General features: G+C 42.6%; 7 protein-coding genes across 13 annotated transcripts in view; 4 read left to right on the top strand and 3 right to left on the bottom strand.

The window, feature by feature from the left end:
• Positions 1 to 51,771, bottom strand: part of pogzb (pogo transposable element derived with ZNF domain b) — a 62,141-nt gene extending 10,370 nt beyond the window's left edge. For 2 of the 3 annotated variants that reach the window (XM_083760260.1, XM_083760261.1), the window contains exons 1-21: positions 51,646 to 51,771; positions 48,186 to 48,301; positions 45,529 to 45,573; positions 31,687 to 31,725; positions 31,040 to 31,377; positions 29,475 to 29,559; positions 27,047 to 27,169; positions 15,664 to 15,850; positions 15,035 to 15,210; positions 12,877 to 12,977; positions 10,278 to 10,424; positions 9,702 to 9,836; positions 8,991 to 9,274; positions 8,023 to 8,151; positions 7,483 to 7,530; positions 7,146 to 7,255; positions 6,232 to 6,605; positions 5,049 to 5,223; positions 4,131 to 4,253; positions 3,588 to 3,829; positions 576 to 815 (exon numbers count right to left, since the gene is read on the bottom strand). In XM_083760260.1, coding sequence (XP_083616386.1) covers positions 576 to 815; positions 3,588 to 3,829; positions 4,131 to 4,253; positions 5,049 to 5,223; positions 6,232 to 6,605; positions 7,146 to 7,255; positions 7,483 to 7,530; positions 8,023 to 8,151; positions 8,991 to 9,274; positions 9,702 to 9,836; positions 10,278 to 10,424; positions 12,877 to 12,977; positions 15,035 to 15,210; positions 15,664 to 15,850; positions 27,047 to 27,169; positions 29,475 to 29,559; positions 31,040 to 31,377; positions 31,687 to 31,725; positions 45,529 to 45,573; positions 48,186 to 48,297 — 3,213 coding nt within the window. In that variant the 5' untranslated portion in view covers positions 48,298 to 48,301; positions 51,646 to 51,771. Of the gene's footprint in view, positions 1 to 575; positions 816 to 3,587; positions 3,830 to 4,130; positions 4,254 to 5,048; positions 5,224 to 6,231; positions 6,606 to 7,145; positions 7,256 to 7,482; positions 7,531 to 8,022; positions 8,152 to 8,990; positions 9,275 to 9,701; positions 9,837 to 10,277; positions 10,425 to 12,876; positions 12,978 to 15,034; positions 15,211 to 15,663; positions 15,851 to 27,046; positions 27,170 to 29,474; positions 29,560 to 31,039; positions 31,378 to 31,686; positions 31,726 to 45,528; positions 45,574 to 48,185; positions 48,302 to 51,645 lie in introns of those variants that run through there. The other variant, XM_083760262.1, reaches the window with a different exon arrangement.
• A 4,048-nt stretch (positions 51,772 to 55,819) lies between these two features.
• On the top strand, positions 55,820 to 64,399 carry LOC310855612 (retinol dehydrogenase 12). Its single transcript, XM_083760693.1, has 7 exons — positions 55,820 to 56,014; positions 57,518 to 57,652; positions 58,333 to 58,524; positions 60,518 to 60,679; positions 61,798 to 61,917; positions 62,667 to 62,871; positions 63,868 to 64,399. Exons 1-7 carry the CDS (start codon positions 55,873 to 55,875, stop codon positions 63,971 to 63,973), a joined length of 1,062 nt encoding a protein of 353 aa, XP_083616819.1. The 5' UTR covers positions 55,820 to 55,872; the 3' UTR covers positions 63,974 to 64,399.
• A 6,337-nt stretch (positions 64,400 to 70,736) lies between these two features.
• On the bottom strand, positions 70,737 to 80,987 carry LOC310856118 (uncharacterized protein). Of its 2 annotated transcripts, XM_083761350.1 has the most exons (6): positions 80,766 to 80,987; positions 78,257 to 78,334; positions 77,840 to 77,978; positions 75,577 to 75,742; positions 74,015 to 74,115; positions 70,737 to 71,026 (listed from the first exon to the last, which is right to left on the bottom strand). In XM_083761350.1, exons 1-6 carry the CDS (start codon positions 80,932 to 80,934, stop codon positions 70,825 to 70,827), a joined length of 855 nt encoding a protein of 284 aa, XP_083617476.1. In that variant the 5' UTR covers positions 80,935 to 80,987; the 3' UTR covers positions 70,737 to 70,824. The 2 variants fall into 2 exon arrangements, with proteins under 2 accessions (XP_083617476.1, XP_083617477.1); XM_083761351.1 differs by lacking the exon at positions 78,257 to 78,334.
• Positions 80,988 to 83,295: 2,308 nt separating this feature from the next.
• Positions 83,296 to 84,951, top strand: LOC310856650 (nuclear factor 7, brain-like; the record flags this gene model as incomplete). The annotated part of the gene is made up of 2 exons (XM_083762121.1): positions 83,296 to 83,451; positions 83,638 to 84,951. The coding sequence occupies 2 exons, from the start codon at positions 83,296 to 83,298 to the stop codon at positions 84,637 to 84,639; spliced, it is 1,158 nt and encodes a 385-aa protein (XP_083618247.1). The 3' UTR covers positions 84,640 to 84,951.
• Positions 84,952 to 90,106: 5,155 nt separating this feature from the next.
• On the top strand, positions 90,107 to 114,124 carry LOC310856117 (pleckstrin homology domain-containing family O member 1-like). Its single transcript, XM_083761349.1, has 6 exons — positions 90,107 to 90,448; positions 90,926 to 91,075; positions 102,386 to 102,526; positions 102,992 to 103,096; positions 106,991 to 107,092; positions 107,611 to 114,124. The coding sequence occupies exons 1-6, from the start codon at positions 90,422 to 90,424 to the stop codon at positions 108,316 to 108,318; spliced, it is 1,233 nt and encodes a 410-aa protein (XP_083617475.1). The 5' UTR covers positions 90,107 to 90,421; the 3' UTR covers positions 108,319 to 114,124.
• Positions 114,125 to 118,346: 4,222 nt separating this feature from the next.
• On the bottom strand, positions 118,347 to 127,869 carry LOC310856795 (acidic leucine-rich nuclear phosphoprotein 32 family member D-like). 2 transcript variants are annotated; one of them, XR_014569099.1, is made up of 8 exons: positions 127,665 to 127,869; positions 122,498 to 122,647; positions 121,490 to 121,612; positions 120,966 to 121,125; positions 120,540 to 120,661; positions 119,996 to 120,056; positions 119,401 to 119,539; positions 118,347 to 119,360 (listed from the first exon to the last, which is right to left on the bottom strand). XR_014569099.1 is itself a non-coding variant. In XM_083762277.1 (7 exons), exons 1-7 carry the CDS (start codon positions 127,716 to 127,718, stop codon positions 119,451 to 119,453), a joined length of 759 nt encoding a protein of 252 aa, XP_083618403.1. In that variant the 5' UTR covers positions 127,719 to 127,869; the 3' UTR covers positions 118,347 to 119,450. The 2 variants fall into 2 exon arrangements, 1 of the variants encoding a protein (XP_083618403.1); XM_083762277.1 differs by having other exon boundaries at positions 118,347 to 119,539.
• A 7,252-nt stretch (positions 127,870 to 135,121) lies between these two features.
• LOC310855646 (uncharacterized protein) overlaps positions 135,122 to 144,179 on the top strand; it is a 9,237-nt gene continuing 179 nt past the window's right edge. For 2 of the 3 annotated variants that reach the window (XM_083760745.1, XM_083760744.1), the window contains exons 1-7: positions 135,122 to 135,211; positions 140,822 to 140,968; positions 141,739 to 141,818; positions 141,973 to 142,028; positions 142,101 to 142,153; positions 142,880 to 142,968; positions 143,188 to 143,262. In XM_083760745.1, coding sequence (XP_083616871.1) covers positions 135,145 to 135,211; positions 140,822 to 140,968; positions 141,739 to 141,818; positions 141,973 to 142,028; positions 142,101 to 142,153; positions 142,880 to 142,968; positions 143,188 to 143,253 — 558 coding nt within the window. In that variant the 5' untranslated portion in view covers positions 135,122 to 135,144 and the 3' untranslated portion in view covers positions 143,254 to 143,262. The remainder of the gene's footprint in view (positions 135,212 to 140,821; positions 140,969 to 141,738; positions 141,819 to 141,972; positions 142,029 to 142,100; positions 142,154 to 142,879; positions 142,969 to 143,187; positions 143,263 to 144,179) is intronic. The other variant, XM_083760746.1, reaches the window with a different exon arrangement.

Raw genomic sequence — 144,179 nt, 5'->3', positions numbered from 1 at the left:
GTGAAAACACAAGGCAGTACATCAAATGCATATAAATAGTCATAATAGGTAAACCAAGAAGAACCTATATCAACAGTATAATATATATAAAAAACAAATCAATAATGTGTACATTGAAACTATATACACTATAGGGTGCCAGGTCAACAACTTAACCTGGCATCTGTCTACATGCTATATGTATAAGCCTGCAAGGTAGTCAACGCTAGGGCAAGCGCTGCAGGCTAAGGTGGTCTGAAGAGATGAGTCTTCAGATTACGTCGGAAGATTGGGAGGCTATAGAAAGAAAGATATCAAAAATAGTAATCTTATCTATTAATTCACCATTCGTCCGACGGACTTGAAACTTGCCGTGTGTGTCGCCGATGAACTGTGCATGCTTTGTGCCGGCAGTTGTGATTTCTTAGAATTTGTTGATATTATAGCAGCCGGAATGCTTTAACGAATGGTAGAGAGCCAGCACTTCTACTGACCTGCATGGGGGCCAGCTCTAACGAATGGTAGAGAGCCAGCACTTCTACTGACCTGCATGGGGGCCAGCTCTAACGAATGGTAGAGACAGCACTTCTACTGACCTGCATGGGGGCCAGCCCTCCGGCTTTAGTCTGAGTACTCCTCCAGACAGTGTCGGCTCCGCCCGGCGTGGCGTTGGTGCACAGGCAGCCCATCTCCTTGGTGTCCCGCCAGCGCGTGGCCAGCAGGGGGCCACAGCGCCTCTGCACGAAGTCTCCGGCCTTCTCCAGCCGCCCGCTGTCCCACAGCGCAGCGGGCAGGATGGGACTGGGAGGAGGGAAGGAGCTGGAGGCGTAGATGGCCTGATGGGTCACCGGAAGGTTTTGGTTAGACAGGAACGTCTTTTTGTCAGGTAGCAGCAGGGATCGTCAACATTGTCCGTACACAGACAAATGTGTCCATGGCAAAGACTTGGCCTTTGATGTTCTGTTTTACACACCATTATAATGTTCTTATTTTGATAATACCCAATTATTGAATGTCAAGTCTCCGGGTTCTCTTCTATTCAGTATACATTATGACACTGATTTACTATATATTCAGTAATTTTTTGTCTCTTGGAATATTGTATAAATTGTGGGGTAATGGCTATACTAAATATATCGTTGCTGTCAGGCAGAAACCTCTTACCTCCATATTTTTACTTTTTGTGTTTTTCGTAAATTAATGTCCTGCTTGATCACACTACAGCGTCACACAAAAGCACCAAAAGTAGCAGATGTGCAAGCTCAAAGTGCCAAACGATGCTGCTTTTGCCGTTTGGGAATTTGAATCCTGAAAAGTAACAGTTTTGGACACATGGATGAGGTTTCCACCTGGCAGAGCATATGTAATGTCTTTTCTGGACTCTCCATTTGTGATACTTTGATATCATGTAAAAAGCATGTAAGGATTTGTGTATGATTTGATTTGTAACTGGTGGTAATTTGTAACGGTGCGGCATGAGGGCAACGGAGGCTACAGTACCTGGTCCAGGACCATGACCATGAGGGGAACGTACCTGGTCCAGGAGCATGACCATGAGGGGAACGTACCTGGTCCAGGAGCATGGCCATGAGGGGAACGTACCTGGTCCAGGACCATGACCATGAGGGGAACGTACCTGGTCCAGGAGCATGGACATGAGGGGAACGTACCTGGTCCAGGAGCATGGCCATGAGGGGAACGTACCTGGTCCAGGAGCATGGCCATGAGGGGAACGTACCTGGTCCAGGAGCATGGCCATGAGGGGAACGTACCTGGTCCAGGAGCATGACCATGAGGGGAACGTACCTGGTCCAGGAGCATGGCCATGAGGGGAACGTACCTGGTCCAGGAGCATGACCATGAGGGGAACGTACCTGGTCCAGGAGCATGGCCATGAGGGGAACGTACCTGGTCCAGGAGCATGGCCATGAGGGGAACGTACCTGGTCCAGGAGCATGGACATGAGGGGAACGTACCTGGTCCAGGAGCATGGCCATGAGGGGAACGTACCTGGTCCAGGAGCATGGCCATGAGGGGAACGTACCTGGTCCAGGAGCATGGCCATGAGGGGAACGTACCTGGTCCAGGAGCATGACCATGAGGGGAACGTACCTGGTCCAGGAGCATGGCCATGAGGGGAACGTACCTGGTCCAGGAGCATGACCATGAGGGGAACGTACCTGGTCCAGGAGCATGGCCATGAGGGGAACGTACCTGGTCCAGGAGCATGGCCATGAGGGGAACGTACCTGGTCCAGGAGCATGGCCATGAGGGGAACGTACATGGTCCAGGAGCATGGCCATGAGGGGAACGTACCTGGTCCAGGAGCATGACCATGAGGGGAACGTACCTGGTCCAGGAGCATGGCCATGAGGGGAACGTACCTGGTCCAGGAGCATGGCCATGAGGGGAACGTACCTGGTCCAGGAGCATGGCCATGAGGGGAACGTACCTGGTCCAGGAGCATGGCCATGAGGGGAACGTACCTGGTCCAGGAGCATGACCATGAGGGGAACGTACCTGGTCCAGGAGCATGGCCATGAGGGGAACGTACCTGGTCCAGGAGCATGGCCATGAGGGGAACGTACCTGGTCCAGGAGCATGACCATGAGGGGAACGTACCTGGTCCAGGAGCATGACCATGAGGGGAACGTACCTGGTCCAGGAGCATGGACATGAGGGGAACGTACCTGGTCCAGGAGCATGACCATGAGGGGAACGTACCTGGTCCAGGAGCATGACCATGAGGGGAACGTACCTGGTCCAGGAGCATGGCCATGAGGGGAACGTACCTGGTCCAGGAGCATGGCCATGAGGGGAACGTACCTGGTCCAGGAGCATGACCATGAGGGGAACGTACCTGGTCCAGGAGCATGGCCATGAGGGGAACGTACCTGGTCCAGGAGCATGACCATGAGGGGAACGTACCTGGTCCAGGAGCATGGCCATGAGGGGAACGTACCTGGTCCAGGAGCATGGCCATGAGGGGAACGTACCTGGTCCAGGAGCATGGCCATGAGGGGAACGTACATGGTCCAGGAGCATGGCCATGAGGGGAACGTACCTGGTCCAGGAGCATGACCATGAGGGGAACGTACCTGGTCCAGGAGCATGGCCATGAGGGGAACGTACCTGGTCCAGGAGCATGGCCATGAGGGGAACGTACCTGGTCCAGGAGCATGGCCATGAGGGGAACGTACCTGGTCCAGGAGCATGGCCATGAGGGGAACGTACCTGGTCCAGGAGCATGACCATGAGGGGAACGTACCTGGTCCAGGAGCATGGCCATGAGGGGAACGTACCTGGTCCAGGAGCATGACCATGAGGGGAACGTACCTGGTCCAGGAGCATGGCCATGAGGGGAACGTACCTGGTCCAGGAGCATGGCCATGAGGGGAACGTACCTGGTCCAGGAGCATGACCATGAGGGGAACGTACCTGGTCCAGGAGCATGGCCATGAGGGGAACGTACCTGGTCCAGGAGCATGACCATGAGGGGAACGTACCTGGTCCAGGAGCATGGCCATGAGGGGAACGTACCTGGTCCAGGAGCATGGCCATGAGGGGAACGTACCTGGTCCAGGAGCATGACCATGAGGGGAACGTACCTGGTCCAGGAGCATGGCCATGAGGGGAACGGAGGCCAGCGTGTTGGCCAGGTACAGCTGGTGGTGCTTGTCCCGCAGTCCCTCCACCACCGCAGGGACCACGCGGAAGCCTGTCTCCTGGCTCGACTCCTCGGCCGCCGCCACCCTCCCCTGTATGGACACGCGGTGGCAGTAGCCCGACTTGGAGTCGCAGAGCAGCCAGATCTCGGGCTGGCTGCGGGGGTCGCTGGTCCCCGGCGGACCTTTTGGTTAGGCGTGGAAAACAAAATCCATTCATAGATTAATCAGTTTTATTTATTTACGATTGTTTTTGTATGCCGGTACAAAATGTATTTAAAAAAAAAAGAAAGCTGCTCAATGTTTTGGTTTGTTTGTAGTGCAATAAAATATAATGGTTAAATGGAAGAAAATCTGTTTTCATCATTAGAAAGCACTTTGTTCATTATCACACAGTGAGGGGGAAATACATCATGTACTGTATTATATTGGAATCGATTTATAATCGAATCACAGGCCTCTGCGATATCAGATATCCGCCGCTACCTCTTTTGGATTGCGGCAGCAGCGCGTGGTCTATGGTCAGGCAGCAGCGGGGGAGATAGGCCTTCCACATGGCTGTGCCCAGCAGCTCCAGCATGGGTCTGAAGATGAGGAGGGGGTCGTCTTCTGCAGCGTGGACACAGTAGTACAAAGTACTGCGTTTAAGTACATTCTGAGTCTCCTTAATTCACCTTTGCTTGTTACATTTCTAGGAGATTGATTGATTGATTGATTTTTGACAAAAATGCATACGAGACCCACTACCAACTACATTTCTCCCACACTTACAGAAATACATTATGAATACCATCATTATTTTAAAAATAGTGAAAATAGCAGATCTACAGCACTTGTAGATCTGCCGGTGCAACAGCGGTTCCCAAACCTTTTACCCAAAAGAGAAACTGTATGTCTCTCTGGGACCCAAACTAGTGAAAATAGCCGATCTACAAGCTCACAACGCATTGTGATGTGACGGGTTGTGAGCTTGTAGATCGGCTATTTTCACTACTCCTTAAAAGTTTTTATTTTTATTCTTGGATTTTGCATGAATTTATTACATTCTTTTGTATTGATGAAAATCTCAGACTTTTTAAATTTTACCGATTTAGGACTGATGCCGATCAAATATTTATTAAAACATTACAAAATGTTATGCTGCTATATACTGTACATAGTAACAAGAACCCCAAAACGGGTTCCCATCTTGATGGGTAAAAACACAAAAAGGGGTTCCCGTCCTACTTTAGGACCCTAAATGGGTTAAAAAGGGGATATTTACTTGCAATCCATACAAATGGGTCTGCAATCTACACATCTCTTTGACCGAGCAACTTTCACTTGTTCTGGAGCAACATTGGACCAGGAGAATCTACACTTTGACTCAAGCACCAGGGTTGAGTACTCAAGTCCACCACTGACCTTCAGTGAGTCCGCTGTACTTGTCTGCGGTTTCACTGCCCATGCGGATGTTGGCGGAGATCTGTTGGAAGCGCTTGAAGCTCATGGAATGGTAGAATGTGTAGCCGTTGTCGTTGAGCGACCACTCCCAGTACTGGGAGAGGTCTGGCAGGTTCTTGGTGCCCATCAGGATCACCTATATGTGTGTATAGGGAAGAGGTTCTCAAACATTTTCAAGTCAAGGACCCCCAAATTGACATTTATTAGACCACGGACGCCCATTTGATATGCCAGGGACCCCAGAGAAGATACGGCTCTAGCAGTGATTCTCAAGCATTTTAATTTCAAGGACCTCCAATGCATTAGGCTACGGACCCCCATTTAATGGCATTTCTATCTCTGGGACCCCAACTTATATTGTAAAATCAATGTTAACTGTGTACACTCTAAGTTGCTAAATTTGTTCTACTAGTTCTTACCCGTTGTGAGATATTTCCCCCCCCCCTTGTGGCCGTGAAGGGTACTGCGCCTGGGTGCGTTTGTAATTGACTAATAAATTAATTAATAATCATTAATGTGTCAAATCGAAAAAAGGGTGTCGTTACGCCCTCCATATTCATATGGTCAATGCCTGTGTGAAAAGTGGGAGTGATTGGTGCAGGCAATGCACCAATCACTGCATTACGGCAATGTTTCTGACAGACAGACACACACACACACACACACACACACACACACACTCACACACACGGACACACAGACATTCGGTTAATTATAGTATGATATATTGAACATAGCCTAGCCCTACTGTGAAGTAGAACTTTACCTAACATTTCTACTACAGGCAGGGAAAACATGAACATGTATGTTACACTTTTTTACTCTTCTTTACTCTTATGTACTGTACACAAGATGTAACAATAAAGTACAACCTTGAATTATACTTCAATATCGGTGAAATATTGGTCAATATCTGTGAAAATATCGATAAAGAAATATGAGAACTATTTTGATATCGGTTCGATACCAATATTGCATTTTTTTGATGAAATATTGTCCGATAGTGATATGCTACATATAATATCGTCCATAACTATTTCCTATTAATCATTTAGCTGGGGACCCCGTGGAACCTGCTGGAAGACCACTGCAAAAAAAAAAAAAAAAAACGTGATCCCAAAACAAGACAAGAAGAAATGCTCACCAGGCCGAGGAAGCCCTTGATGTCATCGGCGGTGACGGGCTCCCAGTCGGACGGAGCGCTGCCATGCAGGTCCTGGCAGGCCTTGGCGTGGGCGTTGGTCTCGTGGGCGATGAGCTCCACCACGCTGCTGGGGAACAGCAGGTTGAAGTAGTCCACGGCGTCGGCGCTCTTGGGCAGGCCGTGGTGCGGGCCGCTGCTCGGGGTGAACTCGGCGGCGGCGACGCCGTCCCGGACCGGATTGGTCCAGTTGTGCGCCTGCCGCCACGCGGCGTCATGCGTGGCGTATGCCCAGCAGTGGACGCCCTGCGGCGGGCCGGGCCGGCGCTGGTGGGCCTTGGCGGCTGCGTAAAGGCTGGTGTCCGGTTCTACAAAGGCTGTGGGGATGAGAGACGCAGACACGCAAAAACACACATTTAAAGCAAATTAAAAGGCAAAATTCTCACATGTCACTCCCCTTCTTCATATATCAATTAAACATCAATTATGTTTCCTTTCATAAATTAATATGTGTATTAATGTACAAGTGCCGCAAAAGGGTATTCAAAAAACATTTGGGAATTGATTCTTTGGCATGCTGGCAGTATTTGCATGAAATGTGACACTGATAAACATAAGACAGACAGACAGACAGACAGACAGACAGACAGACAGACAGACAGACAGACAGACAGACAGACAGACAGACAGACAGACAGACAGACAGACAGACAGACAGACAGACAGACAGACAGACAGACAGACAGACAGACAGACAGACAGACAGACAGACAGACAGACAGACAGACAGACACCTTGTCTTTGTAAGAGTTGAAAGTCTTTGTCCGGTATTATCATGTCACACTCTCTTGCTCATCTCTACATATTGGCTAGTAAAATCTGGCATCAATCAAATCCAATCCCAGACAGATACTTACCGGTGGTACTGCAGATGGAGGTGTGATGTGGGTTGAACACCAGGTGTTTAGCCATCTGGTCTCCAGTCTGAGGGACAAAGTCACAGCTCGAACACCTCAAATGGTACGGGCTGGGGACATTATAGTTAGAACACAATAGATCACATTAGAAGACATGAACTGGTACAGGCTCAGGACATTAGAACATAGTTAGAACACAATAGAACACACTACAACACATCAGAACACAATGAATAAAATGTGTGTGTGTGTGTGTGTGTGTGTGTGTGTGTGTGTGTGTGTGTGTGTGTGTGTGTGTGTGTGTGTGTGTGTGTGTGTGTGTACAGAGTGCTCATACCAGGGTGGAGATCGTTTGCGGAGTGGTAAGGTAAACGGTACATGTTTGCTGAGAAAAAGAATAAAGAGGAATACATTAAGGACAACATCACAATGTTGCCAATATTACACTCCCCACTCACAGGTAGTACCCCCCCCCCCCCCAGAGGACGTATAGGGCCGTAGTCCCACTCCTCCTCCCAGCCCAAATCACACCTTGGAAAGCATGATTTCAAACAACGTGTTTTTTGACTGGGGGTCATATTTTGACAGCAGGAATTGCCTGTCATAATTTGACCCCTCAGTATCAGGATGTATTAGGATGTTGATATTCATTCATCAGCCAACACTCCCCACTCACAGGTAGTACCCCCTGTACTCTTGAGAGCCAAATAAATAATGTATTGGTATGAAAAGGGTTGAAAACCACTGAGGTAGAGGATCAATGTATTTCCAATATGGCTCCTATGCATAGAGCCTTGGGAAATGACATGGACCATATAGAAATGTTCTTCATTGGGAATGTGTGAAGGTTTGTGTTCTACAGGCGTGTTAGACTTACTGGATCATGTGGGAGGCATAGGCCTGCGAGCAGCAGGTGCTGAACGTGCACAGCAGACAGCGCACGTAGGTGGGAAAGTGGGCGAAGAGATCGGAGGCATCTGTTCCACACTCCATACACCTCAGAGTGCTGGAGGACACATATGCACGTGCACGTGCACACACACACACACACACACACACACACACACACACACACACACACACACACACACACACACACACACACACACACACACACACACACACACACACACACACACACTTGTTTTTTATTGTCGCTGAAACCGTTATCTGCAGTGCTACCGGTAATTTCATGACTAAAGATTTTCAAACTCTGCATGCCATAGCGCTGTGGACATCCACGCTATACGAGAACTCCTCCAGTCATAAAATGCTTTTTGCTGCCATGGCCCCTAAAGAAATCACACCTGTGCGAACTGAGAGGTGGAACTATACTGTTATTGTTATAGTTAATGTGTGTTATAATTACATAGTGACTGTGTGTTATAATACTGTGTGGTCAACGCTGAGGAAGGCCGACCAGGCCGTAACGCGTACGTTGTCTGCGCGTCAGAGGTAAATAAATCATGTGAAAAGGACATATATTGAGTGCTGGCATTTCTTCATTTTGCTGTACTGTGTGGTGCCTTGGAGCAAAGCTTAGTTGTTAACTTAAGCAGCTGCAGGGTCAATAGGTCCTACTCAGACAGGGGTCAAAAGTCATACTCAGGAGGACATACGGACGGACAGACAGACACACATTGCTGTGCATAGGAGACGGTGTGACACCGCTCAAACAATTGCGACCTCTTTGATTACAGCTCCGTTAATTATTCACAGTGGAAATAAATAACTGTTTTTGCTATTCGTATAATATATAGGGTTTAGGAGGTTAAAAGCCAAGGGTCGGGGTTTATCAGTCAGGGGGATACAGCTGTTTGGGGTCAGGGGTCAAGTTAGGCTGACCTCACAGCTTGCTTCCTGTTGTATCCCATCTTTGAAGTCTTGCCGATCCTCCTCGGATCGGCTGCGAATGTCTGTTGCTGCTCTTCCGTCTGGATGTTGACTGGTCTGATGTTAAGGGGGGCGGGGCGAGTGACCGCCTCCGGATACGACGGGGGGGCGGGGTGAGTGACCAGCACTGGATACAACGGGGGGGCGGGGCCAGTGTCCGCCACTAGATGTGCGATGGGAGTTCGAGGTGTGACCGCCATTGGGATGGGCGTTGGATGTGACAACCTGATGGTCACCTAATACGTAATAACAACGTTAATTTACAAAATGACACGTTCTTATAGGACACCAATAAATGTGACAATGTTCTTCAAAAATCCTAACTACACCAAAGACTACAATTATTACTACTACTACTACTACTGCTAATAATAACAATACAACTACTATTACTAATAATAATAATAATGATGATAATAATATTCAACTTTATTTGTAAAGCACTTTTCAAAACTAGGATACAAAGTGCTTTACAGGGCCCCCAGAATATGGATGCTAGGGTTCATGTGATTAACAAACAGGACATTTACAACAACAGACGTTCATCAGAAAAACAAACACGCATGCACGCACATGCACACGCACGCGCGCACACACACACACACACACACACACACACACACACACACACACACAACCACACAACCACACAACCACACACACCTTGGCTCCGGCAGGAAGTCCCTTGAGCCGTCCTGGACGCTGGAAGCTCTTATGGTCTTGATGCTTGTGGTCCATTTTGTCCTTCAGCAAGACGAATTGAAGACGACACTTGTTACAGTGGAAACCCTGTCCTTTCTGATGGACAGACGGACAAGGAGACAGACGCACCACTGGTCACTTTGTTGTAAGTTTCATATATTATATCATAAATTCATAATGCATTATTAACCCAATAATACCTGAGGTCCATTCTACAAATATCTTCTAGTTCTCTGAAAAACATATATGTTGCTTGCTATATCAGTGGTTCTCAAACATTTGCACGTCAAGGACCACCACAATTATATGTATTTGACCGCGGACCCCCACTTCTCAAAATATTTTGTTCCAGGGACACCAAGAAACAAAGATTTTAGTTAAAAATGTTCACTTTAAAAGTACATATATTTGCACAAATATTCACAATGTTTCAAAAATAGCAGATATACAAGCTCATGGCATGAGCTTGTACTATATATCTTCTAGCATATTAATAATACTGTATACTAGTGGTGTACAGTATGTGTGCGTTCTGACCTTGTGTCTGAGGAAGTGGCCCTGGTAGCACTGGCTGGTCTTGAAGACTTTCAGACAGAAGACACACAGCAGGTGAATGTTTCCTGAATGACTCGTCTTGAAATGATTCACCACGTCAGTGTAGAAAGACGAGCGATATGAACACACCTGCAGAGGAGAGGAGGGGAGGGGTTTGTTATTGTTGTTTTGGTCAATTTATATAGCGTCTTCATCCAGGTCGCTTTACAGAGATTTACAGAGAGACACACACACACACACACACACACACACACACACACACACACACACACACACACACCCCCCCCCCCAATGGAGGAGGAAACCATGCAAGGCACCAACCTGCTCATCGGAATATTGCTATTTAATATTCTGTAACACAGAATATGTCATGGAAGGAGGAGAGGACACTGGAGCAGCACGGACACTTCATCAGAGCCGTGAACTCTGATGACTCTGATGAAGAACGCATAGGTCGAAAAGTTAGTCGTTTTTGTATACTAGCACCTAATAAAAAGACTTAAAATGTCCGTGCTGCTCCAATGTCCTCTCCTTCTTCTACAACAAGTGTCCTTGTTCCTGTGATGCACCGGACCAGTGATGCACTGGACCAGTCTACCAGGTAGACAATGAGTGAATGAAAGAGATGAGTGAACGAATGAACAAGTGACTGACTGAGTGAGAGAATGAGTGAATGAGAGTGAGAGAGTGACAGACAGCTGAATGTCAAACTCCCCAGATTAGAATGTATTTTTTATTTTTTTTGTAAGCTCAATTTAATTATACTCCATCGCACAGCTGTCGACAAGAAACACTGTCTCATGACAGAGTAAATGAGGCATGACAGTCACACAACTGATCAGAGACTATACAGGAATCTGCACAGTTCAGCCTAAAGCAGCATCACTGAGTATTCCTTCGTGAGATTGTGAGTTGTGGAATCTGCCAGAACAGGCTGGCCTCAAGTCCAAACATGTGTGATTCCAACAGACCCAGGCAGTGGGTTGGGATGCGTCATCCCAAAGAATATACTGCTTGTGCAAGGACGCGCTGTGATTGGCCAGTAGCCACTTTGAGTGGCCGTTTAATTGAAAAACTGTGCCTATCGGGCATTCGAACGCAGCTGAGTCAGCTCAAGCGAACTTCGCAACGTTCGGGCACAGTTATTCGCCTGAGAGTTCGCTTGAGACTGTGCCTCTGTCGTGGTCAAAAACTATATTTTATTAAAATATAGTTATCGGCCCAAGAAATTGTCTGCAGTTGTTGTAGACGAGAGGCAGTTCCACATTCGTCACAGAACCGGCCGTGGTTATGGCACAAGCTTTATAGGCTTTCGAATGATGCGGTCGGGAGTCACGACCCATTCTTGTGTTGCGGACCCAATTATTGTCTCCACCAGGCCGAAGGCATGGGGGGAGAGTATGTTTTGCACTCCGTCCGTCCGTCCGTGTGTGTGTCCGTCCGTCCGTGTCGGTCGATGCCAAATTTTGCACACACACTCCCTCGATGCCAACGATGAACCTCTGCCCCAAACTTTCCAGAACGGCCTGTTATAGCGCCACCAGGAGGCCGCTTTGTGCAAAACAAGTTTTTGCACAGTACACCTACAGATTTTGTCCAAACATCACGCAAATTGGTACACAGTCTCTCTAGAGCCATTCAATGAAACCGGTCTTTCACATTTCTCACACTCCATCCTGATTGGTTAAGATTGGCTTCCAAAGTTCACAGGAGTGCTCAGTTTCAAACAAAATGCTGCAAATCATGAACACATCGCGTGATTTCCGTGAAATTGTGCACCCACATTCCCACTAGGCCGAGGACGAAATGGCACATGAACAATTTCAACTCAGCCTCAAGGTGGCGCTATAACTGGCCGAAAAGTGTTTTTACCTCTAACTGCACGGATCTGTGGATAACTTTGTATGCCAACTCCCTAGAGGCCAAGGAAAAACCTTTGCCTGGAATTTTTCACATCTGCTCTTTATAGCGCCACCAGGAGGCCGACATATGTAAAACACATTTTCTATTATTACTCCTTCAGATTTTATCCAAATTTCACGCAAATCGGTACACATGATCTCCATAGTCATGTGATCAAGACAGGTTTGTTTGATTTCTCATATTCCATCCTGATTGGCCACGATTGGCTCCTACAGTTTTCAGGAGTAGCCCGCTTTGTACAAATCGCCACAACTCCTCAACGCAGCGTCCGATTGCGATGAAACTGTGCACGCATATTCCCACTAGGCTGAGGAAGAATCCTGGTGGAGACCTGTGCCCAGAAGGGCACTTTTTCTAGTTATAATTTATTTTTTATTTGCTACATTTTGTTTTTAATAAACAATATTGCGGGTCTGGACTGCTGTCTGTAAAAAAACAAAATAAAATAGAGAATTATAGAATTAGAAAGGTTTAAATAGTGAAAAGAGCAGAACTACAAGCTCTAGTCTACTACAAGATCAAAGCGTTTTGGATGGGCTAGTTTCACTAGTTTGGGTCCCATGGAGACATCACATTTCTCCTTTGGGTCTGAAGCTAAAACCTTTGGGAACCAGTGCCACTACCCCATAATTTTTTTTTAATCTGCAGTCTTATTTACCTGGCAGGCATATGGCATCTCTCCAGGCTTGTGATTGGTCTTCATGTGGTTAAGGAAGATGGTCTCGTCGTCAAACGCCCAATCACAGATCTTGCATATACCTGCAGAGGGAGGGGCTTGTGAACAAAAACTTTTTCACCGAAACGTCACTGAACAAGCTTCATCCTAAATAACCACACCTTTCTAGTACCAGTGGTTTTCAAACTTTGTCATGTCAAGGACCCCAAAATTGTAGAGCTTTGTGCCCCACTGCGAGCCTGTTACAAAGAAAATAGAACATTTTTGAATATAATTTATAATTTTTTAACACAAACCTTTTCTTCTGGGTGTCCCTGGCACAAAACATTTTCAGAATGGGGGTCCTTGGCCCGAAAACGTTTGAGAACTATCCTACTAAAGGCACTTGAATTTTAACTGGAGACCCCCTAGAACCCCTCAAGGACCCACTTTGAGAACCATTGATCTACTATTATTACAACCAGTAGGACTAGTATTAGTAGGCTACCTAGATTAGTATTACAACTATTAGATAGTATTAGTTAGTATGTGTCCTTCATGCTACTATAGCAATAGCAGTATGGATCAGAACAGAAGTGGTACATATAGAGAAAATATTGTCGGTGTCCCTTGTATGTCCAAAATAGTTACATTTTTATTAGTATAAACATTTTTGAAAAATTGTGAAAATAGCTGATCTACAAGCTCAAAGCCTTGTAGATCCGCTATTTTCACTACCTTTGAAGCAAGGCAAGTTATGAAAGAACATTGTAACCATACAATGTTCTTTTTCTTTTTTTGAGGGGCGCTTGCCCCCCCTACATTCAGCTATTAGTGTAGATTTTCGTCTTACACAAACATTAAATTCCCATTGACAATGAATGGATAATTTACGTCATTTATTAATTTAATATGATTACCCATTTTATCCCTAAATGTGTACCGGCCAAACCTTGTTATTAATAGTTGGGGCACTGGCTGGGTTCATTGGCCCTGAGTTATTTCAGTTAGTCTCTGAACGTCTCAGCCTGACAAGTTGAGAGTGAGATGAGTGTGTTGGACGATGCGACACACCGGTGCTCCCCGACGCAAAAAAACACTGAATGAGACTCATGAGGCTACATTAAAGTATCCTACATAGTCAAATGGATATTTGTTTTTGGTGCGATATAATGTTTAACATTTCTTCACATAAAAGAAAGAAAGGTAGACCATAAACACGTTAATTACTTACATTGTGCTGGATCATGTAACGTGGCTTTATTCTTTACGGGATGATTATGTTCCTCTGTAATGGACAGTCGCTATTAATATTTGTAAGCATTGTTGTTAACTTGTTAGTGGAATTGATGGTATTTATTTGTGGCTTGATCACATAGCTTTTATTCTCTACTACTCCATGTCATGGCATGCTCCTTATGTGTCTCTGTAAATAATGGTAATGGAGGTCGGTCTGGACTGGAACGCGGCATTATTATGTGAGCAGTTTTTGTCTGTGTCACTAGTAGTTAGGTTTAATCGAAATGCATCAAGTTAGTTTACTTAGCATATTGTCTCTGTCGGGTGGAAACCTCATATGTCCAAAACTGTTACTTTTCAGGATTCAAATACAAAAATGACAAATGTAGCAGATCTACAAGCTCCAAATTTTGAGCTTGCAGATCTGCTACTTTTGATGCTTTTGTAGTGTGATGAACTTTCTAAAAATAGTAACACAAAACTTTAAATGTGGAGATAAAAGGATTCTGCGCGACAGCAACGATATGGGATGTGCGTGTGTCCTGTATCTGACAGTACAACAAACTCACAACGCAAGCATAAAATAAATTTTCTCTTTTGGTCCTACTGGATCTCTTCTCCACTAGTCCCACCTGTTGTAGTATACAACATGATATGATCTGAGTGCCTATGCTGTGTACTTGTACGTGAATATACAATGTACTTGTAGATCATATCATGTTGTATACTACAACACCACCCTAACATTTACAACATTTTGTATGTATATTTAACGTAAATATATTTAGTCTCAGTTTTAGTCATCACAGCTTAGTTTTGATTTAGTTTTCGTCAGTGAAACAAGGTAGCCGACGAACATTTTTCGTCATAGTGTTAGTCGACAGAATGAACACCGGTGTGTGTGTGTGTTGGGTCTTCGTACTGGGGTAGGTGGTGGGAGTGTGGACGAGGTTGTAGTGGTTCCTGAGCTGCTGAGGGGAGGAGAACAGCCTGTAACACTCGCTGCACGTGGTGGAGGTCATGTCCTCGTCTCTGCTGCTCGCCGTCGTCTTGGGGACCATGATCACCTCACAGTGACACAGCATGTGCTGCATGAGCCTGGAGGTCAGCACGTGCACGTGCACACACACACACACACACACACACACACACACACAGTTAATTTCATCTACTAAAACTTCCACTGACATGTTCCACGGTCGAAAATGAAATGATAACTAAGCTGTGATGACTAGAACTAAGACTAAATATATTGACAATAATTTCATCAACAAATAAAAACTAGACTGAAATGTTAGGGAGCGACTATAGCGTAGAAAATATCCAGTAAAGCTAAAGGACAAGTCATTTTCAGGTGTTGCGCTCTGAAAAAAGCAGATCTATAAGCTTGCAACACATCACAGCGAGAGATCGGATATTTTCAGCATGCAACCAAATGTAATTGGTCATTACAACGCCATCTAGGCTTGCCAAAATATATTTTTGTCAACAAACTTTTAAATAGCCAAAGGATAAAATAATGGCTAATGGGTTTTAAAGTAAGGCACTGACCCGACGTTGTCCAGGACTTTGTTGCGGCAGATCTGACACTGGAAGCACGGGTTAACAGGGTTTTCATCTTTCTGTTGGCCCTCCACCCGTCCGTAGTAGAACTCCTCCACCGTCATCACCACCTTGGGTCCGATGGGCGGGGCAGCGGCGCTCTGGGTGGGACTGGGGGGCGTGGCTTTAGCAGTCACTGAACGACAACAACAAAGACATCTACAATTATTTTCCTTTTCAACCCAAAACAGTCCATTGGATTGTTCAAGACACCTAACTTTATCATTGGTTTATCATTCTAATCAATGATGATTAGAACTACTATCTCCCCATTAATGGTCAGAAAACTGCACTTGAGCTGCATTTGGGTAAAAGTGATTATATTCTAAGGATAGAGAATAGAGAATATGACAAAGTGAGAGATTGTTAAAGGTATATTCAGTGGTTTCACTTAATTCAAATATCACTTTTATTTTTTTGTAATAATCCTCTCTACTATAGAGTGTGCTGACCATATAAGGAGTTCCTCCCTCTCCCCAGTTCACTGATGGGGTAAAAAAAAGCTTAGATTTCGTTTTTGGCTAGAGGATCCACCCTTCATCCAATCAGGATAGAGTGGGGGCATGCCTTGGTGTGTGTGCTGTTGGCCTGTTGTGCATCCCCCCACTGTAGAGCGTTCTTGTTACCGGGGCGAACCAGGTGTTTTTTCTCCAAATCACACAAATCACTGAATTCTCCTTTAAGAAAACATGCATGCCAATTTTGGACTGTCAAATATTGATTTGTATTTGTCATTTTATAATTGGTCATGGTGCTATTACAGTGTATATATAGGCCTATCATTATTGCATTACATCAGAGGTCTTTAATGAGCTGTGTTTGAGGACAAGGCTTCTGATTACATATCAATACAGCCCCCCACAGCGGGGGGCTGCACACACACACACACACACACACACACACACACACACACACACACACACACACACACACACACACACACACACACACACACAACCTCGTCTACACTCCCACCACCTACCCCAGAACAAACACACTTCTGTTGTCTTTGTGTATTTTTCTAGCACTTTAACTTACATCCATAAGTATAATGCATAGTATACCGGTAGTTTACATCTGCTGCTATGCTCACACAACTTTATATCTATCTCATCTCAAGTACTATGTCTAATGTAGATTTTGACATAATACCCCCCGCCTTCTTCCCTTTGTTTTTCTTGTAAAAAAGATACAATATGCACGAAAATAGCAGATCCATGCATTTGCGCTTGTAGATCTGCTACTTTCAAAAGATGTTTATACCGTACTTTAGCAGATCTACAGTGTAAAAATCGTGAAAATGTGCCACAAATCTTTTAATATTCTTTCAGAGCAAACTTTTTAACTCAAATCTTTGCTTCTGGGGGGTCCCTGGAACAACATATTTTCAGATGGGGGTCCACGGCCAAATACAGATAATTCTGGGTGTCCTTGACGTGAAAAAAGTTGAAAACCACTGACATAGAAACATAGGTTTTTCAGAAAACAGGATTTAAAAGACACTTGTCCTCAGGTCTAAATGGGTTAACAGGAACCAGGCAGCTATTTGCAGCAGGCTTGTATTTATTTTTGCACTGGCCTGCACTGTGCCATTATTTGATTCAAATTCCAATTAGCTATTATTTGGACGGGACGTTTAATAGGCAAAATGATTTTAGACCCCAGACACATAAAAGTAACCAGGCGGCTATTTGAGGCAGGGCTATTTGGAAATAAACAGTACTTTTTTCCATCACTGGCAGTGGTTTTCAATGCAGCGAGTCTCCGGGACACGCAATGGTCCCCCCTGTATCTTCAGTAAAAGGATATATCATCAATGAAATCCCCACATGATTTTGAGGGGGTCCCCAGATGACAGTGTCATGACAATTTAAGGACTTTAAAAACTTTAATATCTAAAAAAAAATCGTCAGGTCGAACATTGGCCAAATTGTCAAAAAATATAAGAAATACAAAAAACTTGAAAATAGACGATCCACAAGATCACAACGCCTCATGGCTATTTTCACAATATTTATCTGTGGAGCAAGTCAAACTAAATGTAATGCCTCAACTCCTACAAGTCCAAGTGCTTGTCAGGGTGTGGAGTCCCCAGTTCTAATGTGATTAATTTGGGGGGTCATAGCCTGAAAAGGTTGAGAACCACTGATGTACAGTCATTGTCAGCCAGCCTACACAGCGGTTATATGGATCATGTGTACAGATTATCAACAGTGAATGTTAACAGAATACTCTATAAACAGTGAAATAATGATCACCTTTCCATTACTCCCACCTTGCCTTGTGTTTGATGTTGTATGGTTGTATCTGAAAATTAAACAAATTAAATCCCAAACTTGGAAAGTTTATTTGCAAAAGAAAATATACAAAAGCCGCTTTATCATTATACCAGCAGTCCACAATTCAAAAATTCAAAAAAATAAAAAAATAAAGTTTTTATAACAAATACAGCACTGTTACTGTACGGTATATAAAACATACTAAATATACAGTACCAGTACTGTTATCCACTGTATATAGAACATACCTATAAGAAACAAAAGTATACCAACACTTCTTACAACATGTGACAGTGCAATAGGGGAATAAGGGAGTTTGTAAACTCTAGATAATTTGAGCTGATTTTGGGAGCTTGCCGACCTGCCATTTTCTGCAGGTTTGCCCCAAAACGGAGACACTGGGGTCCATGTGCTTAACCTAAACCCTATCCCAAATCCCAAACTTGACCTAAACCCTATCCCCAATCCCAAACTTAACCTAAACCCTATCCCCAATCCCAAACTTAACCTAAACCCTATCCCCAATCCCAAACTTAACCTAAACCGGTTCTGTTAATAAATTATAATAGAGAAAAAATGGATCCCGCACACTGTCATCATCACAGAGAATTAGATTTATTGAGCAACATCAGGTCTGAAGGTTCAGACCTTCAGGTTTCTGAACGACCCAAACGTTGCTCAATAAATCTAATTCTGCAAGTGAAGACAGTGTGCGGAATCCCTTTTTTCTCTACTTATCCCGTTCCAGTTCTCCGACGCACCTGTCCGCTGTAGGTGTGCATAAGGACTTTTTTTCTTCTTAATAAATTATAATAAAAAACAAAATGTTATAATCAAAATGAATGTTGAAATGTCATGTGGAAAGTTGATAGTGTCAGTTTTGCAGTCTCACAACTGAGTTTTCAAACTACCTGATTCACTGTGACATATAGAACACATCAAAGTAGCGTTCCACATGTCCCCTGGTGTGGTTCAAATCCTTAGGAAATAAGAGATTATTTCAAATAATCTCTGTTAAATAAATGTACAAGTACTGTGCATATTTATCTCCCCCCGTAGCCCAATATCCCCAAAAGAGCTTTACAATTATCTTCATCTTTGCCCTAATTTAGCATTTCAGCATCTATGAGTATGTTTGATCCAGCAGACTTTGGGCCCTATTTTTGCCTGGACTACATTTGCTACTTCTGTACTAGCGACCGTAAAGACGACTTTAGCAGACACTTTTTCATGATTGGCTGCTATAAATAAATCACCCTTGTGTGAAGTGAGGTGCGCTCTTATCATAATCATACATCATCTCATTCCGGCCAATCAGAATTTGCGTCCGCAACTTCGTCTTCAATGTTTGCATTTAGGCAATGTTTATGTTTACACAAACACTCAAAGCTGGCCATTCATTGTCAATGGCATTCAATGTTTGTGTTGGGACAAACGCTCAAAGCTGGCCATTCATTGTCAATGGCATTCAATGTTTGTGTTAGGACAATGTTTGTGTTTACACACACCCTCAAATATGGACATAGGAGGGGATAGCGCCCCTCAAAGAAATAAAAATAAATAAATAAAAAGAGAAAAAGAAAGGAAAAGGTGCACAACGGAGGCGGCCAAGCAGCAGCGCTTGCTGCACATGGCAGTTATGACTTGTTTTTTACTATTTATAAAAAAGCTGATCTACAAGGTCACAACGTGTCGATGTAGATCGGCTAGTTGAACAATTTTAAATGTTTTTCAAAATAGTAAAAAAGGCAAAGAAGTTTAGGAATAAGGTGTGTTAGGCACTGATGAAAATAGGGCCCATTCCAAACAGAAATAACCTAACCAGATTTAGTTGTGAAACAAAATACCACTGCGTTGGCAATATGCAGATAAGGCAGTCAAGACATTAACATTGGGGGGAGAGCAGGACTTCAAGTATACCGTTACGGTTATGCATTTAATACATAGTAAAGTAATAGCACCAAAAACAAATCAAACAAAGATTAAGACTAGGTGTTAATTTGTACATTATGAGCAGCTGAATTCCCCCTGGGGTCTACTCTGTACTCTGTACTACCCTCCTTTTCTCTCTCTACATCAAATGTCTTTGCTGAAAATATTGTCTGTTTCCGCCCAACATTTGCCTATTTTTACCAATTATGACCTGGCCAGAATAGGGATGCTAGGGTTCAAGTGATTAAAGGTGGAGTAACTGATTTGTGGGGTTATTTTAAAATGAATGTTAAATAGCTCTGTATTCTTGTAATCATTGCCAATATAGTCTTTGTTCAGCAACGTCTCTCCAGCTTGACAAAATGGGGACTGGAACACTATAAAATTGAAGCTGATAAAAGCTGATACAATCTCCTGATTTGCAAAAATTGTCAAACCACCTGTAAAAATACATTTCTGTTTATTAAAGAGATGTAGAGACCCCTGTTACTGAACAAACACGCTATAGCAGTGGTTTTCAACCCTTTTTCATATCAAGTCCCATTATTTATTCTGCATTTTAGCCACGGACCACCATTTGATGAGATTTAGCCTTGCAGACCCAAAATGTAAGAATATGTCCACATTTCCATGCTGTATTGATGTGGCAGTGGGAGAACATAGGAGAGATATCAGGCAAACCTTGATCAAAATAACAATTCTTCTACATTCTCTAATTGTGTAGACTTCCTACACTCTTGAGAGTGTTTTACACTCTCAACAAGAGTTAAAGATCTATAATGGTCCATTTGGTTACCATCATTTAACTGCACGGGGACCACCTGGAACCCCCTCAAGGACCACTGGTTGAAAACCACTGCACTATAGCAATGATTACGTCACAATTTAGAGCTTTATCTATTTAAAGGGGAATACCACTCATTTTGAACATGTCATTAACATACCTTATAGTTGTTGGTGTGGAATAATACCCCCCCCCCCCTTCTGTTTAGCCTAGAACAGGAGGTCTCAAACTTGGGCTCATGTGATCAGTGACATCATGTCGCTGTACTCTTTGGTGCTGTACCAAGGTGCTATCACTGATCACATGACCCAAAGTTTTTGGGCTAAACAGAAGGACTTTTGTATTATGTCCACGCAACAACTCTAAGGTATATTAATGAAATAGTTCAACGTTGAAAATGAGTGGTATTCCCCTTTAACAAAAATGTTTTGTTTAACCAAATAACATCACTTACACTACCTTTGAAGTCTGTGGCACATAGCAAGGATTACTAGTACTTTGCAGTGTATTGTAAACATTCCTCTCCTTGCCCTGTTTCCAGTTGCCCACTGCCTGTTCTGACCGTGCAGGGCCAAGATGGACCTTGAGGAGCTGCTCCTGATGGTCCAATGACAGCTTGCCTATGTTCCTCTGAGGGGCGAGGATGAGCTCCCGAGAAGAAAAGGCTTGTTCGCAGCCAGCGGTGTGCACGGCCAGGGTGGTGGCCAACTGCGCCAGGATGGTGAGGTTGGGGAATTGGTCCTGATGGTACTTTGTCAGCAACGCCCAAAGCTGCCACATGCTGTCACTGGAGTAGCGATGTGCTTTGACAACCGCCTTCACCAGGGCCCACTCCAGACGGGTCTGTGCGGCGTCGATGAAGGGCTGGTTGGTGGTATGGTGCTCCTCCCCGTCCTCCTTAAATCGGTGGGTTTTCTCACTCCCATAGTGGGTGATAAGCACTTCCAGGTCTTTGTTACCGAAGACCTTCAACTTTTCCTCACTCATCAAGGCGATGGGACGGAGACTCAACACACCGAACGCACACAACAGAGAGGTGTTGGGAAACCTGGCGCGCAAGTTACCAATCAGGTTGTCGATGAATTGGACACACAGCGGCTCCAGATTAAATGTGATGCCGGTGATCTTGAACTCACCGCACATGTCGCCCTGGATTTTGCGGGTCAACGCCACAAGGTTGGGTGAAGCCATTGCCTTGATCTTTTCCAGATCCTCAATGGCCATTTCCAGCGCCACCCTCACCAATTCCACATCGACACATTCTTTCTGCAGGAACAGGGATAAGGACGCGACGGGGGCCATCACGTCGGCCATCAGCGCGCTGATGCTGATGAACTTCACCGTGCCGATCTTCTGCCTCAGGTCCAACTCAACCACATGCTGGGACATGTGGCTGAAGTACGCCAGCAGACCGTCCATGTTCCTGTGCACTATCTTCAGAGCGTCATCATACGACAGCCATCGAACTAAATGCAACTCCTCATTGGTGAACACTAGGTCTCTCAGCAACGTTAGGATTTCTGGGATTTTGCGCGATCGTCTGGCATTACCCCGGAAATAAAAGAACAGCTCACTCAGTATCCGCTGATGTTCTTTCAGGTCTGCGATTGCCTCTGCTGCTTGCGACGTGCACACGGCCAGGGAATGGGCGACGCAGTGCACATTCACCATGTGCGGGTTGAACCGAAGCAGTATGCGTGCACAGCCTTCGTTTTGTTCCATCATGACTGCCGCTCCATCCGATCCTACACTCATCACCTTGGATAAAGGAATGTCCAGCTCTGACATCACTTCCCGAATAGATTTCGCAATCCCCGCACCCGTTCCATCCGTACAAACCTTACTTGCAACTAAATGAGTGCTCGGTTGAAATGTTTTGGTATCGATGATTTGGATGTACACGACAAGGCGCTGATGGCTGCTTATGTCTGTGGACTCATCTGTGAGCACTGTCACAAATGGAGATTCCTTCACTTTCATTTTAATTTTCCCAGTTCTTTTTGGAGTTTTCACATCCACTTCAATTTCAGGTGGTACTTCGGGCTCAGCTGAGGCAGGTTTAAGTCTTCGAATCACCTCTTCTATGGTACTCTTGGTAAGTGGAGCGGGGGCTGAGGCAGGGAAGGGGACATCAGAGGTAGATTTAGAAGCAGAAAATATACCTGCAACAGTTTGATGGTCAGCAATATATAATTAGATATTTTTCTTTATATAATTTTTTTATATGATGAAATTTTGACAATAAATGACTGGTCTAACTATCAATTAAAGCGCAACTCATGTAATAATGGCTGAGGTCGATAGCACCTCAGGCCCGAGATTGGTTCCCCAGCTAAGATTTGTTACCCCTTGCCAAATCTATGGACCAGCGGTCGCCAAACCTTTTTCAAAGTCTCCGTGGCCCACCCATCAACCACCCAAGTAAGCGAATGGGTGAGCCGCGTGAATTTCCAGAGCATGTTTATTTTAATGATAAATCGATCGATTGTTTTCCGGTATCAAAATGAACACATTTTTATATAAAAAAAAGACTGACTTTTTAAAAGTTATATTACAATTAAATTCACCCATATCGACATTGCCATTTGCGCACACTCAGACCCGGGGGTCACACAAAGTTTCAACAACGACCTGAAATACAATCGTCTGTGCCTCGACTTCCAGCGCCAAAATCGTTCATTGCTCTTAATAATCCATCACAGTGATTCTTATAGTGATATTAAAAATAGCTTAATAGATAGTATTATGATTATTCTCATTATTAAAATTACACCAAGTAACCTATTGCTGACCAACAGACAATAGCATGTATATTTATTGCTCCTGTGATGCCCTCCTCTCTGCTTCAGCCTGCATCTACATCTGTCTTCTGTTATGTTAGAAACCTCATATGTCCCACAAATCTATATTTATAAACCTCACAGACTTTCACTTTAAATATGTTTTAAAAATAGTGGAGGGGAACAAGCTCAACACGTTGTGATGCGCTGTGACGTGTTGTGAGCTTGTAGATCAGCTTTGAAAATAAAATAAAATAAAAAAATATGGAGATACAAGTTTTCTGCCCAACAGCGATGTTGTCTTCTGCTGCTACGTTTAGCTGTGACAGCCTACTGTTTAGCTGTGATTACGTCAGCCAGCTGCTGCAGATTAACTAGCTGCCGTCTTCTTCACCCATGTGATTCATTTTCAGATCAATTCAACAGAGTACATGAATACATCCATAATCATCACCATATAAGATCAAAGGCCAGTTAAAGGGGTATCTCACTTTAAAACACTTCTGGATTTATGTATTGACTACTCTTGTATTGTGTGTGCACCTCAAAGTTTTTTATAAAGTTGCTCCCTTCAATATTTAGATAGATGTTATGTTCTTTTTTGAGTGGTGCAACCAAGAAACAGCATGTCCCTATGTCACAACCTATGTCCCTATGTTTAGAGTACCAGTAGGGGCAAAAGTGGCGCTGTTGTGCTAGAAACAGAGAGAGAGAGATAGCGTTGCACTGCTAATTACAGAGAGAGAGAGAGAGAGAGAGAGGGAGAGAGGGAGAGAGGGGGAGAGGGGGAGAGGGGGGAGGGGGAAAGGAAGAGGGAGAGGTGTCTGTCTGCTAATTTCCCCCACACAGTAACTCTGTCATTTCTCGAACGTTTTGGACGCGGGGCAGCTCGCCGGAACCGGGCTGGCACCCTGGGCGTGTTCCTGTGGGTCTGGAAGTTCCGGGGACCCACCACTCAGTTCACACGGGTGTGATTTTATATTACTTTTTAAATTCTTGAAATTTTGTTTTTCATTTTCAAAACAATTAATATGAATAGGGGAGAATATCAGAACAGAACCACGGACGTTGAAAATGAGTCTATGGTTAATGGAGATTGATGTTGAATAGGCTTGTATAGGAGGGTGTGGATGAATATCAAATATCTAAATACTACATCAAGCAACTTTACAAACTCTCTGAGGTGCACACACTTAACATCTTCTCAGGTTTTTATGTGAACCTCAAGTGTTTTTGATGTGAAATACCCCTTTAAACAATACAATTTCTCAGCCAAAAACAAAACAAAAAACATTTTGTTGGGGACCCATTGAGGCCCCAGATGAATGTCCACCCGATGGGTCCTGGGATCGTGTTATCTCGTCTGCGACAGACTGTAAAAAATAAATGGACAAAGTGACGCCATTGGTTTGTTTGTACAGACGCGTTTTGAAGTCTGTTTTCAGATGCGCTTTGCCGCTTTCTATATTCGTTTGAAAATGGTACTGGAAATTAATGCTATTGTCTGCAACCACCAGCTCAGTGGCCTTGTGGTTAGAGTGTCCGCCCTGAAACTGGGAGGTCGGGGTTCGATCCCCGGCCGGGTCATACCAAAGACTCTACAAATGGGGACGCAGTGCCTCCCTGTTTGGCACTCAGCATCAAGGGTTGGATTGGGGCTAAGTGAGCATTGGCAGTGTGCAAAGAACCTTTGGAACTGATAAGCCCAGGGATTTGAAATAGCGGCTCCAGAGACAGACAGACCCTCATACAGACCAGCAGTCTGTGTCTGTCTCCTACAGAGCTACAGTGTAAAGATAGGGTACATTATATTCCCTGGGTTTATATAAAAATGTTAAAGCTGTATTCTGATAGAAATCCTTCGGGTTGTGCGATAACTCACGATTATTTAATTTACCTTGATTTTGATGTTTTATCTCTTTTTACACACCTTTTACACGCATATGTATCGTCGCTGTTGGGCAGAAAGCAGCCATCTCCATTTTTCAACTTTGTTATATTTCTTATTAATACATCAGTGCTATTGAACACCCTTTAAGTCTGTGTGTGGGTTTAACAAATATTGAACCAATGAAAGGTATTAAAAAAGTACTTCTGACTAAAACTCCTAACAAGTTAGGATCCTCAAACTGCCGGTCAAACCTACTAACTCCACCTGAGCTGTATTTGACCAAGTAAAGTGACAATAATATAATGGCACATTCAAGTATTGGACAATGTATAAAGTCACCATACGACTTTGAGGCAGTTCATATCATATCAAAGCACAGTAACACAACACTTGAAATGAAAATATCTTGTGGAAAGAGTCACATTTTAGTTTTAAAATAAAACTCAAGTCCTGTAAGCATGGAGAAAATACTGTCTTAGAACAAAGTATAACAATTGCATAGATCTTTTTTACAAATTAAAATATAAAATAACTGGTAACTCTTGTAAACAAAAATACATTTTAAATGGTGCTATGAGCAAACATGTCCACACGGCTGAATGATAAAGAGTTACAATTGTGCACATTGTTGTCATCAATCTTGTTCTGTCACTCTATGCAACAGTATGCATTTCACTCATCAGGTTTCAGGTGGGATCTGTAGCATGTAACAAGGTTTCCTCCTGAACCAAATACTTGCTCAGATGAGGAGAATGGTACACAAAGGTACTTTTTTGCTAACTCACTCAGAGTGGAAAAGCTAACATGATGCTTTCTCTACCATTCCAGTGGATTCTCTTCACTATCCAGCCAGGGAGACACCAAGCAGCTGCTCAGGTCCTCTTCTACCGTTTGCCGAAGTGACATGTGGGTGCAGTTGGCATCTGTTGCGCAGTTTCCATTCGTCGTCAATGTAGTGAAATGTAAGGCTTAAATATGGCTCTATCGTCCTACTTGACCAAAGTGATGAACATATTTTAGTTTGGCGGCCACCTCCTCAAGTCATGTTTTGTACATGTTGGGCAGTGCAGTTTGTGAAACTTATTTTTGCAAGGGCGCAGTGTATCTTTGGTCGAGGTTTTTAACGAGCTTGTTAAACCCACCATGTTTGACAGTAGCAACAGCTAGGGCCGCCCATGTCCTTCGCTATGTAATGTAATGGCATCAGTAATTTCCTCACATCGCTGGCTTTAGTGAAGCCATGCTTTTTTTGGCATGAGCTCAGGAACGTTTTTGGGACATTCGCTCGTCTCGTCTTCCACGCTGCCAGCTGTATCGAGCGTGAAAGTGACTGGGTGATAGACATGCCACAATCGGTTTTATATTCTTTTTTTCGGTTTCAGTTAAGTTTCAATTAATCGCTCAGCCCTAGTGATGATCATTGCTATAAAGTGTTTGTGCAATAACAGTGGTCCATCCGTCTCTCCAGCTTTTGTGAACAGAAAATAAGATGTAATTGTAGATATTGGAATTATTTATATTATAATGACATGCCCAGAAATGGATTGATTGTTTTTACATAAATTATTGATTACAGAAGATATTTTATAACTAGATTAAATCAATTACTTCAAGTAACAGTTGCAACTCTAAAGTGGTTGCTTTATGCATTATCAGGGAAACTCACCGATGATGGGGGCGGGACTGAGCTTGGCGGCGCTGGCTGCTGATTGGCTGACAGGGAGAGTGACGTAGGTGGGCCGGACTGTACCAACTGGAGGGGGGGGGCGGGGCTGTCCCATCGGAGGGGCTGAGAATAAAGCAGGGTTATTAAGTCATGTTCTTAATGTTATTACATCTACAGGTGCTATAAAACTAATTATATTGTGGAAAGATACATAATGAATATTTTAAGATGGAATTTTTTGTTTTCATGAACTGATTACATTACATTACAGAGAGAAAATGTCCTTTCCACGATATTCTAATGTGTTATTACATCATGAATTTGTTATGAATTAGCTTGTTGTTATCTTGCTTACTTTAAATTGTAGTTAGTGTGGTTAACCAGACTATAGTAATTGTAACACTTTATTATTCTTTCTAGAGTAACTTTTATTTTAAAACGCTACTCCTCCCAGTTTTGGTGGCACGCACTTGAGCCAGATGTCAAATCGACCGGCTTCATCGGGAATGAGAAATGTTGTATAGTTTAATTGATATTAATGTATTCGTGCATTCAATTTCTAGCCTGGTTAACACATTGAGTACGCAGACTGCCTTCAAAATATAGGCTATAGAATACCGGAGGTGTCTGATCGCTTTTACTTTGAAAGCCATGAACCGGAAACACTTTCCTAAAAAAGTTGACTTTACAAAGTGACCTCAACATCCCCGATCATCTTAATATATTGTTTTACGCTCCAAAAAGCGTTCATATTTTGCGGGAGAGACGGATGAGCAGCAGAAATGAAGCGCCAGCATATCGCTCTATTCATCACCACGGAGAGCGCCCTGGATTAGGAGCTACGAGTCATTCTTTCCGTCTCGCTAACGTGGGAGTCAATAATAAGCTAATAGTTGCACTGAGCGTTAGCATACGGCAAGCGAAAAGCGAAATGCCCAAAAAATAAATAGGAAAAATTCTGAATATTAATATCTCGCCCCGCATCGCTGGGATGTCGCTAGGACGTCCTCAGACGTCCTTTGAACTCTACTCTACTCTACTCTATGACGTTCTCAGGCGTCCTACGTGCTGTAAGTGTTAATAAACCAGACTCATATCGCACGGACCGCGGGATATTAGTCTGGGGAGGCTCAGCTTGGATTTCATTTCCAGGGGGGGCGGGTTGAAACATTTTCTCTTTGACGCAATTGGTCAGAGCTACTGTCAGTCAAAGGTCTCAAGCATTGAAAGTCACTGTACCAAAGCCCGCCCATATTGCATACCGTGTCCCGATTGGCCGCCCCATTTCTCTGGTGTAGGAAATGGGCGTACAATTGAGCCTCTCCAGACTGTAATCCGCCGGCAGGCAATTTATTTTTGCCAACGGCTGATTCGGTCTGGTTTATTAACCAGGCTATTCAATTTCCCCATTGACATGAATGGGAAAATGCGAAAACTCACATCCAAGTATTCTTTCCTCAGAGACTGTAAGGGCTATAGTTACAATACTTGCATAATAATTACTAAAATTAATTAACGTATAATTATATTGGTCGGCCTCATGGTGGCGCTATAACAGCCGTAAAATCTGTGATTGCATCAACACAGAGCCCCCATAGGGGTGCCGCAAATGCGAAACATTTAACCGTTTCTTGCACAAAAAAGATTCTGGGGGGGATAAATCCCGTCCGAATTACTTACGCATGAGTGCAAGGGTGACGTGACATTGTAATTGGCTGGCAAAACTAGTGGGAGGGGCCTATGTAAGCGACTGCGGCAACAACACTTTGAAATTGTTGAAGACCCCGGGCTTAGAATGAGAAAGGTTCTCCATAGCTGCTGTCTGGAGGACGTTGCTAGTTGTGCCTCGACTGTACCTAGAATAATATTGGCCTATAAATGTACATTGAAAATGTCTCGCATTCAAAACCAGCTATATTTTCAGTGCTCTGGAAATATAGCGTCGGGAGTCGGGACTGTACTATAGGTATACTCGTCCTGAGTAATTCATTTTGCGCCATGCGCTGGGTACGCATGACGTGCAGGCTCGTCTTAAGGCGTTTAATATCGCTAGAAGATTGCCTTAAACCCTCAATGCTTATAAAATGTGTACTTGGTCTGCTCTTTTTTCCTCCCCTACACCAAACTTCTTTGTCGAAGTGCTATTTTCGCCTAATGTTTTAGCATTGGCTAAAAATAGCAGATATACAAGCTCACTGCGTGGAACAAAGTGAGCTTAGACATCTGCTATTGCTGAAAATCTTGAAAGTGAAAATTTGAACACAAATCTTCTCTTCTGCGGGTGCCCTTGCACAACATATTTTCAGATGGAGGTCCGTGGCCATATATATATTATATATGGTTTAGAAGGCATTTTGTAGAATCGGCGTGAGGTCTTAATGGGTTGTAGATTATCATGTTGATCATTGGAATTATCAGCAGGTCTTACACTGGATGAAGGTGAGAGGCTGCAGGCTGGATCCAGGAGCCATGTTCAAAACTAGCCGCGTCATTTGGACCGGCCTCCCAGTTCCCTGCACACACACACACACACACACACACACACACACACACACACACACACACACACACACACACACACACACACACACACACACACACACACACACACACACACACACACACACACACACACACACACACACACACACACACACACACACACACACACACACACATTTGAATTATTTTATTTGGATCTGCACAAGAGGCGTAATACAATAGACCCAAACAATGATCAGAATTAGGTTATACATTATATGGTCCAACCAGATATAGCTGCTGCACATGCTTAACACACAGAGGGAAAAGAAGAGAGAAAAAAAAATATATATAGCACATTGTTGTTTACATTGTTACACACACACACACACACACACACACACACACACACACACACACACACACACACACACACACACACACACACACACACACACACACACACACACACACACACACACACACACACACACACACACACACACACACACACACGAATTCAAGGCTTCATGGGGTGTGGTAGTGGTAGCCTTGCATATTTTTATAACTTTATAATACTACTGCAGGTTGCAAGCAACACTCTTGAAAACAAAGCATTGCATTTGTCTATAGAGGCCGTGAAGGGAGCTGACAGGCCCTTCTTCATGTCAGTCAATCAGTCCAAGTGGCAGATGCCAAAAATAAGTTTTGTGACCCTTTGGAAAATACTAACTTTGAACAGGCATAACTCATGAACCGTTTGATCGCTAGCAATACAACTTCAATACACATACTGTACGCATCAGCATTGCGTCTCCTCACGAGGAACAAATGTGATATTGGAACCTATGACGTGTATATCTATCCACTGAGGTGGATATAGCGATGCTGATAGTCTGATGCGAGGTTACTCCGTGGTGGAAAATAATACGTTATGATACAAGAGAACTGTACGTTAGGCAAACTAATATTGTTTATGACGTTTGCTTTGATGGAATAATTGATTGAACATGTACGCCGTAATATGATTTGATTTGGGTGTGTTCTAAATAAAGTGTTGATTATTGTGTAATTTATTTGTATGTGTTAACTTGAAACATTATTGTACTGTAAAAAGGTCTATTTTCCCTTGATCTTTATCTGTTTTAGTATAATAGTATTAGTTTACTATAATTAGATCATCAAATCATAGTACAACGTACACTACATGTGTGTTCAAAAAGCTGTAATTCTCTTGTATTATTTCCCACCACGGAGTAACCTCGCATCTCGGAGGACAGTCAAGCCGGGTAGTGTCAGTAGGCCAATCAGAGGCAGGCGGGGCGTTACGATGCCTATGCTCGGACGCAAAATAGATATACGCACCTATGACTTATGACACTTATATCTCCCACCATTTTGAATCATATGAAAAAAAAGTTAAAATCTATCTACACCTGGGATTTCTTGTGATCCATAAAAATGTTTCCCCGACCCACTGTTTGGGAACCAGTGCTCTAGCCTAGTAATGACCTGTGAGGTGAGCAGGATCTGCTGATGTCCGGCTCCTCCAGGACCGGCAGGGACCAAGAACGTTCCGGCGGCCGTCTGCGTCGAACCTGCAGGGACCAAAAACGTTCCGGCGGCCGTCTGCGTCGAACCTGCAGGAACCAAGAACGTTCCGGCGGCCGTCTGCGTCAGGTAGAGCTGCTGGCCCTGAGGTATTGCCGCCGTTGTTGGGGAGGGGGCGAAGGCAGCCACGTTGTTGGGGGTAGTGGCATTATTAGCGTTACCAGTGGTAATGACGCTAGTAGTACTAGTATTCGTGGTGATAGCACGAGCAGGTACTTGAGGTGTGGACAGAGTCGAAGCTGTGGAAGAGATTACAAAGTCAGGAAACACGGTTTGCCATATTAACTGTACATTCAAACGGCAAGTGGGGATGACGTCACTGTGACGCTTATCGAGCGTGTTGTGGTTTTACCGTCGAGTTGTGCGGAACGGACCGAATCAATATAACGATTCACTCGCAATCAATACAGCTGTACTTACTAACAGATCAGTCCATTTCCAAAATCAATTATACTGGTGATTGTTTTTCTACATTATTCAAATATGTGATTAACAGCACACCATGCAAATATGTGATTGAATCTTTCGATTGATCAGTTATGACTCACCTGTGGTCATGGCCGGTCTGGGAGGATCGGGAGGCTCTTCTATAAGCAGACAGAGACATATATTTAGGCAGGTGACAGACATCGGGTATAACACTTACATATCATGTTCAGCAGTGGTTCCCAAACTTTTTCATGTCGAGGTCCCCCAAATTGACACTAATCAGCCTGCGGACCCCTATTTGAAAAGATATGCCAGGGACCCCCATAAGAGAAGATATTTATGGCTCTAGCAGTAATTCTCAACCCGTTTAATTTCAAGGACCCCCAGTTTGACATGCATATTATCTACAGACCCCCATTTAATGGCATTTCTATCTCTGGGACTCCAATTTATATTGTAAAATCAATGTTAATTTAACTCAGTGTACAAATGGAACAGGTCCATTTGGTTCCATTTGTACAGACCCTTAAGGGTCCATTTGGTTCCAAACTATCATTTAGCTGGGGACCCCCTGGAACTCCCTCAAGGACCCCACTTTAAGATGCACTGATGTATAGCACTGGTTCCTAAACACTGGACACATTTTTACAGGCCGCTTTGGTTTCCTACATTTTGTTTTTAATTATCATTATTTCAAAACATTGTCATGAATCAAAAACAAAAACAATGCAATGATTTATTTCCAGTAATGTCATGAAGAAATCACATGAATTCCCTAAATTATAAACACACACGTTTAAGAAGTAGTGAAAATAGCCGATCCACAAGCTATTTTATGGCTGTTTTAGCTTGGTGACTCGAAAGAAGTTCTAAAACAAGCTGGCTAAACAGATTGTGTTGTGGTGACTCTTTTTGCAGTTGGTGTTGGGGGTGCAAAAGTAAATTATGTAATATAATATAGCGATATTACTCTTGATTTAATAAGTAATACAATCGTATTACTTTTTAAAGGAGTAATAATGTAATATACCTGTAAGTAACATTACTCTCCTGAGTAATGTTGCCCAACAATGGATGCCATATAGACCATACATGGGCAACTGGCGGCCCAGGGGCCATATCCCCCACCTTCACTTAATGCTCCAACTGTGTTCCAACTTAATATCGGAACACTGAAATAATTGATTTCTGCTGTTACAATTCCAATCATGCAAACATGACCTGCTTTAATTATTTCTATATTCGTAGCTTAAAGACGGAGTGCCATGATTTTTTCCACCCTAAAACATGATCATCAGGTCTTATTGTTATATAAGGAGGAAGATTTTGTTAAAATGTAATTTTTATGTGTGCCCACCAGTTCATTAAGTATGCCTGGTTTGCCTGGTGGGTGGTGAGCCACCTGAACTGAAGCCACAATGATGTCACTATATTACATTTTTTTTCATTGGCACATTTGACTGTCAAGGTTTGAGCCTCCAGGAAGATCCCTAAATATAAATGGAAGACATCATTGCACATAACAACCACACCAAGTACTCTCACCTCTTAAACACATTGTCTTTCTTATGTCCAATGTAATGTATTTGTATTTAGTTCATAATGTTAACTGAATGCATTTGAAATTAAATCAAAATGTTACTTTTCAGGATTCCAATTCAAAAATAGCAAGAAAATATACAGGATTTCAATTCAAATATAGCAATAGTATATAGCAATAGTTTTGAGCTTGGAGATCGGCTATTTTTGCTACGACAGCAATGTAATATACAATGTGGCCCTCTGGAGTGAGTCTGGAAATATAGTGTCCCTCTCCATCGTCAAAGTTGCCCACCCCTGCCGGCATAGACTACTGGCCTCACTCTGACAGGTGTACTAGTATAAGAAATCCACCCTAAACGTATGCTAAGTACGTTTGAACTAGGCACATCACCTTACAACCATGCGACTAGGGCAGTGCTTCCCAAAAGAGGAGACCCAAAAGAGAGATGAAGACATTTGCCCAGGACCCAAACTAGTGAAAATTATTTCATCTGTAGTTCGTCTCTTCGTACCACGTTCTGAGTTTGTAGATCAGCTATTTTCACTACTTCTATTTTTATCTTAGATTTTAAAATTATATATATATTTTTTAATCTTTTAAAACTCTCTCACACACACACACACACACACTTCCTCTACCACCTTTTGTCACTTTTTGACCAGTGGTCGGTTAGGGGGTTCCAGGTGGTCCCCAGCTAAATGGAGAGTTGGTAACCGTCCTAATGGACCCTTATGGATCTTCAACTCTTGAGTGTAAAATTAAACCAAATACACGCAATTTGGTTTTACCAGTGATCCTTGAGGGAGTTTTAACTCAAGTGTAAAATGTCTTACACAATTAGAGAATGTAGAAGAATTGTTATATTGATCAACGTTTGCCTCTTGTCATCTCTCCTATGGTAGCACACATCAATTCAGTTTTGGGTCTGAGAGGCTAAATGATCTCATCTAAAAAGAAATGCTGGATAAATAATGGAACTTGATATAAATACCACAAACTTTGACCATCAATAAGCATTGACGAAGGCCACACAGGCGGAAACGTGTTTGTTATCAACGTCAGAGGTAAATAAATTCATATGAAAAGGACATACAATGAGTGCTGGCATTTTCTTCATTTCAACTTTCATAAAACATATATATATACACATGTTGAGACTCTGGACTTGACAAAACACAGTGATGATTTAGGCCATGTTATCTGCTATGGTGTTGATCCACTGACAGTGAAAACTTAACACTGGTTTCAACACAGCCATCTTTTACCTGAAGCACAATGTACCTTCAGTACATTGTGCAGTATGTTGACAAGCTTCATGGGAGCTTTTTCTTTCCAGCTCAATTTGGCACTGCCCACAGAGCCAAAACTACGTAAGTAACTGGTGTACTGACCATGGTATTACTGTGCTTAACTGACCACACACCATTGATAATTTGTTCAAAAGTAGCCCAGACCAAGTATTAACTGCACTTTTCAGATGGTCGACATTTCTCATTTAAAAGTCATTTTGTGTTGGACTCGTAAAATAATCGAATTCATTGAGATAGGATTCTTTGATTTTCGAGCTGTACGCCATAATCATCAAGATTAAAACAAAAAAAAGGGTTTTAAATACTTCACTTTATGCACAATGAATTGAGAATATATGAAAGTTTCACTTTTTGAATTATATTACGGAAGAAAATGAACTTTTACAAAATATTCTAATTACTTGAGATGGACCTGTATATATACATATATATACATATATATATATATAAATCACACCCATGTGAAGTGAGTGGCGCTCTTATACATCATCTCATTCCAGTTTGCGTCCTCACTTGTGTTTACACAATGTTTGTTTACAAAAACACTCAACACTGGCCATTCATTGTTAATGGCATTCAATGTTTGTGTTTGCAGAAACACTCAAAACTGGTCTTTTCATTGTCAATGGCATTCAATGTTCGTGTTTGCACAATGTTTGTGTTTACACAAACCCTCGAAGCTGGACATAGGATTTTAAGGAGTATTAAGGTGTGCTGAATCCAAATCTGCTGTATGTCAAGCTCAAAAATGTCCGCTCAGCCCTCAAAAAGGACCATTTAAAGATGGCGGCCACCGCTATGCTGAAACATACTGAAATGTCCTTCATACAGTATATGGGGAATACAATGAAATATTCAGATTTAAGATAAATTGTTTAGGACCCACTTTTATATAATTTATGTTGTGAAGATTGGCCTCTTTCGTCCAGTACTCCAGGACCTGGCTAAGATATGTATGCACTTAGCGGAGGATAGATACTGTTCTTGGCTAATATGACCGCTGCGAACAACTTAGGAACTGTGAAAAATTCTCTATCTGGGGCAAAATACCGGGAAATGATCACACCAGACAGCTACTTCAAACATGGTTCTATCTTCTAAACTGTTTGTGCGACAGATTTCCTGAGATGCTCAAAATGTTCCGAATACTCATGTTTGAATACTGTTTTGAATAGACCATATGCACATGGCGGTCATCTTTAGTTAATGGCATGGTGGAAACTAGCCGCAATTTGCCCTTGACCGCCCATACATCTAAACAAACAAAGTCCTATCTAATTGTATTAAATAATGTCAAACTCACCAACATTGCAGCAGTACAAAAAGCTTGAATGATGCTCTATCTGAAAAGTGTTTGTTTCATAAGAATCCACCATAGACAGGTTATGAGCTACTTTGTCAAGAAATTCCTTGCAGGTGAAGTGTTGGAAGCGCTCCCTTTCAGTAACAGCATCCTGCTGCCGCCTGCATTATGTGCAAATTCAAAACAAGTGGTATGCAGAATCATTGAGTGATTATTCAAAGAGCGCTTCCAAACTCCAATACTTGGAAAAAAATCACCTGCAAGTAATTTCTTGACAAAGTAGCTCATAACATATCTACCGTGGATTTTTTATGAAACAAACACTTTGCAGATAGAAAGATAATTAAAGCTTTTTGTACAGCTGCAATGTTGGTGAATTTGACATAATTTAATACAATTAGATTGGACTTTGTCGGTTTGAATGTATGAGCGGTCATTGGCAAATTGTGGCTCGTTTCCACCTTGCCATTAACTTATGGAAAGATGACCGCCGTGTGCATATGGTCTATTGAGTATTCAAACATGAGTATTCTGAACATCTGCAGCTCCCAAAGGTTTAGAAGATAGAGGCATGTTTTAAGTGGCGGTTATTTTTAAAAGGGCATGGTCATTTTGGGGTATTTCACCCCGGATAGAGATTTTTTCACAGTTGTCAGCGGTCATATTAGCCAAGAACAGCTGAGATATTCTCTGCTAAATGAAGTGCATACATGTCTTAGCCAGGTCCTGGAGTACAGGCCCAGAGGGCAATTTAGCACCAGCTAGAGACCCGTGCCAGCGACATTCACTTTCGCCATAGTGGTCAAATCCAATATGGCTGCCAACTGAAAACTGTTTTGGCTATAACTTTTGAACCAGATGAGGTACAAATGCAAACATGTCATCAATTTCAGGTTGACAATTAGAAACCTCCAGCTCTGATAAGCCACTCTGACCTACTACTAGTGTTGTGGAGTCCCATATCAGCAATATAACAACCATGCAGACAATTCCTCCCCGCCTGGTCATGTAAACACCGAAATATCTCAAAAGAAAGAATAGTCTACTTTCAACAGAAAGCAGAGAAATGCTTTTTTGTGAAGGAGACTCTTTCAAGCAGAACAGTGATTTGGCTTCAGTGACACAGAAGTTTTAAAACAAACAACTCTTAGAACGTGCCTTTGAACACTTTTACGTTGCCATTTCACTTCCATGTAAATCAAAGAGCAAGCTTAGCTCAGTTCAAATGAAACAATTTTATTTAGAATAGTCACAACTCAGCTTTGAGTGGTACAGTGAGAAACATTCCCCTTTGTGTAAGGGGACACCACAGCCCTTACAGTAGTACCTTGTCTCTTTCCGAATGTTCTTTTTGTAGCAAACCCTGCATCGCTTAGCTGGTCGCTGCTTTTTGGCGGTGGGGTTTAACTCAACAAGTACATGGGATCCCATCTTGGCATTCAGCCTGCTCTGAGGGTCATTATTGTATGGTGCCCTAGGATCGTGTTCCTGATCGTATTCCTGATCATCGCTGTCCTGCTCCACAGCATGTATTGGGCTGGTCCATGACTTTATGACACTTTGCGTGAATGACAGAAGACATTTACAGTTGCCCTGTGGGTTTTTTGCCTTGTAAATGATAAACGCATTGAACAAACAGATCTCAAACAGATAGGCTACAACTTTTTTGGTCCACTTGTTTGACTTCCTGACAAACGGGTAGTAGACAATGTTTTGGTCCAATTTATCAACTCCAGTCATTGACTTACTGTACGCTACAATGCAAGCAGGCTTCTGTTTTGAAGGTTTATTTTCTGGCTGACCTCTCTTTCTCTTCTTTCCCATTTCATTCTGGTGGAATGTTGTAACCATTCTCACAATGCTTTTGTCCCGCCATGCCAAGACCATCACCTTGCCATTGTGGCGCACAACTGCATCCCCAATTCCCAGGTCATAATTTGAAACCTGTCGAATGACTCGTGGTTCGCCTCGATTTTTTCTTAGTGTACCACAGACATGAGTTTTCAGCTCAAGTAGACGCTCACACATTGCTACAGAATTGGAAAAGTTATCAATGAACAATCTATAGCCACAGTCCACTAGGGCATCAAGGAGACCGACAACTGTGTCAACTAGAGCAGCAGGTTCTCCACAGTAGGGATTCATGTTATAACAGTAGCCCGTCTCAGAATCACAAAGGATGTAGGATTTTATGCCATGTTTGACAGGCTGTTGGGGATTATGCACTTTGAAATTTAGGCGTCCACGCCACAGAAGTGTACCTTCATCAATGCAAATATTTTCATTCGGTTGATACATTTCACGGAATTTGGAGACCAAGTAATTCAAAACAGGGCGGATTTTGTACATCTTGTCTGTACCATCGTTTGTTTCAGTACCACTGTTATCACTGAAGTGAAGAAATCTCCATATGAGTTGAAACCTGTTGCGAGACATTGTCTTGTTGAAATAGGGGGTTGCTATAACTTCATCTGTAGACCAGTACATATCTAGCTCAGGCTTATGAACGATAGCAGTGAGAAAATGGAGCCCTAGGAAGATTTTTAGTTCTGACAGAATTAGGGGTTTCCATGCAAGAGCTCTAGAATGTGGCTGACTGTGACTATCACCAGCAGTTTGCGTGCACTGCTCTGCGTACAAGTTAGTCTGAACAACAATACCCTCCAGCAGCTCGTCAGTCAGGAATAGCTCAAGAAAGTCAATTGGTTGGTCTGACTCAAGGGCAGCAGAACCATTGATAAGTCCAGGCTTTGCAGTGAAAGGAATGTCTACAGGCTGCCAGTTGGTTTCAGACCAGCCGGGATCTTTTGATGGAACGCTTCCACCGGGCACATGTTCTGCAGAATTTGCACCTTTAGGTGGGCGTCCCCTTCGTTTGGGACCTGTACATTATAGAAATACGTAATTACTATAAAATACATATATATTTTGTATTCGCGTTTATTTATTTTGTGCGATGTGCAGAAAAATAACTATTTTTTTTGTTCTTACCTCTATGTTTACTGCCAACAGTGGTCTTCGTACCACTGGCATTTTGGACTGGAGAACCCGCGCTGCCAGAGTCCCTGCTCGGAAGCCATTCGTCATCCGTGAGATCCGAATGATCTGAAATGCCTTCCACGGCTTGACGACCATGTGCCTTTTGTCTCGTACTACTTCGATGAGGGGTGCCGCTGGGCCCATGTTCACCATTTTCAAGTCCGCTAGTCTGTGTACTACCGACATGGCCAGGATCGCTCGGAGTCGGTAAAGTTTGTGTGTCATCATCAGTGTCACCATCAGAGAAGTCGGATTCAGTCTCGGTGTCATGCTCTAAGGAATACATGGCAAAACAAGGGAGTCATAAGAAAATAATAAAGCTGCACACTCACCTGCTCCAATGTAATTTATTGAGGTTTAAAGCCAAGGCTCTTCCCCGGGTCAGGTTTTGCCCCTTCGCTCGAAACGTCAATAAATTATTGACAGACAGGTAGGATTTCTGAATGTTTTAAATGTTAGAGGCCTTTTGGGGTAAATGTGGTCTATTTCAAGGGTTAAATACATCTAAAATGCCGTAAACACATTGTCTGACCCTCAGAACATAGATATGGACACTTTGTAGTTTTGTCTTGCCTTTTATGGGGTTATTGAATAAATAATTTAAAATTGGCTGCCATTTTGAGAAAAAAAAGAAAAAAAGTGTGTCTTGGGAACCAGGTCTGATTCAGCAACCTTGAATTATTTACAATGTCCTGGTTTCCCACTTTTACCCCAAAATGCCTCTCACCTCCATATAGAAGGCCTTTTTTCTGAAATCACTCCAGACTATGAGGAGTGTGCAGGTTTATTATTTTACCTTATGTCACTTTCCAACCCAACACCTCAACTAATTGATGTGTGTATTCTATTCGTTTTTGTAAAATAGTCCAGTCAGTCCACACAAGTCAAATGTTTAAACTATTCATTCATTAAATTAAATACAGTATGCCATACTTTTGTTTTGATTATTGCCAATAATCAAAACATAAACTGGTATGAGGTATGAATAAGTCAGTAGTGGTGGGAAAAAAATTATGCTTGCGTAAAATATAGAAGTAAAAGTAAACAAAGTAAAAGTCCGGAATAAAAAATTTACTCGAGTGAAAGTACAAAAGTATTGGTATAAAAATGTACTTAAAGTACCAAAAGTAGAATCTACTCTTCATGGAGAAAATGTCTAATTTCAAGTTTTCAAATGTGTAAAAATAGTTTGAAAATAGCAGATCTACAAGCTCACAATGCATCGAGAGCTTGTAGATAGATCATTTAGAAATGGACGTAATGTAAATGGGGTTGAAGTAGAGAACGTATGTTTTGAAATAATATTCCAAATCTACAAAATAACTAGTAACTAAAGCTGTCAAATGTAGTGGAGTAAAAGCTCAATATTTGGATCTGAGGTGTAGTGGAGTAAAAGTACAAATACCTCAAAATTGTACTTAAGTACAGTGCTTAAGTAAATGTACTTAAATGTTACTTTCCACCACTGGTAGTCATGTATGCAGTGTATGGATGTATGAATGTGCTGTGTGTGAGTGCAGTGTATTGTATAAAAAGGTGTTGTAAGGCCCTAAACATGTCAAGCACAACCTGCTTCAAGGGAGGAAAGAGTGTGAAAAGGTTGGCAGGATAGATAGGATGCCAGAAACGGATAAAAGTCTAATTTGAATATTCTACAGCCCAGACAAAGATTTTACGAATATTCAAATTTGAAAAACTCTTCCTACTTCTGGTAAAATAAGGTAAAGACACAGAAGTCATTTTCTCTATTACACAGTTCCAGAGGGCAGATTCTTTGCAACGTGGTAGCCAAACTACACCTGGAAGTTCGGTGGAATGCATTAGAGTCATTGAGAGCTGGGTGACCAGCTCATGAACAAACACTATTTCTGAATGAAAGGCCTATTCATACTCTAGTTTGTGGTGCACTACAATATTACGCCACTCGCCGCGGTGATCAGCTATCACCGCAGATCCCGACACATCTGTTTTACTTTCTGACAAGTAAAAAAAGGAGTAGCATAGAGACACTAGAAAGAAAATGCACATAAAAAAGAACCTCCTCCTCTGCTAAACTGTGTGTAGAGCAATGTCGCGAAAGAGCGCCAGCCTGCCTGTGCCAACATTGTGTGCGATGGCGGAGCGAGGGTTGCAAAATTAAACTTTGGAGACAAACGGAATGTAAAATACGAGCGCCTGCCGGAACTTACGGTACCCCGTGGTGGCTCAGACAGATGTAGCCTAAAATGTATACTCTCGTGGATGCATTTATCAATTCTGACATTTTCAAATCTACAAGTCTGAAATCTCATTGCCCATGGTGAGGAGCCTGAAATCCCCTGCTTCCGTATGATTACCCTGCTGCCCCACTTGTCCGGTTTATGTGTGCAATGCGTTTTTATAACCCGTAGGTTTCAATAAAGTGTTTTAATCTACTCTGTCTCGGAATCTGTCATGCATCTTGGATCTGTCCTCATCTCCCCAAAATGTACAACTGGCCGCGCAACCCTGACCGCCAGGGGCGCTGTTGCAATCGAGGAAAAATTCAGATGGATGACAGATTCTGAGACAGAGTGGATTAAAACACCTTTTTTTTTTTTTTAACTACTGAACCTACGAATTATAAACGCATTGTGCAGACAGGTGGGGCAGCAGGCTAAGCACCTTAGATTTTGATTTGTACATGTTCAGAGTAGCTACGGAGGCAGGGGATTTCAGACTCCTCAACATGGGCAATGAGACTTTTGACTCGTAGATTGAAAATCTACGAGCAGGGCTCGACAGTGCGACTAGGTAGTCGCATATGCTACTAAAAATAGCACCGTGCGAGTTGTAGAATTAAATTTGTAGCACTGGTGCGACTATAGAATTTGACCGTTCAATCGTGATAAAGACAATTAAGGCTCTGATCTCGCAATACACATTCTATTAGTTTCAGTTCTATACCTAGGCTTGATGCATCCTTAGCTTGAAGATCTGTTCCCCTTGCTTCCACCGCACCGCCCCTACCCCGTTTAGCACTCTGTGCTGTGTGTCTGTTGTTCCCTCGCAGGCAGCACAGAGCGTCAGATTGAACGCAGCATGATAGCGTCCCCGACACGTTGAATACTAAACTTATTTGTAAAGTTCGAACGCCAACTTTTAACCAAACGCGGGAGAAACACTGTGCACGGCTGCACACACAAATAAAGAGTGCACGCGCACACGCACGCACAGGACGGATTATTATCGATCAAAACAATCCTTAGCGTCGCTTACAAAAGCATGTGTTGCACAGCATGAATGATATTAGTAATCACCGACCTGGCTGGATAAATATCAGTGGTCCATCCATTGTGTGACCTGCTTAACGAGCAACGGTAGGCAGCCGAGTAAGTTACCAGCTTAGTAAATATAGTCTACTGTAGCTGTGTGTCAGATGTTCTGTCTGAACGACTCTGAAGCAGTCAAAGCCAAGGAGAATGTTACAATTTAATTCACAATCGAGTATCTTGCCCTGCATCGAATATCACATGATAGAACAGTTGCAGCAGGATAAAAACGGATAGTCTGTCTATCCATCCATGCATCCATGAGCAACATAGATAGATAGCTATATAGATAATAATTTAATTTAATTTATCCATCTATCTGCATAAAAAAACAAATAGTCTATCAGCATAAAAACAAATTGGTTATATAGATTATATAAAAATAAAAATGATATCCTGATGAATATCAATATTTTGATAATTGCTGAAAAGATAGTGATATAATATTTTACCATATTGCCCGTCCCTACCTCATATCACTTTATTAAAGAAAAATCACACCTGGGTGAAGTGAGGGACACTCTTATCATCATACATCATCATGAATCATCTCGTACATCAGAATACCTAGCTGTGATTGGTTTAATAGCTGATTTGCTCGTTTGCATATGACGTATACATTTTCCTTTCAATGTCAATGGCATTTAATGTTTTGATGGGACAAGATTTAGTGGACATTTGACCTGAATTCCCCTTTCATTGTCAATGGCAAATCATGAGATTTGTGGGGACTAAAGCTATGTATACCGGTATACATAGGAGGGACTAGCGCCCAGGTAGGGCCGGGCCTTAGTTTTCGGGGCTGTTGAGAACTACTAATAACTTTGGGGTGGGTCTAGAGTTTGAATGGACTCAGGAATCAGTCAAAAGGGAGACATCGAAGAGGAAGGACCGGGGCACGATCAACATATGGAATGTCAGAACAGGTCAGCTCCATATATGGGGATCTAAGGGTTGGAGACCAGATGTAGAGTTGCTGGCCGGTTCCATATATTCAGATCTAGTTGATGATCCCGTCTTCTCCATGTATGGCTATCCAGGGTTTGATGAGGTCTGTGTCGTGATCTTCATATATGGAGACGGCCATATATGGTGGCGTGACGTGTCACGAGGCGTGACCATATATGGAGGCGTGCCACGACGCGTGCCACACAGGTTTTCGTAGTAAACTGCGACCTATGGTCACAATAACATGGTCGCCGCCATTTTGCACAGCAGTCACACACACAGACAGGCTGCGCTCAGCGAGCGTCAGACCAGAGATCTTAGAGAGGGCAGTCACGTGTCCCATGCAGCCCCATGAATGAACTTAACGTAGTGATTGCAACACTCTCCTCTAAACAGCGCTGCCTCAGACGAAGGGTCACTTCTTGAGCGCAACGCAGCAGAACAGACCAGCACAGGCACAGACCACTTCATTTGAGCGGTGCATAAATGCACCATACACTTCATTTAGCTCACAGAGTGTACCACAAAGTATTACATTTAACACTTTATTTATTTTAGTATTTATTTTATTTTGGTGACATTTAATTTACTATGTTTGCATATACTTTGCACTGTTTGCATAACTCTTTGCAATTGCCAGATTTAGAATTGTGTTTATTTCTTTCAGGTACATTTTCTACATGAATATAACCTTATTACAAGATGATAGAGTAAAATGCTGCAAATTGTAAACATGACAAAATATGAATCCTAACGTCGTTGAACCGCAGCAAATGTTGGCGCCACCTACAGGACATAACTTGGCTGGCAATGGCTGGGACCTCTGGATTTGTCTATAGTGAGTGTTGTTTTGTGGCGCAAACAAGCCCCTTTGAATGTGGATGGGGATGGACAAGACACATTCAAAGATGTGAAATACTAGTTTAGCAGGCGGTAAAAGAGCAGTACTTCCATAAACGCACAAAACAGTTCTCAGCTACTACACCGGTGGTTCAACCTCTTCAAGCTGTGACCCCCCCCCCCCTCCTCCAAACAATATTTGAACTGGGGACACCCCACCCTTGTATTGTAGGAGTTGAGGCATTACATTTAGTTTGACTCGGTTCCACATATAAATATTGTGAAACTAGAAGATGTACAAGCCCATTACAAGCTTGTAGATCATCCATTTTCTCTTCCCCATTATCATTTGAAAATTTCACCAATGTTTGACCATTTTTTATAGTATACTTTTGTTACTTTCGATGCTGTGATGGTCTTTATTTTCCATTTAAAATTAAATTGTCACTTCCCTGTCATCTGCCCACCCCCCCAAAAAAAATCCTGGTTGAGAACCACTGTACAATAGTTGTTGTCTATTGACTTGCTTGTATGGAGTCCGATAGCTTGATAGCTATTAAAATTAAAGCCACGACTTCCACAATGACGTCTACCTTTGATTTGAAAGACAAAAGGACAGTCTCCTGCGCAATCTATCATAAACCACTAAAATGACCACATGACGGAGATCTCCGTCAACAGCAGATAAAGTGTTAAGTAGTGGTGAAACCAGATAGACCTATAAAGGAAGTGGGTGACATTTTGTGCAAGGCAAGCATCCTACAAAATGTTACATTAAGTATTGCAAGCTTCTTACAAAATGCAGTTAAAATGCAAGTATTAAGTATAAGAATAAAAGTGAAAAATGAGTCTGTCAAGGTATGATAATTGGTACTTGGATGTGAAACCATTTCCTCATCAATATCTTTATTATTATTTCTAGATTCACGTAGGATATATTTATGTATGTTTTATATCAAATAGGCTATCCATGAGTGTATGACAATGTATTAAGTCATAAATTGAGTATTTGCCAATACAAAATAGTTCTAAAGACTGACATCGCCATCTAGTGGCCCCATGAATGGAATACCAGTCAAACAAGATGTACTTACTAAATAAATAAGACACTTTAAAACAAACCTAGATAAGACGTTTAAATAAATAGGGGATCAAAATGTTGATAATGTTCTGAATCTGAATCAAATCCTGAATTGTTTAACCCATTTAGACCTGAGACCGATTAAAAACAAAAAGGCTTCTAAATCGGACAGTTTTCTGAAAAAACATTGTTTCAATGTCAGTGGTTCTCAAACGATTCCATGTCAAGGACCTCAAAAATTGTAATTGGCCACCGACCCCCATCTGAAAATATGTTGTCCCAGGGACCCCTCCAGAAGCAAAGATTTGAGTTAAACGTTCGCTCTGAAAGAATATATTCAAAGAGTTGCGCCACATTTTCATGATTCTTCAAAAAATAGCAGATCTACAAGCATGCTGCGCGGCACTTGGTGCCAGGTGCCACACGATGAGCTTGTAGATCTGCTGTTTGTCAATAGCTAAAGTATAACATAATCCTTAAAACACCAAAAGGGGTTCCCCTCCTGAATGGGTTAAATGTAATCGTGTAGCATAGGTTGTAAAATAGTGCATTTATATAGCACATTTATCCAAGGCGCTTTACAATGTGTGAGTGTGTGTGTACATACCTTGCTTTGACCAGGGTCTCTCGCAGATGTCCATTCGTTCCTCCCCTATTGTCAGAGAAATCAATACAGCATTCAATAAATAAGACTAGGTCAGTGTTTAACCCAGTTATCAGTGTTCAAAGTGTGCCAGCCTGCTTCAGTTTGCTGTGGCGTCTGGCGGTTCACAAAACACTTATCCTCTGTTCACAAATTCAGATTTGCGGTACATAGTTACAGTGCCTCCGGAAAGTATTCACACCTTCACTTTTACCACATTTTGTTTTGTTGCAGCCTCATTTCAAAATGGATTAAATTCGTTTTTTCCCTCATCAATCTACACACAATACCCCATAATGATGAAGTGAAAAAAGTTTTCAAATTTTGTTAATTTATTAAAAATAAGAAACTGGAAAAACACATGTACATAAGTATTCACACTCTTGACTTAGTACTAAGTTGAGGCCCCTTTGGCAGCAATTACAGCCTTAAGCCTTTTTGGGAATGATGCTACAAGCTTGGCACACTTTTTGGGGTATTTTCCCCCTTCTTCTCTGCAGATCCTCTCAAGCTCTGTCGGGTTAGACGGGGAGCGTCGCTGCACAGCTATTTTCAGGTCCTTCCAGAGATGCTCAATGGGGTTAAAGTCTGGGCTCTGGCTGGGCCACTTCAAGGACTTTCACAGAGTTGTCCTAAAACCAATCCTTCGTTATCTTAGCTGTGTGCTTGGGGTCGTTGTCCTGTTGGAAGGTGAATCATGACCAAGTTGGAGGTCCTGAGGGCTCTGGAGCAGGTTTTCATCCAGGATGTCTCTGTACACTGCTCCATTCATCTTTCCCTCTATCCTGACAAGTCTCCCAGTTCCTGCCGTTGAAAAACATCCCCACAGCATGATGCTGCCACCACCATGCTTTACCGTAGGGATGGTATTTGCCAGGTGATGAGCGGTGCCTGGTTCCTCCAGACCGAAGCCTCTCCTCAATAAAAGGCACATGACAGCCGGACGCCACAGCTCACTTGGAGTTTGCCAAAAGGCACCTAAACGACTCTCAAACCATTATTAACAAGATTCTCTGGTCTGATGAAACCAAAATAGAGCTTTTTGGCCTGAATGCCAAGTGTTACGTCTGGACGGTCTGGAGGAAACCAGGCACCGCTCATCACCTGGCAAATAGCATCCCTACGGTGAATCATGGTGCTGGCAGCATCATGCTGTGGGGATGTTTTTCAATGGTAGGAACTGGGAGACTTGTCAGGATAGAGGGAAAGATGAATGGAGCAGTATACAGAGACATCCTGGATGAAAACCTGCTCCAGAGCACTCAGGACCTCCGACTTGGTCAACGATTCACCTTCCAACAGGACAACGACCCCAAGCACACAGCTAAGATAACGAAGGATTGGTTTTAGGACAACTCTGTGAAAGTCCTTGAGTGGCCCAGTCAGAGCCCAGACTTGAACCCCATTGAGCATCTCTGGAATGACCTGAAAATAGCTGTGCAGCGACGCTCCCCGTCTAACCCGACAGAGCTTGAGAGGATCTGCAGAGAAGAAGGGGGAAAATACCCCAAATTCAAGTGTGCCAAGCTTGTAGCATCATTCCCAAAAAAGCTTAAGGCTGTAATTGCTGCCAAAGGGGCCTCAACTTAGTACTAAGTCAAGAGTGTGAATACTTATGTACATGTGTTTTTCCAGTTTCTTATTTTTAATAAATTAACAAAATATTTGAAAAAACTTTTTTCACTTCATCATTATGGGGTATTGTGTGTAGATTGGAAAAAAACTAATTTAATCCATTTTGAAATGAGGCTGCAACAAAACAAAATGTGGTAAAAGTGAAGGGGTGTGAATACTTTCCGGAGGCACTGTAAGTCAACACAACGGATGCCGCCAGCATATACAAGATGTCCCTAGAAGCTTTGTCATTGATTAAAAAAAAACCCTGGTCGAAATAACCCTAACCAATCAGGAAGTAGACAGGTAAATCGACCAATAACAAAGCTTCAAGGAAAATCTTTGAATGCAGATTGCGGCCCCTAGATGTGTCAAGAGACTAAAATAAATGTGGGAGTGTTTTACCCATTGCTGGCTGTCTGAATACCAAACAACAACAAAAAGTAATTAAATTTCATTCATGACATGAATGTATAGACAATATTTTAGGTCAATAAAAAAAAACTATATACCAAATTTCCCACTCCACACCCACAGCTGCCGGACTACCATAGATGAGAGTAGGAACGAAGATTTCTCAGTAGACCAGAGAGCTTTGCCTTCTGGTTCAACTCTCTTTTCGTCACAACAGTGCGGTACAGCGACTGCAATACCGCACTTGCCGCTCTGATTCTCCGGCTGATCTCCTTCTTCGTCCTCCCCTCACTCGTGAACAAGACCCCGAGATATTTAAACTCCTTCACCTGGGGTAATGTATCATTCCTACTTGGACTGCACAATCCAGTTTCCTGCTGAGAACCATGGTCTCATATTTGGAGATGCTGATCATCATCCCAGGCGCCGTACACTCGGCTGCGAACCGGTCCAGAAAAAATACTAATATCTAAATGTTTTTTCCTCCACAACACAGACGTTATGTCTCTGAGGAGTGTGCTAAAAGCTTGCTGCCCCCCTCCCGGCTGTCAATCAACTCTTATCTACAACGATTCGATTGTCAGTGTACTCACCACCAGAGTTGTCTTCATCATAGTCATCTTCCTCCACATCACTATCAACCTGCTGCCATGGCTCCAACTCCTCTTCCTCACATTCCATGAACAACTCAGAGTCAGTGTCCATGTTGCTGCACAGTGCACACACACACACACACACACACAGATATACATGACATTTAGAGCACAGGTATTGTATTTTTTTTGTTTTTCTCCCATTTCTCACACACACACATTGTAAGTGAGTAAGCCTTGCCGAGCCATGTTGCCCATAGGGCAGGAGCCCATCTCCTGTTTCTGTAGTGTGAGGCAGCTTGTTGTACAAGTACACCCGCTGGACATGATGTACAAGTACACCCCCTGCCTGGACATCAAGTACAAGTACACCCCCTGGACATGGCGCTAGTATGTCACAGGCCTTGACCCTGACCGCCCAGTCTCAGGGCGATTATTTCCTTCTTTTTTTAAGTGGTGCAACCACTTCATTAAATAGCTTTGTGTTCCTGGCTGCCTGGTTACCTGTGTCTGAGCACAAAAATAGCATTTGGTTGGTTTTCAAAACCAAGTGTCACTGTTGTGCAGCCTAACACACACATACATATTAACTGTATGATGATGATTTCAGGTGTATCAGTACAGTACAGGGACCCCCACATGGTAACTCTGTCATTTCTCAACCGTTTCGGACGCAGGGCAGCTCGCCGGAACCGGGCCTGCACCCTGGGTGCATTCCTCCGGTTCTGGAAGTTCCGAGGACCCCCCCGGCGACCCCCACACGGAGTTGCACCACTTACTTCACACGGCTAGTGATTTTTTTGTTGCTGCGCAGCTCTGGCTGTGAGTGTGACTACTGCCTGTGTGAACATGGGGTCTGGGAAGCTCAGACAGAGCTGCACACGACCAATGAGACACACGTTGTACACAACATGGAGGTCTTTAAATATGTGGCCTAAATAAAATACCGTTAAGTTGAACTCTGGTACAATAATTTATGTTCGAGAACTTGGGTTATGTGGCGTCTACACAATTGTCACATATTTCATCACGTCACCAATTTCACCATAACACCGCCCAGCTGGAGTGACCGAGTGTGAGTGGCTGAGATTTTGGGTATTGGAATTTGGCTTTACTGAGACATGTAGTCCAGGAAGGTCCATAACATCACTGGCACTTTGAAATACTAAAATATCTAAAAACACGTATTACACACATTAAAAAAGTGTTTCTTGTCTCCCAAACATTAAAATAAGATCTGGTTGCAAAAGGGGTGAAGTGGCCCTTTAACAATTCTGAGGTGTTCTTACTTTAATGGTGTAGCGGTATTTACAGTTTTCTGTACTTTTACTTCTCCACTACAATTATTTGAAAACTCTAACATACAAAAACCACATGACTCATACTCATTTCGGCATTTGAAGATAATTGCCAATGTACAAGCTCACAAATCTGCCATTTTTCAAAATACATTGGGGGACAGGCTGCATAACGACTACTTTCTACTTTTGGTACAATTTAGGCATTTCGCAGACCTCTTAATCCACAGCGATTTACATTAAAGGGTAAGACCACTTTTTGAGAGGTTTGGGTTGTTTTCTTACCTTATTATGGGCAAACTATTCCATCCCATGAATTATTTCGCTCCGTTGTGTTGTTTATTAGCAATTTAAGAAATAAAATATAGTCGCTCATTAACGGGGAAACAGCTCTCAAAGTCACTTTTTAGCACATGAACCAACGCAACAAAAGCTGATTCTGACAGTTTATGACATCAGGAAAAGTCATGCGGTTTTATTTGTCTTTTAAAATAGATTTATAAAGTTACTATTTTAGTCGGAGATAGACTGAAGCAGTACTACGGCGTTCCCAACTCTCGCGGGGACGTCTTGCTAGGTTTCGTTTGTAAACAAGTCTCCAAGGTGCAGCCTCGCATACGAGCAGTCCCAGACACTTCTTCTAAAGTGTCTCCCTCAAACACGTCCATTGTGTATGTTTTTAGTAAATGGTAAATGGTGCATTTATATAGCGCCTTTATCCAAGGCACTTTACATAGATTGTGCATTTCACCGACCATTCACACACACACATTCATACACTGATGGCGACGGAAGCCATGCAAGGTTCAGTGTCTTGCCCAAGGACACTTCGACATGTAGACAGGAGGAGCCGGGATTCGAACCGCCGACCCACGGATCATTGGACAACCTGCTCTACCTCCTGAGCCACAGTCGCCCGTTAGTGACAAGCGGACGAGATCAAATCAATTTGTTTACATCCCTGTTGTGGCTCAACAGCATTCCAATAAGGAAGTGGTGTACAGTTTTGGTCCAATCAGATCGTTTTTTACTCAACGCGAACAGCAGTGATTCGGTCGGCGTAGGCATACCTACCGGATCTTCTTTCTACACAAATTAGTCAAAACAAGACTCTCCTCTGCAAGTGATTATTTTTCTAAGTGTTGCAGTTTGGAAGCACTCGTTTTTGTTAACGGGTCGCGCTGCTGCCTCCTGCATTATGTGCAAATTCGATGGTGGAAGGTGGAACGCAGGGCCGTTCAGTGACGTACGACGAGTGCTTCCAAACTCCAGCACAAAAATAATCACTTGCAGAGGATGTCTTGACAGAAAGTAGCTCCTAACATCTCTACGGTGGATTTTTATGAAAAACAAGCTCGGCAGATTGAAAGAGGATAATTCAAGCTTGGACTACAGCTGCAATGTTGGTGATTTTAACGTTGTTTAAGACAAGCAGATCGCAAACCAAAAAAGATGAGTGGGGAGTCAATGGAGGGTATTGCAACTCTAGATTCATCCCATTATAAAAAAATCTAGAGTTGCAAATTGCAGCTAGCCGGGACCCCAATCTGTAGGAGTCACTAGAGCACCAACATAATGTCCTCCCCGCCCTCTTTTCCAAACAATGTGGGAAAAGAGGACCACGACCATCACAATGTAAAGGACCACATTGGAGATTGTATCATAATACCTTATTTTACTATACTTTACGTTATTCTGGGTATGCTAGTGTAGTGTATGGGTGTAACTTTGTGTGTAACGGTCATTACATTTAACTTCCTATTGTCATGGTGAGGATGATGGACGTGCCCAAAGAGCCAATCGCCACACGCCGTCTTGAAAGAAAGTTACGCCCACTATGAAATAGCCTCGTTTTTTGTCTCTCTCTCGTTTGTTTCATTCACCATATATAAATAAATACAGCACCCCGGATTACAGTGAAGCATCGATCATACGACCGTCCTCACACAGTATACAATACTGCTGATAAATACACTAATAGAACAATGTATGAATATTAAACAGTGCAGGAACATTCACATACAATAGTAAAAGTCCTGCTCCACTGCACTACAGAGCCCGCGCGTGCGTTCCGCCGCTTTCTGTGGGCGTGCACATGCACGCGGACCCACACGTCAAAATAAAAACATTCGTTTGACGTAAACGTAAATAAAACGACTTACCGTGTTTTTATTTGACGCCAATAAATGAATAGTTGTTCTGCTCTCGAGTATCGACTGTGATACTAGCACTCTCTAGTAGCTCTATATGAACGGAGGGAGCCATGAAAATGTACAAACTGCAGACCCGGACCGGAAGAGGCGGGACATCTTGTCTCCGTCCGCATCTCTGCGTTTATTGGTCGAAACCGAACGCACGTGATGTCCGGTTTTTGGTAGGGCTGTTCCCATTGGCTGTCGTAGTGTGGGAAGGTCTGAGAGTCTGAGAGAAACACCCTCCAACCAAGATGTGTTTTTCTGCGTGTTTTACTATCAACGTGTTTTAAAAGCATTTATAATTAACTTAAGTGTTTAATTCAGCAACGCTGCCATTATGTCGTTGTTTAATAACACTGAATAACAAACTTAGCCAATTGACCGTTTCGATGTTGATATGAAGAACAATAAAACATCACTTTGTTTGGGCTGGAGCTTCTTGGACTGCCATTTTGTTTCACTGACGTGAAAACAAACAAATCCGTTTTATGTTTTATCGTTGCTAACCTAAAAACTATAGGCATACAATGCATGTCATTGGGAAATCATGATATGATTATGAACTATTAAAGTAATTGTTTTCTAATATGAATATTGTAATACGGTATATGTGAGCTAAATGGTGTATGATAACCTCCCTCCTGGTCCCCACCAAGCCCACAACTCCACTCCACACCCCCTCCCATGTCCCCCACTGTCCCTGGCCTGCCCCCTATCCCAGGTCAGAGGAGAGCTGCGGAGGATCCATCCCAGGAAAGCGGCTGGCCCCGAAAAGGTGTCCAAGGTTACAGAAGGCCTGCGCCACTGAGCTTGGGGACCCCCTCCAGCATATCTTCAAGCTGAGCCTACGTCTGGGAAAGGTTCCCACACTGTGGAAAACCCATATATATATATAAAATTGAAAACCTCATGTATCGTACCGGTACGATGAACTAAATAACTTCAGACCTGTAGCGCTGACCTCTCACCTCATGAAGACACTGGAGAGGCTGATTCTACGTACACTTCATCAGTCCCCAGGTGCAATATGCCCAGGATCCCTGCAATTTGCATATCGGGAGAAGGTAGGGGTGGAGGACGCTATCGCTATCCTCTACCTAACCCATCGGGCCTCCACATACCTGGACATGGAAAGTGGCGCTGTGAGGTTATTATTCTTTGATTTCTCAAGCGCTTTTAATACCATACAGCCCCCCCTCCCCTTCTGAAAGACAAACTGACCAGCATGCATGTTGACCAACACCTTGTGTCCTGGGTCATGGACTACCTCACTGACAGACCACAATATGTCAGGTTGAGGGACTGTACTTATGTGACCTGCAGCACAGGAGTCCCCCAGAGGACTGGGGCTGGCCCCCCTTCTCTTCACCCTCTACACGACAGAGTCAAGGCCTATTCATAGTCTGGATTTTCGGTGGTGAGGTGACCACCGCTCCGGTGGTGAGCTGATCACCGGAGCTGAAATAACGTTGAGCGGTGGTGAGTAAAAACAGAGAGAAGGGCTGGAGCGGTGGCGGTGGTTTGCTCTTCACCGCGGCTCGTGACGTCATGTTGTAGTTCGGTGGTCACCCCACCACCGAAAATCCAGACTATGTATGAGCCTTCAGACACTGCACAGAGATGTGCCACCTGCAGAAATTCTCTGACGTGACGACACCGCCATCGTCAGGTGCATCAAGGGCGGGAGGAGATACAGGATTTAGGACTTTGTGGATTGGAGTCATCTGAAACCGGCTTCAGCTCAATTTCTCCAAAACAAAGAAGATTGTGATCGACTTTCAGACTTATTATCAGTCAGTGGTCTCCATGCAGTGTTCTTTTCTATGCTGTGGTGTGCTGGGGAGGGAACGGCAGACAGAGGGACACAGCCAGACTAGTCAGACTGATTAGGCGAGCTGGCAAGGTGCTAGGGACCAAGACACTAGCCATTCTGGATGATGTCAGTCACCCACTGCACACAGAAGAGCAAATTCAGTAACAGGTTTTTATCCCAGACATGTAGCACAGATAGACCTAAAGCATTCACTGCCATTGACAGAATATTCTGTCATTTCAAATCCCTCTCATATCTCTTGATACAATAGGCCAAGGTGTGGGCATGTCCTTTTACAAAGCTTGATCAAAATGGTTGATTCAACGCAAAGGAATAAACACAAAGGACGTGTCATAGCCTTCACTCACACCTGCACAACAGATTGTTGTAGCTGATGCATGAGACTTGTTGACTGATGCAAGCTCGCAATTCATTTCCAATGGGAGTCACATGGTTTGACACAACATTTTTGTTGTATGAGGGGGGGGGGGGGGGGGCAGTCGAAACACAGCCAAAAGCCGTACAACAAAAATGTTGTGTCAAACCATGTGACTTCCATTGGAAATGCATTGGGAGCTTGCATCAGTAAACAAGTCTCATACATCTAGCATGCATCAATGTTGTATGCTAGATCGAAAGGTGTGAAGGACTTAATTAGGCACCCCTCCCCCTCATACAACAAAAATGTTGTGTCAAACCATGTGACTTCCATTGGAAATGCATTGGGCGGCCATTAAACACGGACAAGACACAAGACAAATGTTGTATGCATGATGCAACAGTGTGAGTGAGGGAGGCCTTATACCCCCTGGCCAGGGCAAACCAGTGCTTTGTGTATGGGTGGGGTTTGGCCACAACAGTGGTGTCAGGCAAATGTCAATTTGTGATATGCATACAATCAAGAAATGGTAGATAAATATTCAATATATGACAGGCAGACCAATATTACCATAACAGAATAGCTACAGTGTACGAATTTCAGGAAACAGTCCATAAATTCTACAATGAGGAAGAACAGAGAGCTGTGTGCTAGCCTGTGACTTCTCTAACCCCGTGGTCACAAAGCTGCTTAGAACAAGCATTCAATAACCAAGACTTTAAAGGACAAGAGGAACAAATACCAAAATGTTGTAAAGGATCCAATGCATTCAATAACCAAGACTTTAAAGGACAAGAGGAACAAATACCAAAATGTTGTAAAGGATCCAATGAAGTGGATCTGATTAATTGAAAAGGACCCCAAAGGAAACAAGCTATAAAGCCGCAATTTGCAACTCTAGATTTTTTTTACAATGGGCTGAATCTAGAGTTGCAACACCCTCCATCCACTTCCTACTGAATTCGTGAGGGGGAGCGCTTGTTTAATAGAAGGCTGTGCGTGATGGGGCGTCGCACTGCGTCGGCCTCTTCTTTGGGTGTTTTACCTGCTTGAATTATCCTCTTTCAATCTAGAGTTGCAAATTGCGGCTACAAGCTATAGTGCTTTCTTGGCTGTTTAATCCCATTAGCAGACCTTGAACTGTACTTTCATGTTCTTGTCTTTGCAAACTGTGGCCCTGGTTACATGCACAAAATGTATTCAGAATGAATTAATTAATTCCGAACAGAGATTCATACCCAACTGTTTACATGGAACCTGAATATTAAGTATTCCTATATTCCTCAATTGTTTACATGACCAAAGCATTCATTGCATTCGGATTCGGAATATATAATTTGGACTATAGAGATGCCCAACCCATAACCGTTATGGGTTCCCATTGGATTTGTTCTGATTCAGAAACACCAGCCATCATGTTAGTATTTCACCTTTAACGTAAACTTGTGTTCAACAGATTGTGTGTCCACAGACCACAGTCCTAGTCGATCCTCATGACTGACACAACAGCCCTCCTGGTTATTAAGTGGCAACAGGCGGAGAACAGCGCTCCGTAGAGCGCACTTTTTTCTAGTTCATTTTGTGGACTAAGGCAATCCATAACCACTATCCACTATAGCCTGAACAGAATCGGCTGGTAAACGGACTGCGTGCCCACCGATCACACCAGACCAACCCCGTCCCGCTGCAAAGCAGGCAGATTCCCGGTGCTGCACCGAAATGGGTGACCTGTCAAATCGTGTGACTTCTGCGATGTGGGTGAATGGAGCGAACTGTCGAGGGGTCCGCGCACGCACAACGTCCGTCCGGGACGAGACACGGTGAAGTTTGAACTGCAACACCAGTAGGCGGCAGTAGCCTACCAGTTCAGGATGGGATTATGGGAGCTGGTTAATCTGCAGGTTTTTAATGCGCTTCTAAAAGCCTTCTCACAGATCCGCTGGCATCGGAAGGGCTTTGACAGTACAACAGAAAGCAGAGCTTTTCTAGGGGTCATTTCCACATGAGGGAAGATCTCAGTGGGTTCCTGGTCCAGCCGCGGTCCAGTGGATCGGAACAGACCATGGAGTTGCCGTGGGCGTGGACCAAAGTGGAGTGGACTCAGCTGGCTCGCCATGGAGCGGTGCTGACCGCCACAGCACTCTGTAAGTCACTGTCCAGTCAGTGTCCACTAGAGGTGTTGATGCTTCACTTTGTTTCATCCTAAAGGAATGACAGTAATTACTTATAGGCTACTCTTCATTAGTGACAGTTGGATGAGTGGAAACTGAAAAGGCTAAATATATGATCAGATGGAGATTTAATGTAATATGTGTATCGTAATTGATTAGATTAACAACTGCAGGCTAAGAATGTAATGGTTCTTTAACATAGTTTGTTAATCTACAAGTAGGCCAATGTTTGTGTGAAACTATACATGGATTATTTTAGCGAGATTCTGTCCGATTGTAGGCTACATTTTAGGGTATTTTTTCGGCTAATTGAATAGCCTATATGGAAGAGAATTGTTTCGGGATAAAATATAAATATATGTATCATCATCATATAAATACGGGAAAAATATTAAAATGTATTAATACATTTTTTTTAAATAATCGGCTGACCGCTCTAGTCTGGCATCTTGCATTCAATACAATGACTACCCTTATTCACTTTTCTGTATCGGTTTTGATTGATTGATTGAATACTTTAGCCTAAGTAAGTAAATAGTATTAGTAGGCTACATATGATGCCAAAAGGATAACAAACGGCCCTGAGGGCTTGTTTCCTATGTATAACATTATCATACAACATATAACATAATAAGAAATGTTGTCGACTAACAATTTAAGATCAATTTTATGTATGTCACACTGTATAGGTGTATGCAAAACAGCTATTTATTGGTTTATTTATTTATCATTTATTATAATCAATTAAACCAATTAGTTCTACTATATTACATTATCCAGGGTGTATACTGAGTTTGACTATACTGCATGGTGTTGGCGAAGTAACTAACCTTACCTTTGGCTTTTCAGCAGAACACAGCCAAAGGATGCTTCTGTCGTCATGGTTACTGTGTGTGTGTGTGTGTGTGTGTGTGTGTGTGTGTGTGAGAGAGAGAGAGAGGGGGGGGGGGTGTGTGTGTGAGAGAGAGAGAGTGAGAGAGAGAGAGATACTAATACTACACGTGTGAGGAATGTGGGAAATGGGAAATTGTCCTTTTATGGTTTAAAAAGATTTTTAGAAGGTTTACAATCAGGAAAAGATTCAGGTTTGGGGTCAGAATTAGGATTTAGACAATATAGGATTAGGGGTTCACCCAATTCATGTGTTCACCCAGGTAATGACATTACAGCACAGGAGTTATGCCTGATAATTTATAATTAACATAAGTAGTGCTGGTGTTGTGCACTGACAATAATATTGAAATTCTTTATTGGGAATAATCCCTTGAGAACATCAAGACAATAGCAGATCTACATGGTTACAATGTGTTGTGATGCATTTTGAGCTTGTAGATGTCTTGTCAAAACATTGTAAAAATGACATTCATAAAACCAGTCCTAAAATGTTGATATTCATGCAAGTGTGTGTGTGTGTGTGTGTGTGTGTGTGTGTGTGCGCGTGCACGTACATGTGTGTGTGTGTGTGTGTGTGTGTAGTTGTGGTGGGTCTACGGTGGTGGGTCAGGGGAGGAGTGTGTCGGTGTTCGATGCGTTTGGAGGGGAAGACGGTGGTGATCACAGGGGCAAACACTGGGATCGGCAAGGAGACGACGAAAGACCTGGCCAGAAGAGGTGTGAACACTGACTGAACAGAACAGGCACCTCACAGCATGCTGTACACTAGTGCCAAAACCCTTAAAGCCCAGGGTTGGCCTCGGCCGTGGCATTTTCTTTTCTTTTGTTTTTACACACCATTATAATGTTCTTATTTTGATAAGACCCAGTTACTGAATGTCACTCTCCAGGTTCTCTTCAGCCCATATGACACTATGGCACATTATGAGTCCCCAAGTGGTTCTCAAACATTGTATTTGCAAGGACCCCCATAACTCCAAAATGGAACCAAATGGACTCGCCACAACGGGTCCATTTGGTTCCATTTGTACTCTCATTGTTTCAAACCTGTTATGGTCATTCAGGCCAATCTCTTTGTGTTCTGTTAATATTATTGTACGCTCAAAAAGTGTTACAAATAAGTGTTTAAACCTAAACCGGTTGGGTTTAGTGTGTGTGTGTGTGTGTGTGTGTGTGTGTGTGTGTGTGGGGAGGGGGGGGGGGGGGGGGGGTAGAGGCGGGGGGAGGGGGCGGGCCCCCATGACGATTATAAAAACATTTCGTCTCTGCATATGCATCCCCTGTTGCTGAACAAAACTCACTTTAACTTTAACAAAAACGTTGTGTTATAAAAACCTTTTAACATAACATGCGTAGCTTATCCTATTCCATTTCCATTAACCAAGTTGTGCTCTCAGGTGCCAGGGTGATCATGGCATGCAGAGACCTGACACGGGCTGAGCAGGCTGCAGAGGAGATCAGGAAGCAGACAGGAAATGGAAACATAATGGTGCGACACCTGGACCTGGCGTCTCTCCACTCCATCAGGCTGTTTGCCAAAGAGTTCCTGTGCACGGAGGACCGACTGGACATCCTCATCAACAATGCTGGTGAGGCTTGGGAAACATCACCCATGACGAGCAGCATGGCATCTGGCAGGACAGGCAAACCAAAAAATACAGTACAGGATAAATGTGTAACTGCTGTCGGGCAGAAACCTCTCATCTCCATATTTAAAAATGTTGTGTTTTCTTGTAAATTAATGACCTCTTGGTCATACTACAGCTTCACACAAAGCGACAAAGGTATCAAAAATAGCAGATCTACAAGCTACAAGCACATGTTTTGAGTTTGTCGATCTGCTAAACTTTGAATCCTGAAAAGTAACATTTATGAACATGAGGTTTCTACCTGACAGACGATATACAAAATTGAAAATCTATTATAGTATTATTTTTAATGAATAAAGAGGAACATCATGTCACCTGTGTTATTAGCACAAATAGGCTGACCGAAATAATGGTAAACATGGACTCGTGGTTTAAGAATGGGCACATCCAGACAGTAGATTCACAAAGATGTCAAATGCCACTCGTGGGCCGTGGCAGGAGTCTCTTCCTGGTTTTTAGACAGCTGGTGGATGGAAATGAAGCATGCAACCTGCAGCGTCGGCCAGAAAACCGGAAATTCTTTGCTTGACGCGAGCAGCATTTGGCATCTTCGTGAATCTACTGTCTCTACACACCCAGGATTTTGAATGGTCGGTCGGTCGCACATTGATGAGTGGCGCTCCTCTCTAGTATTTTCTACTTTGAAATGATAATTGAAAATCACACATGTGTGATACAGACATGCAGACATACACACTGCCAGTCATTAGAGCGGTTAGGCACCTCTCAAAAAGATATAGGAAATAAAGAAGAAACAAAAAGGGATATTTACTCGTAGCCCATGAAAATGGGTCAGTGGCAGTGCAAAAAAGTAAAAAAAACACTGGGCCACCCAGTGCCCTGCCAAGAAAAACGTTGGACGCAGAGAACGCTGAAACACAATGCTCGCCGCAGCTGGGAAAAGGAACGACACAGTGTGTATTTAACATAGAAATGCAATCCCGCATATATATGACCTAAAAAGTGACGGATTACAGCTTTAAGGAGAGTTCATTTGATTCAGGGGATTTATTCTATGCAATTAAATCCAGATCAGTTGATTGAGTTGAAACAAGTCTCGCTGAGAAACACTGGAACATGCGCTAATGACCGATGGAATTCAAGCGCGCTGGCAACGTCTGTCACTCCTTTATTTTGTGGCAGTCATGCACACAAGCACCAAACCAGCTCACTGACTGCTAAAAGCCTGGTGACATCTGAATTCAATTTCAGGGGCTAGAACAGTGCCCAGAGGGGACAACAAACCCACGGCCACTGCTTTAGAAGCCAATCTTTCCAATGTTTGCATTGGTCCTATCTGCACATTGGACGAAGAATTACCAAAATTAGTTTACTTTAACTAAAAGCATCAATACCATTGTAGAAATACTCTAGGCAAGTAAAAGTCTGGTATACATCTTTTTACTTAAGTAAAAGTATAAATTAGTGGCATCAAAATATACTTTTTCCTTTGTCAGTGGCATGTTTTGCGCAACAACAGTTTTTTCATTATTTGTCTTATTGAAATTTCAATAAAAAGATTTTGAAAAGAAAATGTACTTAACGTACTAACAGTTCAATTACTCATTATGCAGAAGGTCTGATTTCACAAGTTGTCAAATGTATCAAATGCATAAAGATCCTTTGAAAATGGCAGATCTATAAGTTCACAAAAAAAATTGAAAGTAACACAAAATTGTACCAAATTACAGTACTTGAGTAAATGTACTGTGTTACTTTCCACCACTGGTTCTGCAATACAGTTTGCTATTAACCACATGAACCATCATGGCACGTGGCATGTCTTAATAGGTACCCCAGTTAACACACGATTCTGCTGTTTAGTAGCTTTTATCATGGGTTGAATGCCGATGTGTCTATGGCAATGAATGGAGTAGCATGGACTTAAATTTGTGTCTGTCTGTCTTGTCTGTCCGTATTTCCATCCATCCAGGTGTGATGATGTGTCCAATGTGGCTGACAGAGGACGGCTTTGAGACCCAGTTAGGTGTCAATCATTTGGGACACTTCCTGCTGACCAATCTGCTGCTGGAGAAGTTGAAGTGCTCCGCCCCTAGCCGGGTGGTCACTGTTTCCAGTTTGGCTCACAAAGGAGGTAAAGCTATTTTAATACTGGTTTCTACTGGACTCTGCATCCAGCATCACACAGAGGAGGCAATAGTTTATATCAGTGGTTTCCAAACCTTTTAGCCTGTGACCCAAAAGAGAAAACCAGCAGATCTACAAGCTCACAACGTGTCGCTTCGTGTCACATTGTGGGCTTGTAGATCGGCTATTTTCACTACTAAACTTGTCTTTGATTGCAGGGACCCCCAGAAGAGAAGATTAAAAAAGAAATAGACATAGAAAGGTAGACGCCTCCTTCGGCTCTGGGGCTTATTTACTCAAGTGAGGGCCAGCTTCCGCGTTGGTGCTTCACTAGTCTCGCGTAGCCAGACAACTATTGCCACTTGCGAGAGGCAACAGTATGGCAACGTGAGACTAGTGCTTCACAGAAGCTTACACGTGGGTCAGAGTGGACGTTAGGGTCTGAAAAGTCCCTGAAAAGACGCGCTGTGATTGGCCAGTAGTGACTTGAGTGGCAGTGTGCCTTCCGCACTTCTGGCCCACTTCCGCCCCCACGTCGATACACATGACTTCAACGAACTGCAGCGGCCAATGAGGCATCCATTTCTATACAGCGTCGCAGTCCCGCCCCCTTTCATGACGATGCCAGGCCCAGGAAATTAATCCCAATGCATTTTTCCCCATAGACATTTATTTACTTAAAGACCTTTTAAGCGCCGTATGAAGCCAACTGGAGTCGTGACAAATCATGACAATAAACACAATATTTTGGACCAAACAAATAATTACAATTATTCTTTGATTGGCCCAAAACATTGTGTTTATTGTCATGATTTGTCACGACAAGAGTTTGCTTTGTCCGCGGCGTAAACGTCTTTAAATAAATACTTTCTGAAAAGTCTATGAGGAAAATGAACAGAGATTTATTTTCTGGGTCTCTCGAGGGGGTGGGACTGCAACGCTCTATAGATCAATTTTTAATATCTATGGTTTAGAAGTGGTGGTCTCTACTGCCCACTGCTGGTCCCTAAATGTACTATATTATTTTAGACTCTTCAGTAATCATTTCAATACTGATTAATAATCATCATTCATCACAGCATTGTTTGGTTGCCTGTCATGCTTTCTCTGTGTTTATCTCTCTAGGGAAGATCAACCTTGATGATTTATTCTTCGCCAAGCGTCCCTACAGCTCTTTAGAGAGCTACCAACAGAGCAAGCTAGCCAACGTCTTGTTCTCCAGAGAGCTAGCCCACAGGATGCAAGGTAATACCTATAGAAATCTATAGAGCAATCTGTCTATAATGTATAATCTATACATCTGTCTACATATACGTGTATCGTCTCTATATGTTTGTCTATTGTCTATCTATAATCTGTGGTCTGTCTATTATCTATAAAAAGGGGTTCTCAAACCTTTTCATGTCAATTGGACGGACCCCAATCCAAACCATATCTATCTGACTGCAGACAACCATCAGAAAATCTTTTGTGCCAGTGACCCCCATAAAAGTGTTTATAAAATAATAACATTCAAAATATATATATATTTTTTTTTTCCAAGATTTCTTTGTATAAAATATGATCCCTGGGGGTCAAAACAAAACAGAATGAAGTTTCATCAACAAACTTAAACATACCAGATATACTAAAATGTAACACTTAATCTATTATGCATTATTAGAATATATGCCGCAATTGTAGATATTCAGATATGTAGTTCTGCTATTTTTGTCATTATGTCAAAGTACAAATTGGTACAATTGGAACAATTCACTGTTCAGGGGTTGGCCATGACAATTATCACCCCAGTCACACACTGCTGCTCCAATCTGCACCGAACTTGCCACAGGGGTCTGCCACGAAAATTGCCACACCAAAAAACAAAAGAATTGGCCATAACTCAGTGACAATCGCTCTGATCAGTGGAATATTACTGTAGGACTGGATTTGAAGGCCGTGTATGGGCCTGGAAATCCAGTATAAAGAAAGCTCTGTCCCGTGCCCCCTCACAGGAACAGGAGTGACGGCCTACAGCCTCCATCCGGGGGTCGTACTTACAGAACTGGGTAGACACTGGCAGAACTGGTTCCCCTTGCTGGGACCGCTGCTGTCGGCCCCCTCCCACCTCCTGATGAAGACCCCCACCCAGGGAGCCCAGACCACCATCTACTGCTCCGTCACCCCGGGTCTGGAGGCCCTGTCCGGACGCTACTTCAGGTAGTGTCTGAAAACGTTAGCTTGATATGCATTAGGCCAGTAATTCTCAACCCGTTTGGTCTGGAGACCACCGGTGTGCCGCAAGGGTATTGTAAAATGGGCCCTCAAATTAGAGTTATCCCGAGTCCGATACCAGTATCCGAAAAGCTGGCGATACTGCTTAACCCATTCAGACCTGAGGCCAATTCTGAAAAACAACACCAAAAGGGGGTTCCCATATTGAAATGTATCTAGTTACATAAAGGGGTGCCCGGTCTAGATGGGTTAGTGTTAGAAATACTGATTTAGAAGGCCTTTGTAGAATGGGCATCATGGGTTAAAATGCTGGTAGTGGTATCGGCCATTCCGAATCGATACCACATCATTTTTCACGATTACAATTAGTCATATTTGAATGCTTCAGACTGTTTTATACTCTTACTGTACTATTTACATAGTAGCCTACAGTAGTATTATTTTACTAACTATTTATTCCTAGATCAGTGGTTCTCAAAACGTTTAATTCCATGGAATCCCATAACTCTGACTGTACAAATGGATGGGTCCATTTGTACACTCTCAAGAGTTACAGACCTGTAAAGGCCTATTTATAGTCTGGATTTTCGGTGGTGAGGTGACCACCGCTCCGGTGGTGAGCTGACCACCGGAGCTGAAATAACGTTGAGCGGTGGTGAGTAAAGACAGAGAGAAGGGCTGGAGTGGTGGTGGTGGTTTGCTCTTCACCGTGGCTCGTGACGTCATGTTGTAGTTCGGTGGTCACCTAACCACCGAAAATCCAGACTATGTACAGTATGAGCCTTAAGGGTTCATTTGGAATCCTTTCAAGGAACCCTGTGAGTCCCTGAGCCACTGTCCTAGAATTATTTTAATTACACACTGATTATTGGAATCGGTATTGGGAAGGAAAAAAATGTATCGGTACATCTCTACCTCAAATGGGGGGCGGGCCTTGTGATTACAAGACGCATTGATGCAGTGATTGTGTGTTTGCTCCAGTGACTGTGCGGAGAAGACCTCAGCTCCGCAGGCCAGGGACGACGCAGTAGCCAGGAGATTGTGGGAGGAGAGCGCCCGATTGGTCGGATTAACCGACAAACAGTGACTCTGACCCAACCCTGTCCCTCCGTATCAGGAACTCTGACCCGACCCCGTCCCCCATACTTACCAAGAACTCAGGACCGCAGACGAGGGATTCCTCCAACCTGCCAGCCGGACTAGCCTGGGTTCCAGCTTGAATCGCTGTGTGCCATGATTCTGAATTGTCACTCGCTACTCAGTCTGGGCATGCAGAGGCTGCTTGACTCATAACGTCAACTGTTACGTAGCCACGTTGTTGCCGATACGTCATCAGCCAGCGCCACTCTGTCCATGCTTCTCACTGTTGAAAACAATAACGCCGTTCAAGACGTGAGAATAAAAAGTAAAAACCTACGGTAAAAAGTAAATGATTCAGTAGATCACTGTCATATTCAGTAGTACAAAAAAAAATCACACCCGTGTGAAGTAAGTGGTGCAACTCCGGGTGGGGGTCCCCAGGGGTAGCCTGGTTAATAAACCAGACCGAATCAGCCGTTGGCAAAAATAAATTGTCTACCGGCGGATTTCGGTCTGGAGAGGCTCAATTGTACGCCCATTTTCTACACACGAAAACGTGTGCGCCCAATAGGGACACGGTATGCAATATGGGCGGGCTTTGGTACAGTGACGTTCAATGCTTGAGACCTTTGACTGACAGTAGCTCTGACCAATTGCGTCAAAGAGAAAATGTTTCCCTGGAAATGAAATCCAAGCTGAGCCTCCCCAGACTAATATCCCGCGGATCCGTGCAATATTAGTCTGGTTTATTAACCAGGCTACCCCAGGGGGTCCCCGGAACTTCCAGACCCACAGGAACGCGCCCAGGGTGTCGGCCCGGTTCCGGCGAGCCACCTGTCTCCGGAACGGTCGAGAAATTAGTTACCATGCAGAGGTCCCCAGGGGGTCCGCAGAACATCCAGACCCCCAGAAACACACCCAGGGGGGCGGGCCGGTTTGGGCGAGCCGCCCCATGCCCGAAACGGTTGAGAAATGACAGTTACCCTCTACTGTACTGTACTGTCACACACGAAACCATCATACAGTCAGTTAATATGTGTTTACACACACACACACATAGGCTGCGCAACAGTGACACTTGGTTGTGAAAACCAACCAAACGCTATTTCCGTGCTCGGACATCAGATCCAGGCAGGCAGGGACAGACCCAGCCAGACACACAAAGCTCCGTAATGAAGTGGTTGCACCACTTAAAAATTACGGCTGTGTGGGGTGAGTTTAGTGAATGATAAGGGGACGTTGCAGGACAACAGCAGTAGCTGCGCAGTGCGCATTTATACGTCAAACTGGTGTTTTTCCTCAACCCACACCACAGACCAATCAGAAGCCACGGTTCCATTTCAACCTTCATATGTCCCGCCTACCTGTGGAGAATAGGACTTTCCAGACTGAGTAGCGCAGTGACATGTTCAGATCCGCGGAACACAGCGAATCAGCCTGGAACCCAGGCTACAGCCGGACAGCCATGTTTAGATCCTCTCATTGTTGTAGAGCCAACATGGAGTCCAGAGGACTCTGGTGGAGAACTTCTACTGAGCAGACTACACCTGCTTTCTGTCAAAGCTATTGTAAGGAAGGAAAGGACACACATGTTCTATTATATGCTATGGCACAGACTGGACTCACTGGAAGACAAACTGGAGCCAGAAGTTCAATGGGATGCATGAATTGAGGTCAATTCACTTGTCCATTGAGGTCAAATGGACAAACATATGAATAAACATTATTTGTTTGATTCCCTATTTTGTCATATCAGTAGATTCAGATAGATCAGTTCAGTAAAATATTTGTTTTCTGACGTCTTGTTTTTCGATGTTCACGCTTCGGAGGTATCCAAATTGCACAGAATAGGTTTCTGACAGGACAGTATCAGCTGTCATTAGAACTTCATGTGCATACTGCTGGTTTTATGCTGCGTCTGTAATCTGTATACATGTTTTAGATTTTTCTCTCTCCTTGAGATATTCTTTATTTTTGTTTTTTTTAGGTGACAAAAACGTTGATTCTGATTGCAATAATTAGTTGACAGGCGGTTAATATCTGACAGTTTCACATTGATGGAAAAACGAGTGACCAGAAAACGTGCGATATGTCTCATGAACTGATTATTTAACAAAGGTTACAGTAATTAAGTAAATAGTGTTAATTCATACACTTGTCCAGATGACCTCTCAGTCTCCATTTTGCCCGCGCAATGAATCTGCCAGCTGGAATCGACAGAAAAAGAAAACAATGTGTCTTGTCCTTTCCTGATTTACATGCCTTGCTGTGACCCAGAATAGACAATCAGGAGCCTGAAAAACACTGACCCATCTCGTCTCTAAATCGCACCTCTGTCCAGTTTGGGTGGTTGAGGTCTCACAGATGTCACACTGTTACATTTAAATGCACAAAGCCAAGCACAAAATCATGCATCCATATTTGACAGTATAGTCAAGTGCAAGCTCATTGATTGGATCTGTGGCAATTTGGGTTGCAAAGATTGATTATTTTGCTAGTGATAATTCGTTTTTATAAATCAATTAATCACATTTTTATTTTATTTTTTATTATTGATTAAACCAATTTGTTTGATTAACCGTTCTACTGCCATTATCTCCTATTAGTGTGTAAAGACGGTGAAGTATCCTCTGAAATGACCCTGGATGTTTCTGTACCTCATTTGATCTTTATTTTGTCATTGGAGTGGGAGGACTATGACAGGAACCAGTCCAAACCACTAATTGTTTCCAGATTTCTACCAGTCCCAGAACAGACAGAGCATTTTAAAGTATCTCTGATGCTGTTCACTTGAATAAACAGGCATTATGCATCACATAATGGTCATTTCCACATGTAATGTATATGTTCTTATCAGACATAAAGAGATTAGATACAGAGATGCTACATCAGTGGTTCTCAAACCTTTCGGGATCAGGGTGCATGTTCTGCTCACCAGTCTCCTTGTGTTATTTCAGTGTCACCCCTACACTTTTGCTGTGCAATGGTACAGCCGTTTAAGTTGTTTGACACCCCCTAGGGTTCCTGTCTAATAGTAAGACCCGCCCTATGGCAGTGTTTAATGTCATTTATTTGTGCGTTAAGTCTTGTTTTGTTGTATGACTGATGACAAAGTCAACAGTATGTATATCCATAACAAAGAAAGCAGCACGCTAGCAGACAGTACACTAGTTCTTTCTTTCAATCATTTTATTATTTTCTAGCTTTTTACTAGCTTAAACTAGTGTATTAAGAAGATGATGTATGTTTATCATGCACATGTGAAAATAATAATGTTAAGCTAGGCAAGAATTGTCTGTAAATGTGACTTTGTTCTCGATTACCTCTTTGTCAAACTTGGGTGAAAGTGCTAACATTATATATCCATGTTGGGTACTTAAGTTGATGTTGAACCTTCATTTCATTAGTGCTGTGATTATGTAGGTCTAGCTATTTAATCAGTGTTATTTTGCCTTTGAGTGTTTATTGTTGTATGGGATTTGTTACAGTTGCTATACATATATACTTACCATAATCAAATGTATCCTACATTTATTCACATTTACACTTGCATACCTCTACTCATAAACTCTAAAGTAATTCATTATTGTTATTTTTGTGTTTTTGCAGTTTCACTCCGTTTTCACAACTATACACACCTTCAGTCTGCAATAAATGTTTGGAGCTTGAAGCATACTTCCTGACTCATGTCATCTGTGCATTTTTGTTTGGCTTGCTGTCTAATTGTAGTTGCCACACCTCAAGGAGGACAGTAGTCCCAGAACAGACCGAGCATTTTAAAGTATTTCTGATGCTGTTCACTTGAATAAACAGGCCTTATGCATTACATTATGGTGACTGTGCAATATGAAATCATCCACAATGATTAAATTATGTTCAGCTTTTCGGGATCAGGGTGCACTTGAAAATTTCAAAAGCTTCCGTGCGGCGCGGCGCACACACACACACACACACACACACACGTTGAGAATCACTGTACTACACCTACATCATATTGAGTTTGATTGTTCAGACAGAGTATAGGATAATACCGTAGACAGTAGAATAACTTCTCTGTTCTGACCCAACCTATCAATACAGCATAAAATATTGTTGCCTTCAGGTGGAATCCATTACTTTTCCGGGAATGTTCCAATGGATCCAGGGTAGTTTTTTAATACTTTTCATTTGTTAAATATTTATAAAACCCACAGACACACTTTAAGCCACTTTAAAGGTGGTTGCACAGTGGTGCGTTTTGCGGATATGAAAGTAGTAGGCGATCATTAGCCTGTCACCAACACTCCAGACCCTGGTGACCTAAAAAACATTATATGGACGAAATATTCGGGGCAGTGTGCAAACCCGATTGACACAAAGTCTGGTCGATTTATTTTTACGTCCTCCGAAATTCGCTCCGATATTTGGCCAAAAAAAACGTACGCAAACACCTTTAGCCTGGGGCTGGCATCCTTATTTCATATTTTGGCCATACATACCGGTAGGTGTTATTTTATCAAAGCCTAGATTTTCCTCTACTTTCACGTGGTTTCTGCCTGACAGCAATGATATGCAAAACAGTAGTAAATTTAAGTAGTTAGATAATCCAAGAACACTGCTTGTATGTATTCGTTTCATGAACACATTTCAGAGTTCAGAGATTTTCAAAGTAAATATAAATAAAATGTCACTTAATTATGTTTATTCTGTGTTTGAAACGGTCTGTCTATTTTCTAATCAGTCAATTCACAGGGGCTTTCTTGGCATGGGAAACTTAATGAATTTGCAATCAAATATAGCAGGTACAAAACTTGAAAACTAACTAAAAACAAAAAAATTAAATATATATATATATATTTATATATCCGCTTGCATAACAGAGGATTATGAAGATTATGAATAACGGAGATGAGGATTATGAATAGCTAACGCTATCAGGCTAGCTGGCATTAACTCAGGACTCGGGTACAACAATGTGGTCTCCTCTCCTCTAATAATCCATATATTATCCATATCCATAGATTATCCATAGATATCCATGGATAGATTATCCATATATCTTTCAGAACAATATCTCTCGCTCTCTCTCGCTCTCCACCACCCTCCATGTGGGCTCTGACTCACACAGCTGGACTGCACACAGTGCACAGCTTGTTTGTACCACTTTTTACAGAAAGTTTTGTTCATTAGTATGGTTATCGTTATCGAAAATAGACAATCTAGAAGCTCACAACTCGTCGCTGATGTGACATGAAAATGTTTGAGAACCACTGCCTGAAGTGATTCACATGCTGTTTTTTTTTACCAATGGCGGTGGGGGACATGACATTCCTCATTACGTCAGATCTCCTGCAACCACGGCCCCGAGAGTGCATATATAAATTATAAACACAAAACACCCTTTTTCTGTTTGTTCAGTGGTTACCAAAGTGGGGTCCAGGGACCCTCAATCGTTACTTGAGGGGGTTCCGAATGGACCCCTTACACTACAGGTCTGTAACTGAGAGTGGACAAATGGAACCGAATGGACAAATTATCCATTTTGTACACTACCAGAGTTAAGGAAGTCCTTGAAATTAAACCGTTTGAGAAGCATGAACTGAGTTGGTTCATCTAAGGCGGCTCACTTGGCCGTGGCGCTCTTCCTCCTCCTCCTCCTCAGGGCCGGCTGCTCACCTCTTCCTCACAGCCACTTTCCTGCCCCGTCCACACGCACCAGCCTCTAGCATTGGCCGTCATGTCAAAACAAAAGAGAAAGGGAAAATCACAAATATGGCAAGGTTTCTTTCAGCCCCATCAGAGACAGATTGACTTCCATTATTAAATGAATCAATCAATATTAGAAAATGTATTTCACATGTTATGTAGCCTCGGAAACCCAGACGTTTTTCATAATATGTGACAGAAAGTGCTCTGAGGTAGTGACTTAGCTTATGATCAATGTGCACAAAATAATTGGCGCTGATCAGTCCAGGAGATTTGCCGTCAAGTCTGGTTAAACAAACAAGCATTTTATATATTGAAGATATTTGACTAGCTTCCTAAGTTCCTACCAACTCTTTCTGATATGAACAATAAAGCCATCACAAGTTTAGCACTCACAATAGCAAATGGCACTGGTCAATACAGATGCAGATATTTTAAATGGGAAAATGTTTGTTTTAGTAGATGTTTTGCCCCTGCAGCCATTACGGCAACAAAGTGCCACACTGATGGTTCTATTTTTGTGTATACTGGGGACTCCCTTTATTGTCTTGGTGTTATGTTATTATGTGCTATATATAATATGGTTATGGTTTCTTTTACTGTTGAACAGACTTGACAATAAAGGCATCATTATTTAAATTAAAAAAAACGGTATTCCCTTTCCCTGTCCTGTCCTCTTATGTTCTAATAATCAACCACTGAGGCCTCTCAGGCTGGACCAGCTTCACTCACCCCTCCAGTGGCCTCACACAGGCCCCGGTGCTTTCTCTCCAGGAGCTTGTATTTCATCTTCACTTCAGATAGCTGCACCTCCAGCCTCCGGTTCTTCAGTGTGAGCTTTTCATTGGCCTCACGGCAACGTTCAAGACGCTTCGCACACTCATAATAGGCACAGGTGGGATTGTCTTCTGACTCGGGTTCCTCCGCCTCCCACTCGCCATAAGTGGGTATGACCGCCTCCTCCACCAGCTGTTGTTCCCTGTCCATGCACACCATCCAATGTGTCTGCAGACTCTGCAGGGATCAGGAAGTAAAATGTAATACTTTTTAAAGACATTTCTTATGTCACCTAGAACCTAGGTTCGTTCCTTCCTGACCTTGTCCATGTACCTCTCCGCCTCTTCCTTGCTCAGCTCCGGGTGGCCGTCGACCAGCAGGTGTGTGTACAGCCTGTTACGTTTGTAATCGCACCCCGACACGGGACAGGCCGCGTCCCTGATGTCCACCCGCTTGGCCACCATGTCGAGCAGCAGCACGCGCTCTTCTTTGTTGGCTACCTTGTGTATTTTCCTCAGGTGATTGGCCATTGTCAAGTACGGCTTGAAGCACACGGGGCAGAGTGTGGCGGTCCTGGGCCTTCGGGTGGTCTTCGTGTCTGAAGAAAAAAGACATTCATGAGCCCAATTCATACTAAAATAGCCGATCTACGGTACAAGTTCACAACGTATTGCATCTGCAACACGTTGTGAGCTTGTAGATCAGCTATTTATTTAACACTGATTACTGATACTAAAGGCTGCAAAACTTTTAAATCTATTTGGAAAATCTTAAAATAAAAAATACATATTGAACTTCATAATGTATATGTTTTCACTTTAATTATACAATGAACAAACAAAAATGTAAATATAGAATACACACAAACAAAAACTTGTATTTACCCACTTGAGCCCTCTTCAAACATTTTCAAATATAGCCCGCAAAATGTCACGAATAGAATTACCAGTCCAAGAAAAGAAGTGCTAAAAATTACGTACATTCAGGGTGTGTTGTATCCAGAGGGGTGAAGCTGGGTGTATCCGTGTGGGGGGGGTTGGGCCCCTTGCTGCGGTGTGATTGTATCCAGAGGGGTGCAGCTGGGTGTATCCGTGTGGGGGGGTTGGGCCCCTTGCTGCGGTGTGATTGTATCCAGAGGGGTGAAGCTGGGTGTATCCGTGTGGGGGGGTTGGGCCCCTTGCTGCGGTGTGATTGTATCCAGAGGGGTGCAGCTGGGTGTATCCGTGTGGGGGGGTTGGGCCCCTTGCTGCGGTGTGTTGTATCCAGAGGGGTGAAGCTGGGTGTATCCGTGTGGGGGGGTTGGGCCCCTTGCTGCGGTGTGATTGTATCCAGAGGGGTGAAGCTGGGTGTATCCGTGTGGGGGGGTTGGGCCCCTTGCTGCGGTGTGATTGTATCCAGAGGGGTGCAGCTGGGTGTATCCGTGTGGGGGGGTTGGGCCCCTTGCTGCGGTGTGATTGTATCCAGAGGGGTGCAGCTGGGTGTATCCGTGTGGGGGGGTTGGGCCCCTTGCTGCGGTGTGATTGTATCCAGAGGGGTGAAGCTGGGTGTATCCGTGTGGGGGGGTTGGGCCCCTTGCTGCGGTGTGATTGTATCCAGAGGGGTGAAGCTGGGTGTATCCGTGTGGGGGGGTTGGGCCCCTTGCTGCGGTGTGATTGTATCCAGAGGGGTGCAGCTGGGTGTATCCGTGTGGGGGGGTTGGGCCCCTTGCTGCGGTGTGATTGTATCCAGAGGGGTGCAGCTGGGTGTATCCGTGTGGGGGGGTTGGGCCCCTTGCTGCGGTGTGATTGTATCCAGAGGGGTGAAGCTGGGTGTATCCGTGTGGGGGGGTTGGGCCCCTTGCTGCGGTGTGATTGCCTCAGCCTGCAGTGAGAGTGTGACTAGTCATGATCATGTAATTGTTCGACGATTAATTGTCATACAAATAACTGAAATTATAAACCCCCTTAAGACCTGATGCCGATTCTACAAATGCTTAGTAGTTCTCAAACTTTTTTGTGGAAAGGATCACCAAACTAAAATACTTTTGGCCGCAGCACCCACATCTGCAAAGGTTTTGTGCCTGGGATCCCCAGAAGAGAACATTTGTGTTAAAAATTCTAAATGAAACAAACATTTTCACACACAGATGTTTGTACAAGCACAGCATAAAGTGCTATTTTTGAGAACTACTGTTCTAAACCACTTTTCTAAATTCTATTTTTAGTTTTCAGAAAAACGTATGTTGATACACACATATAATATATAGCTAAAATCTCGATTGAAAATAAAAACGCATAAATAAAATGACATCCCAGCCCTACCATCTCCAAAGTTTTGCCTTTCACTTTACGGCGTTTCCGTCTGGAATGGCCACATCCTGAGTCCATGGGGTGGTTTTGGTGAGCAAGAGGGAGTTTTATGTGGATAAGATTTGTTGAGGTTGTTTTAGCTTCAGCTTCTTCATGGTTAATTTTTTTTTGTATTTGGAGGCATTTCCTTCGACACGAAATGTATCATACTAAAACAATGAAAAACACAATATAAAAAGGAAGATATACATTCATGGGTTGAAGAGAACAGGCAACTGGCTGACGGTCGAGGTCGCGTGCACACATCCACCTGGGTGACAGCAGACTGTGCCTTCAATTGTGACACGCACCCCAGAACCGGAAGAGGCGTCTACATTTTTATGTCTATGGTCAGATCAACATATGGAATTAATTCTGTACTGGCCATATGTGGAGCGTGTCTTGAGTGTACAGGGTTTGATGAGGTTAGATCAACATATAGAATGTCAGAACAGGTCAGCTCCATATATGGAGATCTAAGGGTGACAGCAGGGGCAGAGTCTTGAGTGTACAGGGTTTGATGAGATGAGATGAGATGAGATGTACTTTATTATCCCGGCAGGGAATAATAAAGTTTCTGGCCAATATTGTAGAATTGCTGGCCAATATTGATGACATCAGGGATCTCCATATACGGGCTTAATATTGATGACAGTTATCAGGGATCTCCAAGTCACGTGATGTCACAGTCATGACTGGGGTGACCAACCAACCAACCAACACACTGACAGGAAATGCACGATTTATGCACAAAGTAAATAATAACCCAAATTTATATAGAGCTTTTCTGAGTACCCAGACTCTTTACATGATGGCCCTGAGAAAACAACAAATAAAAACAACTTTATTAGGGGGGGAAAGAAGCACTAAGACTAAGGAAATAAAACTATAAAAAATGTGGAATGAGTTAGCTGGGGAAATCAATGTTGAAGACGTGGGTTTACAGGGTGGTTTGGAGGATGGGGGCATCTCTTACAGTATTAGGGAGTGCAGTTCTAGCTGCTAATGTGAACACAGCATTACGGTGCATTTACACGTCGTAATAAATTCTAATTCAAATGTATTGTGATACAGTACATATCATATTGTGGTGTTGCAGGCAAACAATTGTGCAGAAATTACATTTCGAATCGGCTTTAATAATTAATTCTTTTTAATATATATATATATATATACATACATACACACACCGGTATATATATATATATTTATGACCGGTAATAAAAAGATACAAATAAATAAAATAAAATAAAACGTACCTCTTCATGTGTCGAATAAACACTTTAGCTGGACAGTCAAATTTCTTCACTCTCTTTTCAAAGTGCCTCTTTCTGGTGTATACATATGCCAGAGAATCCCCCTGTTAGGCAAGTTCATAAATTATTGGCACAGCTGCACCAACGTAGACTTTGTTGCTGTAGGGCAGTTAATTATTTAATAAAATAAATCACACTTGAGTGAACTGAGGGACACCTATTTTGCTTTTGTACATCACGGGGGGGATCCATATGACTGCTACATGACGAGGTGGCAGCCAACAATATGGACTTTTTAATGAGTTTTTTTTTTATAGCAAATGTCATGTACCGTTTTTCTTTATCCATCCTGGCTTCATTCTAGTATGAAACAAAATTTGTTACAAGATGCATTTATATCGGCCACAGGAAGACTTACGTTGTCATTTATGCCCCTAAACAAACATTAAAGTCCAAAGACAAAGTGCAAAACCTGGGGCGACAGGGCCTTCTCTGTGGCCTCCCCTCCGCTCTGGGGCGACAGGGCCTTCTCTGTGGCCGCCCCTCCGCTCTGGGGCGACAGGGCCTTCTCTGTGGCCTCCCCTACGCTCTGGGGCGACAGGGCCTTCTCTGTGGCCGCCCCCTACGCTCTGGGGCGACAGGGCATTCTCTGTGGAAGCCCCCTCCGCTCTGGGGCGACAGGGCCTTCTCTGTGGCCGCCCCCTACGCTCTGGGGCGACAGGGCCTTCTCTGTGGCCGCCCCCTCCGCTCTGGGGCGACAGGGCCTTCTCTGTGGAAGCCCCCTCCCTCTGGAATGCACTCCACAAACATATTAGAGATGCCCCCTCCCTCCCTACCATCAAAACCGCAATGAAAACCCATCCTGTTTAGACTAGCCTTTCCAAGCTGACTTGATTTATATAACTTGTTACATGGACTGTTTTATTCATGAAAAGCACTATATAAACAGCTATAGTGAAGATTCTGTCTTTTTCTTTCTTTTTTTTTTTTTTGCGGCTTACGCCTTTTATTGATTTTTTGAAGGGACAGACAGTAGGCTGACAGGAAACGGGAGAGAGATGGGGGGATGACATGCAGTAAAGGCCGTGTCGGGTCCGGGAGTCGAACCCGCGGCACACTGCGACTGGATTACCAGTCCGGTGCCCAGACCGTTACGCTACGGCCTGGGCCGAAGATTCTGTCTTAACACAAACATTAAATGCCACTGACAATGAATGGAGAATTTATGCCATATGTGTCTGAGCAAATCAGCTGTCGGTGGAAATCCTTGGCTAAAAAGAGACCACCATTCTTGGTGACGTAACTAAGGTATGTTTCAAGGATGGTATAAGGTCAATTGATTGATTAGAGCGCCTCTCACTTCACACGGGTGTGATTTTTATTATAGACTTGGCTGGCAAAAAATTACATCATAACTGCCCTAAACAAACGTTAAAGTCCATAGAGACTTGGAAGTTGGCTGGGATCTATTCAACTAAAAGTAATTGAAAGAATAGATAAGTAAATAAGAAATAAGAAAATACTGGATATAGTTGCAGTCCTATATGGTTCTTCTACCAATGTACCTTAGTAGAAGTGGTGTTCTTGCGTTCTTTGCCATGTTGACAGCTCATAATGACTCTCTTTGTCACAGAAAGTGGGGTGTCTTCACAATAGTCCTCCACATGCCACAGAAGTTTTCGCTGTTTTCCTACATTCTCTGCTTTTCTCTGTCTCCCCTCGCTGTTGTACCTAGGATGAGAAGGGCCATACATTAACCTCTAGTTTTAACCCATTAAGACCTGAGGCCTGTTCTTTAAAAAAATGCCTTGATCAGTTTTCTGAAAAACCCATTATGTTTCTATGTAATTATATGTATTTGGCCCAAATCTCAAAATATTTTGTTCCAGGGACCTAAAAATGTGTGTGTGACTGTGTGTGTGTATATATATGCGCACACATTTTCACGATTCAGGGTTGAAGTGGTTAAAATAGGGAGTATATGTGCAGTATATAGAGAGGTGCATCAGGTAATCAAACTAATCAAAGTAATTCAAACATTGGCACACATTATAATAAAGATTGAGTACAGAACCTATAGGTAACAAGGCAATAACATCACTGTCAGACAGAAACCTTGCATTTCAACATTTATTGAGTGGTGCAACCACTCCTATACAGAGCTTTGTGTGTGGCTGTGTCCGTGTCCCTGGCTGTGTCCAAGCACAAAAATAGCGTTTGGTTGGTTTTCACCACCAAGTATCACTGGTGGTACAGTACAGTGACAGTACAGTACAGTGAGTCACTGTACTGTACTGTCACAGTACAGTACAGTAGACCCTGAGGACCCCCACATGGTAACTGTCATTTCTCGACCGAGATGCATCACTACACACCGGTGTGATTTTTTTTGGTTAATTAATACCCAAGTTCACCACCAAAATGTTTGCATTATGGTGTTGCATGGAGACTGATTATTTTTCATAGTACTACTTGGTATGCAGATTTCTGTGTGTGTGTGTGCGTGTGCGTGTGCGTGTGCGTGTGCGTGTGTGTGTGTGTGTGTGTGTGTGTTAGGGCTGTCAGAACAAATTTTCATAATGTGAATGAAATTCGAAAATGAAAAAATATATATATATATTTGAATGCTAAAATTGACATTCGAAAGTAGCTTTATCATTCATTAATTATATTTGGGTTTATATTTTATTTTACCCACTCACAAAAATGTATTGAATAACGAATCTACCGCTGTGAAATCGCCCCGGCCGCTTCTTGCCTTCCATCCATAGTTATAAGGGACTGAGCAACAATGAATAGCAGGGGGCGGGGCTGTACTCATGCCATCAAGTGGGATAGCTTTGGGAGTGAGAGCATGAGTCAATCAGGCTAGGCTACAAGCAGCAGCACGAAAGGTCTGGGAAATGGGGAATCACCACAACTGAACATTTACGCTCGGAAATACCGCACCGGAGTGCACACCTTAGAGTATATATATTAATAGAGACGGCACCCGGAGGAAACCCTGAGGCGAAATGGACATAGTGGCCGAATTTGGCATCTTGGGGCCAATGCCGGTCCGTTGACCATCATTGCGCACGTTCATGATGACATGACAAGGAAAATAATCGGCAGCGGGTAGACTATTCATTGATGGCCTGTTCATCGTGATAGCCAAGCATGCTGGTCTGGACTTGTCCCGTTCATGATAGACTGAATACTCAATACTGTTTCATGATTTCATTAAGTCTACTCTACTCTAAGTTCACTGTCTGAGATATTAATCTGTGCCGGTGTGCACTGTGCTCCATAAAACACAACAGTTATGAAACGCAATTTTTTTTGTGCCAATCATTAATACATGTCATTGAAATAATAGCTTTGGTGTTTGGATGGGGGGCCCTCTAGTGGACAGAAAGTGTATAAAAAAACTTGATATTCTGTGTATATGGTAGGCTGCCGCTATATAATGAGCTAAAATTAATTACGGTATGTAAATCTTTTTTTAACCCATTTTCCTTCTAATTTAGTCCCTCCCCCAAACACGGGCCAATTGTGTTCGTACACACTTGACGAAGGCGGATACACCTTGGTGAATTCTAACCCCTGAGTGCGTTGGTGGCTATTAGGCACTTATTGCGCCTTTTTTTTTTTTTTACTTAAAATTTTATTGGTTTTCAAGACAAGACAGAAAAAACAAACTTACAATACACATAACACCACAGACGTACAAAAATAAAAAACAGAAAATAAAAAATAAAAAAGGCATCACGTTTCAAATTTGTTACATACATTTTTCTAGGTATTTACTATTGTCTCTCATTCCAGATTTCCTTTTTTGATACATACCAAAAGTTGAAAGAACTCAGTGTGGCTCTTTTGTGGTCCGCCAGCAAGGTGAGCAGCTCTTCTTCCGAGTGGACAATTCCAGAAACATAGCCGCCGTCTCTCTTCAGTAGAGAGAAGGATGAAGGCATCCAGGACAAATCTATAAAACATGAACTTAAAGAGCTATAAGAATAACATTAACATTACTATCTGTGTATCACACCGTGATTTTACTTGACACACGTTATCTTATCAATTTACAGACTACTATACTTTATAGCAGTTGTTCTCAAAGTGGGGTCTGGGGACCGACAGGGGTCCTTGAGGCCAGCAAAAAATCATGTTTAAGATTAAAGTTTTCACTATATGCTCGACTCTTATGTCACTCCCTGAGTATCTATAGATAGACAGTTACTAACAACAACAATCTTCTCTTACCTTGACATGAAACTGTTTGAGAATCACTGCAATGGGTGTGGGTCTGGGATCCTTTGTTTCCTTCCTCCTTGACAAGCACTAACAACAAAAGGTTGTGCCTGCGTTATTCAAGCTGGTTATGCGTTAAAACAAAGTCAATGCAACCAATGGGACACAAACACTGTTTGGTGATGTACTACTAAATCTGTGGTTTCCAAGCTTCTCTGGATCAGGGCCCACTTGAAAATCTCAAAAGCGTTCACACAGCCCACCCATCTGAACATTTAAAAGGGGTAGTTCATACCAAAAAATACATATCTTCGATCATTTACACACCCCATGAAGCCTTGAATTCATGGAGTTTTTTGGTTTTGTCCCATTCCTAAGCCAATCATCAAAGAGTCTCCTACTGAGTCCCCTATTGACTGATGACCCAGTCATCAAATCATTGGCTCGGGAATGCGGCAAGAACAAAACAATCTCGATGAATTCAAGACTTCATGGGGTGAGTAATTGATAAGTCATTGGGTGAACTACTCCTTTAGTAGGGCTGTCACGATTACACATTTAATTATTTTTTTGGCCAATTACCGGTATTTGCAATATCCTCACAGCCACAGGTTGAGAACCACTACACTGTACTAAATGTTAACATTAGCTAACGTTCTTGCAGCAGTGGTGTAAAGTAACTAAGAACAATTACTCAAGTACACATAATTAAGTACAATTTTAGGTATTTTTTTCCTTTTTTTTCCTCCTTCAATTTCCAGTACTTTTACTTGCACTCTACTACATCTCAGAGGCAAATATTATACTTTTACTCCACTACAATTATTTGAAAACTGTACTTACTATTTGTAGATTTGGATTATTATTACAAAACATAATATTAACCACTTCAGTCCTATACACATTTCGGCTAATTTCAAACGATATAATCCGAAAATGTGTGACATTCTGCATGAGTACTTTAAGTATATTTTGATACCAATATACTTTTGTACTTTCACCCATTTAGACCTGAGGTAGCCCTAATTAGTGAGAGACTCGCTAACCCACTGGACCAGGGCTAGACCTGAGGCAGATTCTAAAAACACCAGAAGCCATCGTCAAAAAATTAAGGAAAAAGAGCACCCTCTATTCCTTGGTAGGTTTTCTGAATACCCCTCTGTCACATGGAACTATTTTGTGTCAAGTATCACCACGCCAGCAGCAGCACAGAGGGGTCAAAGTTGAACGAAAGTCAATAGGTCAACGATACATTACGATACATTACGCTAGTTTTGTGGATTCATTTATTAGCCCCCGACCCCCACCAAATGACCGTAACATATAGTCTTTCGGGACAGACTGGTCGCTGTTTAACCTTTGTTTTGCCAATGGGTACCCAGATTGACCGAAAACCACCACCACAGGACTCAGGCAACCAATTAATACCTTTGCAACCACTATATATAATTTTTTTTGTTGAAATTATGTTTTTATTTTGGTCATTGTACAGTTTTGCATCATATGGTATATTGATGATTGTTCTTAAGTAACAGGTGTACATTTATCAAATACATGTCATGTTATGACTCCTAGTCTCCTCTAGCCCCTTTCGGGACCCTACATAAAGCTTTTCTGAAATTTTGCTGAGTTTTATGTTGGGTCCCTGCTCACTACTGTATTTTCGTATGGAAATCCCTGGACGCGGAAGTAGAAATTCTCTCTAAGATTGAATCTGCGCCGTGTGACGGTCTTTTTTTGCTTGAGTTATTCTGAATTCGGGAACTTTAAGTAGCTATACATCCCGCTGCGAATATCTCCTGTGGCGCGGAAGCCGCTAAGTTGTTTGACCGATTTGGTCGCTTTATTTCTTCTTGTTTGTTTACCGTTTATTGTACCGCCTCCCGGTGTGCGGTTGGCTTGTGCGGCTACGTCCCTGCCTCTGATCTGCTCTGTCATAGCTATAGCGCCACTAGCTAGCCAGATAGGCGGTACAATGAGGTGTCAATAAACAAGGAAGGAAGAGATTAATCCAAGCTTCCAAATCGGGCAAACATAGATTAAAAATACTTAACGGCTTCCGCGCCACAGGAGATATTCGCAGCGGCATGTATGGATACTTATACTTCACATATTCAGAAAGCCTCACACTGAATAATATCGTCATAGAGCGCGGGGAGCCGCGAAACATGTTGTTTATGTTTTAAAATGGGTGCGTCCCATGTGGCATGGTAGTAGTGCAACAGGACCCCATGGACTGGGTCGAACAAAATGTCAGAAACTTCAGTACCATTGGGTTCTGCTTGGAGGGCTAAGTCTCCTCCTGTTCAGATGCTCATTTTTTTCAGATACATTTCCAGTACTCAATCATGGCCAAAGCAACTACTATATTAATGGGAAGTATTTCCTAGAGCTTTAAATCCAAAAATCTGAACTAACACATTGAGTACTTTTTCCTAATTCCACCACCACCAGTCACCACTGATGTATTTTCAAATCCAAATGAACGGTAATTCCTTCCATATATAAAGCTGATCATTACCTGTTATTTTACACGTAGATGCGTGTTGAATAATGGTATCTAGGTTGTCAATCAAGCCACAACCAGCACATCTAGCACTAGCTTCCTTGGCATAGGCTTGGTCATCCACCGTGACCGCCAATGTTGTTGTCGTTTTCATCGGTGTTCTGGCTCGTGTAGGGTCGATCATTGTGCGCAATCAGTGCAGTGAGTGCACCGTATTTAGCAAACTGAAAAATAAATAATTCGTGTGTAAAACAACACAATGTATAATCGCTTTTAACCAAGAACTTTACCGCGCAGCCGTTTCGAGCATTGTGTTGTGTGTAACCACTAACGTGTCCCCACTTCACTTACACAGTAGTTAAACCGTTCCGTTTGGGTTTGGGTTCCATTTTTCGTCCGAGGTGGAAAGCAGGAAAAAAAGAAAGCCTGATGAAGCGAGGTTAGGGTTTGGGTTCCATACACACGCACGCACACAGCCTATATTTATGCTATATGCCAATCTATTTAGTATTATTATTATTATACTAGTAGACTCACATAATATATTGCCATAGAGAAGGCTTATGTAGAGAGAAAAAGTAGGTTAAGCTAAGGGTAAGTGTCGTGATATTGTTTGGTATAAAGATTGTTTTAAGGGTTAAAGGTTAAAGCACTATATTTTTGATAGTAATCATTGCTATATAATCTATAGTGTAGCTGTAGAGTGTTTTTTTCAGGAGTCTCCCCAACTCTCCAGCTAAAGTGTTAAACAGAAAATACATTTCAGCCAATCAGCTTCATGTGTTCCAATTTCACTTGTTTATCCTAGGCTGTACCCTGTCTGAGTTCTCTCTGAAAATGCATTTTCTACTTAGTAAAGAGCTGGAGAGACCTGGAGACTCCTGTTACTGAACAACCACATAGGAAAGGGTTAAACTAATTAATTCAATGAGACACTAGTCGCTAGTCTAGTAGACACAAGTCTTGCCAGACAACTATTCCACAATCTCTGAATGAAGGCGTTTGAAAATTGTGGGAAGTAACAGTCTGGCACACAAGACTAAGTCAACTCATAACTATCAATTATTTTATTTTGTTTGGTATTAATGCGAGAACAATGGCTGCCTTCTGTTATAACAAGCTAACTTTCCAGGCAGAGAAAGCCTGCGGTTTCTATTCGCAATTCGATTCCCCATCGATGACGTCACTGGCAGGCGGTTATCTGAATCTGAACTGTCCACAGCCCTCTGAATAGACAAAAATAGTACTATGGACTACAAACATTAGTGAGTTGAGTTCCAATTAGGTGTGTGTGTGTGTGTCCGTTTTTACTCTATAGGTTGAAAATGGGTGAAATGGTCCTTTAACTTGACTAGACTTGACCTTCCACAAGTGAGGAAAGTGACGCCAACAGGTGTCCATCATACTGTCATCAGAGCCTCACCTGGCTCTGATGACAGTATGATGGACAGGTGCCGTTTTCTTTCCCAGCGTGGATTGGTTGATCTCCAGTTACGTATTCGCTGACACAAATGCCGGCTCTGTTGTCTTCCTTCCGGGTTGAGTGATTCTCTGTTGTGCATTTTGTCTTGGGTGATAGCAGAACATACTGTCCTCCTCCACGTCCTCCAAGTGGCAAGAGTTAAACATTGACATCTGATTCGTGATTCCCAGACAACACAACAACAAGCAGGGGAAGACCGAGAAGACAAAGTAAGTGTGATATATCCAGAGAGACCTTCATAGAAAAAACTGTGAGAGATCTAAATATCATGGATGAGTAACTAGTACTACATACGTAAATAAATAAACAAGGCTAATTAATTAATTATAGACAGATCAATTTAAACAGCTTGACATTTTGACCCCATGACAGACAGACACACACACACACACACACACACACACACACACACACACACACACACACTTGTCATTTGTATAATTATTAGTTTTATAGTACTTTTTATAGTAGTAGTATATACTGTAGTTTATACTACTATAGCCTTACTGAAAACCAGACGAATCTGTCAGTGCAAAAAAGCAAACAATAGCCCTCGGCAGAATAGTCTAGCCCTGCTCGGTTGTGATTGCATAGCTGCCCCTGAAGTTGTGGGGCAGCAATCAGGAGGCATTTTTTAATCCACCCTTTGGAAATGTAGATTATAGACTAATACGAGCCCCATTGCCCCCACCGGCGGGTGCAGCGGCTGTCCACCTCTGAACAGCGCTCAGCGGGTCAATGGAGACCCAATTGGTCTCGGGTTCCAACTCCGAAGTTGCGGATTTTCCCCCTGGACCCCCCTGGCGTTTAAGAGGTTTTAAGGTCTGGCCTGCATGTCATGCTCATGCTAGCATACTACTACTATTACTACTACTACTACTAATAATAATAAGGGTAATAATAATCATAAAAGTACTATTGCTACTCATAATGTTATTGTTGTTGTTTTATAGTATCATTGCTGTAACAATGCTCTAAGGACAGAAGCTGGCAGACCTCATGGGCTCCCGTTTGCCTCGTCGTCAGGAAGACACGCTCAGCTGTTGCTCGACGACGTCGACAATGAGCTCGGGGATCATGTGCGCCGCGCACGGCGAAAAGCTCCGCCTCTTCTGTCTGGACGACGAGCTCACGACGTGTCTCGTGTGCCGTGATTCGGAGAGACATGCCGGCCACAAGTTCAGGCCCGTGGACGAAGCGTCGCACCAATGCAAGCTGGTTGTTTTATTGTATATTTGGTTCATTACTGATGGTGTTTATTTGGTGTTGTCTTTACCCTGCACTATCTATTCTACAGTACTTCTTCCCTTGCCCTGACACTGTATCCTAAACTACTGTGCTGCCTTTTGTGACTGAATTTCCCTTGCAGGGTTAATAAAGGTCTTATATCTTGTCTTACTGTAGGTCGTGCAGGAATCCCTGCAGCCTTTAAAGGCGAGACTGGATGTCTTTTACGACGCCAAAGTCGATTACAAGCGAACGGAGAATCACATCAAGGCTCGGGCCTGGAACACGGAGCACGAGATCACGGAACACTTCAAGAAGCTCCATGAGTTCCTGATACGTGAAGAGGAGGCCAGCATCGGCGCCCTGAAGAAGGAAGAGGCGCAGAAGACTCAGAGCATAAAGACGAGGATCGAAAAGCTGAGCCAAAGTGTAGATTCCCTCGCGAGCGCAATCCGAGCCGCCGAGGAGCAGCTGAGAGTGAGCGACCACGTGTCGTTCCTGCAGAACTACACGGCCACCATGCAGCGGCTCAAGCAGCAGGACGCCCTGCAGGACCCCCAGCCGGTCACAGGGACGCTGATAGACGAGGCCAAACACCTGGGCAACCTGACCTACAGAGTCTGGGACAAGATGAAGTCCATCGTCTCCTACAGTCCCGTGGTCCTCGACCCCAACTCCGCCCACCCGGGTCTCATCCTGGCCAACAACATGACCAGCCTGAGACAGGGAAATAGCCGAGATCAGGTCCCCGACAACCCAGAGAGGTTCGACTGGTCGTACAGCGTCGTGGGCGCCGAGGCCCTCACCTCTGGGATTCACAGCTGGGACGTTGAGGTTGGACGCAACCGGTTCTGGACGCTGGGCGTGCTGGCGGAGTCGTACGACAGGAAGGGAAACGTAGGCGGTCGACACTGGGAGATCGGGTTCTGCAACGGTAAATACACGTCGGGGCCTACCGAGCTCTCCATGAAAAAGGAACCCAGGAAGATCAGAGTGGAGCTGGACTGGGCCAGAGCCAAGCTGTCCTTCACCGACGCCGACTCCAACGCGGAACTCCGCTCCTACCAGATCAGACTCACCGAGAGGTTCTTCCCGTTCTTTTTCAACGGCGACGAGGATGAGACAATGTCTCTGAAGGTTTTACCTGGGAAGATCTCTGTCACTCTGGCTCCATACTAGTATATTTTCCGTTTTATGTTATTGTGGGGAAGGCTTTCGCAGAAAATAGCTGATCAACAAGCTAGTCGCTTGTCAAAGTGATATTGATATTGCCAAGTGGGCCCCCAAAGCCCAAATACTTTGGGCTTTACCAAGATTTGAATGATAATAAAACTTTAATATTAAAACAATTGTTTGATCATTAAAATAAACACGCAGTCCACCCATCTGACCACTCAAGTGTGAAATGGTGTCAGATGGGTGGGCTGCACTGACATCATTATATTGGTTATTTTGGTGACATGTTTTGAAATCGATGGATTGGGCTTGTTTTATTTATTTATTTATTTATTTATTTATTTATTTATTTATTTATTTATTTATTTATTTATTTATTTATTTATTATTGTGTATATAAGTTATGCTGTTGTGTATATTATCGTGTATATAAGTTATGCTGTTGTGTATATTATCATTGATGGCGTGTGCATGAATTATGTTCAGCCGTATTAGCTTGTGTCTCAACACTTAAAACCTGACATCCATATTTTGGGTTTATCATAGGCAAAATCTTCCAAAAGTTGCACCGCTACAAGCTCACCATGCTGCACAACACCATTGTATGGTTATGGGCTTATGGTTAGGACTGGAGTTGAAATAATAGGTCATGTTGAGATAAAAGTTCAATGATTCTTGTACAGAGAATCATTTCACGTACTCTTTTGCACCTGTTAACCTGTGATGTGACAATAAATTAGAAGTTTAAGAAGTTGTGTGTAGTTCATTTTATAGGGGAGCTAAGGGAGAGGGAGAAGAAAATATTGCAATAAATGTTTTTAATCTCAACGAGTGTCGGTATCCTGACTGAAATGAGCTTGTAGAATAATATTGTTATTTAGTTATATAAATTAAAAACTAAATATTTATATAACAAAAAACATCACATTGATGCACCTGGGACGTATCCTCAGTGATGTATCCCAAGGTCATCGGGGTTTCGGGTCTCTCGAACATCGTACCCCTCGCTCAGGTGACCCAGCCGGGGTGATCAAGCCCCGACTTACGTCCCAGTAGGTAGCTACCCTCGATCAGTCTCATTAGGGAAAGACCAAGGCCACACAACCCATTGGAACTACTCCAGAACTACTCTGCCAGGGGTGGGAGGTACGCTTCTATGGCGCCTGGAAGGACTATAAGGTTCTGTGGGTTGATTCCTGTCCGGGCCCCTCCTACGTCTCACCAGGACCAGTGCGTTGCATTGCACCAGAGTCCTAACACCTTCATTCAGGAGGGGTGGATTCCTAGGCTGCAATGGTTCCGCAGACTCCACCTGAGCAAGAAGGTAGTGCTGCAGGCTCCGCTTGCGGCTTGAATGGCCCTCCTAAAGGCCTCACCGAGGGTTTGTTGGGCTTCCTCCTCACGGAGGACACAGGCTGGGCGCTAACCCATACTGTTCACCCGGGTGCCGTCTACATTCCGGCTGTCACCTGTCTCTCCGGTGGTCACCACACTATACCTGGTTGTCACATAGTCTATTTCTATGAGTCACATAGAGGAAAGAAGCCCAGTATGTCACAAACAGTCAGTCAGTCTTCATCTGTTGTAGTTGGTAAAGAAAACGGTGATTGAATCTTAACTTAAGATGCTTCATGCAACAGGTGGCTAGTGTATTTTCTGTTATTGTGGGGTAAGCTTTTGCAGAAAATTGACAAGCATTGAAATCTTTCTCCACAATACGGATGCCGGGGTACCCATTCTGGGCGTGAACCCCTTTTGGTGTTCTAACACTTCTGGACGTGTACAGTATGTACAGTATTTAAAAAAAATGATGCTGCTATATAAATATTTGAAGTTTTTCAGAAAACGTATAGGTCAGTATTTAGAAGTTGTTTTTAGAATCTGACTCAGTCCAAAATGGGTTAAGTGGTTAGATTAACCAAGAAACAGGTTTTTCTTTGGAAGTTGTCAAGGTTCATCTGACCAGTAAGCATGAGTTCAAGTCCGTTGCTCTCCCCTTGTCCCCCATATATGGGGACTAGGTTGGTGGAGGGTGTGTAGAGCCCAGGATCAATGAAAAATGGGTTACAAAATCGTGGGATAAGAAATATATATTAAAAAAAAAGAAACTGTTTTTTCTTTGGAAGTTGTCAAGGTTCATCTGACCAGTAAGATGCACTAAGGGCACTAATCAGCATAAAATGTAAGCTCATTAGCATACAATGCATGCTCATTAGCATAAAATATATGAACATTAGCATAACATTTATGCTCATATGATCAAGCAGTGGAGTCCAGTTGAACATGAGACGCAGTTCAGCTCACAACCAGTGCTCCACAACATTTCAGCTTTATACCACTATTTACAAGTTTAGCCTCAAGAAAGTTCAAACCAAACACGCACGCACATGTAGACACACACATACACACACACACACACACACACACAGCTGAACAGCTGACTGAAACACATGCTGACTCACATACTGTACGCAGCTGACTCACTCGCGCACACACGCAAACACACACACAATGTTTAGGAAAAGGGTATGTGAATTGATAACAGCTGCAGGAATTCTGCTGACAGCAGCACAGCTGTTACACACACACACACACACACACACACACACACACACACACACACACACACACACACACAGAGAGAGACACACACACACACACACACAGAGAGAGAGAGAGAGAGAGAGAGAGAGACACACACACACACACACACACACACACACAGTCACACACAGACACACACACCATACACTCCAAGGCTACCCAAACTTTTCAGGTCTTGACCCCCTAACACGGTGGCGGCTCAGGGCAGGTATAGTGGCTCCCCCAGTGTTAGTGTCAAAGTGTCCTTGAGCAAGACACTGAACCCCTAATTTCTCCTGATGTGCAGGTTGGTGCCTTGCATGGTTTCCTCTGTCATTGGTGCCTGAATGTGTGTGTGTGTGAATGCGTAAATGTAATGCACAATCTATGTAAAGCGCCATCGATAAAAGCGCTATATTAATGCACCATTTACCCAAATAATCATATTTGAACTGTTGATGCCCCACGATGACAAGAAATGTAGGCAGCAATTTAACATTGTGAGCTTGTAGTTTGGCAATTTAACAATGTTTGCCTTTTTCTTACAATTTGACCAATTTGGTATTAAAAGGTCTTAAATTGTAACTTTAGAAATGTGCAGATAACCTGGATACACTTCTTAGACCTACTGTATGTTGGTTTGTTTACTGTTGAGGGAGAAAACAATGTTGCACATTAAGCTAATCATCTGGGGACCCTCCAAAATAATTTGGGGACTGCCCACTTTATTTCTGTTCACAATACTTTGAACACATAGGACCATGATGGAAACAATGTCATGGACCCCAAATTAACTTGAATCAAGCCACGATGGACCTCCATTTCAAATGTTTCTGCAAATGTTTCTGTGAGAGCACGTGAAATCATCAGGGATGGAGATCCCCGATGTCATTAATATTAAAGGACAACTTTAGTTTTTTTCAAACACGGTTAATGTTTTAGGTTGTTATTAGATAAAGTAAAAGATGAGTGTTGCTGCTTTCTTTTGTTTTAGGGATTTTAGCTGTTTTTGACAGGGGGCGGGGGCATTCGAGCATGGGGCTAAATATGTATTTTTGGACCAAGTTTTATAGGGATTTTTTTATTTTTTTATTTACTATAGTCCTACTAGACCCCAATAAATTACATCTGGCCACAAAATTACTATGTTAAATGATTTTTTTTAAATCGCTATAACATTTTGTAAAAGAATACATTTAGCCCCATGCTCGAATGCCCCCACCCCCTGTCAAAACAGCTAAAATCCCTACAACGGAAAAAAGCAGCAAATAAAGAGAAAAAAACACAAGCAAACATTAACCATGGTTGAAAAAGACTAAAGTTGTCCTTTAAACATATGTGGAGGAACTGGAGATCCCTGATGTCATCAATATTGGCCAGAAACTCTACATCTGACATCAAACCTCAAACCCTTAGATCTCCATGGAGCTGATCTGTTCTGACACTTCATATGTTGATCCTTCCCCATCCATCCTTCCTCTTTGATGTCTCCCTTTTGACTGATACCTGTCCATTTAAACTCTAGACAGGCCTGCCCCAAAGTTATTAGTGCAGCCGCGCCCGGCAGCCGGCGAAACCTAGAGTTCTCAACAGGCCCGGAAATTAAAATCTTACCCCCCATGCCAAAGCACCAGCGCATCCAGGCGGATGTGTGCATGCGACCTCAGGCGTCTTACTGGTAGTGATACTGATATGTCATTAGCGTTAACTTGTCACTCACCCATGCATGCATGTTTTGTAATGTAACCATTTCAACTTAATTTAATAAGGGCCTACTGGTAGTGACTAGGCTACTACTGGATTCAGGATTCAAAGATACAAAAACCTTTGTCCAACATTATTTATTTGTAATCTCGTCAGCATTGAAAATGAGGGAGAACCTCAATTGCTCTTTCGAGAATAAATAAAGGTTTCAATCAATCAATCAATCAATAAATCAATTTTATAAACAAAGATCAAACATAAAACCTCATCAAACAAAAACAGGTATAGGCTATGTAGAGTTGCAGTAGAATGTATAGCTACACTAGTTAAATTGTCCTTCTTTGTGATGTAAATACCAAATAGAATAGAGCGGCACCCAGAAACCGCAGCCTGAGGGCAAACTGAACGGAATGGTGCAGGCAGGGCGTGTGAAGGATCCTTGATGATGGAATTAGTTTCCTTTTACTGAATGGTTGTAGAGGTCTGAGATTGGTATCAATCTGAGTGGTGCAGGGAGTCTATACTACTACTACTAGTAGTAGTACTACTACATACAGTACTACTATTTACCACAAAAGCATAAAAAACCTCTCAAAACAAACTGGTCAGATTACTACTTGGCCTCACATATACACCTAGAACACGCATAAACCTTGCTCATTAATTATGCTATAGGGTGGGATGTCTCAGGGTATAAAAATGGGGAAAGCAACACAGTTGGAGGGGGTATTGTGTACTGTAAACAGATATGTCACATTGTGTCAAAATACAGTAGTTAGTAGGCCTACAGGGCTTTTTGAACCAATATAGCACCAATCTTTTGCAGTCACTTTGGGACAAATAGCAGCATATTTTCTCAAAACTATTTCAATAGTATACTAAAAAAAAGCATCATATTTAAAATGTGTTAAAAAAGGTATTTGTTTACATTATCTCTATCTATAGGCCTAGGCAAGGCTACTATCTAGATTCTAGAATTCTAGATTCTGGTCTACTCCATTCCAAACTTGTGTTTGGCCAGTAGGTGGCGGTGTAGAACCACAACCACCACCATCTGCTAAACATCTCTAGAGAGGGGAGGGTGGATGGATGAGGGAGAGAGAGGAGGAGAGGGGAGGGGAGGGGAGGGGGGGGGGGTACTGGGGGTGGGAGATGAGACGGGAGGAGGGAGAGAGGGTGAGACTGAGACTCGCCGCTCTCAGCAGCAGAAACGGGATCTTCTTTAGTTCACACCATGAAGCAACCTATTGATCATCAGTAACGGGGACCGTCCAACCGCTGACACACCGGGCTCCCCGTGCTCCGGTGCGGCCGATAGAGGAGACAGACGCTCCTGTCGGCTTGTTTTCTCTCTCTCTGGGGAGTTCAGTTGGACTGACTGTAGTCTCTCTCTGGCTCATATTGCACATTGATTGTGTTGTGTGCAGCAGTAGCAGCCAGCAGCACCAGGGCGGTGTTGAGTCTTAACGGAGGCTTAAAGCGGCTTGGATCCTCTAGCATGAAGAAAAACAACTCGACAAAACGGGTAAGGGTCCGTTTGGACTATTTTATAACGGCTTTTCTTATAATACAGGTTTATTGTTGTAATAACTGCGTGGTTGTTGTGGATTATATAGACTGGAGGCAAGAGCTTTGTCTAGTTCGGATAGAGATGACATAAGGTTTCAGTCTGGGCTTGGTTTCAATTAGTTTGAGTAAAGTCTTTTTACACAAAATATCCACGCTGGATACATTTTTACAGAAAAAACATCTCCCTTTTAAATCAGATTAGAATACAACTGCCGTTACATTGATTCCACCAAAAAAGCTAATGTAATCTTAAAAAGGAGAAAGGCGGAATGAATGTGACATCATCTACATGACAAAAGACCTGAGAGCATGCAGACCTCCTGTCCTGACTGACAGCCAGGAACTCTCTGTTGTTTTGTTGTCTTGGTTTTGAATCATATGTAAAGCAGTATACGTCTTCAAGGCTCCTTCATGTCTCTCTCCCTGGCTGCAGGGACCACCGGAGCCCACCACCCAGGCCCACACGCAGCCAGACAAGGTCGGCTGGATCCGTAAATTCTGCGGTAAAGGGATATTCCGTGAAATCTGGAAGAACAGATTCGTGGCTCTGAGAGGGGAGCAGCTGTTCATCTCGGAGAGAGAAGTGAGTAGCCTACTGTACTGTTGTTGTATAGTAGTGGAAATAGCAGATCGATGTGTTTCTGATCTACATCTATTTTCACTAGTTTGGGCAAACATCAAATTTCTCTTTTGGGTTTGAGGCTTGAGCTAAAACATTTGGAAACCATTGGTCTATATTATTCCACTCTGCTTATCAAATTGGGGTCTGGGGACCCCAAGGGGTCATTGTAAGGCATTCCTAGGGGGTCCCCCAGCATATGAGGAAAAGTTTAACTTTAAACACTATTTTATTTTGCAGTTACTAGAAAATTGACACTGTTTTAGAACAGACAGACAGGCAGGCAGGCTGGCAGGCAGGCAGGCACTATAGGCAGCCCCACAAGTTTGGGGTAAACACATTCTTATGTAAATCTTTGAATCGGATCAGCTCTGTGTGTGTGTGTGTGTGTGTGTGTGTGTGTGTGTGTGTGTGTGTGTGTGTGTGTGTGTGTGTGTGTGTGTGTGTGTGTGTGTGTGTGTGTGTGTGTGTGTGTGTGTGTGTGTGTGTGTGTGTGTGTGTGCGTGCGTGCGTGCGTGCGTGCGTGCGTGTGTGTGTGTGTGTGTGTGTGTGAATGTGTGTGTGTGTTATAGGTTATAACACAGAATCTATACAGGCCTTCAAAAGGAGAATCGCACACACACACACGCGCGCACACACACACACACACACACACACACACACACACACACACACACACACACACACACACACACACACACACACACACACACACACACACACACACACAATTTATTTAGGACATTGCATACAAGGACAATAGTTCAGGTGCACCAAAGTTACATCCACAAAATCAAGGCATATGTCCTCAATCACGATACAACAAGCATGTCACCCAGCATTCCATGGGCACAAGAAGTAGCGTAAGCATCCTAAGTTTGAAAGCTCCTCCAACAACCAGCCTGCGGGCATGTCCCAGTCCCAGGCTGGACCACCAGAGGAAACAAAGTTTCCAGTCCACTCCTGCATTGCTGCCCAGTGTCAAAGCGCTCTCCGTAGCGTAGCTGATCCCATGGGCCTGAAATCCACCCACTGTTGTTCCAACAGCGGACAGACAAACACATACAGCTAGGAGGCCATGTTCAACACCTATTCCCGCCTGTAGCTGCTCACGGAAGAGCCCACCAGTATGCAAGCTTACAATCGTGTTGAAGCACACAGTCCACAGAGGTTGCAAATGCATCTTAAATCTGCACCCACCACATTAACGGTGGTAGTTACAACTAGTCTCTCGAGACGATGGGTTCTCAGATTAGTTTAAAATGGAGCAGTAGTTTAATGTCATGCCCAGGACACACACTCACACAAATCAGTAAGTCTTTTAGGCTGTGTATAACCAAATTAACCCCAAATGAACATCCCTATTCTGGGACAAACATTCGGTGAAAACAGCCAATCAAGATCAGGCTATTTTCTCAGAAGAGATTAGATGTAGACTAGAGGGAAAAGATTAGCAAACCTACTCCTATAGTATACCTGTAGACCCCAGAGGAATAATAATGATTACAAATAAACACGTAGGAAGAAAAAAATAAAGGGACCCAAAAAAATGTGTCCGCGACCCATCAATGGGTCCCGACCCACTGTTTGGGAAACTGATATATAGTGCTTGTGACTGTTTAGGAACAAACAGGAAGGAAACAAGAAGTGAAATAGAGGAAGTGAGTGTTAGTTTCTGACACTACGTGGTCAGAAGAACCGCATGGGTCGTCATGGTAACTGATTGTGAAGTTGCCTGTTGCCATGTCGACACCAGCAGCATGTTGTTGTTGCCTGCTTCCATTATTGCCATGGTAACCTGGTGTCAGAGGTGATTGTCACAATGACACACAGCCAATCACAGAAGTCCCTGACAGGGGTGGGGGGAGGGGCAGAATTCTATTCTAACGTAAAGTTGAAGCCTGGTGCATGTGTGTGTGTGTGTGTGTGTGTGTCCGTGCGTGTGTGGACAAATATGCCCTAATATGGATGAGCCTGACCATCTCAGTATTGATGTCATACCTCACTATTGTGTGATAAACCTAGGTGGTGTTAACCAGGGGAGTCATTTGGTTCATGGCAATTGCCACCCCCTTGTGTTCACATTTAACCTTAAATTCAGTTATTTTATGCATATTGTCCCCAACTCTGAATTGTTTTAGTAGATTCATCTGATTTTATCCCAATCGATGCCCGTCCATCTACATGTGACACGTGTTATAATTTAGATGAACCTTTTATTGTATGCAGCCATTCATTTATTAACCACTTTCAACATGGCATCCCATAACAAGGCCACGCCTACTCTATAATTCTTCGGTTATACTGTAACTGTTGTATGTATGGATGGTGCCACTTTGTTTTTGTTCCCCCCACATGGCTGTGGGTGTTGCTGAGGGGAATCTTTTTTGGGGGAGCACAGGCGCCGCTGTGGTTTCTGCTCTTGTTCCCGCCCACCCGGTGACACAAAGCTATTCCTTCCCTAGCCCCGATCCAAAAACTGCAAGACGAGTTGATCCCAGTCTACTGGCTACCGATATAGAGCGGCGCAGTCCCTCCCCCTTTCAGAACAACGAACGGCCCAGGAAATGAAAACGCAATGCATTTCCCCATAGGCAGTTTTTATTTAATTTATTTAAAGACCTTTTAAGCGTACGAAGCCAACTCTTGTCGTGACAAATCATGACAACACACACAATATTTTGGACCAAACAAATAATTACAAAGATGAAATTCTTTGTTTGGCCCGAAATATTGTGTGTGTTATCATGATTTGTCACGACAAGAGTTGGCTTCGTACAACGCTTAAAAGGTCTTTAAATAAATTAAATAAAAACTGCTATGGGGAAATGCATTGCGTTTTCATTTCCTGGGCCGTTCGTTGTTCTGAAAGGGGGAGGGACTGCGCCGCTCTATATAGCAGGTCTTTCCTTTCACCCGATGAGTGGACTTTAGCCCTGTGAGGCCAATGCCCGAGCAAGGCACTAGCGAGCGGTGCGATGCCCGCTTCTGCTGACTCAGCGGCTTTCGAGTTGCATACAGAGATTGGTTTAGAATTGTAAATCATCCATCTTTGTAAACATGCAATGTGACAGGAGAGCCCCATCATGCGTCAACGTCTGACGCTGAGGAGCCACATGGTCAAGTCCTGCCCCAACTCATCAACGGGTGTGAGAATGCATTGACTCACATCCTACCTAGACTGACCCCCATGGCCTCTGACAACGGGTAGTGGGTTATAACGTCATAAGATGACAGATGTCACATGCTGGTTTCCAAGTACAGTACTACTTTGTGCCTATTTTACCCACACAATGCTGGGTACACTGGCTCAGGTAACCGGAAGGCTCGCGTTAAAACACGTTCGCCCTCACGCCGACTGCTCGGTGGGGAGGTTCTTGTATTTGTTTTACTGAGGATAGGGTTAGAAAGAAGTTTAAGGTTAGGCATAGTTTTACTGAGGTTAAGTTTATGGATAGGGTTAGGTTTTGGCACTGTTTTACTGAGGTTAAGGTTAGGAATAAGGTTAGGTAAAACCGTTTAGGCATAGTTTACTGAGGTTACGTTTAGGATTTATGCCTGAGGCGATTGTTTAGAGGTGAGCATTCTGGTATTCCTGGCTCCTATGGAGTAAAAATATGAAATAATAATATAACTGTAACATACATACAGATTATTGAGTTAACCACCAAAATAAATCATTTTCAGTTAACCACTTAAGCCCAACATACATTTTGACGGGGGTAGCCCCTTTCTTCCGTCTACAACAAATCTATTCGCCAACTTAAGAGTTCTCAACGTTTCACAATGGGAGCTTGCACATATGGAGTATGGAGCTTGCACATCTGCTGTTTTTGCCCTTATATGCATGTCCAGAATGAGGACACTAGGGTTCCTGTGGTTAAGACTATTCAGCACTATGAGCTCATTTGCGATTTGCTGCTATGAGCTCATTGTCTATCTGCTATTTTCTACCAAAGCTTTCCCCACAATATGGATCCTGGGGTTTAACTGTAAAGTGCTGACTGCCATGATGTGTAGGACAACCATGTTCGGAGGGAGGAGTGTTGGGTTTATAACCATTCCATCTAATAACCGTCAAGCTCTGGACGTCATCGGACCGGATCTTATGTCCACTCTGTTCAGTTTGGTAGCCCATGCATCCGTCATCCACATATTATCGATCCGTCAATCTGTGTCCGTCTAGGATTCACTTTGAGAGATTTACCACATGACTGCAAAACGCATCAAGAGATGAAGATGAATGATAGTTGTGTGGCTGTGGTTGCTGCTGGGCCATTCCTTTCTCTCCGGCAGAGAGACTGCAGCTCATATGACGCCGTTACAGCTACAATTACAATTTACAATTTAGCCGTTTAGCAGCCTCTCTAATCCAGAGCGTTTTACAAGAGTAAATGGCATGAACCCTAGTCATCAGCAGGTGGCGGGGTAAATGCTCACCCAAGTACGGTAGATTGCAAAGAAAACAATGAAGTGCTATACAGAGTATAGTAACTACAATACCAGGTAGTCATCAAACCTAGCATCTGTAAACTAGATTCTATCTAATAAGATTCATTGTCTCAACATCTCAGTAATGACCCCCAGGTCATTGAGATCTGTATAGGCAAGCTGCTGCTGGTTGTCCCCAGAAAAAGGTGTCCCCAGGACAAGGCTTAAGCATAGGGGGGATCAAGCCTTTTCTGTTGCTGCCCCTATGACCCCGGCACCCATATTAATCTGCCCCCCTCACTCTCTGTTTTAAAAAAAATCAGTTTAAAACCAATTTTTTTTTATTCCGTAGCTTTTAACCCAGTTTGAGGGATTTATTTTGTTTTTGTGAGTTTAGTTGTGCTTTGTGTTTTTATTCTGTTTGATTGTGTTTTTGTGTTCTTTTAGTGTGTCCTTTGACGCATCATTGTCTGTGAAGCACTTTGGTCAACTCTCTTGTTTTTGTGCTCTATAAATAAAGTTGGATCGGATTGGACGATACTTAGCATTTGTGGTCAAGGAAACAAATATGTTGAAATACTGTTTGCTTGACCACGTAACATTATGAAGGAAGGAGTAATCAACATAACATTTGCATAGTATGTTTAGCTCTGCTAAATTACACAGAGACCCTACTCCCTCTGTCTGTCTGTCTGTCTGTCTGTCTGTCTGTCTGACTTGCCTCCCTCTTGTCTCCTCACCTGCCTCCCTCTGTTCTCCCAGGGAGGTGAGGGGAGTCAGGTTTCAGTCAGAAAGAGGAGGTCTAGTTTCACTTCTCTCTCTCTCTCTCTCTCTCTCTCTCTCTATCTATCACTGATGATAATCTGCTGTGAAATAAAACCACTGTGGTTCCGTGTGACGGCCAACAGAGAAGTCGACCCGAATTACCAGAGAAAGAGAGAGTCGATGTTAAACAGTTGAAAACAACACACAAAACCAGGATGTACGTACTACATACCTGAAGAAAGTACAAATATCAGGGGTTACTTACTGTTGGCTCAGCCAGTTGGGCCCTTGATCTGATTTGTTTCTCAAATTCCTTGACTGCCTGTCCATTCTGTTATTTGCAAGTGATCAGATCGGATTTGTGTATTCCAGAACACTTGTCAACCTATCTGCATTGGTTGCTGTGGCATGTAAAAAGTGATGCATTAACTTTGCACACCGAAAATTGCAGATCCACAGTACAAGCTCACAAAGCGTTGTTTTCGTTCTAAACTAAAGACTTTAGACAAACATAGCCACTCTACAAGCTCATGTTGGGAGGTTGTAGATCTGCAGTTTCTACTTTCTACTCCACTACATCTCAGAGGCAAATATTTAACTTTTTACTCCACCACTATTTGACAGCTTACAGTTACAGCTTTTACTTTTGTGTGGCTTATACAGTGTTCACCCCAATATAGGGATGCTATAGGGCTTATACAGTGGGGAGCAGTTAGGAGTTAAGGCCTGAACACACTAAGGTCGCTGAGAATCGAAGCCCCCCCCCCCCCCCCTGTTGTCATTGGTGGTAGACGGTAGTCACAGGGTCTGACCAGCCGCTTCAGTATGTTGGATCAGCAGGAGAGATGATTGGGAAGTGAGAGCATTACACTCACCCTCACCCCTAAAATAGATGTGTGTGGCCACAAAACATAATTTGGACGGCACTCAGAAGAGAGAGACGAGATAGAGTGCGTGTGTGTGTGTGTGTGTACAAGAATTTGAATTCGGTGGGGCCAATGGTTCTCGTGTTACATGGATTACAGACATACACACACACACACACGTACAGAGATAGATAGTAATACCGTAATTTAGAAGATAGATATATATATACTATATTTGTGCCCCATAATTATCTGGGTTGCATTTTTGACACCAGAAACAATTGCATAAAGGAATGTCTACTGGCAGTGGGAACGGAGTTAATTGGCCACTTTGGTGGAAAAGGGGTATATAACACATAGGTTAATTCATTATTAATTTTTTGTAAGGACTTATTTCCTCTTACTCGGGTGCAGGACAACAACAGCCGATCGTCAGCTGTATTCCGTTCCGTGTGTGTTGCTGGAGATGTGACAAGTGCTTTGGTCCCAACTCGTCACTGTAGCACGACCTGAGGATGAGAGTCATGAGACTGCGTTGACTTTTACCCGCTGAGAGACGTCACCCGATCTGATCTCCCGATGTGGAGGCCAGTTAGCAGGGTTGGCATTAGAGACTTTGGGCTTGGTCTTCTGTAAAGTCGCTTGGCAGTGTTGGGCACACTGTTTACTTGAGCTCATGCTGTTGTTGATTAACTGTTCATTCCTTATTCATTCATTCGTTCGTTCAGTCCTGTGATCCTAGAAAGATGGAACCACAATAGAGACAGGAGATAGGATGAGGAGAAGAGGAGTGATGATGCATGGGGACAGTGGTTTTTAACCCTTTTCATATCAAGGTTTATTATTTATTCAGCATTTTAGCCACATTTTATGAGATTTAGCCTCTCAGATCCAAAAACATTTTGTTGTCTTCATTTCATGTTATATTGATGTGGTACCATAGGAGAGATAACAGGTAAAATAACAATTATTCTGTAATATAATCTCTGTAAAGCGCCTTGGATAAAGGCGCTATATAAATGCACCATTTACCTTTTAAAGAGGACCATTGTTTACCTGCTTTTTTTCACTCTCTCTTTTTAATGATTTGTTTATTTTAATGGGACACAGCATACTAATGAACAATACAATCAATATATTAACAAGCAGACATAAAACAAGCAGACAATAGTACACTACATTACATTACACTGAGAGAACAAGGTACAAAACTGGTACAAAATTAGTATTTAAAGGCTCAGATTAAAACAAATGATTACTTAGCTGTTGGCTCATTATGCCATTGCACTAAGACAATAGCAGCGTTTTGACCTATAGTTTGAATTTGTACAAATATTTTTTATATAGTATTTTAGGCTGATGCTCGGTTCTTGGTTTATCCGTGAATACTACACTGTCTCTCTGCATTTGACGTACGTGTTTACCTTGCTTATTGTAAGTCGCTGTTGATAAGAGCTTCTGCTAACTGCCTGCATTGTCGAAATTGTAATAAATAGGGGTAGGACGAGAAGAGGGGTATAAGGAAATGAGTAAAAGGAGGAGAAGAGGGGTGATTAATAGGAGTAGAAGGGTAAGAAAATGGCTTACTGTAGTCTTACTGTAGTAAGACTACAGTAAGCATGCATGCACGCACACGCACACACACACACACACACACACACACACACACACACACACACACACACACACCCTCACACACACACACACACACACACACACACACACACACACAGAGCTTCTGGGGTGTGGGACCGGGGCGACAGAAGCACAACATTAACTGTCTGTCTCTCTCACACCACACCGCTTTATTGAAATATTCGTCTGTCATCTTGGATCTTTTTGTATAGACTCTTGCCTATAATTACATTTACAAAAATTGTAATAATGAACACAATGTTTTTTTATGTGAATAAGGCTTTGTCTTGCAGTGGCCTATACTCCTGGAAGCACAAATCAGCAGTGTGGTTGTTAATTAAAGCCCTAACTATTTGTAGCAGACAAGCTGTAGTAGTTTAATTAGGGATTAGACTGAGGAGGTTTAGGATTAGATTAGGTTTCCTGAAAGTTACAAATATCCTTGTCTGTGAACAACTGTTAATGTTGATGCATATAACAATACGCAATACTGTTGTGCTATTTCCAGGGTGATGTTTAGGGGTAACAACATAGACCTAATATAAAAAACTAAACAATTACAGATTTTGGCATTATTTCCATGAAATGAAGTAAGCCAATACCATTCAGCAGTCTGACTAGTTCACTGTGTTTGGTATCATTTACCCGAGAAATCCTACAGTATACACACTGTATTTCTATCAGATCCTAGTTCTATCAGCCAAAATGTTCATGTCAACAGTTAATGTTAACTGTCTAGACTAGAGACAACTATCTGTCACCTGCTTATTGTCTCTGCTATCTCTGATAACAGTCTCTCATAACTATTTAACTCCTGCATACCTATAGGTCCCCTCAGCCCCATGTTCCCTCAACCACAACACCAACCCTCCCTCAACCCTCATGTCCCCTCAACACCAACCCTAAACCCCTGTCTTATGTCCTATGTCCTAACCCCTGTCCCTATGTCCCCTCAGGCCTCAACACCAACCCTAACCCCTGTCTTATGTCCCCTGTCCTATGTCCTAACCCCTGTCCTTATGTCCCCTCAACCCCAACACCAACACTAACCCCTGCGCTAAGCTGAGCATCTCCCTCTGCAGCCTCTTATAACTGCTGTGCTGTCTCTGTTAAGCCAAACCGGGAAAGCATCTGTCAGGATGAAATGACTGAGGGGGCAGATGGAAAATGACGAGGGGGAACACATCATTTTAATGTAGTAAAACAATGTACATACAACTAAACTATGAGGGGTGCCTCGCCTCCTCTGGCACCCTGAGCTTGTAGATGTGCTATTTTTCATAAAGATTGGCGCAAATATGAATATACAATATATGTTTCTAAAGCGAACATTTGTAACTCAATTGAGTGGGGGTCGGCGGCCAAATACATAATATGAAAAAGTTTGAGAACCATTGATATAGCAACATAAGTTTATTCAGAAATCTCTCTGTCCTGTCTCTCTGCTGTCTCTCTGCCTACTGTCTCTGTGCTGTCTCTGCTGTCTCTCAGCCTACTGTCTCTGTGCTGTCTCTGCTGTCTCTCTGCCTACTGTCTCTGCTGTCTCTCTGCCTACTGTCTCTGTGCTGTCTCTGCTGTCTCTCTGCCTACTGTCTCTGTGTTGTCTCTGCTGTCTTTCTGCCTACTGTCTCTGCTGTCTTTCTCTGCTAACTGTCTGTGCATTAGCAGCATCTCCGCTAGCTGCTATGAGAGGAGACGCGCAAAGAGTTCCGATGCCAAATCAATAATGGATGCAGCATTTTATAGTTTGTACTGTGTGTATAGGAAGTAAGCAGTGTGTTCTATCAACACACAACAACAGCAACACATTATTATTGCTATCATCAGTGCCACTGCCAATCTATACCCCATAGGCCTACTGCAGCACGTTGGCCCAGTCAGAGTTTCTTTCCGTGGAGAGAGAGGGATGTCCCTGTTTAAAACTTAATATCATCAAGAGAGCGGTGGTTAATTATTCAGGACCCCCCACGGGGGCGGGGCACAACGGAAACACTCTCCTGGAGACAAACTGCAGGCTCTGCTTGTGTTTCTCCGATAGCTCTGGCTCTTTGCGCACGCACGCGAACACACACTAAACACAAAAGCCAGAGCAGATCCCTGATGCCAGGATATTTTCTCAGTGCCATGTCTGTCAGTACCATGCAGAATATTCTGTCAGTACTAGGACATTCTGTCAGTACCATGGTATTATGTCAGTACTAGGATATTCTGTCAGTACCAGGTATGTCAGTACCATGCAGGATATTCTGTCAGTACTAGGACATTCTGTCAGTACCATGTATGTCAGTACCATGGTATTCTGTCAGTACTAGGACATTCTGTCAGTACCATGTATGTCAGTACCATGGTATTCTGTCAGTACTAGGACATTCTGTCAGTACCAGGTATGTCAGACTCAGTACCATGCAGGATATTCTGTCAGTACTAGGACATTATGTCAGTATCAGGTCAAATATTATTCTGTCAGTACCAGTGCCAGGTCTGTGAACAGAAAGGAGGAGAGGTCGCACTTCACGATGCAGATTCTTTATTTTAAGATGACCGACATGTCGGCAGAAGTTGCCTTCTTCCGGTCTGTGCACATTGGAACCAATCCTGCACTGAGATAACCAAGACAAAGCATTTGTGATGCATGGTGTGACAAACAGCTGTATTGAAGGCTGTTCTTCTGGATTTTACAGGGTTCTAGTGGGTTGTACAGGGCTCTGTTAGGGGTTTTGATCAATGGTAAAATGGTGCATTTATATAGCGCTTTTATCCAAAGCGTTGTACATAGATTGTGCATTACATTCACCTATTCACACACTGATGGCAGAGGAAACCATGCAAGGCATAAACCTACACATCGGGAGCAATTAGGGCTTCAGAGTCTTGCTCAAGGACACTTTGACACCAACTCTGGCGGATCCCAGAATCAAACTGGCTGCCCTTCCCAGCCACTCTACCTCTGAGCCACTGCCGCAGGATTCTGTTGGATGGGGCAGATTTCTAACTTCCTCTCAGTGAACTGAAGTGAATTATGTAACCGTAATGGTTCATTTGTGCTCCATGCCACAGGCATACGACGCAACATAAACCCAACTTAGCTAACCCTCCCTGACCCCTCTGACCTGGGACTTTAAGTGGATATTGACGGCTTCTGCAGTACAGGACACTGTACTGCCAGGGGGGACAGACTGTGTGATGATGATGGCACAGCATGCCTCTACATGGTTACATAAAACACGATCAATAATGCAATACTCAATACATAGTTACTTTCTTTTTATACCTAGGCTTTCCACACAGTCCTAGGCAGGGGACACTCTGCATTCAGGTTGGGGTCAGTGTTAGGGTTAGGTGGTTAGATTTAGGGTTAGGGGTTCGAGTTAGGGTTAGGTTTAGGGTTCAAAAAGGCAAGGTTTAGGGGTGAAAAAACATTTTAAACTGAAATTAGTCACCCTAACTGCTGTCTTCACAAGTTTAGAAATACTGTGTGCGTGTGCAATGTGTGCGTGCATGTGTGCGTGTGTGTGCGTGTGTGTGCATGCGTATGTCTTCTACTGTTAATGTTGTATGTTTGTGTGTTTGTGTCTAGGTGAAAGAGGAGAAGAGGTTCCAGGAAGTAGTGGACCTGGCTGACTATGACCGCTCTGAGGAACTCCGCAAGTCCAAGAGCCGCAGCAAGAAGAACCACAGCAAGTTTACCCTGCTGCGCTGTCGCTCTCCTGGCAACACGGTACCTGTCTGTCTGTCTGTTTGTGTCATACTTTAACTTGTGTATTTTTTCCCCTAAATTAACACCCACAAAAGCATCAAAAGTAGAAGATCTGCACGCTCGAAACGTAACTGAAAAGGTGAAAAGTAACAGTTTTGAACCACCCGACAGAGATGATGTATGCGTTTTGCTTTGTAGCCAGTCTGTATACATTATATAGCTAGCTAGCAAGCCCGCTAACACTCTCTAACCTAATATGCATTTATGCAAGCTAGTACTATGGAATGAGCACATAGACTGTCCTATTTATCTGTCTCTGTCTGTCTGTCGATGTACTTGGAACCAGCCAGTCCAACTCCGTCAGTTCGGTTTGTTTAACAGAAATCAAAATCAACTCATTGAGTGTGAAAATAAGAGTGACCGTAAAGCAACAAACTAAAGCTCCCCTCTCTTTCTCTGTTCTGTTCTGTTCTGATTGAGGTGCAGGTTCCTAACCTGGTGTTCCTGGCAGTGAGCCCAGAGGAGAAGGAGTCATGGATCAATGCCCTGAACTCTGCCATCACCAGAGCCAAGAACCGCATCCTGGATGAGGTAGAAAGAAACACACTGATCTTTAACCCATTTCCATTGGCCACACAGGAAACATGACAAACGTTTCTTCACTCTGCCTAGTTCCACTTCCAGATAAGATCTTCTTGTTTTTAAGTGGAAATGGTTGTTCCAAAACATATTTATACACAGAAATATGTCATGGAACTGTGGTCTGTTATGTGGTCATGTGTGTTGCTTATTTTAAGTTTTTATGATGCATAAAAAAAAAAAAGGAACTTGCACACATCTGCTGTCTGCAAGCATGGCGTCAGTATTGCTGCAACGGCAGCATCTTGCATGCATCTGTGGTCCACACGCTGCATGCCATGCTGCGTTTCTGCTGCTGCAGTACAGTGTGCCTATACTATACCATTTCTACATTCGGTTTGCCTTTGATAATGACCATTCATTATTAACCATTAAAACTGGGAAAGCATCTGTGTCATTTTAGATTTGAACCAGTATTGTATATTTTGGCTATTCAAAAATAGCAGATATACAAGCTCATACACAGATGCTTTCACTTCGTGCCGTGGTATGAGCTTGCAGATCTGCTGTTTTTCTTCTTCTTCTTCTTCTTCTTCTTCAGAAAACTGGATTTAGAAGACCTTTATAGAATCAGGTCTTAGTGGGTTAAAATGGTTCATTTGATTACATTGTCATTTAGTTTAGAGAGAAACTGTTAAAATGATGTGAACTGTTAAACTGTCAAACAAATAAACACATCTGAGTGGACCATCGGGATCTATCTAATTTCAATTAGGACCAGGGCATTATCGACGGCACCCAAAACCCATTCTGAATCCGACGTGTGCCTTGTTACAAGAGACAACTTGTCTCATCCGTAATTAAATTAATCAGATTGAAGATTAATTTAGCCTAGAGTGCTGAATAAAATAATGAGACAAGATGTCCTGTTTAGGTCACATGATTGAGATGGACCGTTTCTGACATGCTCAAACAAAGCCACATTTTCATCAGAACAGAATACTGCATGTTATTAAGTGCATGGGAGACAGCAAGCCCAGGTTGAACTTGACCCCAGGTATCAACACGTCATCGAAACTGTACCGGGGTGGAGCTGCCATTCCAACATATCAAGATTTAATAATTTATTGCCAATACTTTATAGTTGATCTGGAATTGTCTTTGGCGCGCTCAGAGAAAACGACACCACAATACATATGAGAAGTGTCCACAAGAAACACGCTGTGTTTAACGCTGTTAAAAGTATCATTACAACATTTTAATTAATGCAACCATATGGTCCATGCCCTTAAAAGTGACAAATGAAAGTGGATGTGCTTAAGTAGCCTGGTTAATAAACCAGACCGAATCAGCCGTTGGCAAAAATAAATTAAATTAGTCTGGTTTATTAACCAGGCTAGTGCTTAAGGGCTTTATACAAGTTTATGCAACCGGTGAAGCGGTTAGGAAGTGGGGTTACCTCAGGGTAAGTGCTCTTGTAGAATATGTTCTGGTTACTACCAGGGGGAGATGTACTGTATGGGCGGGAGAGATATGGGTGCAAGCTGTAACTATAGATAAGTTACTAGGTGTGCAGCATGTGAACGAGGCGGCGTATGGTATACAAATGTGCTAACGTGAGCAGTGTGATGTGAGCTGTGATAATAAGCACTCAGCTCTGCTGTGTACGTCACTGGGATAGGCTCTATGCACAGCAACCTAATTGGAAGGAAATTGGGAGGAAGTTGGGACTCACCTTTCCTTGCTTCCTTCACAGGTGTTACCTTACCAGTGATACTAATGAAGGCTCTGTTCCATTATTCCGCAGTGGTTCTCGAACCTTTAAATTCCAATAACCCCTGTAACTCTGAGACCCCTTTTCCACCGGGGTTGAACCGGTTCGGTTCTTTCTTCCCGCTAAATATTGAACCAGTTCAGAGTGTTTCCACTGAAAATGAGTTGGTTCCGAACCATAAACGTTCGTTCCCAATGTGAACCACAAAACGGTGGTTCAGCTTTGTAATTGCACGCAGTGCTTTGTGAACCGAGACGATATAAGTGGGTGTGTCAGTAGGTTGGAACTTGTCAGTGGGTTGGAACTTGGGAGGACGTCGCAGACACACTGACACAGTGACACACGCAACAGATATCTTTGAACACGCAACAGATATCTTTGAACAAAAATACGTTTACATTAATTGCCAACGCAAACATGAAACGATCCAAACGTATACGGATGCATCGCGATCCAGAATCCAGCTGAGACTTGCGGGGCGTTATAATAACTTGTAACCTTGACATCACAACCTCGTGGATACTGTTTACATCGGTTTGTGTTGTGCAACGCCCTCGGGGCGCATGACGGATCCTTCTCTTTCAACATTTTGTGTTGAGGTATAATAGCGCCACCAAATGAACCGGCCGTCAATCTGGTGGAAATGCAGCCGGTTCGCGACCGGTTCGCAAAAAGCACCAAGGTTCGGAACGGCACTGGTTCTGAACCGAAGTTCTTTTGGTGGAAAAGGGGCCCCAGAGTGTACAAACGGAACCGTAATGGGGCCTTTTTGAACCCCCTCAAGGAATCATGAGGGTACCTGGACAACACTGACCCACTGGTGTCGCAGAGTGACAGCCAACATGCACAATATCAACACCCTGAATCTGTTTGACAAGAATGGAACAACAGAGCCTTCATTAGTAATATTGGTGATAACACCAGTGAAGAAAGTAAGGAAGATGCCCAATTTCTTGCTAGCCTCGGTCCCAGCCTTACTCATCTGCAAAGAGAAAAGCCTGGTCACGCTGGTCAGAGAAAAGCCTTCTTGCAGCTAGACACTCTCTACCTTAGCAGATAGTGTCTAACCGGAAGTGGGGCTTCCAGCGTTTGAACTTTCCTTGGAAATTGTTTTCCACTTCCGCCAAATTCCAGCACTTACGTTTACAACGTCGGTCTTGCCCAGCGTGATTTCTTGCCAATATGGCTGCTGTGCATACAGCCTATTGGCCAACGTAACAGGCTAGTGTTAGTAGCCTGTGTTGTCTATAGCACGGGAGCGTCAACAACACAGGTTTCTCCTTCAAAGTAGAATCCTACATTCACCTAGCTTGTTGTCTCGATTCAAACCAAAGTGTGTGTCAGTGGGGATGGCTGATTTAAGCGCAATACATGCTCCTTCTGACGTCAGGGTTCGGACAGGCTTTCCGTAACTATAGAGTCAAGAAAACTGGAGGTGCACGGGTCATAAGGAAAATTACGTTAATTTGTTGGTCATATCGCCTCCCTTTTCTGATGAAAAGTTCGGATGTCAGAAGGTGTATGGACCGCGCTTTATCCTCCTGTGTGCATCAATGTCACAAACAGGTGTCTTACAGCCAGCTCACAGTCTTTAAAGTTAGATATCCCCTGAGATGTTTTTGTTTTGGTCGCATTCCTAAGCCAATAATTTGATGACCAGTGGAAAGATGCTAATGTCTCCGGTAGGAGACTCTGCTGGTCATCAAATTCCTGGCTTAGGAATGCAGGAAAAGAAAATCTCCATAAATTCAAGGCTACATGGGGTGTGTGTAATTGAACTGCTCCTTTAACTGAGGCCATCACCCTGAGCTATGCAGTTCACTGTGATTGATCTACTGTTGTTGGGACAACATACTGTACTGTACATACGGACAAACAAGCGCTATACCAGAGAGCTTGGCCCCTTCAGTGCTATGTCCTAAAAGAAATGTCCCTGTTCTCTTCTAAATATTCAGTGGATACAAGATACACCCAGCCTAAAAAGTACGTTATCCACATTTCAGCCTAGCAAATTATATTCATCTGTCCGTCTGAACACGCTACGCACGCACGCACTAGAAGCAGAAGAGAAAATCCTTCATTCTCTTTCTCTAACTCTCTCTTTTGAATGTGTCTGTCTGTCTGTATATAAGGTCACAGTGGAAGATGATAGACAGCTGTCACACCTGACCAGGGACAGAGTGAAGATCCCTCACACCAGACGGCTGCCAACCAGAGGCCACCTGCTGGCTGTGGTCAGTATAACACATGATCTGACACATTATGTGACAATGCTTAGGACACAAGGGGGGCATTTTCAGCTTTTTTACAGATTATGAAAGTACAGAATGTAAGCTTTCAAATTATGTGGCAAACATTGATTGAAATATGAACATAATTGAAGAATATGTGCTTATTTGAATGTTGGAATCTAACCAAGAATCCGAGTAAAAGGTTCGGTGAACTTTTATGAACTACTGGCTGTTAGGTGGTTTGGTTTCTTAAGTCCACACCTTCCCATCTGTAGCTGAAACCTGAGAACAATAGCCACCACATTAGCCAACAGAAACTGCAGTGCAGATGTAAATGCTGGCTTTGACACGGTAATGTTTGTCTCCACCCCCCGAAGGGTGTAAGGAAACACAAAAACAGAGCTCTGTTTACAAACTAATCTAAACAATTAAATTATTCTAAAACGGATATTTGTTATAATGAGAAGTTCTCAAACATACACACTTTGTTTGTCTGTGTGTGTGTGTGTGTGTGTGTGCAGGCGTCCATGTCTTCATCGGACGGCATGCTGACCTTAGACCTGATCCAGGACGACTCTACGACCCCTCCGCACGAACACGACATCCCCTCTGAGCCGTCCCAGCTGAGCCCCGACTGTCCCCGCTCCAAAACCTACCACGGTCTCTCCGACAAGACCGCCGAGACCGCCGCCAAATCCCAGAGCCTGCCTCGCGAGGCCGAGGGGAAGGCGCGCATCTCCATCCACTCCCCCCAACCTGAGAAACGGCTCAGTCACGTGGAGAAGCAACGCTGTGCCTCCGCGGACCAGATCCTGACACACTCGGAACCCCGCGGGACAGAGGCCGCCGCGGATCGTGTCCCGGCGCTGTCACCCCGCAGGACCAAAACCCAGACTTGTACGGACGCGGCACCAGACGCACCTTTACCGGTCGGCCAGCTTCAGGAGCTGATCAAGCAGAAACTGAGCAGAACCCAGGAGTTACTGTTGGAGGTACGAGGAGGAGCAGGAGGAGGAGAAGAGATGGAGGAGGTGGATAAGGGAGCGAGAACGGAGGCGGAGAGACTCCTGAAGGAGGCGCTCTCCACCTGGGACCAGGCGCGGGAGGTGCTGCGCGAGGTGACGGAGCTGAGGCAGCTCTACAAACAGATGGACATCGCCACCTCGCATGCCTCCCTCGCTCCGCACCCTTCGTCTCGACAGAACACCTATCGCAAGAGCCTGATGTGACGGAGATGGTCGTACAATAGCGGAAATAGCCAATCTGTAAGCTCGCAACACATTGCTGTTCGTTTTGAGCTTGTAGATTGTGTATTTTCGGAACACGACTAAGTGACTAACTATGAGTTTATCGTCGAGTCGACATGCAAAAGCCACAAAATTGTAAGCAGTGTTTATTGACTTTCTGCGCTCTGCACCGATGCTGTGAAAGACGTTTTCTCCGCAGGGCACCGGTCAGGAAGGTTCTGTTGGCATGGGCCGAATATGCGGAACCAGTTCTTCTAGAGATACAAAAGACTTTGTGCTGTGGGACAAAAGCACTGGTTCTCATACGAAACCCAAACTGAATGCTGACGATGTTAAAGGTGGTGTAAGTGATATTTTTTTGTGTTTTATTTTTGTTTCGTTAAAAAGTTAAGCTTTACATTCTGAGAGTACTCGTTGCTACAGTGTGTTTGGTCACAGTAACAGGGGTCTCTCCAGCTCTTTAGTAAACGGAAAATAAATGTGCAGGGTTACCAAAATTATCCAATAAGGAGAGAGAACCCCACAAATGAGACCCCAGTTACTAAACACACATTATATAGCTATGACTATTACCAGAAGAAAGAGCTTCTTTTTTTTAACACTGACAAAACAATATCACACCTCCCTTTAAATGTCGACATTTGGATTAGACGGCAGGATGATGTGAATGTTTCTTTTCTCTCTTGCACACATACTGGAAGACCTGCAGCTTCACAGCACCTCAGCATGGCTCTGGAATGGTGGTTTCATGGTGCTAAGCCACTGACCCAAGGCAGCAGTGCTTCTCAAACCTTTTTTTAATTTCAAGAAACCCCCCCTTCAATAATTCTGAGAGTGTACAAATCGATGGACCTGTACGGTATACATTTGGCTGACCAATTGAAACACTATTAAACCGAATATCGGTGTTTGGCTTTGTAGGGCCAAAAGCCCGGGTGTAAGGGGTCCATTAGGAAACTCCCGAGGGTCTCTGGACCGCACTTTGAGAACCACTGACCCTGAGGTCTTTACCTTGCCACTCGGCACTTCAATTGTTGAAACCTCTTGTCTTTCTAGGGCAGCGGTTCCCAACCTTTGTGCTGGGGGCATTAGTGGGCCCCCGCGGAAATGGCCAAAATCTACCACGTTGGTTCCAATTGATCCAAGCCAGACCACGATCGGTTGATCGTTAAAATAAATTATATGCTCTGAAAATGCATGCGGCACACCTATCTGACTGCTTAGAGATGGGTGGGCCGTGAATGCTTTCAAGGTCTGGAAGCTCTGTTCTGCTTTGTGTTTGTGCCACCTTCGGCAGGAAGAAGAGGACGTTTATTTTTGCACCCAACATGTTGTTGGCATCGCTGCATTCAGCCATTCATACTCATGCTGTTTGTTTTAGCCTCTGTAGTCTGTAGATGAAAGCTTTCTGAGTTGGCTTCCATGTCATTCTCTTTTTTATGTTTTTCTTTTCCCATAAATTAACATACTAATTTTATAAACTTGCATAGACATGCAAAAGTAGCTAAAAGATTTTTTAAAGACTCAAGGGACATCAAGTTGAAAATAATTGAACATATGAAAAGTATTAACAAGAGCGTGTGACTAAATAATGATTGGATCCACTGGAGCACAAGTTAAGTATCTTTCTCACCATTTCCTGAAAAGTAATAGTTTTGCACATTCAAGGTTTTCGCCCCAACAGCGAAGATATACATCAGAAGATAACGAAGGAAGTTGTAATGCAGTTCAGTGACCGCGTGTTTAAATAGGAATGATAGATTTGCACTATATGTTATGGGGCTCTAGAATAATTAAGTGGTACAATCAAAACTAAACTACTAAAGGAACTGTAGAACGATCCTGTAGTTATTATTAATAGCGTTCATCCTGAAGTTTGTGTTTGGTAGTCTGGTGACACCATGTCATCAAGTGGTTTTAAATAATACAGATACCTTTAATTAAAGCACTCAACGTGATCCCAGTTTAGATGGATAGTTTATTGTCCTCAAGATGAAATTCAAGCCAAGCTGGTTCATCTAGATGCCATTAGCCTTTAGCCTTTCTCTCCCGGCGACATAGATTATGTCCTAAATTTGTATATTTGCTGGGAATGGCGGATCCTACCACCACCAAAGGAAACTAGCATACGGATACATTTCTCATCAACTTCTGTTATGCCTAATTAATGTGTTGTGTCTGTCCATGACGCGCTGTGAGCTTGTAGGTCGGTCGAATGGACAAGCATGAGCATATAAATGATTTCACACACCAACTGTAACAGCTTTGAAAATAATGGGTTGAGTTAGCTGAGCTGCAGCTAATCCTTACACAGGTTAAGGTGATGGACAGGTGAGGAGAGAGCCAATTGCATGGTGCTGACGTTACTTGATTGACAGGCCCTTACTGAGAAAACTGTGTAATGTTACTGGGATTAAGGCAACTAGTGTCCAACCGGCTAAGTTTTTGTGTCAGATGGCGATCCCTGTTTTTGTGAGTATTAGAGTCTAGGACTCACAAAAACAGGGATCGTCATCCCAACCTTTTTATACTGAAGTACCGCCTGCCTAATATTTGGCTCTCCAAGTACCACCATATTAACTGAGTATACCTGCCCTTTTTGTTCCATTCCTAAGCCAATAATGCTGCTGCTCTGTCTAATCACTAATCAGCACAACTGATGATATTTCTAATGTGATTAATAACGTTCTCAAATTTCTATTAACGGCTAGGTGCTGTCATGCTCATTTCAGCAAGGCTGGATAGCCTATTTCAACCAATTTCTTGGTCAGAAGAACTACCTGCAATATAAATATTTCATTCCACTTTTGTCTTTTTTCTCCTTTTTGTGGGCAACTCCTGTACCACCAGAGGAACCTCTGTCCTGGACCATCAAAATGCCATGTTTTGACAAATATAAATGATATCTTGTTGCTGTCCGGCAGAAAAACATGAAAAACGTGTGACGAAGCGACACATTTTGAGCTTGTGGATCTGCTACTTAAAGTATATTTGAAAAACGTGAAATGTCTATTTGAAACTTAAAAGCAAACAAATTTGCTAGGGGGAAAAATGTACTTACATTTTTGATACCGTAGATGTAAAAGAAATTAAGTACTATTCAATATATCAAAGTATTTTACATTACAACGGACAAGAAAATTCAAAGTAACTATAAAATACACATGAACTAAACTTTCTTTTATTTTACCACTTATGCCCCTATTCAAAAATGTAGAAGGTTAAAATCGGGACATATGCATAATCGCCCAAACCATACTGGTCGATATGTCGACCAAACCTATATGGGCTGGACGTTACAGACAAACTGCTTTGTGCTGATCCACTCTACAGTTGCTCTGTTGTCAGTCAACAGGGCTTGTTGCTAAGGATATGATGTCACACTGCACTGTCTGTGTACCAATAGCCTACATCTCTTACTACACATACAGGCTGCACCGATGTTTGGGTCTGAAATTCTGAAAGGAAAAAACCCACACTCAAAGCATGAAGTTTTATGGCTGAAATGCATCTGTTTAGGCTGCATGTCGTCACTGACTGTTACTTTTCAGGATTGTAATCAAAGCAAGCAAAAGTAGCAGATCTACAAGCTCAATAGAGATATGACAGCAGATATGTGGGTTTTAGCCTTTGTTGACGTCACTGGACCTCACACTCATAGATATGCCTACTGGCTTTGGCTCAGAATTTAGCATGTTTTTCTTCTCTTATAATGTCTGATGAGCAATTAATTATTGTGGGCTGAGAAATGTATTCCACTGCTTTGTTCTGGCATTAACTCAAGCACAGTTTAACAATGAATCATGTTACTATTACTGCAATAACAACTATTCCACACGGCAAGACATACAACAATACATTAGTGATGCTCTCTTGACAAAGTAGCGATGTCATCAACTGCTGTACTGTATTGTTGTTGTAGGCTAGCTAATGATGGTATCCTCTTGCTAGTGGTGCTTGTAGCTAGCTACATTTACTTGCTAGTGAGGTTGGCAGCTAACTAGCAAGTGATGATGTACTAATTGGTGGTGGATAGAAATTGTTGATAGTGACCAGTGGTGGAAAAAATACTAGGTATGTCCGATATTGACTTTTTTGCCGATATCAGATTTCCAATATAGTTTTCAACCAATCAACTAACGGTCGTGGAATTAACACATTATGCCTAACTTTATTGTGATGCCCATTGGATGCATTCATAAATGTAAAGTTTTCCAAAAATAAATAAAAATAATCATAAATTCGGGAGAATTTCTAATTGATTAAAACCGATAAATTAAAACCGATAACGGTATTTTCCTATATTACATTTGTATGCAAATATTGTCAGATAATATCGGACATCCCTATTTTTTACTTAAGTAAAAGTATCAATACTGCCGTGTAGAAAGTGTAATTTTCTTTTTGTAAAAGTAAAAAAGTATTGGTATCAAAATGTACTTAAAGTACCAAAAGTAAAAGTGCTTTTTGTTGAGTAGAAGAAAAAGTTTGGGGAAATTGGAAATACTCAAGTAAAGTACAAATACCTCAAAATTATACTTAAGTACAGTACATAAGTAAATGTACTTAGTTACTTTCCACCACTGATTGTGATTAGCTAACAATAATTTGAGCAATTACAGCATTCTGAAGGTGAACTTGCAGTCTTGCACCAAAGATGACCAACACATTGAACTCTATTGGTAATAGGCCTATTACATGTAGAAGGGGGATGTAAGGGCCTAACATGTGACTTCTGTTGTGCATGAAACTTTGAGCTTTATTTCAAATGCTACTTTAGCTGGTTTTGAATTCTGAAAAGTAACAGTTTTTGTGAGGTTTCCACCCGACAGAGACAATAAGTTAAGCATAGCATCTGTCTAGATGCATGTCGTCAGTTTGTTACCACAGCAGCCAACGCAGATGAGGGCTGATAATGTTTGAATACACAAATCTGATATAATCACTTGCAAATAACAAACAGAGTGGACAGTCGGTCCTAAAGATCAGATTTGAGAAACAAATAGGATTTGCCTGCTGCCTGCATTCCGAGCAAAGTCTCAGTGACAGGGGTGACTTGTGACTACAGTGACCTTTAATTAATTTCAGGCAGATTTGAGACAGAAAAAGCACTTCACCAAATAATGCTTTGTGACAGAACTGGAGATCATGCAATTGTTTTTAAATGACTCATATACTCATGGTTAAACGAGCTTAGTTCCCATATTTCTGTGAGGATTAAAATGCTGGTTCCTGCTGGATTTGTATGCCTATTTATAATTTCCATCGCAGAGACACATGTTATGTCGCCTCTCACACAGAACCTGTCTGCCAAAAAATGTCTTCTTGTTCCCTTCATGTCATTATTGGTTCTGTCGAATCACCCTGGTCAGTGTTTGGTCAACTGTAAATCCTCAATAAACTTTTAAAGCAGTGGTTCCCAAAAAACAAATCTGGATCAGGGGCCCCACTTGAAAATCTGCATTTTCAGAGCACGTTTATTTTATTTTTAATGATCAATTTTGTTTCTGTTTATCTCCACCACAATGGAAATTAATCTGTCAAGGTTAAATATTAATTCATCATTACAATATTTGTGTTTTGCCAATTAATTGGGTGACCACTTGCATTATCCTCAATCGCTGCTTTAAAGTCAATGTTTTCTTTATTCTGTTGTTCAGGTACCGAACAGTAACCACTGTAGCCTTAAAAGCATAGAGGATTGTGGGAAAGGATGGTTGCGATGTGAGCGGTCATACAGGTTTAAATCCTGATGTCTCAGGTTTTTGTTTCAATTAATAATAAAAGAAATGCTACAAAATAAAAGGATGGATTCTTCACTGAGAATGGAACTCTTTTTTTTTCTTCTTTTTACTATTTACAAGGAGAGAACAATATCTACATACATCATATCCATTTCTGTTGACACATGAGACTGATTATCAGCAATATTTTGGCTTTAGGTTTAGCTTTTTTTTTTAAATAAAAATATAAGAATGACATTCAGAAAAACACATTAATGTCCTGACAAGTATACGTTTGTGTGTGTGTGTGTGTGTGTGTGTGTGTGTGTGTGTGTACTCTACCCCACAATTATGTCATAGCTCTTGCCACCCTATTGGCTAGCTAGATCAGGGTTCTCAAAGTGGGGTCCCCCCATCAAAAATAACAGATCTACAAGCTCACAGCATGTCACATGAAACACAAATCTTCTATTTTGGGGGTCCCTGGCTTGGCACAAAAATATACAGACTAAGATAAGACCAGCGACCAAATATATAATATTTTGGGGGTCCTTGACATGAAAAGGTTTGAGAACTACTGAGATAGATTATTGATGATGTTGTTGTTTTGAACAAAAACATCACTTAACTATAAAACATTTGGCCTTACAGGGGCTCATCTACGGAGCCCCTGAATGGCCATGCATTCCAAATATATCTTATCTTGTCCGTACAAGATATTATCTTGTACGTACAAGATATTATCTTGTCCGTACAAGATAATAATTATCTTGTACGTACAAGATAATATCTTGTATGGACAAGATAAAATATATTTGGAATGCATGGCCATTATGGGGCTCCGTACTCATTCAATACATTTTGGAGATAATACAAATAATATTCCCACTTTAGTTGTTCAGATATTTATCACAGTACATTTTCACATGTGCAATATGTGACCTCTGCATCTAACCCAGTGGTGGAAAGTAACTATGTACATTTACTTAACCCATTCTGACCTGAGATCAGATTCATACGAGGTTTCCGCCGGACACACACTGGTCTGATGAACCCATTCTGACCTGAGATCAGATTCTAAAAATGTCAGTCGCTCTTCGATTTTTCAAAAATAGCAGACCTACAAGCTCGTATCGCGCCACTCGGTGGCGCGATATGAGCTTGTAGATCTGCTATTTTTCAATAGCTAAAGCATAACATGATGCTGACACCAAAATGGGTGCCCGTTCAGAATGGGTTAAGTACTGTACTTACAGTAAGTACAAATTTGAGGTATTTGTAGTTTACATGAGTATTTCCCATTTCCAATACATTCACTTGTGCTCCACTACATATCAGATCAAAATACCGGTATTGTACTTTTACTTCACTACAATTATTTGAAAACATGGGAGCAGTTATATGGTTTAAGACAGTGTCTTGTTCAGGAACAACATTTTAACTGGGCAGAACGAGTGGGCGAACCCGTGACTGAACGGACAACCATCCAGATGGCCTCTGCGCCCACTCAGCTACGTTGAGTGCTAACATTAGACGATTCACTTCCTAAAACTAGTGTGACGCAGGTGGCTGGTGATGAGTTGACTGTACGACATCATGGGGTGGCGTGATGCTATTTTTGATATTGCTTATTATTACTGACTATAAGTATGGGTTTTTACTTTTATAGATGCTTCAATAATATTGTATTGTATCGTGTGTGAGAGTGAGAAAGACACACACACACACACACACACACACACACACACCCTATAGCTGTTAATTGGGTTTAACGATACATTACAATATCAAAATTGGAGCATCTCTAAAAGTAAAAACGCACATAGGCCTAATGGATGCAATGCCTTAATGGCCAGGGGTCAGAGGTCAAACACATGTAGATGTCATGACTAAACTTTGGTTTGATGCCACTCAGCTCTGTGACATGGTGTCTGTCTGTCTACAGGACACATCAGTTCGACGCACGCACGCACACACACACACACACACACACACACACACACACACAGTGCCCAGTTGCATCAATGCATGGTGTGGTGTAGGCTATGTGTGTTGTTGCTGAGCCCCACCCTTCACAGCCCACTATGACCATATATGGTAGGAGGATTAGTTGGTCAACAGATGGAGAGGTGGGGGGTCGGCTGTGTGAAGCATTTGTGTGTGTGTGTGTGTGTGTGTGTGTGTGTGTGTGAGAGAGAGGATTAATCTATTAAATGTCAGTGGTCTCGTAAATATGTTTACTGACAGTGTTTTAACTGACAGATCATCAAATAATTTACAGAGTTGGGATTTCTTAGGCCTAGTTTATTTTATTTGAAATGTCTAGAAATTTTGACATTTCAAATAAAACATCAAAACTACAGTAGCTGTATAAATAGCAGATCTACAAGCTCACAACTGGTGCGGAATGTGACATGTTTTGACTGTGAGCTTTTTTGACTGAGCTATTTTCGGCAGAGCAGTCTGTCTCAGTTTTGCTTAGTGTACAGTGCCACCCTGTGGTCAGACCGTGTAACTACACGCCAGTCTAGTTGAGATCATGTAGATCAGTGGTTCTCAAACGTTTTCAAGTCAAGGACGGTAAGGACCCCCAAATATATATGTATTTGGCCATGTATATTGTGACAGGGACCCCCAGAAGAGAAGATTTATGTTTCAAAAGAATATTCGATATTTTCCCAAAATGTGCAGACTAAGTGACACAGTACTGTGAGCTTCCATATCTGCCATTATTTAATAGCCAACATATATATGGACAAAGTGGTTAGCTGGGGACCCCCTGGAACACCACCAAGGACTCCTGAAGGGCCCCAGACCTCATTTTGAGAACCACTGGAGTGGTTATGAGCAGGGTTTAAAAACCCATGCTCACATACCGATATAGTACATAATGTATTGCTATTTTGGAGTAGGATTTAAAGTGATTCCACAGCAACAATGGTTTAATTTGATCTGACAACCAATGTAGGACAGTTGTTCCATGAAGGTCTGACTTAATTTTTGTTTTTAATTACTGTTCTGAATTAGTTTTAGCTTAGTTTATTAAAATAACACAACTTGTCACATTGCTATTTCAGTATATATATTACAGCCTATACTAAAGAGAACACTATGAATTTGTGAAATGTAGGCATCCCACTCTGTGGATGTCACTCTCTTCTTTTCTTACAGGGGAGCCTTAACCTCGGTACCAAGGCTTTTATTTCCGTTGGCATTAGGGGAGCCTTGCTGTGGAGAATAGTTTGTGTGGAAGATGTGTGCTCCTTTGATCCTGTCCAGAATAAACGCCCACCAGGTGTCAGACGCGCACGTTCGTCCTGTGCCAAGTCTGCCAACACAATGCAGCTCAGGTAGCCAGGGGAGGCATACTATGGTCCGAGGGAGCATTGGTTCGACATGCCAGGACCAAAGTGTGGGTCAGTGGACCTATGGTCAGGACAGATAGCTTACACAGACAAGCGTAACCATGGAAGCTGCTGGCTTGACATGCAGGTCTACACTCACAGCTCACTATAGTCACTACTGATTCCTGGCAGCATTGTGTAGGATATTGGTTTTCAAACTGTGGATTTGGGGATGATTTGAATGTGCATTGTTTTATTGCTCAACAGTAAACAAACATACAGTTATTACAGTAAGACCTTTTTTTAGGACCTTTTTAAAACCTAGGCCTCACTCACATCTTCACATCTAGCATACAACATTGTTGGATGCTAGATGTAAACAAAGGGTAAGTGTCATGGCCGCCCCAATGCATTTCCAATGGAAGTCACATGGTTTGACACAACATTTTTGTTGTACAGCTTTCGGCTGTGTTTCGACTGCCCCCCTCCCCCTCATAAAACAAAAATGTTGTCAAACCATGTGACTCCCATTGGAAATGCATTGCGAGCTTGCATCAGTAAACAAGTCTCATGCATCAGCTATACAACAATCTGTTGTGAAGGTCTGAGTGAGGCCCTAGGCCTGACTCACACGGTCACAACAGATTGTATTTTTTGCTGATGGATCCGACATGTCATTTGTACAGTGGCTAAACCAGTGTTTCCCAAATAGTGGGTCGGCAGACCCATTTTTATGGATGGTGAGTACATATCCTGTTATATTATAGTTATTTTCACATTGAAAATATATCGTCAGCACTTAATTTGTGTTTTTTGTGTCCCTACTACTTGATCATACTACAGCATCACACAAAAGTAGAAGATCCACAAGTGGATCTGCTACATTTGCTATTTTTGAATTTGAATCCTGAAAAGTAATAGTTTTTTGGACACAAAATCGGAATTCAGTTCTCTTTTTTTATTTAAAAAAAACAAACACTCAGATATTTATAACAACACACAACCCCAAAACAACTGAACAATTTACTAAAACCATATCAGAAGAAAACAGGGGGAAAAAATCCTACACAGAAAAGATGACACCACTTCTATTTACATGTCGTCATAGAAACAGGGCTTTAAACGGGACTAGAAAAAGTGTGTGTGTGGGGAGGGTTGTGGGGGAGAGGTTGGTTGCTAGTTGAATTCCCGGGATGGAGATGACGGAACAACTTCACAATGTGAGAATTGAACATCTGACAGCTACTGTAAATGCTGCTAAACCAAAACGCCTCAAACGTAGCTCCATGTTTAACTATCGCTGCGTTCACATGGGCAACTACAAAGATACAGGCTACTGTTCTTTTTTCATTGGAAGCCAGAAACATGAAGATACAAAGCTACAGCTGATGTTTATAGCTGCTACAAAACCTGCAATGCTACAAAAAGTTGTGTTGGTTTCAACAGCTACAAAGATAAATATTCTGTGTAGCTTTTTATCTTCGTATCTTTTGCATCTGCCAGTGTGTGAGTGCAGCATAAGGAACCTAACTTATGCACAGCAGGTTCAATTACATTTTGTAAACTCCAATTATTATTTTTAAATAATTTATTAAAATATATCTATAATAGTGGAGCTTTAAATAAAATTTCCAACCGGTAGCACTCTAGTGGTTCTACTAGAAGCAACGGCACTAGTACAAGGCTTCAGTCAAAAAGAAGAGAGGCGAGGTTTAGCAGATAGGAAACAGACTGACTGCCAGACAGACAGACAGACATCCGGAAGCCTAATTTTTGCTTAGTCGTGCGAAGGTGTCTCTTAACGAAAATGGTCAGAGAATAGCAGACACTGCCTACAAGGTCTGCTATTCTCGGCACGAGAAGCCATAGCGCGACAAAATATGAATCAGGCTCGACGCTGACTGTCTGACATTCTGAAAGACAGGCAGACAGAGAGACTGACCGACTGACAGACAGCCTGAATGACAGACAGAGAGACTGACCGACTGACAGACAGCCTGAATGACAGACAGGCCGAGTAGGGGAGGCGTGGTGGGTATTAAATGAATCACTCATCATCTTCATCATCGTCACCTTCATCCTCAGCGTCTCTCTTCCTCTTTTCGCCCTGCACTGCAGCCCCTTGATCCTCTTCATCTGAAACACACACACACACACACACACACACACACACACACACACACACACACACACACACACACTTCAGACCACAGCTATGTGCTGGTATTATAACAGTACCTCAACAGGAGTATTGAAATATGGTGATTTACAGTAGACCTATAAAAGTATTAATATTATCAGGAGTAATACAAATAGCAAGTAATACAATATAACAGTTGTACTACTAGGAATATTAATATTAGCAGCAGTTGTATTGGAATATTAATATTAGCAGCAGTAATAACAGTTGTATTGGAATAATAATATTAGCAGCAGTAACACAAATAGCATTAACAGTTGTACTAGGAATATTAATATTAGCAGCAGTAATAACAGTTGTATTGGAATATTAATATTAGCAGCAGTAATAACAGTTGGATTGGAATAATAATATTAGCAGCAGTAATCAGTGCAAGTAAAAGGTCTACCAACCAACTCCATCTTCTTCCTCATCTTCTTCTTCTTCTACATAGTCATCATCGTCCTCTTCATCCTGATCAAATTAAAATGACACCATTCATCATTTTAAAATCTTAAAATCCTACATACTTTTTTTTTTGTGGAGATCGGGCCAGCAGGTTGAGATTAGCTCTCAACACGCACACACAGAAACAGTGTGGCTTTATGTGGATCAGTTTTAAAACTCATTCTCTGCCGAGAACATATTTGGATGCATGTCAATCCAAAGCGAACACTGCCATGTTGTGTGTTTTCGGCGTTTACGCTAGATGGCGCTCTTCGCTAACTATGAGTCACCGTTTGACTCTCATTGAAACATTCTACCAGGAAATCACGTGATCGCAAAGAAACAGCTCCCATCCGCTCCCATGTTACAGGATTTTATGAAATTGCATCTTCTCCGCTCCCATGTCGTTCGACTTCCACGTTCGACCAGGATGGGATTTTCAATCAACCCCAACTACTGAACGATTTGACAACATGAAACACGTGGGTCATGCTGAGAGCACTGTCTCACCTGTATCCCCTCTTTCAGCAGGTAGGACAGACCGACCTCCTCTTCCTCCTCCTCAGAACCCTCCTCCTCGTCATCCTCATCATCTTCATCATCGTCGTCATCGTCGTTTCGTCCGTGGGGTCCTGCATCATCGCCATGAAACACACACACACACACACACCCATTAGGCCGCTGTCACACTGCCATTTTCCTGTAACGCACCTTTCATGCTGAACACGTTTAGTTTATCCCAACGCCGTCAAGGCAGAGGACCGCCTACCCTAGGGCCTATGCTCATCACTTAAGTTGCCCTGTGGGGGGGCAATACTTAAAAAAAAACTCATCAAACATGAAGTGGCTCAAATGCAAGTTGGGACGCCCTGGAACCCCCTGAACTGATCACGAACGCGATCATTCGGACAGGACAAAATCTTAAATGTGCCTCACCATTGTCCTCGTCAGAGTCAGGAGCCTCGTTGTCCTCCTGGTCGTATCCGTCCAGGAAGACGAGCTGGGGCAGGAGTTCAAACACGCTGTCTCTGTAGTCCTCCAGAGTGGACACCTCACAGCTGTACATGTCCAGACTCCGAAGGTTTTTCAGGTTTTGCTGCAGGGACACACAATTATTACATAATTGTCTAATTGCATTTTTCTTTAAATAAAATCGTCATAATAATTTGTGTTGAAAAATGTTATGATATTTTCAAATACTTTAAAAAGAGAGCATCTACAAGCTTAAGCAAGCTTACTGTATACTTGTAGATGAGCTATTTTCACTATTTTAACCCCCCCCAGTATAACATATCTTTATATATTTAGTGGTATCTCACCCCGCTCCACAGGAACCTCCAGGACCATTGGTTTCTATCCTACCAGGAGTCAGGACTATAAATACAGTACGTCTGACTCTAACGAGGTCATTTCTGAGTGAATGGCCAGTAAAAGATGTTGATCAGGGATTGGTTGGTTACCAGTGGTTTCACGGCGCTGAGCTCCTTGACCTTGTTCCCCCCCAGGTTCAGGTAGGTGAGGTCGGGACATTTCTCTACCAGAGTCTCCAGACCTCCGGTGATGGTGTTGTCGCTCAGCTCCAACTGTTAACATACAAACAACAAAATACTTTCAATACAACAGAACACATCATAATCAACATATCGCCGCGGTCGGGCAGAAACCTTGCATCTCCATATTCTAAAATGGTGTGGGGTTTTTTCCAGTAAATTAACGCCCTACTTGATCATGCTACAGCGTCAAACAAAAAGATTCAAATTATCAAAAAGATATCAAAAGTAGCAGATAAACAAGTGACGCGTTTTAAGCTTGTAGATCTGCTACTTTTGAATTTTAATCCTCAAAAGTAACATTTTTGAAGATAAAAGGTTTGTCCAAAACTGTTACTTTTCAACAACAGTGTTCAAATGGATCCAGTAGTAATTCTTGTAAATGATATTCCTTGATTAAAGATTCATAAAATCCACAGACAACCTTAACACGCAGCCTCACTTGCATTTAATGGTCCGCATTCAAATGCCTGTATATATCTCCAAATCGTCGCAAGCACTATGGTGCTACGGTAGAGTCTGAAGAGGTGAGTCTTAAGATTACTTTTTAAATCGATAAGATTTTGCACTTTTTCATAGGTCAAAACATCTGTAATAATCGGTGGTCTCGGAATCTCCAAAAGCGGGATGGGACTAAAGTGAAAGATGGGTGAGTGTAGTGTGTAGGGATGTCCCAATCACGTTATTTTGCTCCCGATCCGATTCCAATCATTTGTTTTCGAGTATCTGCCGATACCGATTTTTCCCGATCCGATATTTATATTTAAAGAAATATATAGAAGTATATATTTATATAACACTTATGCCATATCACAATAGTACAATATCCAAAATCACAGACAATATCCAGCCTAATATGATATGGATATAATATTGATACTAGTGATGTCCCTTGTAGTGCGTGTGTGTATGTGTTACCTTGCGTAGTTTGGGCAGTTTGGGTAGTTTGGCCAGGGAATTGAGTCCTGCATTGACCATACTGAGCAGCTGAAGGTCTGTGTACTCGTCCGTCAATCCTTCGACCTCACCGTCTGTCGAAGGGCAATTATCCACAACCATCTCCACTATCTGAAAATAAAAAATCTCCAATTAGATCTATATATAATCTACATTGTACTGCATTACACCATTTAGTCCCCAGAAAATTATCATAGCACTCAGAGTTTGTCTTGAGTTTTAGACAGTGAGTCACGGACACGTTTTTATGTGTTACGAATAAATATCCAGTTTAATTATAAAGATTAATGGAGGAAAATAAATGTATAAATCTAACATTTTCATTCAAAGATATTTCAAACGAACTTCATATATGAAAAAATAAATAAACTTAAGTAGTAGCCTAGTGAAAATAGTGAAAAAAGTGCACATGTCGCATAGCAACACGTTGTGAGCTTGTAGAGCTGCATTTTTCACGAGTTGGAGTCCTAGGGAGATATAAAATTTCCCTTTTGGGTCCCAAGCTGAAAGGTTGGGGAACCCCTGGTCTAACATATATACAGAAACATGCATACTAAAGACAACATGACATGGCCAGAAACCATAACATTTAATTTGTTCTAAAATCTGAAAACATATATCGGTGATATATCTAGGGCGAGATTATGATGTATCACAGATATTGATTGCCATTTACACTACAGTAGCCAAGAGGACGAAGTTATGAGTGACGGTGAAAGCCTGTTGGTGTAATTAAGAGATTTGATAGGGAATATTTATTTATATACAGTATACACAGATTAACAAAAGAGAAAATCCTGTAGAGCCCATTTCATTTCCTGGTGCAAGGTGGAATGACAGGCACTGTCAGGCAGCTTTCTGTGAGGAGTAATACAGAAGAGGGGGATTTATCACAGAGCCAGGAGGCACTGGTTGATAAGGGCGGGCCATAATAGTCGGGTCTATAATGCATTATAATCACTGTTGTATGATCATATAGGTCCTATAATTATAGGACAACTTATAACAATGCTTAGTTATAAGTACTAGTCCTTACCCGTTGTGAGATATTTGCCCCGCCTTGTGGCCGTGAAGGGTACTGCGCCCGGGTGCGTTTGTAATTGACTAATAAATTAATTAATAATCATTAATGTGTCAATCGTTACGCCCTCCATATGCATATGGTCAATGCCTGTGTGAAAAGTGGGAGTGATTGGTGCAGGCAGTAAGGAGTTATGGCACTGTTTCTGACAGACACACACACACACACACACACAGACACACACTCAGACATTCGGTTAATTATAGTATGATAAGTGCTGGTCATAATGCAATATAAGCTCACATGTCTGTTATAAATTATGAATAATTATAAACATTTATAATGAGTGTTATAATGCCTTATAATAAGTGCATTATAATGCATTTATGATTATGAATGTGGTTATAAGTAACACATTATATAGACCCAACCTTGACATGATATGATATGATATGATATAGTACTTTATTGTCAGTTCACACTGAAATTTGTCTTGCGACACAGCAGCCAAGTATGCAGAAACACATAACAAAACACAAACAGGACAATTTACATACATAAAGACATGAGCAATATCCACCGCTTAGATTATCCTGTGGCTACTACATTTCCTGATTAAGCCTCAAGGTCGATTGGTAGACAAAGGACCTCTTTAGTCTGACCTTATTGAATGCTGGTACACCATATCTCCTTCCTGAAGGTAGCAACCTATATTCTCCATACAACACATGCTTAGTATTAGAGGTGATATTCCTTGCTAACCTTAGGATGCTGTTATCATACGTGGATGTATAAAGTTTCTGAAGTTGTTGTCCAACAATCTTTGAACAAATGTTCAGTTGTTGCAGCAGTTGTGACTTTAGGGCTGCAGACAAACATCCATACCAGGTGGTACTACAGTACTGAAGAACACTCATAATAACAGAAGTGAAAAACAAAAGAAGAATCCGTCTACTAGCACCGAAGGATCTTAGACGGCGAAGGAAGTAGATTCTTTGCTTTGTTTTCTTACACACTGAATCAATCTGATCTTTCCATGACAAAAGATTGTCTATTACTACTCCTAGGTATTTGTACGAACATACCTGGTTGATCGGTTCACCATGAATAGTAATGGGGGATCTGTGTATCTCTGGTGGTGTACCAAAAACAATCTCTTCTGTCTTTTTTGTGTTAATGATGAGAGCGTTGTTATCACTCCATTCAACCACCTTATTTACTCTGTGTTGGTGCAGTCCAGGATCACTGGAACTATCTAGGAGAGAAATCAAAACTGTATCATCTGAGTATTTTAGAATGTATTGGTCTGGTGTGTCAGTGCGACATTCAGACAGGCATTCCTCAATACGGACAGCTGTCAGTATAAAGGGTGAAGAGTACAGCTGAGCTCACACAACCCTGGGGAGCACCAACATTAGTAGTTAATGCTGATGAGAGGGTTGTGTTCACTTTCACCCTCTGTACTCTGTTAGTAAGAAAAGAAGCATACCAGTGAATTAAGTATGGATTCAGTTCCAACTGTACCATTTTTGACACTAGTATATCCGACTGTATTGTGTGACATAATCAATGTCTGTCTGTTCGACTACTATCTAACTCCTTTTTTCCAATGAGAATAGTATGGAAAAATGTGAAATACAATGCCAGCTAATTACAATTATTTGTTATTTGTTGTTATTTTATTATTCTGACATTTTGGGGGCAGACACGGCAGATAATCATGTCCAGTGAAGCACAATAAGTAAGGGATAAAACAAACAAAAATACAGTTTTTTTCAATTTTCTATTAAATTAATTAATCACATAGAAGCTGAAGGCTGTGGGAAATTTAGCAGGAAACTGAGCGACTGAACTGAAAGTGGAGAGGGGAAATGGCATGCAGCCAGATTGATCCTGCAGGAACAGGAAAATCAACCCAATTTGTGACTGTTGGCGCTGGCAGGTGTTAATGTTCAGACCCTGTAGGCACACATCAAGAGTCGTGCACACAGATACCTAGCTGAAATTGTATTTTGTTAATGTGAATAATCTCTGACACCCTCCAAATTGGGCAATACAATTGTCCTGTATACAATGTATTATGCGACTGAAGGCCGATGCACATGTTTCTGTCCTGGCCTGGGCCAGCTGTGTGGGTGTCAGGCCAGATGTGTGGGTGTCAGGCAATCTGTCTACTCACATCATTGTATGCAGCCAATCATGTACATATATAATTTATATACTGTTGCTGTCGGGTAGAAACCGCATATTTTTTTTGGCTTTCGCCTTTTTTCCCTTTTTTATTGATAGAGGGATAGATGAAAGTAGGCTGACAGGAAATGGGTAGAGAGATTGGGTGGGGGGGGGGGGGGGGGGGGGGGGGGGGGGGGGGGGGGTGACACGCAGTAAAGGCCGACGGGATCGGGAGTCGAACCCGTGGCACTTTGCCAGACTGGATTACCAGCCAAGGTGCCCAGACCGCCACGCCCGACCACCCGGGCCCATATTTGAACTTTGTGTTTCTTGTAAATTACCGTCCAAAAGTAGCAGATCTGCTACTTTTGCCATTTCTTTATCTGAATCATGAAAAGCAACAGTTTTGGACATGAGGTTTCCACGTGACCCGACAGAGAAGATATATACGATGATTTTAGTTGTTATTACTGGTGACAACTACAACACTCATCATCACTGTTAGTGTACCCTGTATGATAATGTGGGCTAATCTTCTCTGACTGAAAGATGCAATAATCATTTGCACCTCTTCATATATAAAGCGCTGGTCGAAAAATTACCATCATATATTTCATCCATGTTACATCAGAAACATAGTCGCATTGGAACTCGCTTTAGTGATTGGCTAGGCCTCCTGATTCCTTTTGCCAAATCTGAACTTGGAAGAACTTAAACTTAACATCCTAGCATCAATTGGTCATTTTAGGAACATACAGTAACCATGCATTACCCTTACACTGATTGTTGTAACTAATTGTTGTTATTCTTTCATTTCTTTGTTGTTCTTGTATTGCGGTTTCTCTTTTTTTATTATTGTTTATATACAATATGTAATCTTGGCATCATTGTAAATGAGGGTCTCCATCAATGATCTCTCAGAGAATTTAAATAAAAGGTTGAATGAATGAATGAATGAATGAATGAATGGTCTAACTCTATGGACAGACACATAATAAAGTCTTTTTTTACTGCTTTCACTAGCTGAACACACATTACAAAGAAAAGCCTTCTGGGAGTATGTGGTGTAGCTGTCAATGTAGACTGTATAAAGAATCTGTGATGAATAAAAATGTGTGGTTGTTTTGGTAAACATATTTCTTTGCTTCTTCATTTGCATTGCTGCAGTTACCAGCTGGTGAGTTTCTATGCTAACATTTGTGCAGTTTGTAGACACAAGTTTACAGTAAATTGTATTGGGTGCCTCAAGATCATGTGATAAAAAACATCTGTGATCAAATGTTTAAAAAGGGCATTTCCATTTAATCTTGCATTTAAAATAATTCCACTGGCAATAATCTGCTGAATCTGACAAATTAATTACAATAAAACATGATGGGGTTTCATGTCAACACTGACCCCTGTAGACACAGCATTTGACAGGCCACGAATCTGGGTGTGAAACTAGTTAGCTGCTGCCATACTACCAAGCAGCTATTTAACACGTGCGTGTCTTCACCAGACATACATAAATTAAAGTGCTCAAGTACTAAAACCTGTCACCACGCAGACAGACATACAGACAAGACAGAAAGACAGACAGACACCAGACAGGCTTCCCGCCAGCGACGACAGGCTGCAGCCTTCTTGAGTATTACACAGACAACAGTGACCAACATGATGTTGTGACTCCAGGTGAATTTTTACAGTTGTATAAAAGGATCGTTTTGGACACGCATCATGAAGTGTAATACAAATCTAATACATATTTCTTGCAAAACAAAAACCTTAAACACTGAACCAGTTCTGTCCATTATGTGACGTTGTTTGACACCGTTTATGTAACGAAGACCCCCTGGCGAGTAACATGATTCCACATGTCACACAATTCGGCGAAACACCTTAAAAAATTTCCCCTGCAAATAAATAAATAAATGTTTTGAGTTGAATTAATACCTCGGCGGGCTTCCTGTTCCTCAGCTCCACGGTGACCCTCTTCTTCATGTCCATCTTTTAAAAACAGTGAAAAACAAACCACCCAGAGAATCTAAACTTAAACTGTAAAAATAAAAAAACAAAGTGAAAACGACGATGACTTCCTGGCTGAACGGCAGCTCGTGCTGTATCTCCCCTAAACCTCCATGTTAGCTCGGCCACAACCTCCTCCCTGGAACCGCGCCCCCTGGGTATTCTGTCACCTCATTGGCCAGCAGCTGTGCCGCTCACCGAGCGTCTACCCAATCGGTACGCTCTACGCAAAGAGTCTCTCCTATTGGTTGTTGCGGTAAGAGGCCTGGATATGTGTCAGCCAATAAGAAAGGACGATGTGACACTTTCAAACTTCACACACGCCCCCGCTTTGTTATCATTGGCGCCATAACGTCATCATCATAATACCCTATATACACTGACTATAAAGGCTTCAGGCCTGTAGGCCTGTGTGGGCGCAAGCACATACTGTACTTTCAACAGGCATCGATAATGCAGACGTTGTTGCCAGCCGCCAGGTGTCACAGGTCTGCTCAAGAGGGGCACGACAACACAAGCTTAAAAAAAGCTCCACAGAATCCAGGTCAAGCAAGCCCCTAATAAGGCTCTCCAGTGTTGAATCACTTGGCCCTAGTGGTTGGAGCGTGAACTGCAGGCGGACCCGTGGATTCATGACCGGGAAACCCCGTGCAGCTGGGCTTTAACATTGAGCACTCGGTTGCACTTCCGCATTTGCCAACCAAATTTTTGGCTACAGAAGAAAAAAACGCAGTGGCAGTGGCATGCACAGATAGACACTAGGTGGTGCCAGAGCCATCTTTTCTTTCCTTTTTTTCCCTTCTTATTAAGCCTAAGCAGATACAGGCTATGAGAAAAATACATTCAAAGAGCCTATCAATGATCTGCAGCTACTCAGTCAGGCGTACAGTAGCCTATGTTTAAACTAAATGTTGGATGAATGACAGTCCTTGAGCTTTGTGGGATTACAGTCACATACTGAGGAGGTGTTTGTTCAGCCTATTCTTGAAGGCGTGAACACTGCTAGATGTAATGTCTCCAACAACCGCAGTGGGAAGGCTAGCTGTTCCATGTCCTTATGTCCTGAGGTGTGAGCTTGAGGTATAGTGCTTTGAGGTCCACTGGACAGTTGGGACTTGGGAGTGTGAATTTTGTAGAGAACAGTTGATGCTGCAACTGTTCGGCGATGACTCAGCTTGCTGATGGCTAATACAAGAGTTGCGATATTGAGGGGGCAGAAAACAGCCCGGTCACGTGGTTCATGGACTCCAATGCATTCCGTAAACTTCCGGTTGTCCCCTGCATGCTCAATAGAAGTCTATGGCCCCATGAAGTGAACAGAGTTTGCGTAACTCTGTCTTAGTCTATGGCTCTGGGTGGTGCTATAGCACCTGTCCTTTGCCCTCTGGACAGCAATGTGCCCCTTTGGAAAAAAGAAAAGAAAAAATTGTACAGTGTACAGTATGTGGACCATGGTGACATTGATCAATTATTGATAAAAAGCTTATAATATATTATTTATGCCCCAAAATCTATAAATCTCACACTATTAAGGCAACCTGCCGGTTCCACACGCTGCACAAGGTGCCCCCCCCCCCCCCCCCCCCCCCCCCCCACACACACACACACACACACACACACTGCAACAGTACTATATATAGCAGGTGAGATGGGGGGCCCACTGCCTGGAACATTATTTTAGATTAGATTAATTTCCACCAGTATACTGTCTCTGAGTTGAAGTAGAGTCTGTTGTTGTCCTGCAGATGGCACTATAGTATTAGAGATATATGACTACTATGTTACTGTAAGTGTATGTCCAGGCAATATTTCTGTTCTATTGTTAACCTGTAGATGGCAGTACAGAGACATTTTACTAGACATTTTACAGATTCCAACCCCACAGTCTATGATTCCAACTGATCAGTACACCTAGTGATTCTAATCTGAATGATAGTAATCTGAATGAAGCCAACACTACATATGTTTTCAGCATTTAGTTTCTGGAGCTGAACATTTACCCCCAGGTTTCCCTGATATGTGATTTATTTTTATTCCGTGTAATGTATCACTTATTGTATATTAATCATCTAATTCAGCAGGTAACTAAATATGTCAAATAAGTGTATTGGAGTTAATAGTACAATATTTGGATCCCTGCAGCAGCGATGCTGTTCTGCATGTCCAGTCTGTTGAACAGTTCTAGAGGCAGGAGACACAGAACTCTGTAATGTTGCTCACCTGCAGTTTCAGCTAAATCCAGTGATCACATTTTCAGAGCATTATTTTAATTCATCATTGCATCTATTCCTATTGTGTTTGATTGGCTTGGATCAGACACAATATAGGATCCCTCTGCAATGCACTCCCCAACCACCTCAAACATGCCCCCTCCCTCCTCTCCTTCAAAACCCAGGCCTTCAAGATAATAATGGAACGAACGAACATACACTTTAAGTTTCTATATTCATCAGTATCACAATGAAAACTAATTTTCAAGGTTTCAAACAAAAGAAATACCATGATTTTTATAATTTCATATTGTCAATAAAATCTTAATGATTTGCCAATTGTTTGGGTGGTCCACTAGCAATATCCTCATGGCCCACCAGTATAGGCCCTAACCCACAGGTTGGGAATCACTGTGCTGAATGAATGAAACATGAATACATCTCTCAGCTCTGCTTGCCAGAGCACAGTGCCTGCAGGCATGAACAAGAAGCTACTAGCAGCAGACAGGGAGACAGGCAGTCTTTATATCCATATTATACCATGCAGCACCCAGCCAGCCTTTATTTGTCCTCCAGGCAGGGTCACCGGCGTTTCCCAACGCAGGGTCCAGCATGAGCCCTTCTTTGGAGAAAGTACATTTTAAGCATGTTGCACAAAATCAGAAAATGTGTGTCATAGAAATGGTCAAAAAAATAACCAAAAACGTTTATAAAAAATAGTAGATCTTTCCACTATTCATCGTACGAGAAGTAGCGCTTAAGTTGTTTTAGTATGTTTGAACTTGAAGAGCACAAATGTGTGTGTAGACTATACATTATTAGACACTACATGCAATACCTTTTTTCAAAAAATTTATCCCACGATTTTGCAACCCAGTTTTTTCACCCAGTGCCAATTATCGAATGTAATCCTGGGTGCTACACTTCCTCTGCCAACCTGGGGGGGCAGTGGACTGACCTCATGCCTCCTCCCATGCATGAGGAGTCCAAGCTGCTTCTTTTCATCTGACAGGGGGGAATTTCCCCGGCCGGACATAGCGCGTGGAAGGAACACGTTATTCCGACCAGTTCCTTTGCCCTCCATCAGGCGCCCCGGCTGGTAGTTTAGAGACCAGGATTACTGCATGTTTTTGTGAGGGTACGAGATCATGCAAACTCCACACAGAAAGGCCCTTTCGCCAACCCTACCTCGGGTATGGGCACTGATGACGCGGAGGAGGGAACACGCCCCCAGCGCCCACATCGTCCCCAGCGGAAATCAAACCCAGGACCTTCTAGCTGTGAGGCGACAGCACTACCGACTATGCCACCGTGCCCCCATAATATATACATTATTATTATTATTATTATTATTATTATTCATAGCACCATAGCTTTTCTCTTGAAAAGCAATAGGCCTACTTAAAGAAAAATATTCATGAATCAGTGAAAGGTACTGAAGCCAAACAAGGATTGAGGACCACTGCATTAGACAAGAGAGGAGAGAGAAACCTTGGTTAGAGAAAGCAAACTAACAGTGAACATGATAACATAATGAGTCCTGAGGGAGTGATAAATCCAAACATACCATGGGGATGTGTGTGTGTGTGTGTGTGTGTGTGTGTGTGTGTGTGTGTGTGTGTGTGCGTGCGTGCGCGCGCGCGCGTGCGTGCGTGCATGATAGTGAGAGTGTGTGTGTGTGTGTGGGGGGGGGATTTATAAAGAATGGTTTGCACTCAGTCATCTGCGGAACATGTTGTTTAAACAAATTAAATGCCATTGTCTCTCTGCGTGCGTGCGTGCGAGTGTGTCGTGTAAAAGAGAGAGAGAGAGAGAGAGAGATGGATGAACTGCCAGCTAGGAATTCTGACCCACTGTAAAACTGGGACTGTTTGTGTGTGCGTGCGTGTGTGTGCGTGTGCGCGCACGTGTGTGTGTGTGTGTGTGTGTGTGTGTGTGTGTGTGTTCTAACCCTGTCAGAAATGTTTACAATGGGATCTTCCATTTCTAGATGTGTCTCAGGAATGTGGGCTAGGTTCCAAAATGTGATGACATCATCAGTGGTCATTTCAAAAACTATTTCAAACAAAAAGAGAACATTTACATTAAGAATGTACTATTGTTCCTCCATTTTGGGAAAAGGTCTTTGTTGAGTCAGAAGATCACTGTGCATGTCACCAGGTTATCCTTGTGGGCAGAACAGAATGACTTGCCCAATATTATGATCTTGTTGTTATAAAAGTAGGGGTTGTTATACCGGCCTGAATTCTCATTATGTTTAGAAAAAGGCTGAATTATCCATGGATTTAGTGATTCAGTGCTACAATATAGGTCCTCTTCTTTTGTGTATATCATTAGATAGTGGTGTCAAAAATAATCTATTCAATGCATCGCAATTCGGCCGTGCAGCAATGCAATGCAATGCAACAATGTGACATAATTGATAATCGATAATTGAACCCAAAATATATACCAGTAAGTGAGGGCAAGGAGCTGGGCGAGCGCTGGCAGTTTGGGATGGGGGGGCAGATCAACATAATGTCAGAACAGGTCAACTCCATTATGGAGATTTAAGGGTGGCAGCGGTGGCAGTGTCTCGAGTGTACAGGGTTTGGTGATGGCCCAGGTTTTCGGGCCTGTTGAGAACTCTAATAATAACTTTGGGGCAGGCCCATCTAGAGTTTGAATGGACAGGTACCAGTCAAAAGCGAGACATCGAAGAGGAAGGACCGGTGGGGAGGATCAACATATGGCATGTCAGAACATCTCCATATATGGAGATCATCAGGGTTTGAGGTTTGAGGTCAGATGATGAGTTGATGGCCGGCACCATATATGCAGATCTAGGTGATGATCCAGTCTTCTCCATGTATGGCTATCCAGGGTTTGATGAGGTCATTGTCGTGATCTTTATACTGTATTATGGAGACGGCCATATACATATAATAAATAAAATATGTTCAGTATCTGACTGCTTGTATTGACAGATGATAAATGTGCCATGTTGTACTGAGTGTGTTACTTGCATGTGCTTTGAAGCCTGTGTATAAAAACAACATATTTGATGCCCCCCCCCCCCCCCCGCATTGTCTCACACGCACGCACTCACGCACAGATGCTGAATGTACATCTGTACAATCTGTCAGATTTTAGTTTACTATTAAGTTTGACAACAGAACATTTTAATGCTTTATTTGAATCATCCACAAATATGAACTTACAGGGAAATAACTATAACAAGGTTAGACAGCTCATGAACACCTAACACCATAGTATCACCATTTCACCTCTCCCATTGTAGTTATCTGAATCTGTGGTTTACAAACTTTTGAGCTTAGAAATTTGCCCAGTGCAAACTAGTGAAAATAGCAGATCTTTTTAGATTTTTACTAGGCTACTTCTTAAGTGTTTTCAAATGTATCAAATTCCTCAGACTTTTCTTTTATTTCTTCATGAAATTACTGGAAAAAAATCATTGAATTTTGTTTTTAATTCACGAAGGTTTTGTTTTTGTGAATGCTTTTTGAAAATATTTTTGAAATCATAATAATTAAAAACAAAATGTAGAAACAAAAAAATAAAGGGGTCCATAAAAATATGTCTGTGACACACAATTGGGTCACAACCCACTGTTTGGGAACCAGTGATCTATATTCTATATGACAGAGCTCAATTATGTCAAGTTCCATTACCACTCACTCAAGGATTGTGTGCACATCTTATACCTGTATTTAGGCCAGGTGCTGGACGGCAAGGCATCAAGACGAGAATCAAGTAAAAGGAAGAAACATCCGCACATTAGATATAGATCTCCAAGGCCTTACTTTATTTTAAATCGCAAAAGGGGGGCGGCGGTGGCTCAGAGTGACCGAACGGACGGCGGATGGCAACTGCAAGGTTGCCAGTTCGAACAGGGGCTCCCCCAGATTTATTGTCGAAGTGTCCTTGAGCAAGACACTGAACCCCTAATTGCTCATAATGTGCTGGTTGGTGCCTTGCATGGTTTCTGCCGCAATCGGTGTATGAATGTGTGTGTGAATGTAATGCACAATCTATGTAAAGCGCCTTGGATAAAGGCGCTATATAAATGTAATAAAGGATAGAGACCGAACCGGAGTGCTAGCCCCGCCCCCAAGCTATTCATTTCAATAGAAGTTGCTCAGTGGCGTTTTGAAGCACCCGGAAGACTGCCGGAAGTACAATTATAACTCAATGGCTCGAGCGAGTGGAAGTTTAGCCTAGCCTGGACCGGGGCTGACGCACATGACGTCTTGAACGTCCGTCGTCCGTCCACCTCCATGAAAGTGCTGCAGTTCCACATTTCGCCAGTAGGGGAAGGGGCAGCTTCAACGTTGGATAGCCCTTACTGGGGGCTTGGTTTTGACCAGGTATTCATCAGCCTGATGAAGACCTGAGAGGAGTTTTAAAGCAACAGCTCAACTGAGAGACTGAACGAGCTGTCATTCCTATCATTCCTCATCTATAAAACCAATCACCTCATTTGGCCTGGCTCATATCCGCTGAACACATTAATACGTGCTTAACGGACATTAAACTAAGGACTCCTACTTGTCTCACTTGGACTTTTAGTTCAGGTCACTTTTGCACCTTATGTATGGGTCAGCTAATTTCATATATCCTGCTGCTATACCGGATAATGAGTCTATATGGGTCCCCATGGGTCTGAGACTGCCTCAGGGACCCCCCAGCACACAAATGCATGCCGGTTCCCTCTAGTTTTCCAAAGCTAGGGCCCCCTGACCTTTGACCTGATCTTTCTTTTCTGTTTTCTCCTTGCTCAGTTGCTCTCCCTCTATATTATATGGTAACATGTCGTTCAGTGCCCTATATGTGTGTGTTCAAAGGTATCTTGGTGTCTAGTACCATATTTGTATTTCATCACCCCATGTCAATATCATAGATAAGTTATAGATAAGTGTTTGAAACTTTTTTGCCACCCCCACTCTGCCTCCATTCACAGAATGTAGCCTCCTGCAGACAGTGTAGACTGTAGTTATGTGTACTGTATGCTCTTCTGCATGTTGGGATTTGTCAAGAAGAGTATAGTTTCAGTTCATCAGAGGGGAGGACACGCCCCCCTGCCCCTTACCGCTCCTCAGACTACGCCCCCTCTATCCCACCACACACACACTTCTCCCAAACAGAATTCAGTACTGCACTGTGTGTGTGTGTGTGTGTGTGTGTGTGTGTGTTTGTGTATGTTTGTGTTCAGAATGATACTATTTGTGTTTGTAACAGGGGTATTGTTGCTGAACCTGGCCTCAGGTGAGTCATGATGCTATATACTGGCTAGTGTTATTCTATTATATATCTATGTTATATTGAGGAGAGGAGAGGAGAGGAGAGGAGAGGAGAGGAGAGGAGAGGAGAGGAGAGGAGAGGAGAGGAGAGGAGAGGAGAGGAGAGGAGAGGAGAGGAGAGGAGAGGAGAGGAGAGGAGAGGAGGAACTGCATGTAGCCTATGTAGCTGTCTGTAATGTAAACACTGCAGAATATCAGAAGCATACAGACACAAATTAACATCTCTATGAGATAGAAACATAGAAACTTACACTGTATAACATTACACTCCACAGTACAATCTTATACTAGAACCTATATCCTTATGTATCACTGTATCACAGTGATGTATAACATCACTGTAGAACCTACATCATCACTGTATAACATTACACTCCACTATGTAAATTCTATTTGGGGACAACTGCCATTGGCGGATGCAGACTTAATTGAACCCTGCGGGATAAATACTGTACCGTCTATCTATCTGTAGGCTGTAGGCATCAATGCCGTGATGACGTACGATTGATTACAATGTTTGCGCCCAAAGCTGGAGGAAACGCAGGACAGTTTGTTACAACGCACCAAGGGCATTTTGCGTGTCTTAAGTACCAGGTCTTATTACAGGCATGGAGGCGTGATCAATGCCATTTGGCTATTCTGAGTGGCCAAAGAGCATTGACCACGCCTCCAGGTCTTAAGTTAAGTAATAAGATCTGGTACTTAAGACACGCAAAATACAGCCCTTAAGGATCCAAGAAGAATACGAATCCTGGTTCTATACAACCAAAGTTATTTTGGTTGGCTTTATTGAATCAAGACGGTGGATGCAGAGTAGTTGGGGTTTGGAACCAGAGTTGTGAATCTAATTCATCGTCACATTACAGCTTTTATATCTCAATATTCTAACCGTTTTTTAATAAATTAAAATTCAATGAATGCCCTACTTGATCGTACCAGTGTCACACAAATGCATCAAAAGTAGCAGATCAACATGTTTGAAACGTGGCGCAAAGCAATGCAATTTGAGCTTGTAATTTTGAAATTGAATCCTGAAAAGTAACAGTTTTGTACATTTCCAGCGGACAGAGACGATATATCATTAGTTGACCGGAGTACCCCAGGGGTCTATATTAGGCTCCCTCCTTTTTTCCCTGTACACTAATATCTCACGTGCCGGGTTGTGAGCTTGTAGATCTATTATTTTTGCATCAAGTTCGCCCCCAGAAAATAGGGGCGGTTAGGCTAAAGATTGGAGCAGCAGTGGTGTGATTGTGTAGAGAGAACAGCAGAAGACCAACATGTCCCCACCTGTCTCCCTAACAGGGACACAGTCGATTGGCTGGATGAATAGAATGTTTCAGAGGTAACTGATATACTCATTGTTGAGTAAGCACTGACTGCTCAACCAGAACTAGAACTATGTCTTGTTTTTAACCACTTTCACCCATGCCTACAGGCATTAGGGTTAGAAAAAAGAAATGCACAAAAAGTTTAGAGAAATTCTAAAATAGGCTATAGAAAACTGGGATGGTTTGCTGAGGCAGTATAAATGTGAGATGAGTCATCTCAGTGGTTCACTGGGAGTCTCAGAATTTGGTCACATTTGTGCTACTACACAAGTTGTAGTAGCAAGTATAAACATTAGTATGAACGCGTACAAACATAATGCAGATGTGTACATAAAATGTACCGGTCTAGGGACTGACGGACTGACCTCATGCTTCCTTCTATGCATGATGAGTCCAAGCTGCATCTTTTCACCTGACAGGGAGGAGTTTCCCCGGTTGGACGTAGCGCGTGGAAGGAACATGTTTCTCCAACCTGTTCCTTTCCCCTCCATCAGGCTGAGGAAGTTTAGAGACCAGAATTACTGCATGTTTTTTGTGAGGGTATCAGCACACATACTGAATGCCCCTGCCGACAGATTCAGTAGGGCAGCTCGGAATATGTTCTTGAGAGATTAATACAGTGTCTTATGCCTGTGCGCAGACTTTTTTTTAACGTTCTGTTTTTTATAATAAACATAGAAACAGGCTAAAGGATAAACAGAGTAACAAAAATACAAAATAAACACAGACTTGGAAGGGAATGCGTGTTAATGCTCTTCACGCTGGAAGTTCTATCTCAATCAGTCAGATCTCCTGAATCGAATTCAAGAGAACTGGGCACTATTTCAAGGTGGACCCAAATGTCAAACAAGGAATGGCCCAGTTCTCCCCCAAAACAGTGCCCAGTTCTGTAAAAAAAATCTAACTTGAAGTAAAGTGAGGGGTGGCCACTGTGGCTGCCAAACTATTGCAGATTCACTGCCACTACATTACGAGACATGAATGCAGTGTGTTATCATATAAAACTAAATCAGTCGCAAGATGTATTTAGCCTACATTGGCCACATGATGTCTCACGTCGTCATTTAGTGCCCTAAACCAGGCCCAGTGCCGGCCAGAGGGAGCCTGGCACCCTCCGTTTCAAATTCATCCCCCTCAGTTTAAGTTGTACAATGTACTTATTGTTTTACAAAATGAGATGTGCCCCCTTGCCATTTTCAACTCCCCCCTGGAGCCAAGACTGCCCAAACATTCAAAGTCCATAGACTTGGCTGGCAAACAATGTTTGTTAAAAGTACTCTAAACAAACAATAAAGTCTAGGTGATAGCGCCCCGAAAGCTAAATAGGTTAGCTCTTTCATAAATATTTTGGGTAGCCGGTTGACTTCATTGGAAATGTTTGTTTATTTAGATTTTTTTTTATCATATGTTTCTTGTCATGTAATGTACTTGCAGTTGTACAATATATACAATATCTGTTATTCAAAGCTCTTTATAACAGTGTGTTGGACTAATTTGTAAGGTTTCATGCCCATCAGGCTTGGAACCTTATGCTTGGTTTATACTCCTTAAGACAAGCTATGGCTCATGGCTCTTGGCTCGCACCTCCTATGACACCTCCTATAGCAATCTGGGAACCCATTCAGTAAAAAGAAAAGCAGAGCCAAATGTCCCTGAGTCAAAAGATCTGACTCACAGCGTTTGTCTTACTCAGTATAAATTAATCCTTATTGTTTTTTCTGTTGGTTTGTTAATACAATTATTCAGCTTTTCATGAATTCCAGTGAGATGGTAATTGTTAGAAACTTTCAGAAACAGTCTCTGTTTCGATACTTAAATATCTCATACTCCAGAAGTGCTATACAACTTCCCAAAATAATATTGCATTATTGGATTGAGCAAATCTCATGAAAAATATTACTCAACATCCCAAATTTGGTAGAACATAGAGGTGGCCTGTGCCTTTCTAACTCATAACTCAGCTTGCGACGGGACAGTTACAATGAACAGACACCCTGTTTATAACATTCCTACTAAGGTTTATAATACCAATCAAAGTAAGGCTGAATGGAGATAACCTCTCTACAAGCTCGTAGCTTGTAGTTTACAGTACTTCTTGAATCTTGAAAAGTAACAGTCTTGGACTCTTGGGACATAATGAGGTTTCCACCAGACAGCAACAATATGATAAGACAGACCACAGTGTTGAACTCCCATGGTACTGTTGGTCTGCACTGGTAGTACACAGCCTCATGGAACCTGTGGTTTACAAATCACACAACTCTCACTGATGCTTTCACAACATGACAGGACCTGCTGGCTTCACATCAAGCATGAGGTCTTATTGATAGAATCAGAATTACAGACCAGACCATGCGAGACTCTTTCACATTTGACTCCTTAAGCTCTGAAATAAGTTCATGACTGCTTTTCAAATACATTTCTTTTTTTCTTTTTACTTATTTGCAGATTTTCATTCAGTGGTTCATATAAATTATCAAGTATCATAATCCATTGATTCATGAATGTCCATCATTGTTAGTGGTGTCATCTTGTTGGGTTATATATTCAGACTCACATCTTTCAAGGAATAGTGTCTTAGAGTTTACAAATAATGTCCCCCAGTCTGCTCACAAATTGGAGGATCTGCTTTGTATCATAGCCTTGTAATAGTTATTTTGCTAGCTGCCAATAATACTTTAGGCTACATATCTTCTTTGTTTATTATCCTGTGTCAAGTTTCCCAAGAACAGCACAACAAATGTTTTCGGTATCTCACACTTTAGTAGGCCTATCTTGCTTATCACATGACCATTCCATGTTTGGACAGTTGTAAAATACTGTATATTGTCATGGTCAGCAGTCACACATCCAGATATCCTCCAACATGGTTGTTGCACCAACAACACTTTTCCTCTAATCGTTGGAGTCCTGAACATTTGAATTATATTTTTCCAACTGAATTCTCTCCATATTCCCAGACGACGTTGGGATACATCACTGAGGATACGTCCCAGATGCATCCATGCGATGTTAGCAGATCTTAGCATAAATTGAAATAGAAAATTAAGCTCTAAAGATATTTTAAAATATATTTTTGTGAACGGAAATGATAAATAAATTACCCGGATTTCGGGAGGTGTATAGGATAGCATTCGGAGAGGAACAATTGGCTGGCTACGTGAGACTAATGTGAAGATAACCTTTATTAACCCTATAGCTCTGTCTGTACTGGAAGTACACTTATCACTACTGGAGGTTGCTCAACACGACCTGTCAGTGCATACATAGTGTATTTGGCTCAGGGACAGACTGAGGAACATGTTCTCACATAGCTGCACAAAGGAGCTGTGTGTGTGTGTGTGTGTGTGTGTGTGTGTGTGTGTGTGTGTGTGTGTGTGTGACGTGTGTGTGTGTGTGTGTGTGTGTGTGTGTGAGTGTCCATGTGAGCTGTGGTTTGGTTCATAATTATTTAGTATGAAAGTCATCTATATACACATACGAATCTATGATGAAAGTCAAATTACTGTAAAAGTAATGATTCAATTCAATTCAATTCAATTTTATTATAGTGTCAAATCACAACAAGTTGTCTCAAGACACTTTACAACCAACAAAGATCCACCCAGAGCAAGCAAGCAATATTGCGACAATGATGATGATATGTATTTCATTTTTCACAATGGCACATCATGGCAGTGATGTGCCATCGTGTAAAATGACCACCATGCATGTAAAGTGACTCTCTAGTATAGTGCAAACCTGAAACCTGTGGCTGAGAATTGTTTGGTCACAGCTAAGAAATTTCACTGACTGTACACAACATACTGTACCCCATGCAGCTGATAACTAGTGACATCTGGTGACAAAAATATGATACTACACCTGTGTTGTATAATGTAAGAGAATTATGGCAGACCTTTCTACTAGAGAGAGAGAGAGAGAGAGAGAGAGAGGGAGGGGGAGCATGCCTTTAGAATGCATTTTTGACTGAAAAACAAACACAGGCAAAATCAAACTGTTTCGGCCCAGGCCGTGGCGTAACGGTCTGGGCACCTGACTGGTAATCCAGTCGCAGTGTGCCGCGGGTTCGACTCCCGAGCCCGACACAGCCTTTACTGCATGTCATCCCCCCATCTCTCTCCCGTTTCCTGTCAGCCTACTGTCTGTCCCTTCAAAAAATCAATAAAAGGCGTAAGCCGCAAAAAATATCTTAAAAAAAAAAATCAAACTGTTTCCTGTTTGCGTGTGTGTTTCCTGTACAGTGAAGGGGGAGTCAGAACCACAGGATGTTGCCGTCACGGCCACACCAGACTACTCAGAACCAGAGGATGGTGACAGTGACGTCACGGCCACACCAGCCTATGTATACTCAGACTACAATGACTACAACGTTGGCTTTGACTTCTACAGTAAGAACACTCCCACACACATCCTCCTGACACAGCAGTACTTTAATACTGACACAGTACTGCAGTATACTGTACTGTACTGTGCTTTAGCATTGACACAGACACACAGTAAACTAGTAGTCCTGACACAGTACATGGATCCCATGTAATTGTTTGGTTGCCTTTGCTACATTGCCTATGCCATGTGAAATAGGTTAAAAACAAAATATCATCATCATCATACTATAATTCAGTCAATGTCTGAATGTCTGCCTGTCTGTCTGAATGTGTGTCTGTGTCACTGTAACTGCTGTAGCTCCTCACTGCCTGCACCAATCGCTCCCACTTTTCCCATAATAATATGGAGGTCTTAACGAAGCCACAAGGAATCCAAGGAAAGTGAAAATTAGATTTTACGACCTACGGTCTGTGGGCTGTTATAGCGCCACCATGAGGCCGACTGATTACTTAATTACATTAATTTTTATAATTATTATGAACCTCCCCTCCAAGTGTTTTAACTGTAAATCCGACAGTATCTGAGAGAAAAATACTTGAGTTTTCGCATTTTCAAGTGGATGGGTAATTTTAATGCACTAATAAATTAATTATTAATCAATAATTTGTCAAATTGAAAAAAGGGCTTCGTTAAGACCTCCATATTATTATGGTCAATGTCTGTAGGAGAAGTGGGAGTGATTGGTGCAGGCAGTGAGGAGCTATGGCAGTGTTTCTTTTAGTATGATTATAGTATGATGATAAATTGTGCGTGTGTTGTATTGTGTCTCTAGCGGAGAAACCCCTGGAGAATGACAGTACGCAAGAAGTCTCAAACCCGAATGGTGGAAGTCCTCCTCAAACATACAACAAGGTATTCTCACATCACTATGATGATAAATTATTAAAGTTTTTCAGTTTTTCAGAAACAAATGATACTTTACTATATTGTACCTCTTATGCTCTACTTCCATAATATCGTAGCTTTTTATGTTACTTTTTTTCATCTTGTATCATCCTCTTCTTAGACTTCAGAACCAGAGGATGGTGACAGTGCCGTCACGGCCACACCAGACTACTCAGAACCAGAGGATGATGACAGTGCCGTCACGGCCACACCAGACTACTCAGAACCAGAGGATGATGAATACTCAGAGTGGACTACACCTGACTACGACTACAACGTTACCTTTGAATATGACTTCTACAGTAAGAACACTCCTCCTGACACAGCAGCACTGCAGTACTTTATTACTAATACAGTATTAAATTCAATTCAATCCAGTTCAAATTTATTAAAGTGTCAAATCACAACAAGTTGTCTCAAGACACTTTACATGTAAGTACAAGATCTCCCTGCTAACCCACCAGTGCATCCACGGCAACGCTCCCTCTTACCTCAAGGAACTTGTCACCCTGGCCTGACCAAGCAATTTTGCGACAGTGGTAACAGTACCGCTATATATTGTACTGTGCTGTGCTTTAGCACTGACACAGACACACACTATACTAGTACTATTAGTACTGACACAGTCTACACAGCAATCGTTCGATAGAAGGCTACTGGAACCTACAGTGCTATACTGACACCCTAATTACTAGTGTTGAGCGCAGCAATTTCCCCAAATAGGGACACCAGGTTGAAGGTGCTTAAAAGACTCGTTAGTGGCCATCAACAGTGTCATTTTGACAATGCTTTGCATTTTTGCCAAATATTTGTCCTAGAAAAGGGATGCTAGGCTTCATGTGGTCCGCTCCTTCTACACCAACCTTCTCCTTGTTCCCATGACCATGGGCGGCCGGGCCTTAAATAGGTTGTGTGTGTGTGTGTGTGTGTGTGTGTGTGTGTGTGTGTGTGTGTGTGTGTGTGTGTGTGTGTGTGTGTGTGTGTGCGTGTGCATGCGTGCGTGCGTGTGTGTGTGTGTGTGTCTCTAGCGGAGAAACCCCTGGAGGATGACAGTACTGAGCTGCAGTACTCAAACCCGACTGGTGGAAGTACTCCTCAAACATACAGTATCAAAAAGGTATTCTCACATCACTGTGACATGATGTCATTCTAAATTTTAAATTCATTTTTTCCCCCCACTGACTGTGGAAATCCTCCATTTCTCTAAAGTCCAGTTTTCAGAAACAAATAATAGGCTACTTTATATTATAGCTCTTTTGCTCTAGTTCAAATCCATAATATCGTTTCTTTTTATGTTTCTTTTTCATAAATTAATCTTGTGTCGTCCTCTTCTTAGACTTCAGAGATTTGTCTCTTAACTGCAAGTGTCCTGTTGGGATGGGCTGTTCAGCAGATCCTATGACCGGTCACGGTAACGTCACAACCACAACACCAGTATTTATTAACAGTTTGCAGAATTACAATACATTTACAACACAACTCAATACAAAAACTGTTAACTGTGGACGACACCATAAAGCATTACACTTGCTTACAATAGAGCCCACCGTTTTCAATTAATCAAAACATTTAGAGACGTACAAATATACACTTCTATAGACTATATAGCCAAAAACAGGAAATCATCATAGAGGTAAAAAAATAAAAACATATAGTGAGGGGAAAGGAGGGTGGGTGGGGATTCAGATTTTACGGGGGCCAGTTTCGAATTGCAGCCGTCCGTAAGTGCCCTTTGAGAGCGATTTTGAAGGAGTCAAGGGATTTGCATGTCTTAATGACTGTTGGTAGGGTGTTCCACATTTTGCTGGCATAGGAGCGAAATTAATTTTGTCCCTTGTTAGTGCTGAATAGATAGATAGATAGATAGATAGATAGATACAATTTACAATTTACAATTTAGGCATTTAGCAGACGCTCTTAATCCAGAGCGACTTACATTTAGGCAAGAACAAAAGCATGGGAATACATCACATAAAAGCATTTATCATGAAACATGCGTAAGATAAGAAGGTAACAGTGGAATATCTATATGATGAAACTATACATACACTATACATAATAAACTATACATATTCACTACTATGCTATACATATGTACTATGGCGTGCTATGACTATATACAATACAATTATAGTGCTGTCTACATAACATGCTATAAGTCTGTGTCAAATGCTATCTAAGCCAACAGAAATGCTATGTAAGGGGTTAGGGTAAGTGCTATGGGCCATGATGGAGTCTGAAAAGGTGGGTTTTCAGGCTACGGCGGAAGATTGGGAGTGATAGATAGATAGATGACATACACTGTACAATATTTATAACACATACATG

This window comes from Protomyctophum parallelum, assembly GCF_964188405.1.
Source record: "Protomyctophum parallelum genome assembly, chromosome: 3".
In the NCBI taxonomy this organism is placed as follows: domain Eukaryota; kingdom Metazoa; phylum Chordata; class Actinopteri; order Myctophiformes; family Myctophidae; genus Protomyctophum; species Protomyctophum parallelum.
This window is presented reverse-complemented; position numbering and strand designations above follow the sequence as displayed.

Bases quoted from the DNA above. Each gene is read 5' to 3' on its own strand.
- LOC310855612 (XM_083760693.1), top strand. From the start codon at position 55,873: ATGAGGGAAGATCTCAGTGGGTTCCTGGTCCAGCCGCGGTCCAGTGGA. The intron at 56,015-57,517 runs GTAAGTCACTGT...GTGTGTGTGTAG, and splicing joins GCTGACCGCCACAGCACTCT to TTGTGGTGGGTCTACGGTGG. The intron at 62,872-63,867 runs GTAGTGTCTGAA...TGTTTGCTCCAG, and splicing joins CTGTCCGGACGCTACTTCAG to TGACTGTGCGGAGAAGACCT.
- LOC310856118 (XM_083761350.1), bottom strand. From the start codon at position 80,934: ATGATCGACCCTACACGAGCCAGAACACCGATGAAAACGACAACAACA. The intron at 78,335-80,765 runs GTAATGATCAGC...TTTTGTTGTTAG, and splicing joins ATCTACGTGTAAAATAACAG to TGCTTGTCAAGGAGGAAGGA. The intron at 74,116-75,576 runs GTACATTGGTAG...CTTGCCTAACAG, and splicing joins AGAACACCACTTCTACTAAG to GGGGATTCTCTGGCATATGT.
- LOC310856117 (XM_083761349.1), top strand. From the start codon at position 90,422: ATGAAGAAAAACAACTCGACAAAACGG. The intron at 91,076-102,385 runs GTGAGTAGCCTA...GTTTGTGTCTAG, and splicing joins TGTTCATCTCGGAGAGAGAA to GTGAAAGAGGAGAAGAGGTT. The intron at 103,097-106,990 runs GTAGAAAGAAAC...TCTGTATATAAG, and splicing joins AGAACCGCATCCTGGATGAG to GTCACAGTGGAAGATGATAG.
- LOC310856795 (XM_083762277.1), bottom strand. From the start codon at position 127,718: ATGGACATGAAGAAGAGGGTCACCGTGGAGCTGAGGAACAGGAAGCCC. The intron at 120,057-120,539 runs GTGAGACAGTGC...TAATTTGATCAG, and splicing joins TGCTGAAAGAGGGGATACAG to GATGAAGAGGACGATGATGA. The intron at 119,540-119,995 runs GTTGGTAGACCT...TGTGTGTTTCAG, and splicing joins TGAGGAAGAAGATGGAGTTG to ATGAAGAGGATCAAGGGGCT.